This window comes from Eretmochelys imbricata, chromosome 2, assembly GCF_965152235.1.
Source record: "Eretmochelys imbricata isolate rEreImb1 chromosome 2, rEreImb1.hap1, whole genome shotgun sequence".
Lineage (NCBI taxonomy): Eukaryota > Metazoa > Chordata > Testudines > Cheloniidae > Eretmochelys > Eretmochelys imbricata.
In genome coordinates, this window is record NC_135573.1 from 51,338,050 (window position 1) to 51,479,928 (window position 141,879).

At 43.9% G+C, this 141,879-nt stretch overlaps 4 protein-coding genes across 9 annotated transcripts; 3 read left to right on the forward strand and 1 right to left on the reverse strand.

Annotated features, from left to right (window-relative positions):
• Window positions 1-20,824: 20,824 nt before the first annotated feature.
• CHMP4C (charged multivesicular body protein 4C) lies at window positions 20,825-42,460 on the reverse strand. 2 transcript variants are annotated; one of them, XM_077810083.1, is made up of 5 exons: window positions 42,265-42,460; window positions 25,055-25,232; window positions 24,267-24,381; window positions 21,806-21,914; window positions 20,825-20,889 (listed from the first exon to the last, which is right to left on the reverse strand). In XM_077810083.1, the coding sequence occupies exons 1-5, from the start codon at window positions 42,458-42,460 to the stop codon at window positions 20,825-20,827; spliced, it is 663 nt and encodes a 220-aa protein (XP_077666209.1). The 2 variants fall into 2 exon arrangements, with proteins under 2 accessions (XP_077666209.1, XP_077666210.1); XM_077810084.1 differs by having other exon boundaries at window positions 20,825-20,879; window positions 21,799-21,914.
• ZFAND1 (zinc finger AN1-type containing 1) lies at window positions 39,386-60,689 on the forward strand. 3 transcript variants are annotated; one of them, XM_077810080.1, is made up of 8 exons: window positions 39,386-39,481; window positions 53,940-53,982; window positions 55,436-55,475; window positions 55,756-55,883; window positions 55,971-56,062; window positions 56,550-56,674; window positions 59,697-59,852; window positions 59,961-60,689. In XM_077810080.1, exons 1-8 carry the CDS (start codon window positions 39,406-39,408, stop codon window positions 60,129-60,131), a joined length of 831 nt encoding a protein of 276 aa, XP_077666206.1. In that variant the 5' UTR covers window positions 39,386-39,405; the 3' UTR covers window positions 60,132-60,689. The 3 variants fall into 3 exon arrangements, with proteins under 3 accessions (XP_077666206.1, XP_077666207.1, XP_077666208.1); XM_077810081.1 differs by lacking the exon at window positions 39,386-39,481 and adding an exon at window positions 51,513-51,658; XM_077810082.1 differs by lacking the exons at window positions 39,386-39,481; window positions 55,436-55,475 and adding an exon at window positions 51,560-51,658.
• Window positions 60,690-67,323: 6,634 nt separating this feature from the next.
• Window positions 67,324-86,206, forward strand: IMPA1 (inositol monophosphatase 1). Of its 3 annotated transcripts, XM_077810085.1 has the most exons (9): window positions 68,103-68,238; window positions 71,305-71,386; window positions 72,582-72,715; window positions 73,746-73,850; window positions 74,430-74,475; window positions 74,608-74,716; window positions 75,495-75,603; window positions 82,563-82,714; window positions 84,229-86,206. In XM_077810085.1, the coding sequence occupies exons 2-9, from the start codon at window positions 71,324-71,326 to the stop codon at window positions 84,345-84,347; spliced, it is 837 nt and encodes a 278-aa protein (XP_077666211.1). In that variant the 5' UTR covers window positions 68,103-68,238; window positions 71,305-71,323; the 3' UTR covers window positions 84,348-86,206. The 3 variants fall into 3 exon arrangements, 2 of the variants coding, with proteins under 2 accessions (XP_077666212.1, XP_077666211.1); XM_077810086.1 differs by lacking the exons at window positions 68,103-68,238; window positions 71,305-71,386 and adding an exon at window positions 67,324-67,420; XR_013345119.1 differs by lacking the exon at window positions 75,495-75,603.
• A 38,024-nt stretch (window positions 86,207-124,230) lies between these two features.
• On the forward strand, window positions 124,231-137,412 carry LOC144260336 (myelin P2 protein-like). Its single transcript, XM_077808939.1, has 4 exons — window positions 124,231-124,303; window positions 130,532-130,704; window positions 136,464-136,565; window positions 137,362-137,412. Exons 1-4 carry the CDS (start codon window positions 124,231-124,233, stop codon window positions 137,410-137,412), a joined length of 399 nt encoding a protein of 132 aa, XP_077665065.1.
• The last annotated feature ends 4,467 nt before the right edge of the window (window positions 137,413-141,879 follow it).

A 141,879-nucleotide genomic window follows, 5' to 3' on the forward strand; every position in this document is an offset into this window, starting at 1 on the left:
AAATGGACTAAAATAGTATTGGTTTTAGGATTACAAATGTTTTTAAAAATATCTTGAATTTCGCTGATCATTTAGACAACTCTGTTTTAAAATTCTCCACCTATGTTAATTTTCTGTCTGCCTTTACTCATTTAATGAATATAAGCCTAAATACAAAAATTTTACAAAGCAGTTAAATGGGAGGGTCCAGTTTTGTGGGTGATTTTGTTTTGCCCTGCCCTCCGTAAAGATTGTAGTAAAGTAGAATACCAGAGTTACGAACTGACCAGTCAGCCCCACACCCCTCATCTGGAATCAGAAATACTCAGGCAGCAGCAGAGACCAAAAAGAAAGGGCAAATACAGTACAGTACTGTGTTAAACATAAACTACAAAAAAAATTAAGGGAAAGTTTATAAAAAAAAAGATTTGACAAGGCAAAGAAACTGTGTGTGCTTGTTTCATTTAAATCAAGATGGTTAAAAGCAGCATTTTTCTTCTGCCTAGGAAAGTTTCAAACACGTATTAAGCCAATGTTTGGCTGTAACTTTTGAAAGAACAACCATAACGTTTTGTTCAGAGTTATGAACAACCTCCATTCCCAAGGTGTTTGTAACTCTGAGGTTCTACTGTATGCCTCTGTTCTTATAAACTGGGCTTTAATTGCCATATCTTGTGTGTAGCCTCTATTCCCTTTGAGCACACTTCCAGTTGGTACCTCTCAGATACTTATGTGGATTGACACAGTAGGTTTTTAAATCAATTATTCATACAATGCATTTGAAATGTACTGACTAAGGTTTCCCTGTAATAGTCAGATGCAGCTAAACAAAAAATGCAATTTTGTGGAGCAAATACTTAGTATCACCTTATGTAAATCCACATAGCATACAATATGGGACTTCAGTGTAGTTACACCACTGATAGAAATACAAAAGTAATTCCTTTTGGAGTTCAGCAACACAAAGTCATCTTGAACATCACCAGTAGCTAATTTTTTACCTCTTTGTTTCTCTAAAATTCACTTTTTTGTAAGGTTCTTTTCAAGCTCAAATACCCTTCTATACCGTTATTTCAAACATTCTGATTCTAATACAACAAAAACCAGCTGGCAGTGGTTCCATTGAATTGTGGATTTTTTTGTTTGTGCTGTCGTCAATGGGTGTAGCATGCAAATTGAAATCAGAGCAGAGTCAACTATATAGATGGATTACAACCCAATAATGTCCTTGCCTCTGTTCTGCCAGAGTTGATACATTGTATCATCTACTCCAACCTGGAGGTTGTTTTCTATTAACATTACCTAGCCCATATTGCTCCCAGAGCTAATATTCTTCCTTTCTGCATTAGTGCCTGACTACTCTTTCCTGCCCCAACTACCTCATGCTTATTTAGTGAGTCTTGCTTTTATTTCAGACTATTTCTCACCTTTATCAATAACAAGTTGGATTTTTATTTCTATCCTCTAAAGTATTTGCAATCTGTCCCAGTTTTGCATCTCTCTCATTTGATTAATGTACTCTAATGTGCCCTGTAAAATGAATGAATGAAAACACTGAACAGTAGTGAACCAAGAATGGATCCCTGGGGAACTTCATGTTGTGCCTATCCCACTTTGACAATGAACCATTAATTACTATGAGCAAAAATGCTCTGTTGGGGTCTACTCAAGGGGGGGGGAGCAAATGCACAATGAAACCAGGCCTGAAATTTACAGGTGAGTGGAGCCTATGCAGCATGATCCTCCTTACAAACTCTTGCTACCTTCCCTGTGACTTATCTGTTTGGAATGCCACAGCATTTGAGTGGCAAAGTCCTAGAATAGGACTGGGGGATAATAAGATGTAGCCATGTTAGGTGGTAGGCTCTCTGAAACAATATTCTGAGAATATACATGAGAGCACTGCTTAGAGCAGCAATAAATTCCATTCCCAGTTTGGCTTCTTCTACTTTCTCTTTATTGGAGTTAGTCCATAGCTTCAAACCAGAGCCCAGTAGTGGTATGACCAGCAGTTGGCTGTGTATCTAGCAGAACGGTAGTAAATGAAGATTTCAATTCAAAACTTGATAAATGTTTTCCTGGGGTTTTGCCTCTTTCATGAACATTTTTCAAACAGCCCTAGTAGTTCTTCGAGTGATTGCTCATGTGTATTCCACAATAGGTGTGCGTATAATGGTCACCCACAAGAAGTATGAGGCTGCCCACAAGAAACAGCGAGACAATAAGAGACGCCCTCAGAGGCAGTCTCGGCCGGCCCCCCTAGCCTGGCTCCTCTAAGGGCAAGCAGGCAGGGAAAAGGCGCTTTTGACGGGATGCTCAGGGACACCCCATCAGTCCTCATCAGGGATCCACCCTCAATAAAGCTCCCTTTCTCCAACCAGTTGTGTTCTTTCCTCCCGGAATAGTCGCGGCTAACCTCGGACCGATGGGTCCTCAACACCATCTCCCGGGGTTACACCCTCCAGTTTACTTCCTCCCTGCCCAACCACCCCCTAACCCCTATCCCTACTGGGGGCCCCCTCGCATGAGGTTCTGCTCGAGCAGGAGGTGGGGCAGCTCCTAAGACTAGGAGCGGTAGAAGCAGTGCCTGAGGAGTTCATGGGCAAGAGGTATTACTCCCGATACTTCCTTATTCCGAAGGCCAAAGTGGGGCTCAGACCCATCCTGGACCTGCGAGGTCTGAACCAGTACATGGTGAAACTCAAGTTCCGTATGGTTTCCCTGGCCTCCATCGTCCCCTCCGTGGATCCCAGGGACTGGTGTGCTGCCCTCAGTCTGCAGGACACGTACTTCCACATCCACATATTTGAGGGGCACAGGCACTTCTTCCATTTCGTGGTGAGACAGAATCTCTACCAATTCACAGTCCTCCCATTTGGTCTGTCCACTGCCCCCAGCGTGTTTACAAAATGCATGACGGTGGTAGCGGCCTACCTCAGACAGGCGGAGTCCAGTTTTTTCCCTATCTGGACGATTGGCTGGTCAAGGGCATTTTCTGGTCGCAGATGAGGGATCACGTGGCGCTCCTTCTGTCCACGTGCACTGCCTTGGGCCTGTTGGTAAACAGCACCAAATCCACATGAGTCCTGGTCCAACACATAGAGTTTATTGGGGCGCTCCTGGACACAGCATCGGCCAGAGCCTCTCTCCCACCAGAGAGATTCAAGACCCTGAAAGGTCTCATCGACTCAGTCTCAAAGTTCCCGGTGACAACAGCCAGGATTTGTCTGCAGCTCTGGGGGTCACATGTTGGCGTGCATGTATGTGCTCCATCATACCAGACTCAGGATGAGGCCCCTCCAGCTCTGGTTGGCCTCGAAGTTCTCCCAGGCCACGGACAGGATGGACAAGGTCCTCACCATGCCGGCCTCTGTGATCACCTCCCTATGGTGGTGGTCCACCCCAAACGACATGCTCCAAGGGGTCCCTTTCAGAGACAGGGCCTCATCATTGGAACTGGTGTCCGACGCGTCTGACCTTGGTTGGAGGGCCCATGTGGGGAACTTTCAGACCCAAGGCCTGTGGTCGGCCCAAGACCTGACCCTGAATATAAACATCAAGGAACTCAGGCATGTATGGCCTTCTGCTCGCACCTGGAGGGCAAGGTAGTCATGGTCCTCATGAACAACATGGACTCAATGTTCTATAGCAACAGGCAAGGTGGGGCCCAATCCTCTGCCCTCTGCCACAAAGCCCTCAGTCTGTGGGACTTCTGTATAGCCCACGACATCCACCTGAAGGCCTTCCACCTACCAGGCGCCCAGAACGAGAGAGCGGATCTCTTGAGCAGGGACTTTTCCTCACGAGTGGTTCCTCCACCTGGAAGTGGCCCATCGGCTCTTCTGAAGGTGGGAAACTCCCCAGGTGAACCTATTCGCAACTTGGCAGAACCGGCAATGCCCCTGGTTCTGCTCCAGGGGGACCTGGGGAGGTGTGCTATCTCCAATGCCTTTCTCCTGTCCTGGTCAGGCCGGCTTCTCTACGCCTTTCCCCCATTCCCTCTAATCAGCAGGGTTCTGGAGAAGGTAAAGCCGGACAAGGCCTGGGTCATCCTGATTGCCCTGGTATGGCCCAGGCAACATTGGTACGGGACCCTCACGGGTTTGGGGGTAGCTCCGCCATGGCCGTTGCCACCCCACCTGGACCTGCTCTCTCAGGACCAGGGCCGCCTCCTCCAGCGCAACCTAGCAGCTCTTCACTTCACGGCGTGGCTGCTCAGTGGCTAGGTGGAGAGGAGAGGATGTGCTCAGAAAAGGTTCAGCGCATCCTCCTTGAAAGTAGACGGCCCTCCACTCGCCGTGCTTATTTGGCAAAGTGGTCCCATTTTTCTAGATGGGCAGAAGACCACGGTGTCTCTCCCGTGACTGCCCCAATCCAGCTTATTCTTGACTACCTGCTCCACCTGAGAGCCCAGGACCTGGCACCTTCGTCAGTCAAGGTACACCTGGCAACCATATCAGCCTTCCATCCGCCAGTGCAGGGGCACATGGTATTTTCCCATGCTATGACTGGCCGGTTCCTCAAGGGATTGGACCATCTTTTCCCATATTCTAGACCCCTGGTCCCGCAGTAGGAACCTGAACCGTACACGGTTTTTCATAAAGATAAGGTCCTGCTCTGCCCACACTCTGCATTCCTCCCGAAGGTGGTCTCTGCTTACGACATGGGTCAGGACATTTTTCTACTGGTCCTCTGCCCCAAGCCCCACGTGTCCAGTGAGGAGCACTGTCTCCACACGCTCAATGTGCTACAGGCTCTGGCTTTCTACCTCGAGTGGACCAAGCCGTTCAGAAAGTCCTTGCAACTATTTGTTGCCTCAGCTGAGTGCGCGAGAGGCCAGCCGATTTCCACTCAGCGGCTTTCCAATCGGATGACTTCGTGCATCCGTACCTGTTATGAGCTGGTGGGTGTCCCCCCGCCACCCATTGTGAGGGCACACTTGACTTGGGCAGAGGCCTCGTTGGTTGCCTTCGTGGCCCACATCCCCATTCAGGACATCTGTAGGGCCACCACGTGGTCTTCGGTTCACACGTTCACCTCGCACTATGTGATCATCTCCCTAACCAGGAATGACGCTGGGTTCGGCAGGGCTGTCCTCCCTCCTGGGAACTTGTGAACTCCTACCCACCTCCAACAGATATAGCTTGGAATCACCTATTGTGGAATACACATGAGCAATCACTCGAAGACGAAAAGACAGTTACCTTTTCGGTAAATGGTGGTCTTCAAGATGTGTTGCTCATGTCTATTCCACTTCCCGCCCTCCTTCCCCTCTGTTGGAGTTGTCCGGCAAGAAGGAACTGAGGGTTGGGGGGACGTGCAGCTCCCCTTATACTGCACCAGGCAGGTGCCATTCCAGAGGTTGCGGGGGGCACTCCCACCCCCACGAGTACTGCCAGGGGAAAAACTTCTGGCACCGGGGCACACGGCGAGCACGCACACCTATTGTGGAATACACATGAGCAACACATCTTGAAGAACACCAGTTAAGGAAAAGGTAACTGTCTTTTACCAGTGCATGGCGAGTTCTGGGAATCCCTGCATAAGTCCAGTGCCTTGAAATCTCTGCAACTGCGACCAGAGTTTTTGTTAGGGATTGTCAGGCTCTGTCCAGTGTGAAGTCCAAATCACCTAATCATCAGTGACCAGATGTCCCAATTTTATGAGGATAGTCCTGATATTCAGGGCTTTTTCTTATATAGAGATCTATTACCCCTCACCCCATCCCGATTTTTCACACTTGCTATCTGGTCACCCTATACCTAACCCTCCCATGTAGTCATTAATCTCCAGTTGGAGTAATGTGTTTGCTTTTCCTTTGTTTTAATGCCAGCCCTGCTTTGAATTATTTCCCCTTCCCCTTAATCCTTTTTCTCCGTATATCGTTAGTTCACCCCCACCATCCTGGAGCTATTTCCTTGAGATTTCTGAACAGTGCTGTAGAACATAATGTTCATAGTTACGTACTTTACTATAAAGCTTGAGATTGGCCTTTAAGAAGTTCTTAGTTATCCTGGCCTCTATCATTACATACACATTTCTGTTACTTAGTCTTGGACACCAAATAATGTGACCATCTAGAGTAGATGGAGACAGGTAAGTTCAATTAAATTCTGTAACATCCTATAACAATTACTGTTCTGCGTGATTGATTTTTATCTTCTTTCCTTTTAAATTAGCAGGATTCAAATGTTTGCTCTTTCTAGCAAAGGAGAAAGTGTTTTTGTCTGCCCCTGCTCTCTGCAGCTCTACTTCAATTTCCCTCTGAGACTGTGAGGATGGATCAAATGATTGCCAATCATGATAAACTTTTCCCATGGTATTTTCTTTATCCATTAAATATAGCCTTTTACATTCCAATGGGATTAGGTTCTGCTGTATGTCAGAGTTTGTCATTCAGAAACCTATACCTGAAATCCTGGAGTTTCTTTGCCTATAAAACCTTAACTCTAACTCTCTAGACCCTAACTCTCTGGGCATTTATTTTTATCATGTACTTCTTTGTCACAGCCTTGTTTTGCTGGGCACAGTTCTATATTTGCCGTTTTCCCTGTATCTTTTTCAGGGAAAATAACCCAAGCCAGGGTTTTTAATATATTTTAGAATTTGTAATCCAAAATTTGACCTACCCTTTTTATCTATGTGAGTGTGATATAGTTTCATGAGCTTCCCTGCAATGCTGTGTGGTATTTTTGAAAAAGGCCAGTACTTATGGACAGCTCCAGTTTAATAACCAAAATCCTCACCCTGAAGAAACTCTAAATTATGTAGAATCAATTCATAGAATACCAGGGTTGGAAGGGACCTCAGGAGGTCATCTAGTCTAACCCCCTGCTCAAAGCAGGACCAATCCCCAATTTTTGCCCCAGATCCCTAAATGGCCCCCTCAAGGATTGAACTCACAACCCTGGGTTTAGCAGGCCAATGCTCAAACCACTGAGCTATCCCTCCCCCCTTTAAAGTTTCTCATTTGAGTCTGCAGTTGATCAAACCATCGCACTTATGGGAAATAGTGTGTACCACGAGCAGCAAATTCCTCCTGTTGGATTATAAACTAGTTTCTAATTGGATTTAAGGCTGGTGTAACAATCTTGGATAATTTTGTTATAGATTAGAGAGAAGAAAATTTGTCTCTTTAAAATTTGTCTACTGTTCCTAAAACACATTCAAAACACTTCTAAAATCAACCATCTCTTAGGGCACTTATCTCCAGAGCGATCGATCCAGCGGGGGTCGATTTATCATATCTAGTGATCAATCGACCACCGAGCGCTCTCCTGTCGACTCCGGTACTCCACCAGAGCAAGAAGCGTAGGCGGAGTCGATGGGGGAGCAGCAGCAGTCGACCTACCGCAGTGAAGACGCCGCGGTAAGTAGCTCTAAGTAAGTCGACTTCACCTACACTATTTTCATAGCTGAAGTTGCGTAACTTAGACTGACTTAGCTGGCTTTTGCCCCACCCCTGACCTCGGTGTAGACCAGGCCTGAGTCCCAATGCCAAGTGAGACAGTTAATACAGAGAAATGCGTAATGATACCCCAAGACACATTATTTATAAAGCAGCACTTTTTCCATTGGTTGGCACAAACACTGCAACCACAGTCATATCTACGCTGTCAACATATACTTTGATTCCTCAGCCAAACAAAGGAGCACCTTTTAATCAAGAACAAGATGGGGTTTTGTGCAGGCTGCCTGTGTTTGAAGCAGAAAAGGTTTTTGAAAGGAAGTGTTTTAAAGTGTCATTTAAAGGTGGTAGGGGAGGCTCAGGCAGCTGGGGAGGAGGAGCAAGTTGATCACAGTGTATGCCTGCATGGTAGCTCTGCTAAATAGCGCCCATTGAGTGTAAATTAAAGGGCATAAGGGGAAGAAATTTTGCTCCCATTGTCACTCTGAGATCTAATGGCAGCGTTAGCTTAAAATTAGCTTGTCCTCAAGAACAACAGCTGGCCCTAAAATTAAAATTCATGCACTGCAAAGTGTGTATGGGAGGTGTGTAGTTAAATCCCCATCCACAGCAAGGCGTCTGTTTCTTCTTCTACCTCCCTTTCAAGCACAAAATATTCTGACTCATTTCTCCCATCCCTCTTTTGTTTGTGTGGGTGGGTGCACTCACACCAAACCCGCAACTCCATGTATGTATTGCATGACAGACCAGGTAATAGCATGCTTGCTTTTTTAAACCCTTCTTATCCCTTACCCCAACCCCTCCCCACCATTTGTTGGGCTAGACACTGTGCAAACAGAACAATAGACAGTCCCATTGTTATTTGTACTGCAAAGATTCTAGTGCACTTTGAGGCTATGTAGAAATAATCAGACTGGGAAGAATGAGCCAGGCAAAAAGCCAAGCCCAAGGAGAGCTATGAGAAGTGAGGCCCAGCCAGACTGAGGTGCTGTGGTAAGAGAAGCTCTGCTCAAGAGGGAAATTTGAATCGGTCTTTTCCAGTCCCATCACTATTAGCTGTGCCTAGACCACCTTCCTCTGGGTGAGGAATACTTCTGGCCAAATTGTACCCTTATGCTCCAGCAGACAGGTCTGTGGGGGCAGCAGGGGTGCATTCATCCCTGGCTGACACTTGACCTTGTCTGCACAAGGGGAAGTTAGTGCACTAACCACCATGCCGAATGTATCTGTGTCACGTTTCCATTTTAAGCCCTCCAGAGTAAGGATTTATCTATGTTTATACAGCACCCAGTACAATGAGGCCTCATTGTGCCTAGGAGCTTTGGGCGCTACCATAATCTAAATGTTTATTATTAATAATAATAGCCTGCACTTGTATTGTGCGTTCCACCCTCGCACCTCAAAGTGCTTTAATATATTATTCCCCACTTGGAAGAAGGGGTAATTGAGGAAGAGAGAGATTAAGAGAGTCACCCAATGTCACAGCACATCACTCTGCTACTGCTGAATCTGTAGGCTGAACAGCAGTTAAAATTAGATGACACACTGATGTGAGGAGACAGTAGTCTGTGTACAGGAAAATTGTCCTGGGAAAGCTTGACTGAATTTTAAATGTCTAAATGTTCTTGCTCATAAATTATTGGTTTGTTCTGGATTTTATTACTCTCTTACCTTGTAGAAGAAGATTAAACCTAAAATGCCCTTGCCTTCTCCTTTCCATCTGGTGATGATTCTACAGACTAACAAGAGAGGCCACAGATATTTTTTTCTGTGATGTTAAGAATGACTCTATAGATCAAATATCCTTTAATTATTTCCGTTTCCATTTATAATTATACAGGCTGTCAAGCATTGTTCATCTGGCTTGTGTGTAATTGGAACAGGTGGTGTATTGACGTTTTAACATCGCATTACTGTTGTCATATGTAAAACTTTTAAAAAATGGTTTAAGAAACAGTTGTGAGCTATGGCAAATGCCCTCCAGGGCTTCAGGACTCAAACATCTTAGGGCTCCTTCCCTGCCTTTGTGTCTAGGTAATCCTAAACAGGCTCAGTGAGGCTCCCAGCCAGGTTTTGTGGTAGTCAACTCATGATTTTAAGGGCTCTCTTCTTTTCCTTCTTGTTTACTTACTTTTTATATAACAAGAGTACTTACAGGGCCCCACCAACACTGGTGCTCTATTACGTCAGGTGTTGTACATGCACATAATGAGGAAGATTCCCTGCCCTGCCCTGGCTGGGGTCAGTTGACTCAGGCTCACGGGGCTCAGGCTGTGGGCTAAAAATTGCTGTACAGATGTTCTGGCTCGAACTGGAGCCCAAGTTCTGGTACCCTCAATTGTTGCTCATCTCAGAGCTTGGGCTCCAGCCCCAGCCCAAATGTCTACAAAGCAACTTTTCAGCCCTGAAGCCTGAGCCCCGTGAGCCTGAGTCAGTTGACGGGGCCAGCCATGGGGTTTTTATCCCCCTGTCAAGGTTCCTTCCCCACTCTCAACTCTAGAGTACAGATATGGGGACCTGCATGAAAGACCCCCTAAGCTTATTCTTATCAGCTTAGGTTAAAAACTTCCTCAAGGTACAAACTTTGCCTTGTCCTTGGACCCTATGCTGCCACCACCAAGCGTGTTAAACAAAGAACAGGGAAAGAGCCCACTTGTAGACGTCTTCCCCCAAAATATCCCCCCCCAAGCCCTACACCCCCTTTCCTGGGGAAGGCTTGATAAAAATCCTCACCAATTTGTACAGGTGAACACAGACCCAAACCCTTGGATCTTAAGAACAATGTAAAAACAATCAGGTTCTTAAAAGAAGAATTTTAATTAAAGAAAAGGTAAAAGAATCACCTCTGTAAAATCAGGATGGTAAATACCTTACAGGGTAATCAGATTCAAAACATAGAGAATCCCTCTAGGCAAAACCTTAAGTTACAAAAAGACACAAAAACAGGAATATACATTCCATTCAGCACAACTTATTTTATCAGCCATTTAAACAAAAGGAAATCTAATGCATTTCTAGCTAGATTACTTACTAACTTTTTACAGGAGTTCTGAGCTGCATTCCTGATCTGTTCCTGGCAAAAGCATCACACAGAAGACAGACCCTTTGTTTTCCTCTCCGCCCCCCACCCCCCCGGTTTGAAAGTATCTTATCTCTTCATTGGTCATTTTGGTCAGGTGCCAGCAAGGTTATCTTAGCTTCTTAACCCTTTACAGGTGAAAGGGTTTTTCCTCTGGCCAGGAGGGATTTTACAGCACTGTATACAGAAAGGTGGTTACCCTTTCATTTATATTTATGACACCCGCCATAGGCAAACCCTAAGTGCTTCCGTTCCTCATCTGTAAAATGGAATAACAGCAGTGCCCTGCCTCGTAGAGATGGTGTGAGGATAAATACATTAAAGATGGTGCTGAGCTCAGATATTACAGTGATTGGGATGGGCGGGAGGCACGCATACAGACAGACAAGCAGCATCTCAGTGACCTAGGTTCCTTTTAGGATTAGCCACAAACAGCTAAAGTATTAACATGGTTTTGGATACACTTCATTGTCCCAGTGTAGACCTGGCCTTGTCCAATTCTCTTCAAATATAGTTTAAAAGAGAAAAAAATAACAACTTTTATGGCAAAGAGCCAGAAGTGAGAAATTTGGGTCATTTTGGAGAAATTTTGGAAGGAGTCAAAATGCTGTTTTAACTGAGAAGTTGACATAATAATGGACTTGCTGCTGCTGCTCCATTTTCTATGGGGGCCTGCAAGTCTGATCTGGCTTACCTGATCCTAATTCTAATAAGAAATAAACAGGTAAAAAGCAGCTCTTGAGGTTCAGTTAAGGCTGACCAAATCAATCCACAAATTTGTGTGCAACGAAGGAATATAAGCAGTGAAAACTTGAGCTTGTCCTTGGGTATTAATTAACATCACATTTTACACTTGAAAGAGTCTGTACATGCAAAGAATTCCCCTAGATGCTGCCAGGCATAAACATTCTCTGCATAGAGGCCAGAAATATTTAAATCCTTTATTTAGCAAAGTCTTGGTGGAGGCTGATGTTTTGAAACCCGGGTGTCTGAAGTTAAGCACATAATCGGTGGCCTGATTTTCAAATGAGCATCCCCGGCTCCCGTTGCAGTGAAATCAATCACAGAAGAGTTAGGATAGTTCAAAAGTTAAGGGGACAGATTCTTTTCCCTGAACTGTGGAGTTCTCAGCTGGTGGCCCCTGCACCTACTGCTCCAATGGGACCGGTGAAGCAGATCTTGGCACAGGAAAGACTCCAGACCAAGGCTTCTAGGCCCAGGTTCTCAAAGGTATTTAGGCTCAGTACTTGCATTGAAATCAATGGGAATTAGGAGCCTAAATACCTTTGAGGGTCTAAGCCCTAGTGCTGTTTGGTAGGTGTGATAAATGAATTGCGGGGGGAGGGTAGCTCCCTTTTATTGAAACCCAGCCAGCCAGTTAGCTATAAAAATCCCTCTTGGTGGCTGTTCTCTGTTTGCTTGAAGGGTTAACAACATTCCCCGAGTAAAGGAAGGGAGTGGGCACCTGACCAAAAGAGCCAATGGGAAGGCTAGAACTTTTCAAAATGGGAAAAAAACTTTCCTCTGTCTGTGTGTTGTGGTTCTCCAAGAAAGAGCAGAGAGACAGAGCAGCAATGCTGTAAGTAGCTTTAAAATCAGGTATGAAAAAACATCAAATCATACCTCAACACTACTTATCTGAAACTCCAAATGTGTAAGTATATCAGAAATGTTTAGAAAGACGTGATTAGGTTTATTTCTGTTTATTTCTTATGGCTAATGGACTCCCCTGAGCTAACCCCAGATGCTTTTGTTTTGCTTGTAACCTTTAAGCTGAACCTCAAGAGAGCTATCTTGATGCTTAATTTTTGTAATTGTTTCTTTTAAGATTAGCAAAAAGCCTAAGTTGCAAATGTATTTCCTTTCTTTTTGTTTTTAATAAATTTTACCTTTTTTAAGAACAGGACTGAATTTTGTGTCCCTAAAAGGTTTGTGCATATGTTGTTTACTTAGCTGGTAGCAACAGCTAATTTCCTTTGTTTTCTTTTTCAGCTCTTCCCCAGAGCGGGGTGAAAGAGCTTGAGGGTACTCCACAGGGAGGAATTCCCAAGTACTTCTTCCTGGGTTCAAGGGGCTTTTTTGCATTTGGGTGATGGCAGTGTTTACCAAACCAAGGTCAGAGAAAACCTGTAAGTGTGGGAATTTAATACCAGCCTGGAGTGCACAGTATTAATTTTTAAAATCCTTGTGGGCCCCCACCTTCTGCACTCAAAGTGCCAGAGTAGGGAATCAGCCTTGATAGTAGGCCACAGAGCACAAACTGTGGGCCAGATCCTCAGATCACATACATTGATATAGCTCCATTAACAAGGATCTGCCGTGTGATATTTTGTATTAATGTTTCTTTTGTGAATTGTAAACAATAGGGTGTTACTAAAACTGTATCCTACAGTATACAGGAAGCTCCTCACAACCAAGTTAATGTTGCTAGAAACCATCACATCTGGAGTTTGTGGATGTGTGGTTGATTTTTCTAGGTCAGATGAACCCTGAACTAATGCAAATTAGGATTATTTTGCTGACAAAGCTTTCAAACCATTGGGAGCCTTATGTTTAAATCAGGTTTCACCCTCAAAAGTAAGAGGATCACTGCCACCCACGCTCAGCTATTAACTTTTGAAGCTATTTTACTTTACGCTGCAGCCCACATGCAAGTCAGCAGTGACCCAATCAATTCATTTCATCTATTCCATTCACATACACAATTTCTCGCATGTACTTTGTTTTAGTAGCAGTGATCTGAAGCAAAATGAGAACTGTTGGATCATTGTGATTTAACCCTGCCCTGGCTGTTGCAGTGTTGTTCCCAGGACACTAGAGAGATAAAGTAGGTGTGGTAACATCTTTCACTGGACCAACTTCTGCTGGTGAGAGACAAGCTTTCGAGCTTACACAGAGCTTTAACCATGGCTGGCATTTAGTTTTGGCTCTAATGTTTAAGAAGGCTGCACAGAGGGCTGAGAGAAGCTGTGAAGGTTACTAGACAGAGCACAGACGCAAAGAAAAAAACATTTCAACAAAGTCTTAAACTCTGCCTCCATCACCATTTGTAGCCTTCAGTAAATCAGATCACTTCTTTCTGTGTCTGTACCAAGGGGATAGACTTCTTACCTCCCTCTCTCCCGGGTATAATATGAGGATCAGTTAACACCCACACAATGATTTGTGAATGTGAAGTATTAAGGATTGTTTTGCATTTAGCTGTTCTATTATATAGATGCCATGCACAGTATAGTCCCCTGAAAGCCTGCTTCTGCCTGACAACTCTTGTCCTTCATGGAGAACATTTTATATCCTTTACAAGGCGTTTTTGGGGATTTAATACTTTTGGGTGAGGATATTTTTTTGAAGGGATACCGCAGGGATTCTGAGGTGTGACAAAATAGTCTTTTTCAAGCAAATTAAAATTAGCACTAAGGAATTCAATAAACCACTTACCCAGCTCTAATTAAAGTTGGGGCTGGGAGAAAGAAAGCTAAGTGTAACCATTTCAAAGGCACAAAGTCACTTCGCAGTCTGGCACTCAAGTCACACAGGCACTTCTTTAAAAATTCACCTGCAAGTCAAGGATTCAACTCATCAAATCTTGGTTCGGTCTCAAATGCTTACAGGAGGGCACCCCAGCAAACATTGCATGACTGGGTCTCCTCTCTGCACACGTTAAATGTGCAGAATGGGAAACCAAGCAGGGATATGGAGGCAAAACAGGTCAGTAACTGTAGGCGTATTTGAGCTCTGAACCAGAAAACCTTTTTCTTCCCTTTAAAATTTACATTCCTACATGCAATGCCCTTTTCTTTGCCAGATGATCAATTAGTGAGATTGAAATAAAATTCTATTTGGAAGCAGGAGCCTGCTAAGCAGATTTCAGTCCCCCAGTCTGTTACCGTTCCTATGTTGAATACAGAGCTCCACCTACTGGCTAACAAACTCGTTTCCCTCCAAATCCTACGCAGCCATGACTTTGGTGCAGCTTACAAGACCAACCTGCTTTGCAACTTTATGATACATTCTTTGAATTTGCAGTACATGAGTATCAGTCATTTTAAACAACCCAACTCCATATCCAGTAAATCCTGGCTGACCTAGATTAGTTCAGTATTTAATTAAACTAATGATCTCATGCCAAAATGTTCCTTTGGTTAGATTTAACCCAGAGAACAACATAGGGAGCCATGTAATACATCTGAAGATTTAGAGCCCATCTAAAACACGTACCATTTAATCTTTTAAGGAAATAGTAGTGAGTGCAGGGACACAGGTGACTCCCACTTGACTTCATAGGGCTTCCAAATCTTCCTTCCTCAGTGATAGAAGAGCAGATCTTAGGTTTTTTCTTTGATTTCAACTAAGGAAAGACTACCAGCACTGATAATTTGTTGCTCTCAAGGCCATTGATGTGTTTTTTCAAATAAAAAATTACTCTGGAATCTTTAACTTCCCCCTTATCTTCCTAAATTAAACCAATTTCATTCCCACCAGCTCACAACTACCTGAATGAACAAATGATACAAAGATGGTAGTTGCAACATGCTGAAATTAATATTTGGTGTGCATATAAGATTAGGCTTGTGATATTAAAGGTCTCTTTAGAAAAAGCCTCCAAACTATTTCCTGGCTTTTAAGAAGGAGTAAAATTTTCAGAAGTGCTTAAGTTCCATTTCCAAAAATGACTTAGTTTAAGTCCCACTGATTTTCTCGTCAGTGCCTAAATCACTTTTGCAAATTTTACCCTGGTGCCTAGGAGCTGTGAGCATATTGTTATCAGGACACCTTTTTGTTTTTCATTGTTGCAGCTGTCAGTAAGAGTGTTGGAAGCTAGCAACTTGTCTTGGCTGTTCTGTTACCAGGGTTTAGGGCTGAGTGTTAATTGATGTATTCTTCACATATAGTAGGTGTGTCCCATGTAAATTATTCCTACCACAAGCATTTACTTGGTGTCTATCACTGTGGTATTAAGGCTTGAGAGATTCAAGTTCTTGGTGAAACAGACTAAACACGCTCCCCAGTTGCTTGCAGCTTTGTGAGTGAGCTGGGAATTTAGGATTTCATTAAGTGGGTAGGACTGGGAAAGAAGATTGCCACAGAAAGCAAATTCCAGCTTAAGAGTGGGTCTGCTCAGAAAGCTCTGCCCTCAGCAGTAGAATTACAATACTCAGTGAGAGATAGGAATGGGCAGACTTGGGGTTGTCTCATTTTGAACCCACTCAAGTAAGATGAGTTCAAAAGCTCAACGCAAATATTAGCAAGCATGAGCTTTGTTTAGGAAAGACTGTGGGAGGGAAGTGAGGAAAGGAGAGAGAGAGAAAAATTTCATTAAAAATATGCACAGTATACACCCACACACCAGGCCTAAGCAATTAACACAGCTATGTTAAAGCATCAGAGTTACAAAGTGAAGGAAGTCAAGAAATGACACATTTAAGATTTTTGGAGTAATCTTCAATTCTTCCGAGGCAGCCAAGGGTGTTTTCAGGCACCACGTCATCTAAACTACCCAACTTGATGTCCTCCCTTAGATGATTTTAAGTTGGATTGTTTAAAACTCTCTCATGTTTGTGTTGACCCCTATTTAACTCCAATGTCTAATGAATGTTTTGTCAAATCCACAAAGATGACACTTCTCCAAGTGAGAGCTGAAAGGCAAGAATATATATTTTGGAGGCAATCTCTAGCAACCTCAGAAAGAGGGAAAACATGCATCTGTCCAGCTCTTTGAGGCTCTCTATAAAAATAAAAAAAACCCAAAAGGGCACAAAGCCCAATTAAAGAAGAGAACACCTTTGCATGTCTTCCTTAAAACTCCAGGAATTGAGTGTCTGCTTTATAGGAACTCATTCTAATTCAGTGGCATTTTCTCTGCAAGGTAGAAGATTCCCGATAGGACTCCAGGAATGTAGCCTATGCATCACTTTACCTAGAATATATATATTAAACTGAATTGCTTTTGGAAAAACTTTTTAATTCAAATCTAGTTTTGGGAGTCCCACCACACACCCCCAACATTGTTCAAGATTTGAACAAAACCTTAAAACAACCAAAGTTTGCCCAGTCCATATAACAGAATTAAAGCATAGGGAGGACAGTTTAGGTACCATAAGATAAGCAAAAACTTCTATAGAACAATTAAACACCAAAATATTTATTTTTTAATTTACACAAACAGCACAAACTTAATATTTGTAAAAAAAAATTAAATGTTTTCCCTTTTTGAAAATACCCAGATTAAAGTATCAAAGCCCAGTAAGAAAGAGATTCCTAAAAGAAACACTGTTAAAAAAAGGAGTACTTGTGGCACCTTAGAGACTAACCAATTTATTTGAGCATAAGCTTTCGTGAGATACAGCTCACTTCACTGATGCATCCGATGAAGTGAGCTGTAGCTCACAAAAGCTTATGCTCAAATAAAATTGGTTAGTCTCTAAGGTGCCACAAGTACTCCTTTTCTTTTTGCGAATACAGACTAACACAGCTGTTACTCTGAAAACTGTTAAGATGGTTTCACAGAGCGGAATCAGCTATAGTGAACCTTTATGCTTCTAAAATCCGGTTTGTAAGATATGCCCAAGTTAATGCAGAATACTCTTACAGTAGCAGGTTGGCTCTAGCAAGTCCTTCTGCTTCCATACTAAACAAATACCATCTTGGCACAGAAAAAGAGACATATGTTCAAAAAGAAAGAGGCGGTTTTCAATTGCATCTCAATTTGCACATAAAGACTAGCTCCTCAGCTGTAGCCATAGTTCCAATTATTTCAGTAGCAGTGCACTGATTGGTGCACCTGGGGATCCGGCCGACCACACAGAGCCTTTCAACTGAAGGTACCTCAGTTCAAAAGTCTTAAAAATCAAAATGTTCACTCAGATTCTGGCCAGTCAGTGCTATGCTCTGATTGCTTTGGACAAGCGTAGTAGAGCAAAGAGGCATCTCTGCTCCCGAACAGTCGTCTGACCACCCAACTCTCAGCCTCCCTGGGTCACAACAATCCTACTTAAGCCTTTAGGACATCTCAGTTGGATGATTGTAGGTTACGGTTCCCAGGCCTTCAAAGGCTTTATTCTTCAAGAGCCAGATTCTACAAGAGCCTCAGCAACTCTGATGTAGCACTGAGCACTTTTTAACTCCCATGGAGATCAAGAGGAGTTGAGGGCGGGACCAGGACATAGGCTAAAATGTAGCTGGAATTCTGCAGTTTGTAGTGCCAGCTTGCTCAAGATAATGACTGGCCTCTTAACTTTCCACTGTCTTCTGAACTGATCACGGGAAAGGCTCCTGCACAAAGGCAGCAGGTTTGCATTTTCTGAAGTGGACTAAAGTCATCGGTAGTCTGAAATGGGAAGATTCATATACATCTTTGGATGTATTCTCTTAGCCTACCAAGGGTGCTTGGGAATTTGTGGTGGTCTCTCCAATGAGATTTCTCACCTTTAGAATTTGGGTTATCGATATGGCTATGTATTGCCTTGACCTTTGCTAACTTAAAACAACGTGGACTCCAGAGTCCTCTATAGTCTTTGAAGGTATGCTGGGGATTTCTGGAGTTTGAGAACTACGGTGCATGGGGGGGAAAAGCCTTTCATTGTGTCACAAGGACGCTGATTCCCTGCCTACAGTTATCAAAAGGTCGCTGGTTGTTAATATCTAGATACTTATAAGACGCTTAGATCCCATAGAAATGTGTGCTGTACACAACTAGACACAGAGAAAGCTTTCCAGTGCAGGGACCGTGTCTTTATTTTCAAGAGAAATTAAATAGCCATACAAATCTCTCCTACTTCTAAAAGGTACAATCAAATATACATTTTATTTAATTAGTGTTAGTCAAGCACTTTGAATAGGTTAAGTGCTAAGTATTGGAAAACTACTAACTTGAGAAAAAACAGATGCTATGGGCCAGTCTTTCTAAACTAAGCATGTAAACAGATTGGCACTGCCTAACTTATGTATACAAATGCCAGAGGTGTGCATAGTGATCAGATCTGTGCAAACACTTGACCAGTTATATGCCTAAGCAGTCCATCACTATTACCCGGTTTATCCATAACTTAGGTACATTTACATAGAAAAGCTGGCTTAACCTCGGAAGTGTGACTCTCACCAAATGCATAGAAAACAGATCTGAATAATGCAGAAGATTAGTTGTTTTAATAAACCCCCTAGTCCCAGCAACTTCTCGTCAGTATCTTGTCTTGCATTTTAGAATGCAATATAATTGAATGACACTTACATTACTGTATTAGTTTCCATAATATATTTTAAAGCGTAGTCTTTTACATTTAAAATACACTATTTTAATAGAGACCTACAAAGTTCCAGCTTTCTTTCTCTTGCTCCAGAAAGATTCTTTCTGGTGCCTCCTAGCTCTGGAGCAGAGATGCACATGCACCTGGGTTTCTCTAAGGGCTTGTCTACACTTACCGACACTGCGGCAATCGATACATCGGCGGTGGATTAAGCGGGTCTAGTGAAGACTGGCTGAATCGACCACCGATCGCTCTCCCGTCGACTCCTGTACTCCACCTGAGAAGAGTAAGGGCAGTTGACAGGAGAGTGTCTCTCATTGATGTTGCGTAGTGTGGAGCCCACGGTAAGTAGATCTAAGCTACGTTGATTTGAGTTACACTATTCACATAACTCAAATTGTGTAGCTTAGAACATCTTTTCCCTTTAGAGTAGACAAGGCCTAACAGGCCACTTAGCTGCTTAGCCTAGCACACAGACGTGATTCTCCATTCATACCTGCATAGATCAAAAGTAACTCCAGTGAAGTGAATGAAGTTACAGTAGTTCTGTACTAGTGTAAGGAAGGAGAATCCAGCCAGTCATATTTGTAATTTCAAACCCATTCCACTAACAGGGCTCAATCCAGCATGATGCTGAGCACTCTGGCCTTTATCCAGTCAGACACACACAAGCCCATGCTTAACATTAACTACAAGAGAATGGCAACTGAAGTCATTTGCTGGTGTGAGGCCAAAGTGCTTGTCACAGTCTTAAGTGGTTAATCTACTGCTACTACAAGGATAAAGAGCCCCCCTTGTCCACTGTTTCCTGGCTTGCCTGATTACCAATTAAAATTTTTAAAACAAGAAACCCAGATCAGTACTACTTTGATTTCCAGTACTCTAGAAAACCTCACAACTTAAGTGTTTCACTATTTCACTGCAGATGGTAGTGGGTTACTACGTCAGAAGGTCTCATTTAACATCAAAATTCACTTTGACAGAGAAGCATATCTAATTTTGCTTGTTTTGATTTCTCTGCATACATAGTACTTCAGCACTCAAAATAACATTTGTCCTTTTAGACTAAAAATAATCAGTTGTGCAATACTGTACATAATCACCACAAATAAATCACTCACATTCAAGGGAAGAAGTTAAAAGAAATTTCAAATATTAATATTTGAATACAATTTCCATTCACGTCTCAGTACAGGAACTCAATGCTTGGAAACCAATGTTGTTTTGAAATCACAGCATTACAAGTCCCATTATGACTTCTTTTAACAATCTGTAATATGAAGTTAAGATTCATCCTGGAAAAGTTAAGTTAGGAGGCATATAAGCAGTAGTTAGGCCACATCTCCTCTGGGTCTTTAACAGAGTTAGCTGAATCAGTTTTAAACCGGCAGGGACCTAGATTAAACCTAATTCTACACTCTCTGGTTTTCCCCTAGTCACACTTGAGAGCCAAACTCTATTTTCACTGAATGAGCCTGAACTGATTTTAAACCTTGATTATAACTAATTATATAGGCGTATATGGTGATTTTCAGAAACAAAACAAAAAACCAAAAACCCAAAGCCTTCCATAGAAAATTCTGCCCCCAGGAGCTTACAATCTGTGACCTTGATACCGCAAGATGGTCTGGGTGGATGATCTCTGTGCCCACATGCAGCCCCATTGGGTCCATGTGTTCAGAGCAGCTTATGGAAGCTGTTCCACTAGCTTTCAAATACTCTGAGCCGGACTGACCACTGCTTGTAAACCTTGATGACTTTGCTACATTTCAATCATTCACTCCAGCAGTGAATTTGGTCATGTGTGTACATGGGGCCTTAGTGTCTCACAAAAATACTGTGTAGTAAGGCTCTACCCAGTAAAAGCTCTTTTTAATAAAAATTCCATTTGGATTCTTCACTGTAAAAATGACAAGACTGGCCAAGTCCTAAAAAACTTTAAAAAAAAAAACACCACATTTAAAAATAGTATCGAAGTTAAAAAAAATCGTTTGGCCCTACCAAAGTAAAACAAATGATCAAATTGGGTCTGACTTGTAAGCATATAAAATGTTATTGCAACTCTTTACACCTGTATCATAAGAAACCTGTTGTTCTAAACACTGCAATCTGATGTTACGAAGCCCAAGCCGCCAGCTGCTTCATATCATCTTCATCTTCGACTCTCTTCCTGGAGGATGCTACAGTGAGAGATTAACAATAATCAGTGACTCGAGTAACAGAACCATTTTATTCACTGGCAGCAGGATTTGTGTAACGCTAGTTAGCTTAGAGGTATCTCAAAGCAGTTTACTAAATATGGAGCTAAATATGGTAGCGCAGGGAGTAGGCAGACTAAATGCACAGCCATTATGCTCTCACCAGTAGCTCACTTACAGCCCTGGACATTATGGGTCTGATTCAACTCCCTGACTTCAGTGGGAGGTATTTTGAGCCCTAAACACTGGAACAAGGTAAAAAAATTCAGTGGATAAAAGTTAACTGTAGAGTAAATGGTTCAGAGGGACTCTAGAAAAAGAAGGGCTGTGTGCTTAGTTATTAGCTACTGATTAATTTCAGAAAGAGATTGTTCAGGGAGCAAGCGTGGCCCATAAGGAAAGGAACTGAAGCTATGTCTCTAAATTTATAGGAGCTTTTGTTTCCTTCACTGGTAAATACAATATCAGTGGCAAATTTCAACTCATTGTCATGTTAAGGAGAAGGAGCTGTGTTCATGAAATGTTCTGAATCCAGGTCAGCCTCCTATTTCAAAAGAAACAAATGGCTGCATTGCTAGAAAGGGGGAAAACTTCCTGCTTCTGCATTACCTACCTATATGATTCATTGGAAAATACCTCTGCACCTATGTTAAAGGCCAAACAAATGCCAATGGATATGCATCCATTTACACCTGCAGAGAATTTGATCCTAAACATTTCCATGAACCAAACCAAACACCCTCATTATATTTCATGTGAGCAGGCACAAAAAATGGGTAAGAAGTCTACATTAAAAGTTAAAGCTGAGTTAAACGCTTCATTTGAGCTTTCACTCTCTTCCCCTTCTCTCTCAGGACATGGCTTAATTACAGGAAATTTAAAATGGCAGGCAGCTTACCAGGGCGGGAAGGCAGCGATGTGGATGGGACACTTGGCAATCTGACATCCGTCATTTTCTTATTCAGTTCTTCTTGCTCCAATTCCTCCAATTCTGCCATCAACTCATCCTGAATGCAAGCAAGACATCATTTGCAAAGTTATATTTCAAGCAATGTGTTCAGTTAACATCAAGGGCATCTCAAACCACAATCACTATCAAAGTACCATTAGGAACATAGCACAGGAAGGGATCTCTTGGGCCATCATGTCCAGTCTCCAGCTAGCTCAGGCAGCTCCATCATATAATCCATTTCATAAATCTCTTAAGTGCAGTCTTAAAACCGGGTAGGTTGATTGTCCCCACAACTCCTGTTGGACAGCTGTTCCAGAATCACTCTCCTCTTGATGGTTAGAAACCTTCTTCTAGTTTCCAGCCCAAATTTATTCATGGCCAGTTTATAACCATTTGTCCTTGTGCCAACATTGTCCTTTAGCTTAACTAGCTCTTCTCCCTTCCTGGGGTTTATCCCTATGTATTTATGGAGGGCTGTAATATCCTCTCAGCCTTGGTTTTGCTGAGTTAAATGAGACATGCTTTTTTAGGGTTTGTCTATACTGAAAAAACAAAAAGCGGGGAGTCTCCACACCTGGATCAGCTAACTTGGCCTTGCAGGGGCTAAAAATAGCAGGCTGCTTCCCGGGTTATGAAACCGAGAAGGAACGTCTCCACTGCTGTGTTTAGCCCCATAGTGCAAGCCTGAGTCAGTTACCCTGGGCTTGGAGCTTTGCTGCCACAGCTGTTTTTGTTTGTTTTGCAGTGTAAACATACTCAGTCTCCTCTCAGAACATAGTTCTCCATTCCCTTGATCATCCTAGTATTTCTTGTGACACAGTCTTGAACATGGGTGACCAGAATTGCACACAGTATTCCAGTGAGGTCTTACCAGTGCCTTGTATAACAGCATTAATACTTATCCATCTCTACCAGAAATCTCACCTGATGCAATTGAACTAACAGTTTTAATTTAACAAGAAGGATGGGCAAACCCATTGGTGTTTTGTTATATAATACAAATTATCTTAAATTTCAAAATGAAAAGTCAATTAAAAATTTAGAAACAGTAAATTTCTCTAAACTGACCCTTCTTCTGTGAAAAGTTTTGGCAAATGGACATTTTGATGGATTAATGTTTTGTCAAAACATTCCCAACAGGCTCTAATTAAGACCAGAAAGGATGCTTATGATCATTTAATCTGACCTCCTGCCTAATACAGGCCACAGAACCTCCCCCCGGTAATTTCTGCATCAAGACCATAACACATCTTTGAGAGACATCCAGTTGTGGTTTAAAGGCCTCTAAAGAAGACAGATTACATTGCCCGTCTTTTCACTTAACAGAAGTTAATGGAAAAAAACAAAACAAAAAACAAAAACAAACAATAGGTTTCTTTAACAAGCCACCGAAAGGCTAAATATTGAAGAACCAAGCAAAAAAAATATCAAACACAAAGGAAGGGTATTTTTTTCAGGCATGTATTAAAAGGTTTGAAAAATTCTCTCTCTCTCTGTAAGACTGGAATGCTGTATGCTTGTTTTCAGCTGGGGTGGCAAAAGTGACTAGTTATTTTTACCGCTTTGGACACTGTTTAAACAATTTTTAGTGCTCATCATTTCAAAATCAAAATCAATACATAAAAATCTTCCAGCTTGCCATGGACTTTGAGCCTGATTCCAAGAGGTGCTGAGTGCTTTCAAGAATCAGTTGCTGCCTTCCATTTATTTCAATACTTATCACTTCACAAGATCAGACCCTTAGGCCCTCAGTGAGCATTAGTATTTTTCACATTTGAAAAAAAACTTGATTTAGAAATAATTAAGGGCCTGATTAAGTGCCCAAAGTCAACAGGAGGCCTCCTATTGAGGTCAACAGGCATTGGATAAAGCCCTAAGGTGTAGATTTTCAAAAGGTTAGGTGCCCAACGATGCAAATAGATGCCTATGGGGATTTTCAAAAGCACCTGAACAGGTTATGTGCCTAGTTGCATTGGAGTCAATTAGAAAGTTTGGCACATAACCCACTCAGGCACTTCTGAAAATCCTGCTCAGTGCATATCTGCATCTTTAAGCACCTAAATACCTTTCAAAGTCTGACCCTGAGTGTTTAGCGTTGCAAACAGTGCAATGTGCCATACAAATGCTGATGTGCAGTGCTCCAGATATACACCCAGTCAAGTGTGCATCTGTTTGGAGCACTGCAAATCACACATTTCAGTTATGTCCACACATACAGGGTAAGAACATGGAGAGAGAGTCTGTGAGATCAAAGCTTCTTTTAAACATATCTAAATACATTTTATAAATGATTAAATATATTTAAGCAATTTGACAGTCACAACTTGCATGGGAAAAAGGCTTTAAAAAAAAAATCACTGTATCAGGCTGATACAACTTTTACCCTTGACTTTATTGCAATACGAACCTCATCAAACTCATCACCAAACCCAACTCGGTTTGAAATAGCTTCCGAGATCTCCTGGGCAACCGCTTGCTGTTCAGTGATATCATCCATCAAAGAATCAATTTTGTCTAGGTCCCTAGAGAAATAGTATTTAAACTGTTTTTAAAATACACATTTTTAGACCATGTCTGCCTTGGGAAACCCTAATCTGAAAAGGTTCTGGTCCCTTTATTACTAAAAACTCTGAATACAGAAAGTCTCCAATTTAAGGTGCCAATTCAGCAAGGTACTAAACATGTGAGAAGTTGACAAGTCAAACATGGCAGAGGTTAATGCACTGGGCACGGGGGGAAGAGTATAAGAACCCATATTGAATAGAACTGATTTTACTTCAACAGGCTTTAAGCACATGAGTAGTTCTGCTAAACTGGGGTCGAATTAGGACGCCTTTAAAAATATGAATTACACAGCCATTTAGAGATTTAAGAAAGAAGAGTCCATATTGCTCCTCTAAGTGCTATTCTTCTGTTGCTCTCTCTGCCCTGAGCGCCTCCCAAAGGCAATTCACACCTAATAACATCCCTGTGTATTTCATAGGACAGTAGGGCAACCTTTCAGATTTGCTGTTAAGACAAGCTATTTTTCTTCCAAATGTAACATTACACTATCAGGAACATTCCCCAAACATTAACAAAAACAAAATCAGAACCAGGTTTCTCAGTGAAATGAAAACATTTAACCCATACCGTCAGAGGGTGAGTTTTACAGCACTGAAACCCCTTCTGTGGAAGTGGACAGAATGCACTTACATATTTTCATGCACTTTTTTCATTGCTTGTGCTGCATAGCCCATATTCTTGAACACTTCTGTGTTGGTGTGGGAATTTTCCAACGCTTCCCGCTGGAACTCGATGGTGGAGAGCGTCCCATCAATTTGACTCAACTGTTTCTCGTACCTCTTTTTTCTCTTCAGGGCTTGTAATGCAGCTATTGTGTAATCAGAAGGGACACAGTTAACTGTCTTTTCAGACTGAAATGCACACATGAGATTCAGTGACAGTGAACAGTGTAAATGGAACAGGATATAATGTAGGAGACATTAAGAATTCACATTCTCTTTCCTTATTTTAAGCTGTTATCTATAAGCACTGGCACATAAACATAAACAAAGGGAAAATAAAAATAGCCAGAGCTTCGCGAACCAGCTGAGCGGCGGCGAACCAGCTGAGCAGCGGGGGACAGCAGAGCAGCACACAGCAGGAGTTTGCCTGGGATTGGTGAGTATCCGAGTGTGTGATTGCTAAGTAAGTATCCAAGCGTGTGTTTGCTGGGACGGCAGTGTGAGAGCCTGAGCGAGCGTCTGATTGGCTGGTAGCCTGCAGGGGGCGGGCACTGGGGCTGTCTGTTTGTTTCAGGGGAGCCTGGCTGTTTAAAAATAGCCAGAGCTTCGCGAACCAGCTGAGCAGCGGCGAACCAGCTGAGCAGCACACAGCAGGAGTTTGCCTGGAGTGAGCCCAGTGAGGCTTACATCTTGCCAACTTCTCTGAGGAAGCTTATAGTAAGAAGGTGGTATGGAAGGGAGGGGTTCAGCTATTGTGACCTGCACTGGATGTGCCATGTTTGTCTTTCTTCCACAGGACAGAAGTGACTTTGTCTGTACAAAGTGCAAGCTGGTCTCCAAACTGGAAGAGAAGATTGAAGGTCTGGAGCAACAGGTAACGACCCTGCGTTGCATACGAGAAACGGAGGATTTTCTGGACAAAAGTCAGGATATGCTTCTACGGGCACAAAGCTCTAAAGATTTAGAGCAGGTTGCACAGCGGAGCCAAGAGGCCAGTAAAGAAGCTTGGCAACATGTGACCTCCAGAAGAAGAAGGGGGAATGTCCGGGTTCCAGCAACGCGGACACAGGTAACTAACCGCTTTCATGTTCTCTCCACAGGTACCGTTGCGGAGAGTGGACCAGATGATATGTCTGGGGGGAGAAAGCAGAAGGAGACTCCGCTGGTTGGAAGGCATGAGATGCGCTGTCCTGAGATGGGGGGTTCCGCGACCACCACTCCCAAGAGAAGGAGGCGGGTGGTGGTGGTCGGGGACTCTCTACTCCGGGGGACTGAGTCATCTATCTGCCGCCCTGACCAGGAAAACCGAGAAGTCTGCTGCTTGCCAGGGGCTAAGATTCGTGATGTGAAGGAGAGACTGCCGAGACTCATCAAGCCCTCTGATCGCTACCCCTTCCTGCTTCTCCACGTGGGCACCAATGATACTGCCAAGAATGACCTTGAGCGGATCACTGCGGACTACGTGGCTCTGGGAAGAAGGATAAAGGAGTTTGAGGCGCAAGTGGTGTTCTCGTCCATCTTCCCCGTGGAAGGAAAAGGCCTGGGTAGGGACCGTCGAATAGTGGAAGTCAACGAATGGCTACGCAGGTGGTGTCGGAGAGAAGGCTTTGGATTCTTTGACCATGCAATGGTGTTCCATGAAGGAGTGCTGGGCAGAGACGGGCTCCACCTTACAAAGAGAGGGAAGAGCATCTTTGCGAGCAGGCTGGCTAACCTAGTGAGGAGGGCTTTAAACTAGGTTCACCGGGGGAAGGAGACCAAAGCCCTGAGGTAAGTGGGAAAGCAGGATACTGGGAGGAAGCACAGGCAGGAATGTCTGTGAGGGGAGGGCTCCTGCCTCATACTGAGAATGAGGGGCGATCAGCAGGTTATCTCAAGTGCTTATATACGAATGCACAAAGCCTTGGAAACAAGCAGGGAGAACTGGAGGTCCTGGTGATGTCAAGGAATTATGACATGATTGGAATAACAGAGACTTGGTGGGATAACTCACATGACTGGAGTACTGTCATGGATGGTTATAAACTGTTCAGGAAGGACAGGCAGGGCAGAAAAGGTGGGGGAGTAGCACTGTATGTAAGGGAGCAGTATGACTGCTCAGAGCTCTGGTACGATACTGCAGAAAAACCTGAGCGTCTCTGGATTAAGTTTAGAAGTGTGAGCAGCAGGAGTGATGTAGTGGTGGGAGTCTGCTATAGACCACCGGACCAGGGGGATGAGGCTTTCTTCTGGCAGCTCGCAGAAGCTACTAGATCGCATGCCCTGGTTCTCATGGGTGACTTTAATTTTCCTGATATCTGCTGGGAGAGCACTACAGCGGTGCATAGACAATCCAGGAAGTTTTTGGAAAGCGTAGGGGACAATTTCCTGGTGCAAGTGCTAGAGGAGCCAACTAGGGGGGGAGCTTTTCTTGACCTGCTGCTCACAAACCGGGAAGAATTAGTAGGGGAAGCAAAAGTGGATGGGAATCTGGGAGGCAGTGACCATGAGTTGGTTGAGTTCAGGATCCTGACACAGGGAAGAAAGGTAAGCAGCAGGATACGGACCCTGGACTTCAGGAAAGCAGACTTCGACTCCCTCAGGGAACGGATGGGTAGGATCCCCTGGGGGACTAACATGAAGGGGAAAGGAGTCCAGGAGACCTGGCTGTATTTCAAGGAATCCCTGTTGAGGTTACAGGGACAAACCATCCCGATGTGTCGAAAGAATAGTAAATATGGCAGGCGACCAGCTTGGCTTAACGGTGAAATCCTAGCAGATCTTAAGCATAAAAAAGAAGCTTACAAGAAGTGGAAGGTTGGACATATGACCAGGGAAGAGTATAAAAATATTGCTCGGGCATGTAGGAATGAAATTAGGAGGGCCAAATCGCACCTGGAGCTGCAGCTAGCGAGAGATGTTAAGAGTAACAAGAAGGGTTTCTTCAGGTATGTTGGCAACAAGAAGAAAGCCAAGGAAAGTGTGGGCCCTTTAATGAATGAGGGAGGCAACCTAGTGACGGAGGATGTGGAAAAAGCTAATGTACTCAATGCTTTTTTTGCCTCTGTCTTCACGAACAAGGTCAGCTCCCAGACTGCTGTGCTGGGCATCACAACATGGGGAATAGATGGCCAGCCCTCTGTGGAGAAAGAGGTGGTTAGGGACTATTTAGAAAAACTGGACGTGCACAAGTCCATGGGGCCGGATGAGTTGCATCCGAGAGTGCTAAAGGAACTGGCGGCTGTGATTGCAGAGCCATTGGCCGTTATCTTTGAAAACTCATGGCGAACGGGGGAAGTCCTGGATGACTGGAAAAAGGCTAATGTAGTGCCAATCTTTAAAAAAGGGAAGAAGGAGGATCCTGGGAACTACAGGCCAGTCACTTCAGTCCCCGGAAAAATCATGGAGCAGGTCCTCAAAGAATCAATCCTGAAGCACTTACATGAGAGGAAAGTGATCAGGAACAGTCAGCATGGATTCACCAAGGGAAGGTCATGCCTGACTAATCTAATCGCCTTCTATGATGAGATTACTGGTTCTGTGGATGAAGGGAAAGCAGTGGATGTATTGTATCTTGACTTTAGCAAAGCTTTTGACACTGTCTCCCACAGTATTCTTGTCAGCAAGTTAAGGAAGTATGGGCTGGATGAATGCACTATAAGGTGGGTAGAAAGTTGGCTAGATTGTTGGGCTCAACGGGTAGTGATCAATGGCTCCATGTCTAGTTGGCAGCTGGTGTCAAATGGAGTGCCCCAGAGGTCGGTCCTGGGGCCGGTTTTGTTCAATATCTTCATAAATGATCTGGAGGATGGTGTGGATTGCACTCTCAGCAAATTTGCGGATGATACTAAACTGGGAGGAGTGGTAGATATGCTGGAGGGCAGGGATAGGATTCATAGGGACCTAGACAAATTGGAGGATTGAGCCAAAAGAAATCTGATGAGGTTCAATAAGGATAAGTGCAGGGTCCTGCACTTAGGATGGAAGAACCCAATGCACAGCTACAGACTAGGGACCGAATGGCTAGGCAGCAGTTCTGCGGAAAAGGACCTAGGGGTGACAGTGGACGAGAAGCTGGATATGAGCCAGCAGTGTGCCCTTGTTGCCAAGAAGGCCAATGGCATTTTGGGATGTATAAGTAGGGGCATAGCGAGCAGATCGAGGGACGTGATCGTCCCCCTCTATTCGACATTGGTGAGGCCTCATCTGGAGTACTGTGTCCAGTTTTGGGCCCCACACTACAAGAAGGATGTGGATAAATTGGAGAGAGTCCAGTGAAGGGCAACAAAAATGATTAGGGGTCTGGAACACATGAGTTATGAGGAGAGGCTGAGGGAACTGGGATTGTTTAGTCTGCAGAAGAGAAGAATGAGGGGGCATTTGATAGCTGCTTTCAACTACCTGAGAGGTAGTTCCAGAGAGGATGGTTCTAGACTATTCTCAGTGGTGGAAGAGGACAGGACAAGGAGTAATGGTCTCAAGTTGCAGTGGGGGAGGTTTAGGTTGGATATTAGGAAAAACTTTTTCACTAGGAGGGTGGTGAAACACTGGAATGCGTTGCCTAGGGAGGTGGTGGAATCTCCTTCCTTAGAAGTTTTTAAGGTCAGGCTTGACAAAGCCCTGGCTGGGATGATTTAATTGGGTATGGGTCCTGCTTTTGAGCAGGGGGTTGGACTAGATGACCTCCTAAGGTCCCTTCCAACCCTGATATTCTATGATTCTATGAAAATGAGACCCACTCCATCAAATGCACTGCTCAGTGGTCTGCCTGCCCGCTCTGCTATTGCACAAATTTACTCTGCGGAAATAGGCTATCACCTCTTGTGCATCAGAGAGAAGCAGCATTGCCTGGAGTCCAGAGGCAGCTTCTTCCTCCGTTGCAGGAGGCACTGAGTTTCACCCTGTCAAAGCATAAAACAGGACAAGACGGGAGGAAAAGGAGCCACATCAGAGAGGGGCTGGAAAACAACAGGCAAAGGAGGAAATAGGAAAAGGAAGGAAAAGGAGGATGGAAAACAGGAAAGAAAAATAGGTAAAACAAAAGATGGAGAGAGCGACACTATCATGTGACAGATGGTGTCTCTGTCAGTGTTGCTCCTTCAAAGCCCATTCCAGAACTGGGAAGTGGGAGGATAAAGAGAAATCCTGAGTCACCTAGCCAAACAGGTCAGCTAGCTGAGAGGGCAGAGTCAGATTTCTTTGGGGATCAACATGCTTTAGATGGATCTATTTGTCAAAACTGTTGTAGGGGCCAATCCCTGACCCTTACATCCAGGCCACCAGCAAGGTTCAGCCACTCCCTGCTATCTCTGTGACTCAGCTGAAATAATATAGCAACAAACAGGATTTTTCAGTGGGAGCAGAGCAGCATAAAAATACCGTAAGGCATAAGCAAAAACACAAGAAAAGATGACCCATACTGGGCTTGAGGAGGGGTTTCATTCAGGCCCAGGTGTGGATAGCTGTCTTCTTACAGGCACTCTCTCACTTCCGTCTCTCCAGCAGCCTGTAGCAGGCTAGTCTGCCCCTTTAAGACCAGACAGTGGGGGATTTATCAGACCCAGCTGGGAAGGGATCAAGTTATCCCTACAAAGGGCTGAGAGGAATAACACACACTCCCCTACCCCACCACACACATGGGGAAGGGTGAGAGAGACACTCCCGTACACCTCTCTCACATGGGAGGGGAGGTGACCAACTGACCTGACCCTCCCTGCCCAGTGCTCTCCGCCCTCCATGCCTGGCTGGGCCCATGGGACAGACTTGCCTCTCCTGGTACCTAGCACCGCATCTTCTTAAGGCAACACGTGGGGGGAGGGAGGGGGGCGGGTATGCAAGGTCACACGCTCCCCATCCCAGATTTCTGCCAGGGTTCACACCAGAACGTGGCTAGCAGCAGCCTTTCGGCACTGTACGGGAGCTGCTTCCATCTACAAGGGAGGAGGAGGGGGCGAAGGGATGACCTGGCCTGTGTCTTTGCACAGCTTCTCTTCCCCGCCTCCCCACCGCTCCTGTGTGGCTGGAAGTAGCTTGTCCCTTCCTGCCCACACGGTGTCAAAAGGCAGCTCACACCTCCAGGCTGCTGCTGGACACAGACATAACTCGGCCGCCTCCGGCTGCAGCACAGACAGGAAGAGGGTAAACCAGGGGTGGGCAAATTACAGCCCGCGGGCCACATTTGTCCCGTCAGCTGATTTAATCCAGCCCTTGAGCTCCCACTGAGGAGTGGGGTCTGGAGCTTGCCCTGCTACCGTGCTCCAGCTGGGGAGCAGGGTTGGGGGCAGCACTTACCTTAAGCAGCTCCTGGAAGTAGCAGCATGTCCCCCCTTCTACACATAGGTGCAGCCAGGGGGCTCCGCATGCTGTCCCCGCCCCAAGCGCCGCCCCCGCAGCTCCCATTGGCCAGAAACTGTGGCTAGTGCTACAGAGGTGGTGCCTGCGGATGGGGTAGCGCACAGAGCTGCCTTGCCATGCCTCCACGTAGGAGCCAGCCGGGGGACATGCCGCTACTTCCTGGAGCTGCTTAAGGTAAGTGCTGCCCAGATCCTGCATCCCTGAGGCCCTCCCATGCCCCAACCTCCTGCCTCAGCCCTCCAAAACTCTCAATCCTAGCCTGGAGCACCTTCCTACACCCCAAACCCCTCATCCCCAGCCCCACCCCAAAGCCCACACTGCCAGCCAGAGTCCTCACTGCCAACCGTACCCCAACCCTCTGCACTAGCCCGGAGCCCCCTCCCACACCCTGAACTCCTCATTTCTGGCCCCACCCCAGAGCCCACACCTGCAGCCAGAGCTGTCATCCCCTCCTGCACCCCAACCCCAATTTCTTGAGCATGTAGGTGGGCCATACAATTTCCATATCCAGATATGGCCCTCAGGCCAAAACGTTTGTCCACCTCTGGGTTAAGCCCTAAGGATGCACTGTGCAGCAGGGCCCAGGGAAGCTGACGGCAAGGGCTTCAGCGAACCAGGCCAGAGAGGTGGCTCAGCAGGAGAGGATACCTAGGGGCTGGAACAGCCCTGCACTTCCTGGGAGCAGTACTCGCCACTCCAGAGCTTAGCTGAGGAGCAGAGAGGTTTCCCCATGCCAGCGCTGTGTGGGGCTTTGGCATATGCAGGGCTCAGCTCCTCCTGGCCAGTGCCCCGAGCTGGAGGGTCTTGGGCTTTCCTGGGGTGCCAGCCCAGCCAGAGGCAGTGGGGGGAAGGAAGGAGCCTGCCGGCCAGGCTGCTGGTGAGCTGAGCACTCCAACCAGGGGCTGGTTCTCCGCCCAGAGCTGGGAGTGAGATGCACCCCGCCAGGAGGAGATATGGAGGAGCAGGGGCAGGGGTGCAAAGGGGCAAAGCAGGGAGTGGAGAGTGAGAGGGGAAGCATGTAAAGGGCCAATGGGTGGGCAGCAGAGGCAACACGTAACCAGCCGCCACCTGACACCTGCCCGCACTCACCAACCACTGCAGCTCGCAGCCAGTGCCAGCTGGAAACAGAATGGGGTGGGGGGGTCCCTGCTGGCCAAGAGCTGGCACACAGTGGTGGCTGCGCTGACAGACCAGCAGGGGGAGCGGCTGGCCCTACGCCCTGCATCTTTGTCCCACCACCAGCCTGGCATACCCACCCCCATCGTTGGCCATAGGACTCCCACACTCACTGCTGATGGGCAGGCGGCTGGCAAGCAGGGATCTGGCCAGCAGCAGGACCTGCCTCCTAGTGATGTGTATGTGTGTGTGGAGCGGGAGGGAAGGGGGGAGGAAAGACAGAAAATATGGGATAATTTGCCCATTTTTAAGAAAAAGTCCAGATACCTGCAGGAGGGTTTAAATATGGGACTGTCCCTTTAAAAACAGGACAGCTGGTCACCCTAGTATCAGTGACTGTTCATACAGACTATGGATTAGCTCTACGTGCAGAGCAGTTATTTTTGACAGCCAGAAGGTTCTTTGTTGAAGGTGGAGGGGGACTCCTTCCAAGTAGAAACCATAAGAGAGAGAATTCTTTATTTTTCACATATTTAGCTGCCTGCCTTTATAAATGTAACATGCCATCTTTATTAACTCACTGAATTTAGCTTTCCCACTATGCACTTATAGAATGCATCACTTCGTAACAAATCAATTTATTCACCTCTTCCACATTACCCAAGATATACAACATTCCCATGCCGCCACTTGATTAACTCATATTTGTGAACTGAATGCCACATTTGCTAGTTATCACATTGCCCCCAATATTACGTGATCATGTACATAAGAGGCAGCATCACAATACCTAGAGGCAAGGGAGTTAAAGCTTCCCTGTGAATCTCAGATTTGAATGTCTAGATTTTGTAGATTCCAAGTCTCAGATATAATGTTCAATTGATTTAGGGTCACCCCCACACCCCCTTATTGGATAGACATAGGACTCCTTAAACATTTGTAACTGTGTTACAAGTAGATGGTAGAATTGTATTGAAAATCTTCTCAGAAATGCTACTGTATAATAAATAACCCAGCTGTAATGGACTAAACGAATAAAATGACATCAAAAAGCAAAGAAAGTGAACAGAGGAGATAAACTTACTTCACAGAAAGGCTGAAAAAGGATGTTCTCCATTCCAAAGATTTCAGAAAAAGAATAGAGTCAGGCAGGAAGAATCAGAGTATAATCTGAGGAAATAAATGTCACACCAATTTAACCAGGAACAGAACTATGTTTTCTTCAGGAAACCGCAAGCTCTTACATTAACACTAGTCTGCTCCTAAGAAATTCTGAGTACCTGCAGCTCCCAGTGAAGTGAGTGGCAGCTACCAGGGCTCAGAAGCTCTCAAAAACAGGTGCACTATGCTTCAGCCTGAGTGTGGCTCAGCAGAGTATCACTTGGGCTATCTAGTTATACTACTTACAGGGTCTTCATTACCTTACTATCAGAGCACCTTGCAGTCTTGATTGCATTTGTCCTCACAGCACCTTTGTGAGATAGGGAAGTGCTATTATCTAGAGCTGTGTGAATAATGGATTTTGCAGTTCATGGGTAATTCCAGAAAAAAAAAAGATTTTGGATCAAACCAAAAATGAAATTTTTCAACATTTCCAGCACATTGAAAAAAAATATATAGATTATAGATATATAATTAATTATTTCTCGTCAAATGAAATGTTTTGTTCTAACAAAAATCAAAACACTGCTTTGATTTCAACCATTTTAAAATTTTGTGGCTTATGAAAATTAAAAGAAACTCCGAAACAAAGTTGTTTTGAACCAACCCCCCCCCCCCCAAAAAAAACAAAAACAAAAACACTTCATTGTGAAAATGTCAGAACAAATTTTTTTTATTTTTTTCAACTGAAACATTTTGATGAAATGGACATGAATTCCAAAAAGGTTTCAGTGTCACTGAATCTGCTTTTTTCTCCAAACAAGAGTTTTAGGTGAAATTTTTTTTTCCAGCTCTACTATCATCCTCATTTTACAGATGGGAAACTGAGGCACCAAGGCTAAACAACTTGCCCAGGGTCACACAGGAAGTCTGTGGCAGAACAGTCTAGGCCAGTGCCATAACCACTGGATCAGCCTTGCTCCAACAGTTTCCTAAAGCCACATTTTTTTTTGGTTTGGTTTTACACAGATAACTAGCATGAAATGAATGGATTGCTAAACTGTTAGGCTTACGTGGAGAGGAAAGAGAGAGGCAGGCAAAGTTACCATTGCAGCTACACTAGGAAAATTTGCATCTTCAATTCTCCACCACTTCAGCTTCACTGGGGGTGGCAATGTTACAAGTAATAGGTTAGACAGGCATTTGGAGAGCTACATCATGAAAACTAAATCAAGGAGAGATGAAGCAGAGTGATAAAAATGCCTCTGCTTTCGCTACACAATAGCTTCCACCATTGCGACCACCAGTAGAGAATTAGATCTGATCTTCTAAACTATAGACAAGAGCCTAGTGTCGGAAATGCAGCATTTGCAGGGGAAATCCAGATACTAACACCAGTGATTCTTAAGGGCAGTATGTCAAACTACACAACTCTGCAATCCATTTACCAAACTATTTTTCTACACAAAGTAGAATTTCCATTTCATGTTAGTGAAACAACACTTAAGGCTATATACTCAGCTGGTGCAAATCAGCATCGATCTACTGACTTCAAAAGTTATGCCATTTACAACTGCTAAGAATTTGGTACAGACTGTATATTTCTTTATTAATCTTTGTCCAAAACAATTTAATACAAACAAAATCACCCCAATACACAAAATCTGTGCAGGTTTTACAGCTCTTAATAGTAGTTTTTACTTCATGGTGCCCACCTTCCAGAAGGACTTATCGCTATTAACTCACCACCTTTGATAAAAGCCACTGGCCAGCGTGTCCCATAAGATCCAGCAGGATGCACATTGGTGGTTTCTAATTAGGGGAACATGGTGGCTACCATAGGCGTTTCTTTACAGTATTCTTAAGCACTGCTAGGTTGTGTGCCCAAAGCATGATTTCTTTGCTACGAATCACTATTTACAGTGCAACGTTAAGCATTTGAACGTAACAGGGTTCAAGGACAAAAGGTATTATTGGTCTAGGAGCCTGTAGTATATGCAGTAAAAAGCCTCTCCCCTGTGACACTTACAAACTTTGCAGGTTTAGGCTCTTAACTTCCATTGTTTTCAGTAGAAATCTGGCAATGTAAAGGGGCCTAACTGGATGTAAATTACTGATAAGAATCAGTCCTTTAAGCTTTAAGAACTGAAGCCAAACCTTAGGGGACTATTCCAACTTTTGGAGATCAGCATTTTCGTTAACTGGAGTTCAGATAATTGAGGTTCCATTGTACTAGATGTCACCAAGACATCGGAGCTGTGCTACACCCCAGCTTTTCAACAGTCTCTTCGACCTTTCAGTGTGCCAGACCCCCAAAGGGCCCCAGTCTTCCTTAAGGGTAGGCCACGCATCCTCACTGCCTCCTAGACTGAGCTACTGGGCTCCAGCAACCCTGCTTCACACCATGAGCTTTGCTCAGCAAGTCCAACTGTGGCAAATAGAGTCTGATAGAGACTTGTACACTTTCCAGGGACTTATGCAGCCCAGCCAGTAAGTATTTGCTATGACATCCCAGACATTTTCAAAACAGAGTAGGATTTATTGGAACACAGCACTGGAAGTCCTTAGGTTAGGATAGAGAAATAACGCTTAAAGCATAAATCCATTCTGGTCAAGCCAGAGCAATTCACCAGCCAAGCTGTAGTGAACTCCATTTTCAAGCTCGGTCTCTCGCTGACTTCCTTAGTCAGACCCATAAAGAGCTTCAGCCTCTTCCAGAGGCCAGCTCTTTATCATCTCCTGGTTGAGGCTCAGTCCTTTGTTCTCCAGGCAGGTCTATGCAGAGTTCACAATCCCCGCAGGCAGGAGCTTCCGGGTGTTGAGTCATTGGTGCTTGCATTGTCTCTCTGGACCCCTTGTTGATCTGGGTCAATTTCAGCAAGTTCCTTAATGTCTGTTTATTCCACCCAGGCAGGGAGCTGACACACAAACACCTGTCTCCTGTGCTGTTCCCAGAGCAGTGTTAAACCTTTTGCCCCTAGTGAGTAGCAATTCAATGAATGAGGGAAACTGAAGCACACAAACTTCATAAAAATGCTACAGAAAATTTCTCACTTTATCAGACTAGGTATTTGGCACAAATTTGTCTGTCCTTAGGGCTCTCAAATTAAGAGGTATGTTAGGCAGTGAGCAACGTGTGCCTCCCACAAGATCTGTTCTGTAAGAGTACTGATTAACAGCTCTCTTTTACCCAGTGGGTCAGATTTTAATCTCCCGCTGGTGCAAATAAGGAGTAACTTGAGAAGCCAATGAAATGACACCAGAGTAAGTGACATCAGGATCAGGCCCATAATTCTTAAAAACTTGAGAGAGAAGATTGTGTATTTGTAACAAATAGCACATGACAATTCCGGGCTTGATGCTTTTTAAAAAAAAAAATAAGAAAATGAAGGACTAGGAATGCTGGCTGTAACACATGGTACAGTCAGGGTGCTGGGAAAGTTTCCCCACATAGCTCTACCAATCCACTTCAATCCTCATCAGACATACTCCCTGCTATTGGAATGATGGACTTGTTTTGCGGTAACATGAAACTGTTGCATCATTGTTCAATGTCAGTAACCTTATGACAACTAAGTCATTTACAAGGAATGCCAGAACACCAGGCATGCCCAAATGCATCAACATAACATTTGCGGCAGGGTCTATTAGTAATGTCCTAAGATTGTTGTTATCCCATGCCTCTACCTAGGGTTTGTCATCACTGCTGTATGACTTTTGGCTCTCTAGTTAAACTTTGTTCCTAGTCACGAAAGAAGATTATCCCCTTTTTACTTGTTCAATTTCTTTTCAATCAATTCTGAGGGTTCATAGAAGGTGCCAGATTGAGACCACAATCTAATTAAATAATGTAGCCCAGGCAGCAGCATTGCAGACTTCCCCAACCTACCTCATCAGTGGATCTCAAGTCTGAACTGGAGATATCACCTCTGCCATGAGAAGGTTGTTTCATTCTATATGCTCATTCAGTCCTTGGTTTCTCTGCTGAAATTGTAGGGGATGGTGGTTTTTGTGATGTGGAAACCACTCCACAAAACACTGCACAGAGAACACCAATGCATTCTATGTGGGCAAGCACATCACTATCAAGTAATAACCACTTCTGGCCACTCCTGACCTGCAGCTAGATTTGAACTGCTGATCTAGAAGTATGAAGAGAATGCAATGGTAACAGACATGGAGCTTGCATCTTCCCAATAACTTCACCTTCCTCCCCTATCTCAAACCTATTCAATTTCTAAAATTATATTTTAGATCATTTTCTATCCTTTAAAGTCACACAAATGAGGGTCATTCTTGTCAGTTGCCAGCTTGTGCAGATCAAGGAGTGACTGGTTCACATTCTTTTCAATTTCTTTGGTTCTCTCTGCATGCTGAAAAAAAAAAAAAAAAAAAGAGGCCAGACCACAACAGGGGTCAATAGGTGTAGTGCAAATTGACTCAGGTCAATGGAGCGAAGGATGTGGCACAACGAGTCTGCAAAGAAATTTAGTACAAACAGGTGATTGTACATGGTGCACAGAGAGATTGCAAAGCTGTTGTGGAAGGAACCAAAGCTTGTAATGAAAGCACCAACACAGAAAGAATTCCAAAATGTTTCACTTGTATCCTCGCCAGAGAGAAAACCCGCACAGTTCATGTAGCTGCAATGAGATATTAGCATGGAAAGGTGGAAGTCATTTAGAACTACATTTGTAGCTACCTTCAGACTAAAATGCAGGAATTAGCTGTATTCTCAACAGTTATCAGTGAGGAAGATGACAGATTCCAATATCTTTCTATTTGCGTAGCTAATCTATTATAGTTCGTAAGTCACACTTCTTGGGCAGCTGATGTTATGCAAAGTCTTTTCAGGAATCCTTTGAGCTCATGAAGAACTGGGGCCTGAATGGGACCTCACTAATGTTAGTATTGTTAAGCTCAGACTCACTCACCTGGAATCTAATGAGGTCATTCCTATTCAGCCAGTATGCATTCTGTATGGGATGTGCAAAATTTCTGCAGTGTACATCCTGCTCCTGTCTCATACACTCCTATTTTAGGTACATAAGGCCTCTCAGATCATGCAATTACAAACGAAATGGTTCCCAATGCCCACTCCCCCACGACATATTAACCCCAGCTAAGCAAAGTAAAATCAAACTTGTACTCAGTTTCTTATAGTTCCAGTTCATGTAACAAGATTACTTAGGTATTATCTATTTTCCTTTCAACTAAATATTTTGCAAAATATACCACAGTATATTGACTAGTATGTTATTAAATATTATCAGTGATAATTAAAACACCCAATGCTCAAAACAAAGGAAAGGGATATATTTTGGAAGATAGCATACTTGTTTTTTTTCTTTATTTGTTCACTAGCTGATTTGCAAATTTCAGTCATTTACATCTATGATTCTCGACCAGGGTACGTGTACCCCTGGGGGCAGGGGTGGCGAATTTTATTGGCCCGTGGTTCACTAATCTGAAAGCACAAGAGCCAAGCTCCACCGAAGTTCGGAGCTGGGTCTCTCCCCCAGCTCAGCCTGCCACCGCCGCGTGCCTCCCCCAGAGCGTCCCCAGGGCAATTTAAAAGGGCCCAGGGCCCCCGCCGCCACCACCGGCAGCGCAATGGGGCTAAGATGGCTTCTACTCCAGTTCACTTCCTTCTGGGGGGGGCCACAGGGACATGCCGGCCCCTTCCGGGAGGCGTATCTTCATGCACTGCCCACGCTCCAAGTTGTGGCCAATGGGAGCCGCAGGGGCGGTGCCTGCGGGCAGCAGCATATGGAAACCCCTCTGGCCCCACACCTAGGAGCTGCTGCCAGAGCGGGGTGCTGGTCGCTTACAGGAGCTGCCCAAGGTAAGCGCTGCACCACTCACCCTCTCCTGCACCCCAACCCCTGCCCCAGCCCAGTCCCCACACCCAAACTCCCTCCCAGAGCCCAACTCCCACACCCCAACTCCCTGCCCTAGCCTGTACCCCAATTCCCTCCCAGAGCCTGCCCCCTGCACCCCAATCCCCTGCCCCCACACCCAAACTCCCTCCCAGAGCTCACTCCCCCTCCTGCACCCCAACCCCCTGCCCAGACCCCACACCCCAATTCCCTCCAAGTGCCTGTCCCCCTCACCCCCTCCTGCACCCCACCCCCCAGCCTAGAGCCCACACCCACACCGAAACTCCCTCCCAGAGCCCTATCCCTCCCACACCCAAACTCCCTCCTAGAGCCTTAGGCAGGTGGCAGGGGAACATGGACACGACATGGACCCGTTCTGGGCACCACCAAAAGTTATACAAACCTGCCGCTCCTGCCTGGGAGTACACAGAGGTCTTTCAGAGTGTACATCAACTCATCTAGATACTATCCTAGTTTTACAGTAGGCTACATAAAAAGCACTAGCTAAAATTCCATACAAATGACAAAATGAGAAAGTAAGCAATTTTTCAGTAATAGTGTGCTGTGACTTTTTGTATTTTTAGGTCTGATTTTGTAAGCAAATAGTTTTTAAGTGAGGTGAAACTTGGGGTACACAAGACAAATCAGACTCCTGAAAGGGATACAGTAGTCTGGAAAGATTGAGATACTGTAAATCAGTGGTTCTCAGTCATTCGTGCAAGGTTCTATTGTGTTGACTTTACTCACTATCCTGTTGTTCTTATACAGTTATCTACCTAGTTGTCCTTTTTAATTAAAATCTTTAACTCCTAATAATCCTTAGAGAAAAGTACAGTAAACCTAAAGCACAGACTACCCTTAATAAGTAGCCTTCTATGAGACTTCCCCAAAGTATCCTCCTATATATTTAAATTACATGACATTAGCCTTTAAAATTATTCATCAGTAGAAAGATCAACTAAAGGGGAAAACCCACCACTGAAATAAGGACCAGATTGCCTACTAACATAGCACAATTTTAGTGGTATATTAAATTTCAGATATAAAAAGATCTTGTCAAATCCAAAAGCTTGTCTCTCTCTCACCAACAGAAGTTGTTCCAATAAAAGATATAACCTCACCCACCTTGTTTCTCTAATATCCTGGAACCAACACAGCTACAACAACACTGCCTCTCATGGTATTTGGGGAAGGAGGAATATATTTCAAGGCAGTGGTTCCTGTACTGAAGATTACTTTATAATTTCAGCACCATGGTTGGCTCAGAAACAGTTAAAAATCTCATCACTGAGCTGTTAAAAGTGCTGAGCTAGAACACTGGAGTTTAAAGGGGCTAAATTTTCTGAAAAAACAGCTTGTTGCAACTCTAGTCAACTTATTTCTAAGGGTGCTCAGGTTTCCCTGCTTTTGAAATTCAATTATTTATCAAGGCAACAGAAAGCCTGCTCCTGCACTCTCAGAAATTAATAGGATTTTTTTCACTGACTTCAGTAGGAGCAGGATCAAGCCCATACTATCCCGCTCCCCCAATACGGATTAGTTCCCACAGCTAAACGAAGAAAAATGGTCAGTGATTGAGGCTCCATGTAGAGAAATGTGGGGTCATTTCCCAGTTCTACCGTAGACTTCCTATCATTTAATCCATTTATACACATCTGTAAACGTTTCCCCAACCTCCCCATAGTGTTGTAAGAATAAATCTGTAAATAGATGAGAGATGCTCAGGTACGTCAGCAATGGAGGCTACTATGTCTCTGCTGCAAGGCTGGTGCTTTATTTCACCGCCCTAAGGCGGGACTGTGCTGCTCTTATTTATGTCGAACAATCCTTGGCACCACAAGTACATCCCACTGATGTCAACAGAATGTAGAGTGCAAAGTACTATTCAATATCCATAAGGGCCTCACAATCTGGCCCATAGTTAATAAGTTATTTAAGGGCAAGATAATTTAGTAATTGTGAGCATAGAACAGATTAAGTTGAAAAGCATTGATTACACAAATCTTTTCTTGTAAAGCACTAGTGTACAAACATGAAAACACAACTCCTCTGACTTCACACACCCAAACATTTTTACTGTTTAGCTGGAAAGGCTCTAGGAAGTCATAAAAGAAACCAAACACCATGCACATGCAAGTTATAAAATAGATTAGACTCTAGCATGAGCCAATACTCCCTACAAAACCTTCCATCTTCTCTTTTTTTCTCTGTACCAAAATATGGCATAAAAAGGAATACAATGAATATTGATACATAGTTGGTCTCTACATGGAAGTATCTAAACTCATGCAGGATATTAAGCTTATTTAAAATGTCATGTTGATGGATAAACTAAAATGAAGCTATCCCTGCGCCGCCCTATATACACGTACACACTCTAACAGAGAGAATTACACCCAAATTCAGCGGCTTCTGGTGTTGTCATGTGCAATATAGACATAGCTTTCCACTCAAACAAGCTGACATGCCTAGAAGGCATTTACATTGAAAGCCAGCGATCTCTCTGCATCACACTGCCCTGCAAAGGCCACCAATGCCCCGCAGCAGCCCGGGCCCGAGAATAGCAGCTGGCTAAGCTTCCCCTCACCGCCAACTTCCCAGCACCTGCAGTACAGCTCCCAACAGGTGCCCAGCGGCAGCTTTCGCAGGCCCCCCTGTAGGGGCAGGGGTCTCCTCGCGGGCTGGCCAGTGACCGCGGGGGCGAGCCAGGGGGGAAGCCCCTGGCTGGGGGGGCGGGGGCTGGGCTCACCTCGCTTGTTCCTGGTGCCGTGCTGCTTGGCCGCGGCCAGCTCCCTCTGGATCCTGGTCTCCAGGTACTCCTGCTTCTTGGCGAGCATCTCCTCGGTCTCCCGCAGCCGGGCTAAGGCCTCCTGGGGCGTGGGGCCCGCGCGCCCCTTAGGGCGCCCGGGGCCGCCTCCCTTGAACAGCTTGCCGAGCTTACTCATGACGGCGCGGGCGCTCCGGGCTCGGCGCTGCAGCCCCTGGGAGTCGCTCAGCGAGCCGCCAGCGGCCCGGGCATTTCCCGACTGGCCGGCCCGAGCAGCGCTGGGAGGAGGCGGAAGCTGCCGGGCAGGGCGGCGGCGGGGCCACGTGACGCGCCCCACACCTGGGCCAGGTGTCACAGGAGACGCCGCCTTTCCCAGCCCTGTAGACCCTCTCTGCGCATGCGCCGTGGGCGAGGTGGCTGTCCCGGGTGACACCCCGCCCGGCTGCTCCCTCCCCTGGCCCCCAAGCGGGGCTGTAGACGGCGGTGGCTCTGCCCCAGGCCAGGGACCAGCGTCCCCGACCTCGAGCTGTTACTGTGGGACTCACCCTGCCCTGCCTGCCTGCAGAGCCTGGTTCAGTTATGTTCCCCTCCATTGGCAGCGCCCCGGGGGTAAAAGAGGCAGCTGGAGCCCCAGCCTGCAGCGCCACCTCTCTGATCGCTGGTTCGCAATCCCTGTGCAAGATAGATGGGCGATGGGGGGAAGAGAGCAGAGAGCTGAGCGGAAGAGGGGGTGGGCAGAGAAGTGGCTTTCAGTGGTGAAAGAACAGGTTAAGGAGCATTGAGAAAAGTTGGACATGCGCAAGTCCATGGGGCTGGATGCCATGCACCCAAGGGCACTGGGGGAGTTGGCTGAGGTGATTGCAAATGGCCATTATCTTTGAAAACTCCTGGGGATCAGGGGAAGTCCCAGAACATTCAAAAAAGGCAAATATAGTGCCCATCTTTTAAAAAGGGAAGAAGGAGAATCCGGGGAACTACAGGCCAGTCAGCCTCACCTCACTCGGTTCCTGGAAAAATTATGGAGCAGGTTCTCAAGGAATCCATTTTGAAGCACTTGGAGGACAGGAAGGTGATCAGGAACAGTCAACATGGATTCACCAAGGGCAAGCCTTACCTGACCAACCTGATTGCCGTCTATCATGAGATAACTGGCTCTGTGGATATGGGGAAAGCAGTGGACATGAGATACTTTGACTTTAGCAAAACTTGATACGTTCTCCTGCAGTATTCTTCCCAGCAAGTTAAAAAAGTATGGATTGGATGAATGGACTATAAGGTCGATAGAAAGCTGACTAGATTGTTGGGCTCAACAGGTAGTGTTCAACAGCTCATTGTCTAGTTGTAGCTGGTATCAGGTGGAGTACCCCAGGGGTCAGTCCTGGAGTCGGTTTTGTTCACCATCTTCATTAATGATCTGGATGATGGGATGGATTGCACCCTCAGCAAGTTCGCAGATGACATCAAGCTGGGGGGAGAGGTAGCTACGCTGGAGGGTAGAGAGAGGGTCCAGAGTGACCTAGGCAAATTGCAGGATTAGGCCTAAAGAAATCTGATGTGGTTCAACAAGGGCAAGTGCAGAATCCTGCACTTAGAACAGAAGAATCCCGTGCACTGCTACAGGCTGGGGCTCAACTGTCTAAGCGACAGTTCTGCAGAAAAGGACCTGGAGATTACAGTGGATGAGAAGCTGGATATCAGTCAACAGTGTGCCCTTGTTGCCAAGAAGGCTAATGGCATATTGGGCTGCATTAGTAGGAGCATTGCCAGCAGATTGAGGGAAGAGATTATTCCCTTCTGTTCAGCACTGGTAAGGCCACATCTGGAGTATTGCATCCAGTTTTGGGCCCCCATTACAGAAAGGATGTGGACAAATTGGAGAGGGTCTAGCGGAGGGCAATGAAAATTATTACAGGGCTTGGGCACATGACTTACAAGGAGAGGCTGAGGGAACTGGGCTTATTTAGTCTGCAAAAGAGAAGAGTGAAGTGAATCTGACAGCAGCCTTCAACTACCTGAAAGGGGGTTCCAAAGAGAATGGAGCGAGGCTGTTCTCAGTGCTGGCAGATGACAGAACAAGGAGCAATGGTCTCAAGTTGCAGTGGGGGAGGTCCAGGTTGGATATTAGGAAAAACTATTTCACTTGGAGGGTGGTGAAGCCTGGAATGGATTACCTAGACAGGTGGTGGAATCTCCATCCTTAAAGGTTTTTAAGGCCCGGCTTGACAAAGCCCTGGGTGGGAAGATTTAGTTGGGGTTGGTCCTGCTTTGAGCAGGGGGTTGGACTAGATGACCTCCTGAGGTCTCTTCCAACTCTAATTTTCTATGATTCTATGATAAGAAACTCAGGAGGAGGAATAACAGGTGAGGGGGTGGATGAGCAGGAAGAAAGGCATTGGGCAGAAAGTACATTAGAGTTGCTAATGTTGGTTGGATGTATTCTTGGAGGTTTCATCAATGACACAATCCTTAATTAAAGATTAATTTTAATTCCTGGAGACCCCAGGACAATATGTATATGCATATGGGCTGGAGGAGCACAGTGAGGGGCTGTATGCACATACATATAGGTCTTGAGGAGCAGACTAGGAGGGTGGAGGGAACAGAAGAGCAGATCTGGGTGCAGAGAAATGGACAACAATGCACCCGATCAGTTGGTTAACCATGGGTTCTAAAATGGTGCTGAACAGTTTGTCTTTGGTTATGCTTGCAGTTAAACCATGTTCATCAACATTTCAATTGCACTCATTACTGACTTTTGGGTAGCTTTCATAGTGTAGAGTACAGATGGCGCAGTTGTCCTGGGTGTGGTGTTCTGTCCCATCTTGTGGCACCAAGACCACTTAGAGAGGGAGAAAATGAGTCTGCTCTGTAGCCTTAGCTAACAGCTTTTAAGCACTAAGCTCCAGAGGTCCCAGGTTCGATCCTGCCCACCGACAACTGGGGTCTGCTGGCATTACACAGTGCTCTACGTTCAGTGCTGTGCGGGCTCACCAGTTACAGTAGGCCTAGTTGTGGTGTCACACTGCTCTATCATCACACGTTTCAGCTGATCCATATGAGGAACAACCTACGTACACATTCCCTGTGGTCACATATGCCATGTTACAATAAAGACCTGTTAGGGAGCAGAGCTGGCACAGAGCAAAGTATCTATTTATTATGCTCTTATGTATTCCTTTCTCATGAGCTATGCACAGATGCTTGTGGATTTGAAACATGCCTTTGACAGTCACACAATCTTTAATAACATTGCATAATTAGAATGTTACACAATACAGTTATTTATTAATATTCACAATATTCTTTACATGCTCTTCTCTGCAGTAATAGTAGTTTTATTATTACTGAACAAAAACTTCCATTTGCACAATTTCAGACCAAAAGGGTAAAACAAAAATTAATAAAATAGAAAATAAATAAGTTTGACTTCCACAATTTTATACAATGTTATTTGAAAGGAATTTAATAACCTTATTCTTAAGGCGGTAAGTGCCCAATTCACCTTTATTCTTTACATTCCAATTACATTCCTTATGTGCTAGTGTGACCGGGGACCCAGGGAGCCATACTGAGGTTACTCAATTAAGGTAAACTGCAAAGAATGGGGAGACAATCCCCAAAGCTGGTGGATATTCCAATACTTAGATTTACCAAGCCAGCACAAACAGCTTCTATAATACCTTACTGGTTACCCAGAAGCCAACACACAGTTCCTTTAAAGCAGCCCAACCTTAGACCTCCACCCAGACACCCAAGTCAAATATGATGAGGATTACTGAAAATCTTATTCATCATATAAGAAAGTTCTACCAATCCTAAAGGATCGGACACATTACCTCCCAGGTTAAGGAATATTCCAGATCTTTCCCAAATACATGCTTACAGCCAATCCTTATTAACTAAGCTAAAATTTAATAAAAAGGAAAAGAGAGAGAGAGTATTGGTTAAAAGATCAATATACATACAGATATGAGTACGGTTCTGAAATCAGATTCATAGCAGAGATGGTGACCTTTGTAGTTGCAAAGAGTTCTTTCAGAAGTAGTCCATAGGTTATAGTCCAGAGGTGGGCAAACTACGGCCCGCGGGCCACATCCGGCCCATGGGACTGTCCTACCTGGCTCCTGAGTTCCTGGCCAGGGAGGCTAGCCCCCAGCCCCTCCCCCCGCTGTCCCCCCTCTCCTGCAGCTACGCCACCACGCGGGCAACGCAGCTTGCACCCGTCCACCTCCCAGACTTTCAAATAAGCCTGTCTTGCCGCTCTGAGCGGCAAGGTAAGGGGCAGGAGGTCCCGGGAGGGGGGGGGAGGGCAGTCAGGGAACAGAGTGCAGTTGGTTGGGATGGAGGTGAGGGGAAGGGGGTGGTCAGGACACAGGGAGCAGGGGAGGTGGGGGTTGGAGGGGATCCCAGGGGGGGAACAGGGGGGCTTGGATAGGGGGTGGGGTCCTGGGAGGGGGCGGTCAGGGGACAAGGAGTGGGGAGGGGGTTGGATGGGTCAGGGGTTCTGGGGGGCCTGTCAGGGGGCAGGGGTGTGGATAGGGGTCGGGGCAGTCAGGGGACGGGGATCGGGAGTGCGGGTTGGATAGCGGGTGGGGTCCCGGGGGGTCAGTCAGGGGACAAAGAGCAGGGGGGATTGGACTGGTTGGAGGTTCTGAGGGGGGCAGTCAGAGTGCGGGAAGTGGGAGGGGGCGAGGGCCAGGCTGTTTGCGGAGGCACAGCCTTCCCTAGCTGGCCCTCCATACCGTTTCGCAACCCCAATGTGGCCCTCGGGCCAAAAAGTTTGCCCACCCCTATTATAGTCCAGTGTTCATATTCAGAGTGATCCAGATGGGACTGGAGATCTCAGTCTTACGACTCAAGCTTCCCCTGGATAAAGCATCAAGCAGATCTGAGATAAAAAGCATCAAAACCCAAGACTTCTTTATACAGTTCCAGGCCTTCTCTTGACAGCATGGAGTTCTTAGGTGAACAATAGGCAATCATAGAGACTTTGAAGTAGACCTATTTCCTATGCATCACCAGTAATTAGTTATAGGGATTAACTAAGGCAATTGCTGGTTTTCCACCATTCAGAGGTGATTTGCTAAACATTTTAAAGAGAGATGAATACAGTGATGTCACTATATTTATAGTTCACTTAAATGTTAAGATTTCCTTTTGATCTCTGAATTAACAGAATACAGCATAGGCAGGGACTCTCTGGTTACATTGTTAACCTCTAACAATATATATGTAAACACACAAAACACAAACATTATCTACCAATATGTCCCTAAAGGTTGAATTTGGGTCATTTATCCGGCAGGATGCTTAACCCTTTCTGGCCATGTGTCACAGCTAGGCTTTGTCCACACCCACACACAAATACACAGCCCTTGCCCCAAGCCATTAGGAATCTAACTAAATAAAGCTTTCTAAAAAGTTTCTCAACAGCTTGTGCAATTTTTCATTTTCCAGCCTCACGCTGTAATGAGTGTTTTTAATAATTATGCCTATTTCTTATATAGATCAGTAGATCTCAAAGCACTTCATCTTTTAATGTATTTAGCCTTATCACACCTATGTGAGGTCGGGAAGCACTATTAGTCCCATTTTAATGATGGGGAAACTGAAGCACAGAGAGGCTAAGTGACTTGCCCATGGAATACTAGATGTGCATGATAGAGCTGGGAACTGAACACTAGTCTCCTGTGCCCAGACTAGTGCCCTAACCACCAGACCATGGTTCCCCTCAAAGGGCAAACCACACACAAAGGGAACTTTTTCAGAAAAGATGACCACTCTTATTTCAGTTTTACATAGCTAAATTACCAAGAGTGTATTGTTGATTCATGAATCAAATAAGAGACACAACAGGGGACAGATTAACATGTCTGCCCTCTTACTTCAATGGAACTCCTAATACAAGTACTTTGACAGCAAGTGTTCACAGGAAGACATATGCCAGATGTTAATCATGTTGCTTACTGCACTACTGGCAGATGCTCAGATACTATGGTGATGAGGCTGGTATAAGAACCTGAATAAAATAGAATAGGATTGGGCAAATAGATTGTAAATTCATTGGGACAGGGACTTATCATCATCAGTATTCAAAGCACCATGACATGTAAGGTGTTCTATATGTAAATAAGTTCCTAACTATGTGTATATACAGCAGCTAGTATAGTATGACCTTGTCCTTGGTTATGGATTTTAGACATTACTGTAATACAAATGACTAAATAAGTATTTAAAACAGGCCTGGTAATATTTTAGTAAATAATTCAAGTCAGATAGAATTTATAATTTGTCACTGCATAGGACACAACTGATACAAAAGTACTTTGGACACCGACTTTGAAAGAAGATTTAAACCGCAGGGGGGAGAGGTGCTGACGGGAGGGGCTTTAGCCCCGTGGGGGGGCAAGGTGCTGGGGCTCAGGGCTTCAGCCCCGTGCGAGGTGCTGGGGTTTAGGGCTTCTGTGCCATGGAACGTGCCAGGACTTGGGCTTTCAGTCCCATGGGAGGTGCTGGGGCTCCCACAGGTTTGAAAATATTTACTGGAGCTCTGCTCTGGATGGCTCCAGCTGAATTTAAGCCCTGCCCAAATCATTAAGTTTGGATCCAAATCTGAACTTCCCAAGTGTTTGCAGAGTTTTATGTGAAGTTTTAGATCAGGCTATCTCTGTGAAATATCAGTGCTAATGGGCTTCCAAGTGCGTACACACAGAGTCACAGTCACAGTATTTGTGCATGTTATAAAAATCAGACAGTCTCTCTGGTTTTGCTGCATTATAACTCATATATTGATCAGGAAATCACTAGTAAAGCCATTCGTCAGACAGTAATCAAACTGCTTTGCACTTGTCAGGATACAGCACCTGTCATCCAAGGACCTCCAACTTTTTACAAACAATAAACGGTCTTCACAACAGCCCTTTGAAACTAGTAACAGCTCTAGTATCAAATATTAGTAGTACCACCTGTCCAGTACAAGCACCACTAACAATTTCTGCTGAAAGATGCACTACTATTACAGTATTATTTGCTGAGGAGAAATAATATGCTTACCATAATATATACTTAATAGTAAGGCATAATTCCATCCTCGGGGAGCTTAGGACCTGATTTGCTGACAAGCACCCTTATTTCCCATTGACTACAACTCAGGTCTTCTGAAAAATCAGGAATTAGACTGTACAGTATCCCTGCAGTACACAGGGAACAATGCAAATCCAATGTGGCAGCACTGACCACGAAATAGGATAACTGAAAGGGTTCATGCAATAGGTGTATTTTCTGGAGAAATGTGAAATATTAACTTTGAAGGAAATTACCATTAGCATTAATTGCTAAAACATTAAACATCTAGCAACTTCCTAATTGGTCTCACACCATACATTTTGAGGAACTAATCATTTAAAGTATGTATTCAAATCCACATAAAGTTCATAGTGATTGAAATGTCACTGTCTGATGGCTGGTCAGTAGTTATATGATAACTGATACCCAAGTATTTTAGACAGATTTGCAAATAAGAAAGAATACTTGATAATGGTCCCTTGATAAAATGAACATGTAAATATCACTAGTACAATTCTGACTGGTGCCTTTTATTAGTATCAGTGCAGTTCAGACTGCATTAAGCGTGTACTAACTAATAGCCTGAGTGATAGTCTCAGTGGACAGGCTAAGAGGTGATTAGGCAAGGAAACTGAAGGAAGACCCAGATCCACATAGGGACTTAAGTACTATGAAAATCACCGAAATCCACAAAGCCTGGGCTTGGCACCTAGGATCCTTGTACAATGAATGAGGAGAAACAGGTGCCTAAGAATGGGATCCACAAAAGCCAGCACACTAGGCAGGAAGCTACCTAAATGGAGATACTCATGAGAATGTGTGCTCTAAGCCTCACCCCCTCCCAGAATTAGGCACTTATCCCTGCTTGTGATCCACAGCTAGGAACCCCTCTCTTCGAGTCAGACAGCTTAGGAGCCCAAGCCATTCTTTCAAGAAATGTGGGAGAAAGAGACAATCAAAGCATCACATTCCTTATAAGTAACCATTGGGCTGAAAGCATTCACCCAGGCTGTGGGAGACCCAGGTTCAATTCCTCCCTTTGCCTGATGAGGCAAAAGTATTTGAACAGCAGTCTCCTGCCACTCAGGAGAGTGCCCTAACCACTGGGCTATGGGATACTCTGAGGTGGAGCATCCTCAGGCTCTTTTGAAGCTATTCCACTTTGGCTAATTAAACAGTCATTGAGCCAAAGAGCAAGTATGAGAATGACTCTAAAACCCCGTGGTTAGGGCACTCACCTGGAAAGTAAGAGACCTAGGGTCCAGTCCTTCTGCCCCAATTATTTATATGATAGCCCGTGGTGCAAATAGGGTGGTATGGTCCAGTACAGCTTACCAGTAGCATATTTATAGCTGAAAGAAAAGGAGCATTTGTGGCACCTTAGAGACTAACCAATTTATTTGAGCAATAAATTGGTTAGTCTCTAAGGTGCCACAAGTACTCCTTTTCTTTTTGCAAATACAGACTAACAGGGCTGTTACTCTGAAACCTATATTTATAGCTGCTACGCCCTACCAGAAAGACACAGCAGAAGCAGAACATGGGGCCGCCTGGCAGCCCCACACCAGCAGCTCCTCTGGCGCGGCTGTACCTCCCCCAGCCCTTCCACGCAGCTGCGTCTAGCATCCTCTGTCGGGGGTCTGCAGGCAGCCCGCGGAAAGACAGGGCTGGGGGCGGTACCGGTACAGCAGCGCCACAGGAGCTGCTGGCATGCGGCTGCGCGGTGGCTCCAGGTTCTGCTTCTTTCGCTGCTGCGGTTCAGAAGTCCCCAGTGCAAGGGGAGGAGAACAGAGCCTCCCCCCTAGGTAACGTGGGATGGACCACGGGGAGGGGAGGAGAAGACTGTGGGGCCCCTGCCAGGAACCCCTCAGCACTGAACCCCCTTCCCCAAGACACGGCCACCCCGACTCCTCCAGCCCGCGCACCCCCCCCCAAACTCCACACCCCATGCCTCGGACCCGCCCCGCCGCTCAGTCCCACCCCACAGCCTACCTACAGCCCGCTCCCCTCCGCCGCCCCATTCCTCGCCCACCCCCCTCCCAGCACCCACCGCGCCCTCGCACGCGCCACCGGCTCGCCCCGCCCCGCCGCAAGGCGCCTCCGGCCAATCCCCGCGGTGGGGGCTGTGACGTATACGCAAGGACGGTAACTCCGCCCCTCTCCGACAGTCGCGGAAAGGAGACCTGCAATATCCCAGCAATCCCCGCGCAATCGCGCCGGCTGAGCAACGCCGTGGCGCAGGCGCAGGGGGCTGCCATGGCGGAGCTGGCGGTCGGGCAGCACTGCGGGGTGGAGCACTGCGGCCAGCTGGGTCGGTGAGGGGGCACGCGGGGCCGCGAGCGCGAGCTGCCTGGGGCGGGACACGCCGGGGAGGGGGGAGGCTTGCGAGTCTGGTGCTGTAAAAAGGGACGTGGCAGCTAGCAAGGGGCGTGGCACCCGTTGCGAGAGGCAGGGACTGGCGAGAGGGGGCGTGGCCAGATGGGCAGGGGGCGTGGCGGGGGCGAGGGGGCGGTGACCCTGTGCGCGCCGCTGACCCCTGCTGGCTGGGCTCAGCCTCGCGGCCGGTGCTCCCTGTGCGCCCATCGCCCCCGCACCCAGGACGGTGCAGTGAGGCTGCTCGGTCTGAGGCCGAGAGGTCCTCTCTCCCCGTCATCAGAGGGCAAGTGTCGTGTGTGTGTGTGAGTTACTGCACACAGCCTGTTTCCACAAGAGGTTGAGGCCCCTGGCAGTTAGGTTGCCAGCGTCAGCATGCGGAGGAATTCGTTTTTGGAGGAACATGTTAAAAGCATGTTACGATTACAGGGCGGCATCTGAAGCGTCATTAAGGAAAGGGTGCCTTCGCTGGACATAGTTTTTGTTTCCTTTACCATAATGTTTTCAACAGCTGACAGAATTTCCAGCCCCATTTGATGGGGATTAGAGCAGGTGGACTGAAGTGTGTAGTTTAGTGAACAAGAAAAAAAACAGTTTAGCTTTGCAGAGCCGCTGTTAATGGGGCTAACAGCCTCGTTCCTCCTGGTCTGGCATTACAGTTTTATGGCGGACAAGGGAGAATCTTTGAAATCAATGCCATTCCAGTGCCTAATGAGATGTGTAATAGTACCACACAAGCTAGGAGAGCCATAGGGAGCTTTGTGGCCACACTTTCTGCCGTTTCTTTTAGAACTGTGGTACTTACCCCTGTTTTGTTTACACCAGCAATTTTTGGGAGAACTCTCACCATTGCTGCGTTAGTGTAGATGGGGTTCAAATGTTTTTCTGTCTCCTTGTTGAGCTTTGCTCTGAGCAGTTTTAGGTAACACATTTGTAAAAAAAAATCTATCCCTGTCTGCTCTAGTGCTAGCACCATTGGAGCTGATGTGGTGCAGTGGTAGTGCAAAACTGGGAGATTTTCTGAAAAATGCATGTTCAGGAACAGCCATAAAGACAGCAGAAGCTGTGAAGAGAGGTTTAGTCTTGTTAAAGGTTGGCAAAAGGTCACTTTGCAAATACCAGATTTGATGGGAAATGTATATTATAAGACCTTGCACTCCTATAGCACCTTTCATTAAAAGTTGTCATAATGCTTTACAAACATTAATTAGGGAAACATCACACCTCTGCATTCTGAAATCCCATTTGCGGATGGGGAAACTGACACATAGAAAGATATGGGGTGCAGTTGTGCAACCTTTATTCATGTTGGTAATCATTTGTTAATAGGAACAGTCTTGTTGAAGTCAGTGAGACTACTTTCATGAGTAAGTGCTCATCATTATGAGTAAAGGTGACACACTGGACTAAGTGACTTGCCTGAGTTTATACAGGAAGTTAGCAGTAGAACCAGGAATAGAGCCCAGTAAACTGGACTGATGCCCAGTACCATGGTCTAAGTACTAGACATGGTTTCACCCCTGTAAAAAATAAAGCATTCATATATGACTGATTGCACCAATCATTCTACATAATAGCTTAAATATCTAGATTTGCCACAGAATTAAGGGCTGAATATATATCAAAAGATAAGATTGGTTTGTGCCTCATGTTATAATAGTTGTACAAAAGCAAAGATTCTCCCTTGTACTCCATAAAACTGTAACTGGGCTACTGATCAGGGTGATCTTGCCATAAATAATAAATTGGCTGACACTGATAAAATACAACTTGCTTTTCTTTATGTTTTTGTTTAAATAGATTTTATATAAAAAAAAACCTGTTAGCACTGCTTACAGACATGCACTTCAAATTCCTACTCCTAGAATATACATGCATGCACTTCATTTTACCTCTTATTTTGTTAGTAGCAGTAGCAAACTAGAGTATACTGTGCACGTTTTAAGATGTGCTACCAAAAAAACAACAACATTATTAAGTAGATTGAACTTTTTGAGTCTGTAGAATTGGCAAATAAGACTTGGTCCAAGTTATTAAATATTAATGCAGGCACTGTATGAAGGGGCTGAATGTAAATTGGTTTGAATGCTTTGGTAGGGAAGACATTTTGTGTTTATTTCTTGTGGGTATTGGTAGTTAACCTTATAAATATCTAGACTAAAAACTATTAGCTAAATAATTACCTTATGTAACTAAAAATCCCTCTCTTTTGGTTTCAGATTTTCTGCCCTTTGTATGTGATGGCTGTTCAGGAGTTTTTTGGTAAGACATCATATAATATAAGATCTTAGACACACTTAAACTTGAATCCAACTACCAAAAAGGAAAAGTTACAGTATTTTAAACTGAACAGGAAAATCAAGGAGGGTGTCACTTTTGATTTAATAAAAGAGGAGATAACAAGTTTTTTGTTGCATAAATTCAGGAACAAATATCAGGAATTCTTATTAATGTCCTATTTTATTTCCCCGGGTCTTTTGGGAATGAGTGCACTTAGACAAAGAAGATGGCCATATTCCATAGGGCATATTTGGTCTTCAGCTTGTGCTTTTGGTACCTCCAATTTAAGTCAACAGGAAGACTATTTTGTACACAGCCAGATCAAAACAGAGTTGTCTCACTTAGAGCTCCCTATGTTGGAGTTAAAATTCTTGGAACGCATACTATAAATTTAGCTCTTTTCTTTTCCAGTTAAGCTGTCAGATAAAGCAGCTCACTGCTCATAGCCTTCTTATTGCTTTCTGGTAATATGTGGTCAAATGAACTCGTTTACCTTTCTGCTTCCAGTTCTGAGAATCTTGATAAATAAATGTTCTCTCTATATATTTGATGTGACACTCAAATTAGATAAGATTCTGATGTGAGTCTTCCTCAGTCTCTCCTGTTGAAGATGTTCTGCTTTGGAGAAATAATTAAATAGTCATTGGGTCAGCGAGAGGGAGTGAGAATGTCTCTCTAGCCTGATAATTAGAGCACCTATCTGGAAGATGAGAGACCCAGGGTCCAGACCCTCTGCTCTATTGACTGGGTCTGCCACATCCTGGGTGAGGGCTCTAGCCACTGGGCTGAAAGTTATAAGGGAGGCACGCGCCTCCTGCCTCCTTCCTGGATTTTGAATGTATCTCAGGCTGGTAGGCATGCTAAGAGCAGGCTTACCAGATTGGACTATGCAAGCAAGATAGGTGCTCCTCCATTGGCCCCCTTTTGTGGATTGTGCTGGGGTTTAGGCATGAGATTGGATGCATGTATCTAGAGGCAGAAACTGAGGTGGCCAGGGAACTTTTACAGCAAAAATGTAGGTGCTGAGCGAGTTTACAGTTGGGCAGTAGCTGAGTGAGGTTTTATGGATCACTGAGGGGCTTAAAACTGGGATTAGATCTGGGGTTTAGCCAGCTAAGTTGATTTGTGGATCTGGGCCTTAGTTTTCAGCATGTGAGTAGCCCCTTTCACTAAAAGTACTTTGCTGAATTGGGGCCTAATTTTTGAGAACTAAACCTTCATATGACACTTTTAGTTTTAAAACCAATCCCCTTGGTGATAAAAATCTGTAGGCTGGTACAAGTTTTGGAAGAGAATAGTGGTTATTTAGTTGAAATTTGATCATGATGTAAGCCTTGCTACATTACAATTTATCAAACACTTATATGCGCTCATATTTTCTTTTTTCTTTTTGAAATTTGGATAGTGATGGGGACTTTTTTCTTTTAATTCTAAGCCTTCAACATAGAAGCCGGGATTCTCATGGCTGTTCTGAGGTAAATTGATAATTTGTGATTTCTTTGCAAGACATCAAAACCCCACAAAACCTGGTTATTGGGGACATTCAATTGACATAGCTGCAAATGGAGAATTTTTGTGTGTTTGTGCATTTGTGTGTCTGTTTGTAGCTTGCAGATTTCCCTTAAAGCACTCTAAGTTAATTTACTGTTTTTCTGTAATGTCAGAATCAAAGCACTAAAGCAAGTTGGATGAGGATGCAAGTTATTTTTCATTACATATGTTTATTTACACTGCATGTTTCTTAATAATGTTTAGGTGAATATAAGAAGCGAGAGCATGAAATCGGACGAACACAGATCTTACCCATGCACGTATACGGGCTGCAATGGAAAAGAGCTTTTACCAGTTTTATGCCCCTACTGCAAGAAACAGTTTTGCTTAAGGTGAGCAGAGAAAAGAGTTGAAACACGTACGCTCTGTCATTAACATATGGAACATCTAATGAGAGTTTGCTGTTCTATTGTTTATAGACACCGTCATCAGTCAGACCATGAGTGTGAGAAACTGGATACCCCTAAACCTCGCATGGCTGCTACCCAGAAGCTAGTTAAAGACATTATAGGCAAGTTGCCCAGTTGCTGATAGGATATTTATTGTATTATTTTCTTCAGTGGACTGTTTGAGCTTTTGTATTAGTCTAGAGGTCCAAGCTTGTCAAAAGAACGAAGGTTCCTTGAGTGGATGAACCCTACGTGTGAGTGTCTATATATAGCTCTGCTCCTATATTTGGAGTGTACATGATACACTGTGTCAGATGTCCTTAAAGTGTGCCCTGAAATCCAGATATGGCCCAGGCTGCCCTTTCCGTACAAATACAGGATGAGGACAAAGCTGATGGACCCTGGATTTTATTGTTAATCAAGTCTAAATATCAATTTCTGTTATGATGAAAGCTGCAGTGTAGGCACACCCATAGAGGCAGATCTAAATTATTCCAGTGCACTGAACTCTAAACATTTTGTGACAATAGACACAATGGTAATTTCATTTGTAACAGAGTGAAAGAAAATGTGACTTGCAGTAACTTTCAGAAATAATATTTTCCCCAGATTCTAAAAAGGAAGAGGCAGTAAGAAGCAAAAGACGGAAAGGAGCAAAAAACAGTGAAACAGCGGCAAAGGTGGCACTAATAAAACTGAAAATGCACGCGTGTGGGGATAAGTCCTTGCCACAGGTCAGTCCTTGCAGTTGCCTTCAAACACATCTGTGATTCTGATTTACTCTATTATTTAAGGATATAAACAGATTTCTAGACTTCTGTTGTTAATTTTACTCTCTCGTTGAGAGTAAAAAAGAATATTAAAAAAGAAGTATTCTGTTTACGTATTTTTGTTTCTGAATTAGCCCCTGAAAACACAGTCATTTATACTTATGCTTAACTTCACACACAAGAGTAGTCCCATTGAACTCAGTGGAGTACTTGTGTGTAAAATTCAGCATATGCAGGATCAGGGCCTGAATCTCCTGTCTGAAGGCAAATCCTCTTATATTGTGTGTGAGAGAGAAAATGGACATGTATTTTGCTACTTAAACAGCAAATTAATCTGCGACACTAACCATGAACAAATTGCAGCCCAAAAGAAGGCCTGGTCTGCACTACTAAGGGCTGTGAAAAATGTTTGTGCCCTGGTGTGACATAGTTCAGTTTAATCCCCACTGTAGACATAATCAGCCTAGCTACCGCCTCTCAGAGAGATGGATTACTTACATTGACAGAAAACCCCTTCCGACAATGAAGGAAGCATCTACACTACCATAGTTGTGCCGCTGAAGCATAGACATGGCCCAAGTCTTAAAGCCTATAACCCCTGAAGCACTGCCTGCCCTCTCATGTGGATGCAGTGACCCTGGTTGGTTGCATGGAGGGTGCAATTTGTGTATCTTTGTGCTAGCCAGGAGAAATCCTGGCTCATACTTGACCTGAGCTTTGAGTGAGAGCAAGATTTGTTCACACTTCTGCTGCAGTTTAGCTGAGCTACATATCTCACCATAGCCAAGGTCAGCAGCATCCATTACTTTACAGATTCTTCATTGTTTCTCACTATGATCATTCAGAGCAACATCTCCATTTTTTTTCAAGTCAGGAGGATTTTTAGTTTGTAAACGTCTTTCCATTTCCCTCTTACAAGATTTCATTCTAGACCAGTTTGTAATTTTACATATTGGTCACATCATATACAATGCATTTCCTCATTTTTACTATTGGTCTTTGTTTTATAATAATTAAATGTAAAACAAGACAAACTTAGCTCTTCCCTCTCTGAATCCTATTATGACTTCTTTTTCTCTGCTACAAATCATCACATGCTTGGAGTACAAATTAGAAATTCCTGTTTAGGTAGCAATCTTAACATGAAGTCCTGCTTGCCACACAGTCCTTAGATTATGCCATTTTAATAGATGTACGAATGGAGACAGTGATTAATGTCGTGAGATGCAGGAGGTAACATAATGAGTTTGGGTTTTTTTGTTATAAGGAAATTAAATTGCTGCTCCCTGACTCTAAAGATCGTAACCCACAGCACAAATGGTTCTATGTTAATTCCTTTCATTATTCATTTGCTTAACTGGAGTTTAATTGTTTAATCATCTAGAATAGTGATAATCTATCACAGATGCAATTAAACTCCAACCCACAATTCTCCTCTCTCTTCAGTTCCCTTCTCAGTCTCTCTTCCCAGCCCTCATTCTGTGCTATTCTCCCCAACTCTCCCTTCAGCCTGGTGACAGATGTCCCTTGGATCCCTCTCTGTCGCATCACTTCTCACAGCTGGAAAGTTGGTCTAGTTAAGCCCTCAGGTTTTTCTTGTCAGGCCTTTTCTAAATTTCTAGGGTTTTTTTTAGATTGTTTCCCAGGGTATGTCTTTACTTCAGAATAAACTCAAGTTACTCCTCTTGAGTTTGCCTGGCTTGAGTGAGAGTATTCAGATTGTGAAATAACAGTCAAGTTGCTAAGTCTACCCTGGCACTGTACTCACTCAGGTGTTGCAGTGAGACTTCTGGAGGAACATCTCATGGTTAATATTGCAGTAAACTGAGCCACTGTCTGAATTCTGTCCCAGTGAATTGTGAGAGATCTTGTCTGTCCTTTCTGGGCACACAGTAGGAATTGTGGGAAAGCATTGGAGGACTATTGGCAGTGGAGTGGCACTATCCTGCATCCAACTATAGAGTGGTCATGTTAGTGGGTTATGAATTGCGCTTGTTTGAGTTTTAGCCTATATCCCCTCTTGGGCCAGCTAACTTGAGTTAAAAGCAGCACCACACTTGAGTTAAAGGTTTTTGTGTGTGGACGGAATTCAGGTTAGGGTCAGCGCTCAAGTTATTACTTGAGTTAACTGCAGTGAAGGCAAGCCCACAGACTTAGGGGTAGTGTGGGTGGGGAGGTATGAATTCTTTTTAGGGGAAGCCCAAGTAAAACCAATGAAAAGAAGAAATATTTTTTATCTTGCTTACTTGCTTTCAGCTGGCACCTGGCGAAGGCGAACCTATCTATTGTGTTTATAGAACATAAAATAGAAGTTGATGAAACCAGGGAAACAAGTGTGAAGGGGAAACAAACCAGAAAAAAACAGGTTACCCTTACTTCATATTTAAAATATGCATCTTTTAGGAAATAAAGATTGTAATAGTACCCTCTCTTATAAATGCTTCAGTCATGGGGAAGGCCCCATGCTGCCTTTTGGTACCTACAGGGAGGAGGGATGAGATGAAGGTTGAGAAGCTGGCCTAGACAAAAGTGCTGGCAGGCACCTCTAATATCACTGATTGCTCTTTATCATCAGAGCTCAAGCACATCAGCTCCACAATGTACATGACTACCAGCAGGCTTTTGTTTGCCTTCCAGCTTGGGTCTTCCACAGTATTGTGACATATCATATTCCTGACATACACCAGCATGGGAGCCCAACCAGCATTACCTCTTTAAACTACCTTCTTCCTCTTCAAAGTGATCATTATTGTCTAATAGCCAAGGCAGGGACTTTCTCTTCATAGGTATTTGTAACAGCATGCAGCACAATGGGAGCCTAATCTCGACTGAGGCCTTTGGGGATTACTGCAGTATAAAGTGATTAATAATTATAATTAATAATGTACGTATCAGCTTAATTCTCTTTAGACCAGCAAAATTAACAGATGTGTGTTTGTGATTGTTCGTTTCTCCTGAGTGTATGTTTCTCTGTTTCTTATTGTAGACAGAAAGAATTTACTTTCAAGTGTTTTTACCTAAGGGAAGCAAGGAGAAGAGCAAACCCATGTTCTTTTGCAGTAAGTGGAGTATTGGCAAAGTAGTAGATTTTGCAGCTTGCTTAGCAGACCTTAAAAATGACAACAACAAGTCAACAGCCAAGGTAAATCAGTGGTAGCAATTTTCATTTAATGTTACAATTCTTTTTCTGTCCTTCATGCATGAATATGAATTAACAACAAGATTTTTTTGTGGGGGGCCTTTCTTGCAGAAATTAAGGCTGTGTCATACTGCATCTGGAGAAGCTTTGCCATTGGACCACACATTGGCTACTTGGCTATCCAATCAAGAGTGTCCATTATATAATGGTGGAAACATTATTTTGGAATACCTTGATAATGAAGATCAGTTTATAGAAAATACAAATTCATATTTAGAGTAGCTAATTGGTGAACTGGATGGAAACAAAGATCACCAGAAAAAACACTGAGCTAAATCCAAGCACAACTTACATTTAGAATGGGTTCAGACCTGATTCGGCCCTGAGCCAGCCAGACACAATTCCCACCAACTTTAGTGGGAGTTCCATCTGCATAACTGTGGGTAGAATTGAGCCCTATTTCTAAAAATAAATGTATATTTTTAATGTAGAACAGTTGTGGTTACTTGAAACAATAATAAATTTAATAAATATTTGATGTTGGTCAATTTGAAATATTTATAAGATAGAAAGTGTTCCAGTCACAACTGGCACAGGATGCCTATGGGCAAGTAAACTAACTCATCCACCAGCTACCAGAACTTGGGAGTGGTTGATACTGCTAAAAAGAGAATGGATTGGTAAGCGGGCATCACCTCTATGCTATGAATCTTTCCATTTATTTTATTCTATTACCATTATGCAACCAAATGAAATTTTTACCTTCAGTTTTGTATTTTAAAGTAGTTTTTGTACATTACAAAGTATTGATGAAAACAATAAATGAATTAATAATGTAAACCAGCAGAGTGAACAGTTAACTGAAGAGATAAAAAGCTCTTTATATTATTGGAGGCGATACCTGGTTTGACCTAGAGCCCTTCTTCATTCTACATCTGCCTCTTTTGTGGCTAAACAGAGTGACAGCCCTATTGAACAGAACAGTCCGGTACCTTTCTAAAGCACGACAGTAATGTATTTTTTTATTCTCTATTTCTTGCTTTTAAGAATGTACAGGACAGAGTTTGAAAAAAAAAACCCATGTTTTACAAGCTCACAAGTGAGGAAGTATTGTCCAGTGATTAGGAAGCTAACCTATGACTTGGGAGATCTGGGCTCAAGTCCCTACATGGTCACAGACTTCCAATGACACCTTGGACTTAGGCTCTCTATTCTTCAGTTTCCCATCTGCAAAATGGGGATGATAACATTTTCCTACATCCAAGGGGTGTTATAAGGATAAATACACCTCTACCCTGATATAACGCGGTCCTCGGGAACCAAAAAATCTTACTGTCTTATAGGTGAGACCGCATTATATCAGGGTAGGGAGAGGAACCGCTGCCCGCCCCAGCTCAGCTCAGCTCCGCCTCCTCCCCTGAGCACACCACCTCCGCTCTGCTTCTCCCCCCTTCCTTCCGTCCTTTCCTTCCTTCCTTCCTTCCAGGCTTGCCGCGCCAATCAGCTGTTTGGCGTGGGAAGCCTGGAAGGAAGGAAGGGAGGGGGCAGGGGAGGAGGCGGAGCAGAGGTGAGCTGGGGTGGGGAGTGGTTCCTCTGCGCCCTCCCCCTCCCCCGCCCACCTCCACTCCACCTCTGCCGGAGCGGAGGTGAGCTGGGGCGGGTGGGGCTGCAGCAAGTAAAGGGCGGGTGCAGAGGAACCGCTTGCGGAAACACGAATTCTGATATAACGAGTTAAAGTAGCCTCACTCCCCGGAGCGCTGCTTTCCCGCGTTATATCTGAATTTGCGTTATATCAGATCGCATTATATCGGGGTAGAGGTGTATATTAAAGATTCTGAGGCACTTACTTTCTACAGTAATTGGGGCCATATAAGTACCAAAGACAAGTACATTTTCATAACATGTAAAATGTTATTTAGCTAATTATCAGGGATATTTGAGTTTAAACAGGTGTCTTCTCCCAGGCAGGGACCCATGTCCCATGCTGCACATTCAACACAATAATGTGACAGGCAGGCCCTGCAGGTTTATGCAGCAGAAAGCTCAGGTTGTCTTACATGTGCAAAGCTTTCGATGCTTTCAGAATGGGAGTTTACACAAAGGGGAGTGACAGCCTGACATACAGGAGTAGGCAGGATGGGAAGGCGTCTAAGTGAAGGGGTTTGCCTGTGCAGCTTTTAAGGAGTTCGGTAGAGCAAGCTCTTACCCTCTGAGAATGGCAAACCGAACCTAAGGGAGTGAGAAGTCAGGAAACCCAGAGTTGGGAAGATTGGGGCCTCTCTGACTTGTGCTTTTTTTCTTGTGAGCTGGTAAATCTCCAGATGAACATTAGCACTGTTCACCCTCTACTCACCCCTTTTTCTCTCATGGTAACTGTCTTGTGATAGGTAGGCAGCTAGTCATTAGTGAGGAAATGTTCAAAGCCACTAAGGGCAGTAAGGTGCCCAACTCAATGAAAAATCTCCCCCTAATTTTCTATCTTGACTTGGCTTTTCCTCTTGGCTTGTAGGTCTTTAAATATGAGCATGTATGCTGGCAGCATCTCTTCTTACCCCCACATCTGGATATGCCGAAAGGCTGCTGCTTGTTTACCTTTAACCTCTCGGTCCCTCTTTAAGGCTCTTTGTGATGGGGCATTATTAAAGGATTTGAAAGCTATCACCACATGGCTGAGGGTGAAGTGTCAGCCTTCATTCTTTATTCTGTGCTTCCCCATAGTCCCTGAGGAACTATGCACCTTTATAAGAGGGTTTGGACTCTCAGGGGCAGGAGTCATGCCAAGCCTCTAGGAGAGGTAGACGTATATAGGTGAGGGAGAGTCTAACGAGGGAAGGCTCAGGAGGAACTGAGGATTGTTGCTGGGTTGTGAGAAATGGAAGGTGGATCTAAGGTAGAGCTGGGCCCCTGAGCAGGGAGGAAATACCACATGAATAATGTCGTTATGCCCAAACCTGGAAGTGGAAGTAGACACCATTCCAAAACCACAACCAGGCAGGCCAAACTGTATCTAAGTCTCCAAAACCAAACCTGTACACCCCCCCTCTCCCAAATTTGGGTTTGGTCCATCCGTACAAGTCACAATGTTTAGAAGTTCTGAATACAGTTCCTTCTCCAGCGCCTGCTTCTGCAAAAGGGACCATTCCCCCAATGACTACCCTGCCAGGCCCTTGTTTACTTGGGCAATTGTGCAAACAAATGGGCAGCTAAGTATCTAAATACCCATTTTTGGGCACAGTTTCAGAAATGGAATGTGCAAATGTGGATACATAATTCTGCCTGGTTTTTTTTTCCTCAAAATGTGGCCCTTGCCACCAGTTGGAGCAGCAATCTGGTCATGCTCAAGTGTCTACGAGGCATTGCACTCTCCATCCTCCAGCTGCTCTAACCTCAGTGCAGCCTCCATTTCCATACAGGGTGTGACAGGATCTGGATAGATCATTTGGCAACCCAGTAATTTCTGTAATAATGATCTTGTACTGATTGGACTTCAGTGAAAGAGACAAAAGATCTTGATATTCAGCTCATTACTAATCATTCCTGTTTTGCTATTAGATAACATGCATGAAAATTTGCTGCTGTTTGACCATTTCCTGTAGTTGTATTACGATTTTCAGATTGTTAAATGAATTTACCAGATGCACTGCAGGGATGGCAGGGAAGGGAACGTGCTTCTGTTTTCTAGGGAAGAACATATGTAACAACTAATAAGTAGGGCTGTCAATTAATTGCAATTAACTCAAGCAAGTAACTCAAATATATTAATCAGATTTAAAAAATTAGTCACTATTAATCACAGTTTTAATTGCACTGTTAAACAATAGAATACCAATTAAAATTTATTAAATATTTTTTGTTTTTCTACATTTTCATACATATTGTATTGTGTTGTAATTGAAATGAAAGTGTATATTTTTATTACCAATATTTGCACTGTAAAAATCATAAACAAAAGAAATAGTATTTTTCAATTCACCTCTGTCTGCAGTGCAATCTTTCTTGTGAAAGTGCAGATCACAAATGTAAATTTTTTTTGTTACATAACTGCACTCCAGAACAAAACTGTGAAACTTTAGAGCCTACAAGTCCACTCAGTCCAACTTCTTGTTCAGCCAATTGCTAACACAAACAAGTTTGTTTACGTTTACAGGAGATAATGCTGCCCTCTTCTTATTTACAATGTCACCAGAAAGTGAGAACAGGCATTTGCATGGCACTTTTGTAGCCAGCATTGCAAGGTATTTACGTGGCAGATATGTTAAACATTCGTATGCCCCTTCATGCTTTGGCCACCATTCCAGAAGACATGCTTCCATGCTGATGGTGCTTGTTAAAAAAATGTGAAAATTAAATTTGTGTCTGAACTCCTTGGGAAGATTTGTATGTCCCCTGCTCTGTTTTACCCACATTCTGCCATATATTTCATGTTATAGCAGTCTTGGATGATGGCCCAAACCAGTTTGTTCATTTTAATAACAGTTTCACTGCAGATTTAACAAAATGCAAAGAAGATACCAATGTGAGATTTCTAAAGATAGCTACAGCACTCAACCCAAGGTTTAAGAATCTGAACTGCCTTCAAAAATCTGAGAGGGATGAGGTGTAGAGCATGCTTTCAGAAGTATAAAAGAGCAACACTCCAATGTGGAAACCACAGAACCCGAACTACCAAAAAAGAAAATCAGCCTTCTCCTGGTGGCATCTGACTCAGATAATGAAAGTGAACATGTGTCGGTCCGCAATGCTTTTGATTTGTTATCGAGTAGAACCCGTCATCAGCATGGACGCATCTCCCCTGGAATAGTGGTTGAAGTGTGAAGGGGCATATGAATGTTTAGCATATCTGGCCTGTAAATACCTTGCAATGCGGACTCCCAGTACCCATTGCACTCAACACCCGTCCCTCTGCAGTTTAGCCCTGCTGAAGTACAGTACCTGCTTCACTGTACTCCAGAGGAGAAGGTTGGATATGATACCTGATCATACATAAATCTTCAACTGTCTTGGGACCCCACCTCCTCCTGGGACCCTCCCTTCCCCCATCCCCCTCAGTGCTGATGTGTTTTTTTGCTTGTCTCTCTCCTCCAGTTGTTTGTTTTTTAATAAAAAAAAAAAAATTGTTTTGGTTTGAAAGCAATCTTTATTCCATTAATTGAAAGCAAACAGAGCCCTGCAAAGCAACAGGCAGTTTTCTTAAACCTTCATAGTCCATCATCATAATCACCTCCTAGCATTACAAGCACTGCACTCTTGAGCATAGCAACAAAGATTAGTGGCTTTCAGCTTCAAATTGCTGCCTCAAGGCATCTCTGATCCTTATAGCCCCATGCTGTGCCCTTCTAGTAGCCCTGGTCTCTGGCTGTTCAAATTCAGCCTCCAGGTGCTTCACCTCAGCGGTCCGGCCCTGAGTGAATCTTTTACCCTTCCCTTCACAAATATTATGGAGTGTACAGCATGCGACTATAAGCATAGGAATATTGTCATTGGCCAGGTTCAGCCTCCCATATGGGCAGAGCCAGTGGACCTTTAAACGGCCAAAAGCACACTCAGTAGTCATTCAGCACTTGCTCAGCCTGTTGTTGAACTCCTGGCTGCTGTCAAGGTGCCCCGTGTATGGCTTCATAAGCCACGGCATTAAGGGGTAGGCAGTGTCCCAGGATCATAATGGGTATTTCGACTTCCCCTGTGGTGATCTTCTGATGTGGGAAGAAAGTCCCCGCTCGCAGCTTCCTGAACAGGCCTGTGTTCCGAAAGATACATGCATCATGCACCTTTCTGGACCAGCCTGCGTTAATGTCCGTGAAATGCCTTTGGTGATCTACAAGCGCCTGGAGAACCATTGGGAAATACTCCTTCCGATTAATGTACTTGGTGGCTAGATGGTTTGGTGCCAGAATTGGAATGTGTGTGCCATCTATTGCCCCTCCGCAGTTAGGGAAGCCCGTTTGTGCAAAGCCATCCACAATGTAACGCATGTTGCCCAGAGTAACGGTCTTTTGGAGCAGGATGCAATTAATGGCCCTGCACACTTCTGTCAACACAAGTCCAACCGTCGACTTTCCCACTCCGAACTGGTTCTTGACCAATCGGTAGCAGTCTGGAATAGCCAGCTTCCACAGTGCAATCGCCACGCACTTCTCCAACGGCAGGGCATCTCTCATTCTCATGTCCTTGCACTGCAGGTGTGGGGTGAGCTCATCACACAGTCCCATGAATGTGGCTTTCCTCATCCGAAAGTTCTGCAGCCACTGCTTGTCATCCCAGATGTGATTCCACCACTCAGTGCTTGTTTCCCGAGCCCAAAAGTGGCGTTCCACTGTGGTCAGCACCTCCGTGAATGCCACAAGCAATCTCATGTTGTAGCTACACTACTCTTGTCTTTGTAGTTTAAGGAATAACTTCGCTATCACTTGTCATGTATTAGTGAGAGCGAGCAGCATACTGGTCAACAGTTTGGGATCCATTCCTGCAGACCAAAGAGGCAGAGTCCGCAGTACACATATCATTGAAAGATGGCACCAAATGCAGATGAAAGCACAGGCATGGATGGGATGCAAAGCCATCCAGACCCAGGATGCCCCATGACCCCCTCCTCCTTCCCACAACTCTTAGTGGCGGAAGAGGAAGAGATGCTCTGTGAGATAGCTGCCCAGAGTGCACTGCTCTGAATACCGCTGCAAGTGCCCCAAGTGTGAACACGCTATTGCGCAGGCAGCTGTCAGCGTGAACAAACAACAGCAGTTTCCTTTCAGCACTCTCTGAGCAGCACTGTAACTCTGCCAGGGTAGACATACCCTTAGAAGTTCATTGTATTCAAAAGGCAAATGTTTGTTGTGGACCTATATGTAATGTCTCTAGGGAGGAGACCTGACTAATGTAAACCCTAGGAAGTGTTGTAAGCTTCAACTGTTAGAAACAGTGTGAACTTTTAAAGTTGAGTGAATTTCTTAGGAAATATCTGGAGGGAAGGAATGTAAATTTCTCACCTCTGAACCCAATCTCTTGATGCTACCTCTTGAGAAGGGGACCTTTTGTCTTCTGATCACCTATTATGTAAGGCCAGATCAGATACCCAAAGGAAGGAAGGGAATCTCAGATTCATGGGCATGCTTGTTCTGAGGTAACATTGTTATGAACCTGTGACCAAACAAAACTGCCAGTGTGGGGATTGAAGGACTGTTCACCTGCTATAGCCCTTGTTGAAGTTGTGAGTGATCTAGCTAATTGGCATGCATGTAGGTTTTTTTATTTTTTTTAATGTGTTTTCTCTCTAATGCTTTTACCTTAATAATAAATGTGTTTGCTTAGAAAGAACTGTGTGGTAAATTAACCGTAGGCAATTACATTGTTTGTTATCTCTGAGAAGGCAAAGCAAGCCTGCTGAGGCAGTCTGATTTCCTGGGGAAATTCACCCTGTAGGCAAGGAACTGTGCAGCATGGAAATACCCTGAGCAGGAGGCATAAAGAGACACAGGTCTGCACCCAAAAGAGGTGTTGTCTGCAGAGCTTAGAATGGGTGCCATTACTGGACGATAGGGAATACAGCAGCATCCCTGAACTTGGATGGCAATGAGGTAGGTAGACCATGGGAATGCACCACAGCCCTGGCGGATTAGCCACTGGGCCCATGTGGGTGCCCCCCGTGCCTCAACGTGCGCAGCACTCCTGCCGGGGAGCAGACCTGGGGGCTGGCCCTGCTCCTGCCAGATTGGGGCACGGGGGCTGGCCCCATTCCCTGGCAGGAGTGCCGGGTGGGCAGAGCAGGGTAACCCCCCATGCCTCAACCCCATTTCCCGCGCAGGGGGCGGGGTGGGGCTGCAGTCGGGCAGGGCCCCCACTTGCTCTGGCCCAGGGCTCCTCAAAAGCTTAATCCACCTCAACACCCCCGAGGCAGGAGTGACAGCTGGCACAACGATACAGGCGGAGGGGAGGCCCGCGGAGATGGGGAGCAGTGGGTCCGGCGGGCCACGGGGAACAGTGAGAGAGCGCGCTGGATAAATGCCTCGGCCCCAGATCTGCCCGGCCCCAGAATCTGCCGAGTCCCCGCGTGTCACGCCCCCTGAAACCCGCACGGTCCCGCTAGTAACGTCACGGGCAGACCTGGCCTAAAACCGCCTCGTCCTCCGTCCCCGAGATCACCCCTCCCCCCGCTGTGCTGCGGCCGCCCCGAGAACGCAGGCGCGCGGAGGGACGCCGAGCGAGACTAGCCGCGCGCAGGCGCAGAGGGACGGCCGGTCAGACAGGACGGAGAGTAGGGGGAAATCGGGCCCAAGGAAGGGAAGGTAGCGGCAAAGGGCTTGCGCTCGCGCATGCGCACCAGCTCGGGATGCTTCTGCAAGGGTCACTGCCTCAGCCCCAGCACTGACAGGGAGCCGGGCACGGGCTGCGTGAGGTAAGCGGCGGGGGACGCCCCGCCCGGGGCTACCCGGCGTCCAACGGCCGCAGGCGGGTCGGTGTCAGCCGGCGGAGGCGCCGGTGTAGCGGCACAAACAGCACCGCGGGTCCCCGGTAGCCGCCGAGCCCGGGACGGCGCCCGGCGGGCAGAGACTCTCGGGGGCGGCTGGGGGCGCTGGGCCCCGAGCGCAGGCGCGGCCCGGTTCGGGGGTTACGCGAGCGGGGGCAGTGAGCGAGCGGGATAGCCGCGGGCCGGCGAGGTGTGGGAGTCGGCTCGCGGCGGGGGCGCTCCTGGGTTGTTCCGTAGCCAGCCCTAGCCGTTACTTCGCGGCTGCTCTCCGCTGTGAGCGTTGCCGTCGCGGGTGAGGCACCTGGATCCGGAGTGGATTGAACTGAACCAGAAGAGGGCGCCCCCGTCGCACACCAGGCGCTCGCAGGGGTTATGCCGGGTTTATTACTCCAGAACAGCTGTCTTGGTCAGTTTCCATTGGTAGGCAAGGCCTCACTCCGGTGGCCAGGGATAAAGTTGGCGGATTGTCTTACCTGCTGCTCGTTCTAAGGTCCCGTTATCTAGGGTTCCCAGCCTACGTCTGGGTTTCCTTGGACACGTCATATTCTGTGATCCTCTCTCTCTGCCCGGAAAGACTTTTTCCAAATGGGAGGCGATGCCTGGGATTTTTGTGAGCCAGCATTGCAGCTCAGACAGAGCTGTCTGTCTCCCTGCCCTGGGTTGGTCCCTTCCGCTGCAGCCACGGCTGTGGGCTCCCAGCCCACCCGGGTCCTGGGTCCCAGCCCTAGGGAGAGGGCTGCAGGAAGGTGCCGATTGACGGGCTGGCAATGTATCCTAGGTCTGCGCCAGCATCCTGCCAGCATGGTAGGGAGCAACACTACGCCCCCCCCGCATCTCTGGGGTAAGGCTGGAGGTATCTCCTCCCCCATCCCTCAGGCACCCCTCCCAGTATACACACCTTTCTAGCAGCCCCCAGTGCCCTCTCCCAGTAGGGTTATCACCAGTTCAGGTTTTACCCAGACAGTCAGGGTTTTGGCTTCTGGGTGCAATTTATGGTTGGCAGGTGCCTGATTTTTTTTTTTTACCTGAAAGTCCAGTGGAAAAGAGGACCTGCAACCTTAAATGGCAACCAAATCAAAAATATGGTTACTATGGGACAGGAGGGGCACTGGATCATAAATCTGCACAAGCCCCTGCTCAACTGGGGCTGCCTTCTACCTGCAGGCAGGCTCCTTGAGACGTGGAGGGGAGGAACCAGCAATGGGAGTGGTGCCTTGAGGGAAGAGGGGAAGCAGAGACAGATCTTGTGGGAAAGAGATGGGGCAGGAGGCAGGGCCTCAGGGGCCTGGTTATCAGCAATGAGAAAGGTGGCAACCCTGCCTCCCAGTAACACATACACCCCTCTAGTGTGTCCCCAAATACCCCCTCCAGCTGCACCCTGTTTCCCCCCCCCCCCACCTCCAGCAGTATCCTCTTTTTGGGAACCTGAAATATAGTAACTTTATGCATTATCATCATAGATCTTTACTGGCTATATAACTTTATTCTACTTAATGCCGTTCCTACTAAATCCAGTAGCCTAACATGATTATTTTTACATTTCTACAGCAATCTTTATTATAAGTGCTGTGATATTTAACTATATTGACAGCATGATCTTAATTCAACAGACTTTTCTGCCATGGGAAGAATACTTTGCATTGTGTTGCTTTTTAGCAATGCCTTTCTCAGTTTCAGGAGCAGTATTGATGGAGTTCAGTGGTGGACCCATCAGGTTAAAGCAGGTTCTCCAGAATAGGTTTTAGAGTACTAGGACTCTACTTTCTGTTTCAAATAAATAAATAAATAATCCCTAGAAATGCAAGAGGTTCCTACAGTTCATATAATCTAGTGGGTCACACACTAATTTTATGTCATTAAAATTAATTTTATCTAAAAATATTGTGTAGCACATTGTGTATTACACTGCTTGTGCAAACTTACCTAAATTATAATATTGATCGTGTGTTTTCAGACTGGTTCAGAATATCTTGAGAATGTACAGGCAACTGTGTACTAAAGTAATTACAATATTCTGTAAATTTTTCTATGGGGAATTAACCATTTTTGAGGGGTCTGAGTGTGGAATGTATCTCCAAAATAGGACAGTTACTTATTTTGCTTTCTGGTTTTAAAATGTCTGAAGTAATTTAACCCAAACTTGGTTTAAAAATAGTTAGAAATATGCCGGTTTTTCATCCAAAGCAAATTATAGTGAAAATTCTAACAACTTTATACATGGTTAGTACTCCCATCAAAGTCACTGACTGCCCACCCTATGTAAAGTTAAGCACACATGTATGTCTTTCCAGTTTCAGGGTCTATGCTTATTAGTGTCTTGGATTTAATCTTGCCTGCTTGTTTTTAAAAGTATAGAAAACTAATAATAATGATCTAAACTTCAAATTACCCAGCAATGCATGAACAAAGCAAAGCTTTAGTGTTTTCATGAATTAACCCCTGTACTGTGGAGAAAAGGCAAGCTTTCGTTGTCTAGCATCTTTGGGTGAGCATAATGGGGGGTGCTGGTTAGTTAAAAATTCTGGTTAACTAGGAGTTATGCTTACCAATGGAGGGAGGGAGTTTGGGTGTGGGAGAAGGGTTCAGGGTGTGGGGGTTGGGGTGCGGGAGAGGGGTTCAGAGTCCCAGATCCAGGCAGTGGTCACCTTGGGCATCTCCCTGCAAGTAACGTCATGCCCCTAGGCGGAGGCGCAACCGGGCAGCTCTGTGTGCTGCCTCTGCCCACAGGCGCCACCCCCACAGCTCCCACTGGCTACAGTTCCCGGCCATTGGGAGCTGCGGAGCCAGCACGCAGGGTGGGGCAGCACACGGAGCCCCCTTGGCCATTCCTCTGCCTAGGTGCAGCAGGGACAACTGGACACCTGGCAACCTCATTGAAGATTTATTTTGGGAGATAGCAGAAATGCTGGTTTCTAGAGTTTTCCGGTTGGTAAAGTGCCAGATGACGCAGCTTTTACTTTATTAAGAATTTATGTTAACAAATCTACCCAATAGATACTGTACCTAGGATAAGATGGCTGATCCTTGGCAACAATGCATGGATTATGCAGTTACTTTAGCAAGAAAGGCTGGAGAGGTATGTAAACTTACTTATAAATTACTGTCTAGAGAAACTCATGTATGTCTTTTAGGGGAATTTTACTTTAAGTTTGCTCAGATATTACACCTCTATATTTTGTCAAAAAAAACCCATAAATTAGCATAATTTTCTAAAGCAAAACGGCATTAAGTTCAAAATAGGAAACTATCCTGTTCTTGACTAGGCTAATTTAGGAAAAAATCTTTGCAACTCCTCAGGTTGATACTTAGCAATGATTTGTGGTTTATCCTTTCTCCTTGTTGCACAAACACTTTTGGTACTTTAAATTTGGTTAAAAGTGTTTTCCTTTAAGTTCCCTTGCTGCTGTAGCATCTCATTTGTCCCTCATACCACTGTTTTTCTGTCTGAACAGTTTTGTACTGTACTTCAGTGTGCATGGCTACTGGCAGCATTTTCTCTGAGTGGTTTTTCCGCAGTCCTATGTCTCTTCTCACGGGAAGCCTGCTTCTACTATGGTGCCTCACTAGTCCTTGGGCAGACAATTTGCCTTCTCCTTCCCACCTCCCCCTTTCATTGAGGCTCTCTCCCTTGCCAGGCAACAGCTCCTGCTCCCTCACCACAGGTGTTTTCCCCTCTGGCTGTGGTCTAACATGGCAGGAGAGCAAGAAAAAGAGCTAGCAGATCTCTGAGGAGCCATGGGATAGGGTGGATGGGCAGGTCTCTGCTTCTATACAGTAGCCTCTTATTGTGCATGCAGGTAAGGTGAGGGCATATACCAGCCACACAGTTTTCAGAATCACAGTAAATATTGAACTCCCTTCAACTGCCTCAGTAAGCATTCCCTCAAACAAAGGTTCATCTCATTTCATTAGAAGTCCTCAATAGGATTTTTTTGGCTGGGAGGCAGAGATTCAGTCATATGTGTATGGCCTGGCCTGGAAATAATTTACCTAGGTGCAGCATTCAATATTTTATTACAGCTTTGAATCATTGTTAATGCTAAAATATTGTAAGAGTAAGAAATTTTAAAACAGCTCCTAACAAAACGGAGCTGACCGATGTTCCAGCCTTAAATGAGATTACTTGCAATACATGAAAATAAGCACATGTGTAAATTAGGATCAGATTATTACAGTCAGAAAAGAATAAAGATGTGTTGGACTTTCCTGGAAGCCAGAATAATTTAGTATTTTCCTGAAGTTTCTTATAAACAAAATAATATTCTTTACAGGTAGTCCGGGAAGCATTGAAAGAGGAAATATCCATTATGGTTAAAAGCTCACCAGCAGATCTAGTGACAGTCACTGATCAAAAAGTGGAAAAAATGATTATTTCTTCTATAAAAGAAAAGTATCCTTCTCACAGGTACAACTTCTGTTGATATTTTAATTGCTAATGGTGGCTGAAGGGATAAAGTATGGAGTCTTTCTTTTTTCTCAAGGAAATTTAATATGAGATTGCCAGGAAGTTAAGGAAGAACTCCATAACTTCAGATGTTAAATGTTTAAGTGACAGGTTTCAGAGTAACAGCCGTGTTAGTCTGTATTCGCAAAAAGAAATGGAGTACTTGTGGCACCTTAGAGACTAACCAATTTATTTGAGCATGAGCTTTCGTGAAAGCTCATGCTCAAATAAATTGATTAGTCTCTAAGGTGCCACAAGTACTCCATTTCTTTTTGCAAATATTTAAGTGGCACTTACTGTGAGGTCTGTCTAAATATTTCTGATTTTGTACTTGTACCTGATGGTGTGTAGTCATAGTACACTTTGGCACAGGAAAAGGCCTTCTGGTCGTACATGACCAAGAACTGCACGTATTCTCTAAAGAGTTTTTAATTATATCCCTCAACCTTCCCAGTTCTTCAGAAGTAAATGGTTTCTTGAATGGGAATTTCATGTATTTTGCTTAATTGACGTTCCTCCCCAAGGCAGCCCCCCAATTGACTTATTGCTTATGTTTAGTACAGTTTACATAAAACAATTTTGCCAAGATTCCCTGTTGTCCTCTAGTTTTTTACATCGTTGTATGGTACTATGACCTCATGACACCGAATATATGGAAAAATGGTAAAACAGACTGCTCTAATAAGAGAAACTTCAATCTTATGTTCAAAGTAATGCTAAATTTTGTAAACTAATATTAAAGGATAGAAACATTTTTACTATCTCTAATATTGTGCCTCTAGTACTAATATCACTCCTCAATAGGTAGCTCTCCAGTTTGCTGAGATACCAATTGCAATTTAGCTGTTTTCAGTTAAATTTCACATTAACTGCTGTTTAATTTTCAGGTTATATCTGGTTTTCTTTTAAGACTGATAAGCATCACCCACAGCAAAGTTAAATTCTAGCCTCTTAACCTATTCGTGTTTTAAATATATTTTGGCGACCCTAGTTTCATTGGAGAAGAATCTGTTGCAGCTGGAGAAGGCAGTACCTTGACAGATAATCCCACGTGGATTATTGACCCTATTGATGGAACTACTAATTTTGTACACAGGTATATCTGTTTATTTTTGATTACTACTTAAATTGGGCAACATTTAGACTAGAATTTTTTTTCTATTTCTCTGGAACCATTCAAGTAATCATGTTTAATGGTGTTTGCAATTGTGTTCATTGCATCTCATTATAGATCTTGAGTTTCTTGTATTTGATTAGAAACAGCCAGGCAAGTATTACAAGAACTTCTGCAAGTACTATAATGCTCTCAAATAGAATGCTTTCCAGCTGTAACCAACAGCTGGCATGCCTTGAGTATGTTATGTAGTATAATTAGTACAGAGTTAGAAGAAAACACCCATTTTGCTGCAAATATCAACCAGAAAGTTCGAAAGCAAAAGATGCAGTATTAACAAATAAACGCTTTATAATTACAGTTGGCATTGCTGAGCCTGTTTGGTGGCAAAGGATAGTAGCTGAAAAGTTCCAGAAGAGCACCCTTGATAGCTTACACCTTCCATATTTCCTCTGTTATTACACAGCTGGAGTACAACTAGGACTTTAAAAAATGTATAGTAACAAAAGAAACATAATATCTCAATTATAAGTTAGTAAAATATTTTGTTTTGTGTTAAAGGTTTCCATTTGTGGCAGTTTCGATTGGCTTTGTTGTCAACAAAAAGGTATATTTATTTTATTACTTAGCATCCAACAGAGAAATACAATCAAATTCATAACATATTATTAACCACCACTCTCTTTATGTAAAACTGGCATTTCCACACTAATGGAAAAGAAACATTTATTTTTTGCAGATTGAATTTGGAGTCGTATACAGTTGTGTGGAAGACAAAATGTACACTGGCAGGAAAGGAAAAGGTGCATTTTGCAATGGTCAGAAGCTTCAAGTATCAGGACAAGAAGGTGAGTTGTACTGATTAGCTTATTTTGGAAAGGGGAATGAGGATGGAAATTCTTACATTTATTTTTTCCAAAATATAATTATTAGAAACCAGTGATGTATAATGTCTCCTTTTCTCATAGCTATTCCTCACTCACCTCCCTGCATAAATATACACTTATTTGTCCATAGAGTGTAAGCCCTTTGAGAAAGATCTCTTATTTCGTTTTCTTTGAAGCACGTAACATGCTTGTGAATGTTATAAAATAAAAATAAAATTAAGCAATTTGGGAGTTTTATCGCCTATATTAAACTGGTCTGTTTAGAAACAGTGACAAATCTACCAAAAAATTAGTCTTATTTCAGCCATGAACCTGCAAAACATTTAAGTGTAGGCCTAACTTTATTTGTACCACTGTTCACCTGTTTCTCGACTTACATGAGTTAAGTCCATGTTTAAATACTTGACTGCATCAAGACCTTAATGATTTGAAAAATGTTCTGATTCTTACTAAGAATCGCAATTCGCGATATAAATAAACCCCAGTGAACACATGCACAAAGTGAGACTGGACAGTGCTTTTTTTTTTTTTTTTTTTTTTTGGCTAAGTTTTTCTTCCTGTTAGTGTCTAGCCAAAAATAGTTAGTTCTATGTTATATTGAATATAAAGTGAACATGTAAGATGAATGTTTATTACAATGAGCAATCAGTGAAAGTGCATGATATACTCAAATGCTTAAATATTGTCCTTATGTATGTCAAGCTGTTGGGGAAAAAATTGTCACTTTTTCCCTTTCCAGATATTACAAAATCACTTTTAGTAACAGAAATGGGATCTAACCGTGAACCAGAGACTTTAAAGGTAGTCCTTTCTAACATGGAAAGGCTTCTCAGTATTCCTGTTCATGGGTAAGGTATTTTTTAATTTGTTCTTCATCTTCTGCTTGAAGCTTGCACCAAACGTGATTTTTAGAAAGGAAAATGGCAGTCAAACTCAGCTTTCTTTGCTGTAATTTAAAAAAAAAAAAAGGGGGGGGGATGATATCTTGATTTAAATTTTGTCTTGTGGCTTTTACCAAGAAACTGTACATAAGAGACAAGATTTATGCAACATTGTTATTTATCATGATGAGAGAGAGGCATAGACGTAGTTTGACCTCTATATTTGGAGGAGAGAGGCAGCTCCAGTCAGGTCAGTGGGGTCACGCGTGGGCAGGGAGCCATTTCAGATTGGGAGGTGGGGGGGGCAACTTTAGCCATGATTCGAGGGGCTACTTAGGCACCTGAAAACTCTAGCTTTTTGCAGATAACTACTTAGAAATTAGCTGACAGGAGCACTATATCTAATTCCTATATAAAGAAAGAAAATTAAATAAAGGGACACTGGTTAGGTTTAAAATTTTAATGTATATTCTTACTTTGTTACTACTCTTGAATACAGCAGTTGACACAATTGTAGAAAAATCTAGATTATTTTCTATCATTTAGGCTACTTACTTTTTTCAGTTCACCAAGCTTGGACTAGATAATTTAACTTTTGGAAACATTCTACTAGTGCAAGGCCCTGTGAGTTTATACTGCATCTGGCTGGGGTTCTAGATGTGTTACCCTAATACAAATACTAATAGACTAGAAACTGACTTTAAACAGGAGTGAAACTGACACTTTCAAGTTTTCACTTCAGTTTAATATCTACTTAATTTCCAGAGGCTCTTAATCACAACACTACAGTGATTGAGTAGCATTTCTCACAGGAGAATATTTAAACCAAACACTGAGAAAATGCCATATTTTAAAGCTGAGAAAAAAAAAAAAACAAGAGCCTTGTTTATAATTTAGAAACTCTGTTTTTTTTTCCTCAGCTTTAAAATATGGAATTTTCTCAAAAAGTACCATTCTGTGTTTGGACACTGTCTCAGTTCCCATTGCTCTAAAATGGGAATAACAATACTAGTCTGCCTGTCATATGGAATTAAAAGGATTAGATTGATATCTGTGGAGCAGGAACTGGGCCTTCTTAATCATTTGTATAATGCCTAGCACAATGGGGGACTCCTACTGATTTAAGGTCTTTGGGCGCTACTGTAATATTAGTCAGCTTTTGAGATGCCTACTGGTGGTAGCTGAAGGGGACTTACCTGATGGGGGGGTTGTCGGTGGAGTACATGTCGATCTCTGGGTTGGCCAGAAGCACAGCTTTCATCCCCCATGAGCTCAGCACCAATGGCAAAATTTGCAGCACAGCACGGACGCATACCTGCCCTTGAAGCTGCAACCACTAGTGGACATGACAGCTCTGGACTAGAAGGATCTGTCCCCAGCCTCTTCCCATGGGGAGGAGAGGTTGCTCCCTGCTTCTCTGAGGGCAAACTGACCCCAAGACCCACTTAGCTGCTCCTGGGCCCCCAGTCTTCTGCAGCTCCCCTTCCCTCAGAATCTTTGCAGTAGGGACTGTTCCCTCTCAGCTGCCTCCTCCATTAGGGCACAGCCCTATGCCCTCCCCACTCCCCTCCAACCCCGCAGGTTCCAACACCCCCACCGCTGGGGGCTCTGTGCTTTCCCTCTCCTCCCCACTGCCACCACAGGGGACCCTGTGCTCCCCCACCAACACAACTGGGGACCCTGTGCTCTCCCCGACCCATCTCCACCATGGGGTGTGCTATGCTCTCCTCTCCCCCCCGCCCCGGAAACCCTGTGCTCCCCCTCCTTGCCTGCCCCACCCCCAGAGGCCTGCTCATTGCCCCACTACTATCTGTTTGGAGGACTGTCACTCCATATAATCTCAGCTGCTGATTGGTGGAGCGGGACGGGATGGGTGAGCTAGTGCAGCAGAGGAGGAAACTGACTGGTGAATCGCCGGCTCCTGGAGGAAGGGACCCTCACTGCACAGTGCTGCAGTGAAGAGCTGTTCCTGGGCCTGGGGTGTGCACCACGAGCAGACCTCTGGTACAAAATTCAGGAGCGAGCAGGTGTCCCCCTGCCCCCCTAAATGGTGGCCCTGTGTGGAGGGGGGGCAAATTCTGCACCTGCCTGATGCTTGCAGTTTGGGGGGCAATGCCCCGCCATCCCCAAATTATGCCCATGGAGAGAGGTACTAAACTTTGTAATCTCAGCTATTCTTACAGATCCTCATGGCTTTATTTAAACCCAAGGCCTTGAATGAAAAAAATATGAATTTACCTTGGAAAACCTGCTTAATTGATTATTGTTTAGAAAGTAGGATATATAGTACTGTCCATGCCAATCAAAACAGCATTGTGGATTTAAAAACTTTGGAATATACTTTGAACTAAATGTTAGTTTCTCTGGTCTAAAAAGTATCATTTTATACTGGGTTCAAAAAATTAAGTCTTTATTTTTTTCTGAAATCATGTTTTATACCTTCTGGCACAGACATTTGGAAAAGTCATGTGAAATCATAGAAACTAGATACATAGAAGATTTATCCAGTTATCTAGGTTCCCCTTCTCTGATGTAACTAAGGAGAAAAATCAGGAGGTAAACTGTAACTGTTATGTAGAACTTTTCAGAATTTTTTTTTCCTGCAGACAAAAAATTTCAGCCATGGACTGTAGTTTTTGGTTTTTGGCCAACAAATTTTTCCACAAAAATTCAATTTTCCACAGTCAATTTTTTATCATAAACACAGTTTCAATGGATACTTTTTGACCAGCCTTACTTATATGTATCTGGCTTAAAGGGTCCAGTCATGCATAGGACCGAAACCCGGGTGGGGCAAGCAGGACAACTGCCCAGGGCACAAAGCAGTGGAGGCAGAAAAATGATGATGAAAAATGGTAGGGGTGCAAATATGCTTGCTCACCCAGGGTGCTAAAATGCCTAATTACAGTCCTGGTCATGTAACTTTATTCATACAAGTATTCTTACTGAGTTTAGTGGGAATACTTACATGAATAAGGATTGCAAGATTGGGCCCAGAGTACCAGCCTGGAAATATCCTTTCTTCCAGGATTCTTAGGCTCCTTTCTGATTCCTTGACCACATATGCCATTCATACTTCCACAAAGATTTTTGATATCATGAAACAAGGTATCACCTGTCTACACTTGAATACAGATTTAAAGTTTTCTGTGAAATGAAGAGTTAAACTACCTTTGCTCAGAGCACAGTAGTATTGTCTGTTCAATTCTGAATCTTCACTTTCAAGTTCTAAGCTGCCAGCTATATGCTGTTTGTAAATCAAGGGTCACAGATGATTAAACTGGCTCTTCCCTTGGCTTGAGCGCCACCCTGCTTTAATTACCAATAAAATCTAGATTGAATTGTTATATGTCTGATATATGAAAATATGTGATATCTGACAAGTTCACTAAAAGGTAATTGTACAACTTGTTCAGGACAACAATGCTGATGAGTACTGTGAATATGAAACAGAAAAGAATATTGAAAATGTCCTATTTATAGCTGATTTACACTGCATAGTTATTTGTTTTATGTGAGAATTGCATTTACATTTTTGCAAAAGTCAAGAAAGCTGCTTGTTTACTCAGTTGTGAAATGAAATGCTAAGTAACTTTTTCAATCAGACAACAATTTAAATTGCATACTAATTACCACTCACAAAGCAAAGTGGACTATCCATTATTTCAAAGGTGGATATTTTTAATAATGTTTATCTTGGGTTATTTAAACACGCCTCATGCTTTCACCTTGAAAGCAATTTTGAAAGTGATATCCTTTAAATTCAAGTTTCAGAGTAACAGCCGTGTTAGTCTGTATTCACAAAAAGAAAAGGAGTACTTGTGGCACCTTAGAGACTAACCAATTTGTTTGAACATGAGCTTTCGTGAGCTACAGCTCACTTCATCGGATGCATACTGCGGAAACTGCAGAAGACATTATATACACAGAGACCATGAAACAATACCTCCTCCCACCCCACTCTCCTGCTGGTAATAGCTTATCTAAAGTGATCATCAAGTTGGGCCATTTCCAGCACAAATCCAGGTTTTCTCACACTCCGCCCCCCCCCCCACACACAAACTCACTCTCCTGCTGGTAATAGCCCATCCAAAGTGACCACTCTCTTTAAAATGTGTATGATAATCAAGGTGGGTCATTTCCAGCACAAATCCAGGTTTTCTCACCCTCCCACCCCCCTCCAAAAACCACACACACAAACTGACTCTCCTGCTGGTAATAGCTCATCCAAAGCGACCACTCTCCCTACAATGTGCATGATAATCAAGGTGGGCCATTTCCAGCACAAATCCAGGTTTTCTCCCCCCCCCCCCCCCAAACTCACTCTCCTGCTGGCAATAGCTCATCCAAACTGACCACTCTCCTTACAATGTGCATGATAATCAAAGTGGGCCATTTCCAGCATAAATCCAAGTTTAACCAGAACGTCGGGGGGGGGGCGGGGTTAGAAAAAAATAAGGGGAAATAGGCTACCTTGCATAATGACTTAGCCACTCCCAGTCTCTATTTAAGCCTAAATTAATAGTATCCAATTTGCAAATGAATTCCAATTCAGCAGTTTCTCGCTGGAGTCTGGATTTGAAGTTTTTTTTGTTGTAAGATAGCATCCTTCATGTCTGTGATTGCGTGACCAGAGAGATTGAAGTGTTCTCCGACTGGTTTATGAATGTTATAATTCTTGACATCTGATTTGTGTCCATTTATTCTTTTACGTAGAGATTGTCCAGTTTGACCAATGTACATGGCAGAGGGGCATTGCTGGCACATGATGGCGTATATCACATTGGTGGATGTGCAGGTGAACGAGCCTCTGATAGTGTGGCTGATGTTATTAGGCCCTGTGATGGTGTACCCTGAATAGATATGTGGGCACAGTTGGCAACGGGCTTTGTTGCAAGGATAGTTTCCTGGGTTAGTGGTTCTGTTGTGTGGTATGTGGTTGTTGGTGAGTATTTGCTTCAGGTTGGGGGGCTGTCTGTAGGCGAGGACTGGCCTGTCTCCCAAGATTTGTGAGAGTGTTGGGTCATCCTTCAGGATAGGTTGTAGATCCTTAACAATGCGTTGGAGGGGTTTTAGTTGGGGGCTGAAGGTGACGGCTAGTGGCGTTCTGTTATTTTCTTTGTTAGGCCTGTCCTGCAGTAGGTGACTTCTGGGAACTCTTCTGGCTCTATCAATCTGTTTCTTCACTTCCGCAGGTGGGTATTGTAGTTGTAAGAATGCTTGATAGAGATCTTATAGGTGTTTGTCTCTGTCTGAGGGGTTGGAGCAAATGCGGTTGTATCGTAGAGCTTGGCTGTAGACGATGGATCGTGTGGTGTGGTCAGGGTGAAAGCTGGAGGCATGTAGGTAGGAATAGCGGTCAGTAGGTTTCCGGTATAGGGTGGTGTTTATGTGACCATTGTTTATTAGCACTGTAGTGTCCAGGAAGTGGATCTCTTGTGTGGACTGGACCAGGCTGAGGTTGATGGTGGGATGGAAATTGTTGAAATCATGGTGGAATTCCTCCAGGGCTTCTTTTCGATGGGTCCAGATGATGAAGATGTCATCAGTATAGCGCAAGTAGGGTAGGGGCGTTAGGGGACGAGAGCTGAGGAAGCTTTGTTCTAAGTCAGCCATAAAAATGTTGGCATACTGTGGGACCATGTGGGTACCCATAGCAGTGCCGCTGATCTGAAGGTATACATTGTCCCCAAATGTAAAATAGTTATGGGTAAGGACAAAGTCACAAAGTTCAGCCACCAGGTTAGCCGTGACATTATCGGGGATAGTGTTCTTGACGGCTTGCAGTCCATCTTTGTGTGGAATGTTGGTGTAGAGGGCTTCTACATCCATAGTGGCCAGGATGGTGTTATCAGGAAGATCACCGATGGATTGTAGTTTCCTCAGGAAGTCAGTGGTGTCTTGAAGGTAGCTGGGAGTGCTGGTAGCGTAGGGCCTGAGGAGGGAGTCTACATAGCCAGACAATCCTGCTGTCAGGGTGCCAATGCCTGAGATGATGGGGCACCCAGGATTTCCAGGTTTATGGATCTTGGGTAGTAGATAGAATATCCCAGGTCGGGGTTCCAGGGGTGTGTCTGTGCGGATTTGATCTTGTGCTTTTTCAGGAAGTTTCTTGAGCAAATGCTGTAGTTGCTTTTGGTAACTCTCAGTGGGATCATAGGGTAATGGCTTGTAGAAAGTGGTGTTGGAGAGCTGCCGAGCAGCCTCTTGTTCATATTCCGACCTATTCATGATGACAACAGCACCAGCAGGAGAGAGAGTTTGTGTGTGTGGTTTTGGAGGGGGGTGGGGGTGTGAGAAAACCTGGATTTGTGCTGGAAATGGCCCACCTTGATTATCATACACATTTTAAAGAGAGTGGTCACTTTGGATGGGCTATTACCAGCAGGAGAGTGAGTTTGTGTGTGGGGGGGGAGAGGGTGAGAAAACCTGGATTTGTGCTGGAAATGGCCCAACTTGATGATCACTTTAGATAAGCTATTACCAGCAGGAGAGTGGGGTGGGAGGAGGTGTTGTTTCATGGTCTCTGTGTATATAATGTCTTCTGCAGTTTCCACAATATGCATCCGATGAAGTGAGCTGTAGCTCACGAAAGCTCATGCTCAAATAAATTGGTTAGTCTCTAAGGTGCCACAAGTACTCCTTTTCCTTTAAATTCACTATATTAATTACTCTTTCTTTTTAACACTAGTCAACTGCAATCTGGGAATGAATGTATGCACACTTGTTTGCAATTAGGATAGAAAGTAAGCAGGAGAAGACAGAGGAATGAATATATACTGGCTTATTTCTCACAGTAATATGCTTTCACATTAGCCTTAGTTTCCTTCTTTGCTTCATTCACGCTATACACTGTCTGGTTAGTTTTAATATTTTTATGTTCCTGTAAACTACTCTCAATTAACTAATCTCTGTATCTGTTTTAGGATTAGAGCTGTTGGTACAGCAGCTGTAAACATGTGCCTTGTGGCAACTGGTGGAGCCGATGCATATTATGAGATGGGCATTCATTGCTGGGATATGGCAGGAGCTGGAATTATCATTACTGAAGCCGGTGGAGTGCTGCTGGATGTATCAGGTAAATGAAGGAAACCTTCAGGATTTTTTTTTTTTTTTTAATGTGGATACATTCAAAACTGAGCTATGGAGAACATTGGAGTGTATGGGTGTTCTCTTGTTCTTTTTTGTCAACCACCTGGTAAACCAAAATGAGGACCCATATCAATAAGATTTTCAGTCATCCTGTCATCTGGGTGGTTCTTACTCTATTAAACAGTGTTTCCATCAAATTAACATAGAAGAATAGTTGTCACTTGTTTTATTCTTTAGTTCACTTAGCAGAAGTTCTTGCTCACTAGCATTGAGTCTCTTGCAGTAGTATAGTTCCCTGTTAGTATATCATAGAATATTAGGATTGGAAGAGACTTCAGGAGGTCATCTAGTCCGATCGCCTGCTCAAAGCAGGACCAACACCAACTAAATCATCCCAGCCAGGGCTTGTCAAGCCGGGCCTTGAAAGCATAAAAAGATCTAAAAGTAAATGATCAGTCTGAATTGTACTCCCAGGTATGAATGTTATGTACCAGCTGAATTCAATGAGGTTTGTGCATGCTTATCCAGGGGCAAAATTTGATCTGAACTAATTACATTGGCTAAATACCTATACTGGCACAGAAAAATTGTAACTTTTTAATTCTGCCAAAGTGGAAAGTTGCTATACATTCAACCACAGAGACAGTAAAATCCTTCCATGTTTGTGTAAGCAATGGCAATAAGAGGCTACAAAGAAAGTGGAGAACATCTAGACCCATACAAAGGGATACAAGTAGAGCTCCCACACACCTCCATGGTAATGGTGGTCCCCATTTCTGATGGGCATTCCCTGTGCAGAGCAAGGGTCAAGTTCTAGTTTTGCCTCAATGGTAGAGTCAAATTAGGGGCCTGTAGGATTTACATCAGCCATAGGGCTGAAATAGCCCCAAGAAAACATCTCTTCAGCCACTCTGTGGGTTGCATAGAGGATGTCTTCCTAACCTCCTTCAGCACACAGCTCTGCTATTCTGTCTTTATGCTGGGCTGAAGATTTGCCCTGAAGAGGATGGGGAGGAGGTCATGCTGTGTCTTTTTTTAGCTCTTTTCCCGAATTCATTTCTCGCCAAATCCTTTACTGTTCCTCCAAACTAAAAATCAAATATAGGTAGTTTCTAAGTGAAACGTGTTAGATGTCTGCTGCTTCCCTTATGCAACCACACATTTTTTTTGTTATTGTATTGTTAGGGGGTGCTCGGTATAAACCAAGTAGAGTTAGGGCCCCATCCCCTTTAGCAGCATTTCCCAAGGTTATGTAGCATGAAGAATTTGGTTGCTGTATACATGAATGAGCCACTGGATTGTGTTTTACATTGTTAGTGTTGAGAATTTGATTTTACACACTGTAATATATTGTTAATTTTTTTAGATTTGGTTTTGTTAAATACACTTTCTGCTAGACTAAGTTTTTGCATTTTGACAGTTGATCTTAATGCTTATTCTTGTCAAGATTAAAATTCTTCTAAGATTACAAGCCAGTTACGTTGTTGACTTTGTTTTTAGGAGGACCATTTGATTTGATGTCACGAAGAATAATTGCTGCAAGTAGTCGAGCCATAGGAGAGAGAATAGCCAAAGCGCTTCAGATAATCCCCCTACAAAGGGACGATGCAACAAATTGAATACCACAACTACACTTAAGTGTGGTAATACTAAGTTTGTCAAGAGTTGTTACATACTCTTTGAATTTAGAAAATAACTTCCCACGTAAGGTCACATGTTGAACTTAAATGGGTAGTAATATACCTCTACTGAATGTATCTTATTACAAATTGATTTCTAAGTAGGGTTTTGAAACCAGACCCATTTGAAACTGTTATTGAACTGGTTCTAACAAAGTTTGCAGTTTGTGTAAATAAAACATCAGTTTTGCTGTAAATTTTATTTCCTGTATAGTTTTATAGCTGCTTAAAGGAGTTCACGATAAAAAGGACCAAATCCCATAAAAGGAATTTTTACAATTTAACACACTGGAAGACAGGAGAGCAATTAATGCTCTAAATCATGTTACAAAGAGAAATTTTAATGCTCCTGGTTCCAGTTTTCTCATGGTTTCCCCCAATGTAATCTAGGTTGATTGTTGCTTATGAGATTTTCATATGAAGCCTCTAAATTCTTACAGTGCCATGAGTCTGTCCAGAATTTCTCACCAGAGAAGGAAATGTAGAAGTAGATCACATGATCCCAGACCTCACTTTTGAGGCAGTCACATTTAGTTTTTGGCACACTTCAGGGCACTTGTATGTTATCACTGTGGAAGAGGTGATTCAACAATTATTTCAGTTGCTATTGCAGGGAATGTTTAGAGAAATACCTGGAGAAAAGTAGACCCATTTATTTTTTAGACTTGTGTGTCCATTACTTCTATAGAAAAACTGACCACTGTTCCTAAAAAATAGGATGTAACGTGGAAGAAGAAAACTCTGTACACACCTCCCGTCATGCCTTCAGGCAAAAGTCTGAGAAATGAAATGGGCTTTATTCTAATAATTAAAAGTAAGACCGTAAGATGAATGGGTCCATTGGTTTCAGTTGATGCTGCCTCTTGAATATTCTCTACTTGATGTGTGTGCATAGCTCCCATTAACTGTTTAGGGGACTTACTCATACATTTCCAGGGGAGAATCTACCTCAAAGTCTAAAGACTATTTGAAATTCAAAAAATTCTCATTAACTTGGAAAGCAATCCCTACCTCCACCCCCCCAAAATTACAGTATTTTAAATCTTAATGGTAATTTTTCCAATTTCAAAGCCTTAGGGTTAGTTGTCCTTTGCAGTCTGAGTTATTTTTAGAATTATGTTGATATCAGTGGGTACATTGAACAGTTACTGTACATTTTAGAGTAAAATTTAGTCAATTTGGGGACTGATTAATAACTAGGGCCAAAAATTTCAGAAGTGTCCACTGATTTTGAATGTCTAATTAAGATACCCCAAGTTATGATCACTTTTGAAAATATGTGGTTCTTATTCATTTTTTATTGTGGAAAAAGGTGTTTTGTATCTTAAAATACAAGCACCTGCAGGTCTCTTGATAAAATTCCTTGGAAATTGTATCAGTTATGTTTTGCTGGTTTTACAGAAATGTTTAATTAGAAACTCCAGTTCCATGCCACTTTAAACAATTAGCCCTAGTGAGATAAAGAATTGTATGATAATTCAGGGGCTAATGACAAGGAGAAGGAACTCATTAGAATTTCATTTCTTGGGGGCCCTGTAGGAAAAAAAAAATCAAAATCTTTTGAACTTCACCACAGCTTAATTGTTTTTAAATCTAAGATATGAATGTGGTGTCTTAGCAGGTCTGGCCAATATATTATGTCTATGGCTTTTTGTGAGAAATTTGGGTTTCAGTGTGAAATATGAACTGTGCAGAAGTTCTGATGTTAAACTGATTTGTTTTGTAAAATGGAAATGTATAAAATAGTACTTGATGTGAGAGATGTTTGCAATAATAAAAGAAAAAAGATTGCTTTATTAGTGGATGGTCTGAAAAGTTTAGATATTTTCATTCTGTGTTTCAAAATGTCAAAGGTGTTTAGACCATATTACAGATAAAATAGTTGCTGGCCAATTTTGATTAATATTAAAACTGTTTTTAATAAAAAATAAAAAGGAGTCAAACTAGAAAACTTTGTATTCTGAAAAAAAAGGAGTCCTTGTGGCATCTTAGAGACTAACAAATGTATTTAGGCATAAGTTGGGCATAAGCTTTCATGGGTTATAACCCAGTTCATCAGATGAAGTGGGTTTTAGCCCATGAAAGCTAATGCCCAAATACATTTGTTAGTCTCTAAGGTGCCACAAGGACTCCTCGTTGTTTTTGCTGATACAGACTAACACTGCTACCCCTTTGAAATTTATATTCTAATTATACCTTTAAAACTTAAATGGCCTAGTTTGTCTGTGAGTGAATGAGAGAGGTCTGCCTATTGAATAATCTATTGCATATTTACAAGAGATAGCAACTGCCTCCTTGCAGCTACCAGATTTGTGACTCCATTTCCTCACTCTTAGTTAGAAGGAATACCCTTCTGTTCCCTCACTCCCTGTCCAAATGTCCCAGTTGCAGCCACAGACTTTCAATAAGGACTGCATGACTACCCCTTCATGCAAATATTAACATCTTACCATGGGTGGGTTCAACACAGTTGATCAGTTAAGCATAGTACCTGTCAAAATCATTTTGGCTGAAATAAGAAGCTTAAAGATGTACAGCCCATGCTTTTTTATTGGGTAACAATTTCACTGTGGAAAAGAGTAAGGCAAGTGAAGCATCCCTTACACTAGAGTTTCCCATGCCAAATGTGTTCCTGGGTGGGGAACAAGTCTTCCTCTCTCACAGCTGGGCAGGAGGAAGGGAAAACCAAAATACAACAGCAACACTGAGGTGTAAGAGCAAATCGTTTCTTATGAGAAGGGATGAGGTAGATTTTATTGAATATTCCTGGTTGTGTGGCTCAATGAGAGCCATTCTTCTCTAATGTGACTATGCAGGGGAAGTTACTTCAGAAGATGAAGTGCTGCCTGCTGGAAGTGGAGAGCATAGGGCTATTTACAAATTCCCTGTGTTAAATAGCCCACTTCCCTATTTTCCCTTGGATGGTAGACTGGTGCTATTCAGCCAGCCTGTGTTGTTTTGTGACCTCAGAGGTGATGAACATTTTTTCTGGATTGGGTCATAAAATGACTTGCACCTGAAGAAGAAAAAAGGAAAATCTTTAAAATATTACTTTAGCTCATGCTCTTTGTATACAGTATTTGAGTAATATATAGACAAATACTGTGTGTTTCAATATGCCTGTCTGAACACTAGAGGGCAGCTGAACCTAGAAAATACACTGTAGGGCAGGGTACCTTTTAAAAGACCAGTTTTTCCTATTTCTGCTGTCCTTAAAGTGGTGGTGGATAGAAATAAGAGCACTTCTGAATCTGGACCTGAAGAGCTTTGTGGAGCTCAAAAGCTTGTCCCTTTTGCTAACAGACAGTTCAATAAAAAATATTACCTCACCCACCTTATCTTTCTCATGATAGTTACTCAAAATACCTGGAAATCAATAAATGAGGATTTGCACCATGTGTGTTGCTGAGGAATATTCAAAAACAATTCTTTTGCAATACTAGCATAACACACACATTCCCCTGCCTGTTTTAAAAAGTACATGTATTGATATATTGAAAGATAGTGACTTTTTTGCAATTAATCAACTCAGTCTTAAAATAAGAAACACCTTTGATCTACACTGTATGTACATAATCTCAGGACATAAATCTAGTAACACAATGCAGATATAAATGATCAGAACTCAATTCATTATGTCCCAGGAAGAGATGTACCTGTTAAGTTGCCCAAAGATCAATAGAGAGCATCAAACTCAATGAGAAATATTTAGCCAAAAATATGCTGTAATGAGTTAACACTAGTTCCTACTATCCTTGTCTGTGCCCTTTCATGTACCCTGTTTCTCGCTGGGCTGTCCCAGGACTATGTCTTCAGGGTTAGTTCTCTTACTAAGTAGCAACTGAGCAATTTTACTCTTCCCCCTCCCCCCCGTAGTTCACTCTGAAGTTCAAGCCTCTGCAACTTGTAAAAATTTCTCTGTGGCTATTTGAGAGCTATGAGGGAGAAGAGGTGGGCTGGGGATTGTGGGCTTAAGACCCCTTGGGCTCAATTTGCCATGATGTCTGTGTCTGAGTAAAGAAAGGGGCACAGGGTGCTAGTTGTGGCTCCCTGATCCTGCACTGCCCAGCCTTGCTTGAGTTAGAGCTGCTCAAGAGCTACCTACATGATTTCAACCCAGTAAGTATTAGCATAGTGGAGCTCTGTTCCACCACAGCCTCCCTCTGCCCCTAACTCTCTTCCAACAAGACCCCTATACTTGGGGGGAGGAGGTGGGAGTGAGGAGCTGGCACAGAAGGCAGCTAAAGTGCTCCCATCAGCTTTACTCAGCAATGAGTGCTCCTAAAACTGGGAAATTAGTCACTATTTCTGTCCTCTTAGCTCTCAGCCGCGCAAAGTGTAGTTAGTGAATCAGAGGATCTGGCCCCTGGACTCAGCAATGGAGTGTTTTTGGCTGAGCAAAGCAAGGCCCTAGACTCAACTTGGTGGCATTTCTGTTTGTCAGTATGTATTTAACAAAAGACCTTTTAAAATTACCTGTTTCTGAGTCACTGACAACTCAGAAGAAATGCTTATGGGTCAATGTCCTAACACAAGATAATGTGTAAGAAGGGGACCTGTTTTGTGTCTTGCAACAGACCACCAAATCACACTAAGAAATATGATGACCGATTCCACAGGGGAAAAAATACTGAGTGACCATTGGGGACTTTAAGCTGAGTGATATATGTTGGAGGTCTCACGCTGCCAGTACTAAAACATCCTTGGAAATTGTAAATATTATAGGTGACAGTGTCCTAACTCAAAAAGTGTTGCATCCAACATCAGGGAATTTGATATTAGACCTCATATTGACAAATAAAGAACTGATCATAGTGGTAAATTAGTAGTAGCTTGTGTACAAGTGATCAGGACATGTGAACAGAATAAAGTCCCAAACCAGAAATATATAGATAGAGAGATACTTGGTGCTTTGAAAATGTCAGTTTCATAAAGGTGAAAACAACTATGAGCCAAATCATTGAGAGAGAGAATTTAAACAGAAAAATGTGAATGATAATTGGGAATTGTTTAAGAACATTTTACTAAGTGCCCCAAAAGCTAGAATCAAAAAGGAAAACCTCACTGGTTAAAAAAACCCAAGCTGGCTTAGAAGACAGTTATTAAAAAACAAAAACCCACCAATATATAACAAATAAAAGAAATGGAAAGTTAATGGTAATGAATATAAATCAGAAGCTAGGTACAAAAGCTAGGTACTTACACAGCAGGTACTAAAGGTAGACTTTTTAAATTAGCATATCTGGATAACTTATGTCCAAGAGTTTTACAAGTGCTTGCCAAGGAACTCACTGGACTCTTAATGTTGACTTTCATTAAGTCTTGGAACACTGGGGAAGTCCTAGATGACAGGAAGAAAGCTGAGGATGTGCCAATATTTAAAAAACAGTCAACGGAATGATGAGGATAATTACAGGCCTGTCAATCACACCAATTCTGGACAAAATAATGCTGATACAGGACTTCATTAAAAAGAATTAAATTAGGGTAATATAAATCAATGCCAGTTAACATGGGTTTATGGAAAGTAGAACCTGTCAAACTAACAAAGTGTTTTTGTGATGCGATTACGGCATTTGGCTTGGTATCACATGACATTTTGATTAAGAAACTAGAAAGACATAAAATTAACATGGTACGTGTTAAATGGATTAAAAGCTGGCTAACTCATAAGTCTTGAAATGTAACTACAAATGGGAAAATCATCATCAAGCAGGTGTGTTTTTAATAGGGTCCTGCAAGGTTTTGTTTTTGGCCCTACGCCATTTAATGTTTTATCAGTGACCTGGAAGAAAACATCACTGATAAAGTTTGCAGATGACACAAAATGATAAAGAATGAAAAGAACAGGTCACTGACAGAATGATCTGGATCACTTGGTAAAGTGATCGCAAGCAAACATGGCCCAGATCCACAAAGGTGCTTAGAGGCTAAAGCCCAGACTTAGGTGACTAAGTTTCAGGTTTTGGTCCCAAAGTCCCAGTTTTGGCTCCATTGTGATTTACGAAGCTCCAGCTGCACCCTATAAATGTTTAAACTCATCTGGCACCTAAGTTTTCAGAGGATTTCTGCCTCTGGCTATGTTCACTGCTGCCTCCTTCTAGACACCTAAGGCCCAGAGCAATTCACATACCAGCAAAGATAGGTATTCAGTCACCTAATTCACAAGGCGAGGCCCAATCTGGTAGGCATGCTAGAGGTCACCCACAAGATCAGGTCCCATTCAAAGTCTGCAGATGAGGAGCAACTGCTACCCTTGTAACTTTTAGCCCAGTGGTTAGAGCACTCACCTGGAATGTCAGAGATCCAGGTTCATTTCCCCCCTCTCTGCCTGAAGGAGAGAAAGGATTTGAACAGGGGTCACACTTCACTCAGGAGAGTACACTGACCTCTGGCATATTCTTGCTTTTTCTCTATAACCCAATGACTGTGCCACTATGGATAAATACTGAAATAGTCATTAGTGAGAGAGAGAAAGAGAGCATGCCTTCCCCCTATCAGAGCCTTTCCCAACTGCTGGAGTCTTTCTGAGAGTCTTTCCAGCAGTGGTGAGGTGACATGACACTACACTGCTAAAAATAGCATTGTAGATGGGAGGAACAAGAAGGGTCAGTAGAGAACATGTAGGCTATATACTCTGCACCTTTCAGGTGTGTTTGTGCTATACTGGCTTAATCCATGACACACCATCTACACTGCTATTTATACCCATGCTGTGGGGACGGGGGAACACAGGTATACATATATGTACGCTACACACTGCTGAAAGAATCCTGCAGTGTAGTCACACCCTTTAAGCTGCACATTCTAACCATTTACAAAATTTACACTATCACATTGTCTTTGAAGTTCAGTATGTATCAGTTTGTTAAGTGTCTCTGAATCGTACTGGCTTTCTAATTACATGAACCAAACCCATAACAACTTGGTCATCTGGCTGTCCATTAGTTGCAATGACTAGCTGTGGTTGGTCTGCTATGCTTGAGTCTTCTTGTTAGGCATCTGTCATCTGTAGCATTTGTTCTGTTGATTGTTCTTTCTGAGGAACAAACTGTAGATGTTGATCATTTCTTTTGAACTCTCCACATGATTACATATGATCTGGGTGCTGAATTCATTTTCTTTTCAACAGCTGGAGTTGTCCTTTATCTCCATCCAATTTGATTCAAACACAATCACCAGGTTCTAGACTCAGCAGTTCTCTGATTGTCATCTGTTGTAAAAGTGATGATAAGCTCTTTTTGCCTTTTTATCTGATTTGACTACTGTCTTCATGTCTGGCCACTTTGTAGATAGCATCTTTTCCAAAGTTGGAACACTAGTGCTGACTTGTCTTCCCATCAGGAGTGGCGCAGGACTATAGCCAGTGGCTGTTATTGGTGTTGATCTGTAACTCAGAAGAACAAGGAATGGATTTTCCTGCCATAGGATTTTCTTGACTGTCTGTACAGCTCTCTCAGCCTCTCATTTCACTTGTGGGTAGTGTGGGCTGCTAGTGTAAGTAGGGTCTGAATGATGCTTCCCTGACAGCCAGTTGGGAGTGGGAGAGACTTTGGGTGTGTTTATGTAAATACAGTTTGCTCCTGCTCTGCTTAGATATTCAGCAGATAGAGCGGTGTCAAAGTAATCAGTTTTGGCTGGTGTTGGGTTACAAATCACTTTAGTTCTGAATGCAGGGGTATGGTTACCAATGTTGTAATTATTGTAGGAATACAAGGAAGCAGGACTGTGCTTAACCTGTCCCAAATGCAGGGGTCACCCTCAGTTGAAAGAACCTCGTTAAGCCAGGGGCTCAAATGCCAGAGCTATCTGAAAGTAAGAGGGGTGGGTACATGTATCCTACTTAGGAGGCATGCAAAGCCTCTCCAGGGATTCCCTGGGTCTGGTTTAACCTCTTTCTCTCCCCTGTTCACAGAAAGAGCTAAATAGGCTTTATTGGGAGCCTCTTTTGTTATTTTAAATGCTTAATCAGAGCTGAAATCACTTGAGATGGGGCAATATCTCTGCCTAGTATGCAAAGAGCTGAAAAGCACTGAGAGACTGATGTGCAGAGATCACAGTAGACAGGTAGGTGGCAGCAGATGGTGACTGACAGCTGGCTGGCAAATGAGTGGCTGGAGCAGTGCGGTGGCTGGCTAGCAGAGAGCTGCAGTGAGTAAGTGCCTCCTTACCTCCTCCCAGGGTCTGAGGTGAACTCTGCAGCTGCACCTTTGAACTCTGGGTGTGTACTGACCAAGGATAGTGACTGTGAGTTGGGTGCAGAGAAGGGACGGGCATGTTAAGGGGATGTTTGGGTTGCTGGACTTAAGAACCTGAGGGAGAAAGGACACTGCCCAACTTACTTGGGGGTGGGTCTTTTGCTCATGGTTTATGAACCCTGTTTGCAGTGTTTTCCCAAGTTAATGCCAAGTTACTGCCCTCCTTTCATTAAAAGTTTCTTTTCTACACTCAGAGACTGTGTTTGCGAGTGAGGAAGTATTGCCTTTCAGAGGCACCCAGGGGGTGGTGTTTAATTTTCCCAGGTTACTGGGTGGGGACTGTATCAATGGAAAGGATCTGTGCTGTATCAATGGAAAGGATCCCCTACTCATTGAACCCGGCTCTGTTGCTGCTGACTCCGCCTGGCAGAAGGGTTACACTAGTAATATGATCAAAATCACATTTTGTTCAGAATGACTTAAATTCTGCTGCAGTGAATTGTGGTCCATTGTCTATCACTGGTTCTTCTGGAATACTGAGTAATAAGGTGGGGACCAACATATCCTTCTCTAGCCTCTTTGTGTGGAGCCAGGGAGCCACCTAACTCAGGCCGCATAGGGTTTTGACAATTGTATGGAGGGCCGATTAAGGAAAGCTGTGCCTCCCCAAACAGCCAGGCATGGCCCACCCCCCCCATCCCTCCCCCTGCTTCTCCCCCCCCCCCGATGCCCCCCCCCCCGGGACTCCTGCCCCATCCAACTCCCCCCTGTTCCCTGTCGGCCCCTCGAGGACCCCTGTCCCCTCCACCCCCTCACTCACTGTCCCCTGACCACCCCTGGAACCCTGTCCCCTGACTGCCCCCCGCCACCCCATCCAACCCCCCCCTCCTTCCTGACTGTCCCACCCAGGACCCCTGCCCCCATTCAACCCCCCTGTTCCCTGCCCTCTGACCATCCTGACTCCTACCCACCCCCCCACCCCCAACCACCACCCGGTTGAACTCCCCTGCCCTCTATTCAACCCCTGCTGTTCCCTGCCCCCTTACCGTGCTGCCTGGAGCACTGGTGGCTGGCGGTGCTACAGCCGTGCCACCCGGCTGGAGCCAGCCACGTCACCTTGCAGCACAGAGCACCGGGTCAGGCTGGGCTCTGTGCTGCCCCAGGAGCTCGCAGCCCCGCTGCCTAGAGCATTGCGCCGGCAGCGCAGCAAGCTGAGGCTACGGGAGAGGGGGGAACGGTGGGGGAGGGGCCAGGGACGAGCCTCCTGGGCCAGGAGCTCATGGGCCAGGCAGGAGGGTCCCGCAGGCCTGACGTGGCCCACGGGCCATAGTTTGCCCACCTCTGACCTAACTCATTCCCACAAGAAATACCTTAAGTGGCTAGACTACCTGATTGCAGGTGAGGGGTTACCATTTGTGGCTCACTAGCATAGATTCACTCCTCCTTCTGCAGCTCAGACTTAGGTGCCTATCTCCATGAGAGGGGTGGGCTTTAGGACACTCCCCTGTCATCAGCCTCTCCCATTGGCTAGCTTCGGTGCCCACTGCCTAGCATGCCGAATTTTGTGGATCCCATTCTAAAGCACCTATCTCTCCTCATTCATTATATAGGAAGCTTATGTGTGCACCTCAGGTTTTGTGGATCACAGTGGTGTTCCTGTGATTCTCTGTGAGCCTAAAACTTAGGCACTGCAATGCTCAATGTTCCATTGCCTAAGTCCCTTTGTGGAACTAAGTCCCTTTGTGTTAATATGGCTCAATGTAAAGTTATACACCTAGGATCAAAGAATGGAGGCCATACTGACAGGACGGGCAATTCTATCCTGGGACACAGTGATTTTGAAAATGACTTGGGGTCATGATGGATGATTAGCCAAACATGAGCTCTTAGTGTGATTCTGTGACCAAAAGGGCTAATGTGATCCTTGGATGTAAAAACAGGGGAATATCACGTAAGAGTAGGGAGGTCATATTTCTTCTGTATTTGGTGTAGGTGTGACTGCTACTGCACAACTGAGTTCAGTCTGGTGTCCACAATACAAGAAGGATGTTGATAATTTGGACAGAATTCCAAGAAGAGCCACAAAAACAATTTTTAAGGTTTGGAAAATCTGCCTTACAGTGATAGGCTCCAGGAGCTCAATTTATTTAGCTGAACAAAAAGAAGAGTAGGGGGTGACTTGATCACAGTCGATAAGTACCTACACGAAGAACAAAATTTTGATAATGGGCTCTTCAATCTAGCTGAGAAAGGATGATCCAATGGCTAGAAGTTGCAGCTAGACAAATTGCGACTGGAAATAAGGTACAAATTTTACAAAGAAGGGTAATTAATCATTGAACAATATACCATCAGTGGCAATTTTAAAATCAAGAGTGGATTTTTTTTCTAAAAGATGTGCTGTAGTTCCAATAGGAATTAATTCAAGGTTATACAGGAGATCATATTAGATGATCATAGTGGTCCATTCTGTCCTTATAATTTATGAATGGATCTATGAAAACATCATTTGTTCAATTCCAAAATTTCAGGCAATGTTCTAGGTATCAATGGGCAGAACCCCACTGATTTTGGTGAAAGCCAAAAAAGCCTGAGTTCTGCTAATTTCAGGCCCACTGAGTGACCACTTGGTGCCGTCTGCTGCTGCCTATACATATCACAGACAGCAGATCCCTAGAGGGCTGCACTTTTCATTGTTCATGTAGGCCAAGCTCTGTGTGTTATCCAACTTTTTAAGTGCAAATGGAGGCCTGGCTGGAGGGGGCAGGATGGAGTTGGGAGCGGGTGTGGGGAGGCAAGGGTGAAGTTGGGAGTAGGAGACTGACTGGAATGGCAGTGAGGGTCCCAGCTTTATGGGAGCAATGTGAGGATGGGGACCTAGACAGAGGAGTGGGCAAGGGCCTGGCTGGTGGCCCTATTGGGTGCAAGGGGACCAGCTGGGTGTATGGCTCAACCTACATAAGCAGAGAAGCATGTGACCATCTAGCCTTAATAGTCCCCCCCATCCCTTCTCAAATCTCAACCTATTAAATTATCATTGAGTAGATAAGGAGAGATCACAGAGGTGTAGTTCAAGCTCAGAGTTTACCAGGGCTGCATCATAGGTAGAAAGTAAACAAGCCTCGATGTAACAAAACCAAAAAAAAAGTTTATAACGGTGAATAAATCAAGAAGGCTTTACCAGTCTTGGGACTCTGTTATAAATGTGTAACAGACCCTGATTACTAGGGTTTTGCACTAGCCTCTGTGGGCGAAGGACAAAGAAATATTTGTTGGGTTTGCCCCAGTATTGAAAGGTGAAAGTAATAAAAGTTCCCTTTACATCTGCTTCATTGTACATGTAATTACAGCCAGCATTCTGATCTCTCACATAAGAACTGCTATCTTCTAAATGTGTTTTCCTAAGAGTGTTAGAGGTTCCTGTTTCAATATTTATTCTAAGGCCATTAGTAATATATTAGCACAGAGGGGCCAAATTGTACTGCCCTTTACTCATACGCCTCAGTTGGCTAAACATGTATAAATGTGATTGTTAATCACAAACTACTATAGCAGAGAGAGAGAGGTTAAAAGCCCTCATTCTGTAGATACTTAGCTCTTAATATGTCTTTTTGTTGGCGACAGAACAAACACTAATGTAATGTTGCCCATCAAAAGCCATTTAGCTGTTTGAAACTGAAAAAACTTTGGGATTTGGTCTAATAAATATCAGTTACAAAAGAAAGTGAAATTTCCACTCTCTAGCATTTTTGTCTATCTAGTCAACTGGGCCCCCTGCCCCCACTATGACCAGTCACCCTCTGCCAGGCCCTAGTCCCCTACTCTGCCCAGCAGCCCACACCCCCAGCTGTGCCTTTCATCACAGTAGCTAAACACCGTGGAAAATGAGTAAGTAGTGGAGTCTATAACGACGAGGGTGTTATTTCTTTCTGTGCCCCAGTGTGTGAAGTGTGTAGTGCCATTCGACACTTCCAGAAACTGCAGCCTAGTTCTAACCTGAACCCCGCCCTTCCTTGTTCAGCAGATGGCATTGCCAGTGGAACTGGTAGGAAATTCTACAGTCAGATGGTTTTCCATCTGCAAATGCTGATTTGTCAAAAGCAAAACCTTTCACAGAAATGTGCCGATTTCGATGACTCTTCTGACAGATCACAGACAGGGTTTGAAACTTGCCTGCCTGGTTTTCTGCCAGCTTTCCCGTCAGGCTCCTCAGCAACCCACCCGAAGGACTGTCCCAGGGCCAGGGACTCTGGGGTCTACAGCTCTGTGGCAGCCCGTCATGCAAATTGCTCTGGGGTTGGGGACCCTAGAGCTTACAGGGCTCCCTACTGTGGCCCTGTGGGCTCTCATAGCTTATAGGCTCCCTGTTGAAGAACTGTGAGCTTGGGCATCCCAGATCCCAGGCCTGCAGTTCAGCCATGACTCCCAAGATGTCCAGGCTCCCTTCTGTGAAGCTAAGAGCTAGGAAACCCTGGGGGACCCAGCTGAGTTTGGGTTCCCAAATTTGGGAACCCAAGTGGCATTTCATTTTGAAAAAGTTTTGATTTTTTTGGAAACATTTTTTCTTTCAACTTCCCTTCCCTGGGAAATTTACAATGGCCACTTTTTGTTCTGAAACAGAACACATTGTATTTCAGAATTTCTTGCGGACTGGGAATATAACTCTATTAAACCAACATAGCTCCATTAACATCAATGGAGATGTGCCAGTTTCCACCAGCTGAGGCTCTGACTGGAATATTATTCATTTCAATCCATTTGGTATTAGTCAGTGGTTGTAAGGAAATAGGGTGCACATCCTAGAAATTAGAGATGGAAAAGACCTATGTAGTCATTATTCCCTTGCCAATGCAGAACTGTTCCGCACAGTTTTCTAGTGTTGTCCACTTGTAGGCTTGGGAACGGGTACTGAATACATTCCAGACAGGAAATCATTAAAGTAATTTATCAATTTGCACCCTTTTTATGCTGATGATATTGAAGATTGTGTAGCCGATCTGAAAAGGTTCTGAATGTCAGCTTGCAAATACTGTGAATGATTTTGTGGTTTACTGCTACTTTACATGTGTATTTTTCTCGCAGTTTTGAACGAGGCATAGAACATGAAATGAGAAACTGCCTTGGGTATCTAAAGTCATTTCACTGAAGTTTAATCCTCAGCATTCTTTATCCACTAGAGGGATTCAGTTCACTACATTTAATTTTGGTGTTATACCAAAATGCAGTTAGTAAATCACTCCAATGCAATGCTATCATCTTCACATTTATAAAACTGATAACTTTAGTGAAAGTACAGCAAATCAATCTCCTTGATTAGCCAGTAACGACCAACTTGCCAATAGCATCAGGATTCACATGCCAAGACAGATTTGCTTCCTTCCACAAACAAGCAGCTGCACTGAGTCCAGCAGAGATGCCTATGCTGCCACTCAGTGGTGCACGTAGAGCATTAACTGTACCCATGGTTTGCAGAATAAATATAACATGAACTGTTGTGTGGTGGTGGGTGGTTGTTGTTGTTGTTTTTAAATGAGATCACATATCTGCTGGGAACTGGAGCGAGATCACTATTTCAGGGCTTGATCCTGAATCACTGAATTTAACGGGAACTTCTCCATTGACTTCAACAGGCACAGGCCCCACTCCAATAAAAATTCATGCACATGCTTAATTTAAGCTGATGAGTATCCTCACTAAAGTCAGTAATGCTACTCCCATGTCTGAAGTTAATGTGAACAACATTGCAGGATAAGGCTCTTACTTTATGGATGAGTGGTCTATGTGAAATCTCTTGGGAATTTTGTTATTATTTAATTTTAACATTTAAATTGTGGTAGCACCTAAAGGCGCCATTATGCTATGTGCTGTACAAATATGTACTAAATGACAGTACCTGCCCCATGAACTAAAGTTTTGTTTTGAAAGTTGTAGGGTTCTTGTTCTGTTTCAGATTTTGGGTGGAGCTCAGAGGAAGAATGAGCACCAGAAATGCAATTAAAAATAAAATGCACAGCCACCAGAAAGTAACAACTATTCAGCTCTGATCCTACAACAAAGCAGTCCCCCTACTCAATCTGAATCTGATTGCCCTACTGAGGTACCTCAGAAGCAGTGTTGTAACCATGTTATCTAATCTTGGTATCTAAGATATTTGTAGAGTGTCAGGATTTCACCCACAGTCACCTTAGTATTTAATGTCACAGCCAGGTCCTGGGTGGCCAAACCCGTAGTCGAGTCAGAGTTAAGAGTCATAAGACAGGAGTGAGCTGGGTCAGGATACCAGGGGGTTAGACAAAGAGACAAAAGGGAGATCAGAACCACAAATCAAATGCCAGGGGTCACACTAGGTCAGGATGCCAGGGGAGCAGGAGACCAGAACAGGGTGGAGCCCAGTTATTCAGACAGCTTCCTGTTCCTGCTGCTGGCTTCAGCCAGCCAATCAGCTGCTCCAGGACTCTGCCAATAGGACTGCGGGGGGTGATGCCTCAAACTGGGGTTAGTTTTCATGGGTGCCAGGTAAGCAAGCATCAGTAGGCTGCCAGATAGAGGGTTGGCGCATGGTTGCTCCTACAGATCCCAGTTTGAGACCATGGGTCATGGCATCACCCTCTCCCCTCTGGGTGACATGGGTCCAGGTTTCTCAGGGTGGCTCCTATTGAAGGCCTGAACCAGGGCAGGAGTATGAACAAGTGTATTCCGCTAGGGCCTAGGCTATAATCTTCCCAATTGATCAGGTACCATAATTTGCCCAGTGACACTGGCAGACCAGGTGTCAGCTCCTGCCAAAGCCCCAGGCCAATTCACTTGCTTATTAGTATAGCTCAAAGTGATTGTTACTCGTATAAGAATGGATTTGGTGTTTAAACTTCATGAAAACTAATGGGATGTTACATGCCCAGTTTTCACTTATCTCATCCTATTATAATGTAATAGCAAACATTTACATTGTATATACACCTGTAAATAAATAACCCATCAAATGAGAGAGAAGCCTTGTGTAATGCAAATGAAGAACTTTAGCAGGAAAGTGCTAATTCGTGTGTATTTGAAGGCAAGTGGTCACTGTGTGTGATGATCAGAGAACAAAGACTCTAAATGCACTCCTCTCCACCAATCAAAGAAAGAGCCTACATGGGTGACCCTGTTGACTTGTTTTCTGTGAGAAGAAGTTATAAGTATAGATTCAGGGAAAGATCCTGCAGCTCTAGACAGTTTGGACTCTTACAGGAAAGGGTAGTGGATGCAAATTAGAGATCCCTGGAGACAATCTGGGTATCCTGAAAAGACTTTTGGGAAACTGGCAATTTATTACATCTCTGCCACCATTTGGAATTATGGCCTGTGACTCACCTGTAAATATATTTCACCAGCTTTAACGTCTCATTTTCTTTTCTTAGTTAATAAACCTATAGTTGGTATACTATAGAATTGGCTACCAGTGTTGTCTTTGGTGTGATATCCAGAAAGCAACTCAATCTGGGTGAGTGATTGGTCTCTGTGGACTGGGAGTAATCTGGAATATTTGTGAATTTTGGTATAAATGACCATTTATCACTAAGTCCAGTTTGTCTGCGTGACAAGATAGATGGGCGGGGGGAGGCGCTGTCTGTGACTCCATGGTAACACTGTTATAGTCACATGTTGCAGCTTCTAATTTTCCATGGGGGTGTTCAACCCCCCACTCAGATCCAGGGCCTGTCCCCACTCCACCCTTTCCCTCAACCCTCCATCCCGCCTCTTCCCACCCCCACTCCACCCATTCACCCAAGGCCCCCACCCCTGCCCCACCTCGTCCCATTCCCGCTCCTTCCCCTTTCCCCCAGCGCCTCCTGCATGCCACAAAACAGCTGATCTGTGGTGTGCAGGAGGAGCTGGGAGGCAGGGGGAGGAGTTGATCGGTGAGGGCTGGCAGCAGGCAGGAGTGGGCGGGGGCAGGAGGGGAGCTGGCTGCCAGTGAATGCTAAGCAGCCGCAAATTTTTCTCCAGCCGTGGAGCACCCACGGAGTTGGTGCCTATGGTTATAGTGATCCAATAGTTCACATTTGGTACTGGCTTGGTGAAATCTAATTATAGGGTGTCTGTCCGTCCTGCTTTTGACAGTCTGCCCTGAGGTAGGCACTCATGGTCATGAGCCACTTCAGAAAGCGTGACAGCCCCATTTGATCTTAGAACTGAGGACTTATGTACAGTGTATTCCTCTTGACTCTGTACCTGTACTGGTGGTGGTGGTGGTGATTGGGCTCTATGGGGCAGGGCCAGCTCCAGGCACCAGCGAAAGAAGCAGGTGCCTGGGGAAGCCAACAGAAAGGGGCGGCACTCCGTTCGTCATCGGGGCGGGACATCCAGGTCTTCGGCGGCAATTCGGCGGCAGGCCCTGTGGTCCCTTTCTTTCTCTTTGGCGGCACTTCGGCGGCAGCTCAACCAGGCTTGGTTTTTGGGTTTTTTTTCCTTCGCCACTTGGGGAGGCAAAAAAGCTGGAGCCAGCCCTGCTATGGGGAAATGTGTTCTCGGTGTATGGTTTTGGAAGTGAGATGTGGAATACAGGGTAGATTCTAAAGGATCAAGGGAGCTGAAGCTTGAAGGCAACATGGCTGATTTGTTGCCAAATGCAGTATGGGCCAAGGGACTGATAGTCTAGTTTCTGGGTGGGTCTGTCTGCAAAGGTGTTCTGTTGAAAGCTATACATTTTGTCCTACAAAGTAGGTCGGTCCCTGTTGTCTGTGTTTGTCTGCATGCCTTTTATAGTCAAGATGTTCCTTCACCTCCTCTTGGATGTGTTCTACCAGGACCGAGGCAGTTGTGGGTGAAATCGGGGACGGTACCCATAGTTTCATAGATTCATAGATATTTAGGTCAGAAGGGACCATTATGATCATCTAGTCTGACCTCCTGCACAACGCAGGCCACAGAATTTCACCCACCACTCCTACAAAAAAAACCTCACACCTATATCTGTGCTATTGAAGTCCTCAAATTGTAGTTTAAAGACCTCAAGGAGCAGAGAATCCTCCAGCAAGTGACCCGTGCCCCATGCTACAGAGGAAGGCGAAAAACCTCCAGGGCCTCTTCCAATCTGCCCTGGAGGAAAATTCCTTCCCGACCCCAAATCTGGCGATCAGCGAAACCCTGAGCATATGGGCAAGATTCATCAGCCAGATACTACAGAAAATTCTTTCCCAGGTAACTTGGATCTTACCCCATCTAAAACCCATCACAGGCCATTGGGCCTATTTACCATGAATATTTAATTACCAAAACCATGTTATCCCATCATACCATCTCCTCCATAAACTTATCGAGTTTAATCTTAAAGCAAGATAGATCTTTTGCCCCCACTACTTCCCTCGGAAGGCTATTCCAAAACTTCACTCCTCTGATGGTTAGAAACCTTCGTCTAATTTCTAATCTAAATTTCCTAGTGGCCAGTTTATATCCATTTGTTCTTGTGTCCACATTGGTACTGAGTTTAAATAATTCCTCTCCCTCTCTGGTATTTATCCCTCTGATATATTTATAGAGAGCAATCATATCTCCCCTCAGCCTTCTTTTAGTTAGGCTAAACAAGCCAAGCTCCCTGAGTCTCCTTTCATAAGACAAGTTTTCCATTCCTCGGATCATCCTAGTAGCCCTTCTCTGTACCTGTTCCAGTTTGAATTCATCCTTCTTAAACATGGGAGACCAGAACTGCACACAGTACTCCAGGTGAGGTCTCACCAGTGCCTTATATAACGGTACTAAAACCTCCTTATCCCTACTGGAAATACCTCTCCTGATGCATCCCAAGACGACATTAGCTTTTTTCACAGCCATATCACATTGGCAGCTCATAGTCATCCTATGATCAACCAATACTCCAAGGTCCTTTTCCTCCTCCGTTACTTCTAGTTGATGCGTCCCTAGCTTATAACTAAAATTCTTGTTATTAATCCCTAAATGCATGACCTTACACTTCTCACTATTAAATTTCATCCTATTCCTATTACTCCAGTTTACAAGGTCATCCAGATCCTCCTGTAGGGTATCCCTGTCCTTCTCTAAATTAGCAATACCTCCCAGCTTTGTATCATCTGCAAACTTTAGTAGCACACTCCCACTTTTTGTGCCCAGGTCAGTAATAAAAAGATTAAATAAGATTGCACAGACTAGTTGATAAAGAAGAGGCTGTGGCCTGTAGATGCATGATCCGCATTATTGTATGAGTACTCTGCATGTGCTAACAGTGAAGACCAGTCATCCTGGTTGATGTTATCATAACAGGATAGAAGGATCTGGTTTGATTCTTTCTGTTTGACTGTGAATGTTAGGGATAGGACAGGTGCATGTAGACTCCTCATAAACGTAGGGCCTCATGTCAGGAGCAGGCAGTAAACTGTGGTATATAGTCAGAGGTGATATGATCTGGAGGCCATGAAGACAGATTACATTGTTTATCCAGAGCCGGACAGTTTCCTCTGCAGAGGGTAAACCTGTGCAGGAACTAAAGTGAGCAATTTTAGAAAATTGAAATACCACTGTCAGAATGGTGGTGAAACCACTGGATTCTGGTAGTTCCATCACAAATTCCCAGGGAAATGGTTTCCCAGGGCTGAGATGGGGTGTCCAGAGGATTGAGGAGACTGCAGGGTTTCTGGCAAGGGATCTTGGTGCAGGCACACATCTGGCAGGAAGCTACAAAGGTCTTTATTGTGGAGCACATTCAGGGCCACCAGAAGACACTGGATGTTAATTGTTGGGTTTTATATCACCCTAAGTGTCCTGCCAAGGCACAGTTGGGGAGTTGCTACCCTTTAGGTCCAGGGGAACACGGATGTGGTCCTTCACAAATGTGATCTTCTCCTGTGTGTAGTGCAGTTCTTGGTTGACAATGGCCAGCTTCTCAGATGGAATTCCAGAGATGGAGATGAGTGTGAGTAGGTCCTGGAAGTAATTTGCATTAAGAAAGTTATGGGATTTGAGATTGTGGTCTGGTTCCAGACTGGAGCCTTCTGGGTCAGGGTCATATCTTTGGGACAAGACATTGGCCTTGCCATTCCTGATTCCAGGGTGGTAGGTCAGGGTAAGTTGAACTGGGAGAAAAATAGGGCCCATTGGACTTGTCATTGGTTCAAGGCCTTAGCCCTGCAAAGGTATTCCAGGTTCATGTGGTTTGTAAACACTTGGATTGGATGATGGGCCCTTTCCAAGTGGTGTGACCACTCTTCAAAGGCAGTCTTAATTGCCAGGAGTTCCTTGTCCTGGATCTTATAGTTTCACTCAGCAAGTGTGAACTTCCCTGAGTTGTAGGCAAAGGGATGCAGTATTTCCTTGGGTCTCTGGCTTTGGGAGGCGACTGCCCTAATCACAGTAGTAGAGGTGTCTGCTTCCACAGCAAAAGCTTGAACCATGTCAGAATGGGCCAATACTGGAGTGGTGATGAAGGCAAGCTTCAGTTGCTCAAATGTATGCTGGGCCAGGTGACCAATGGAACTTGGTGGGGTTTTTTTGGAGTAAGGCAGTAAGGGGCTTGCTTGTTTTGAAGTTTGTGAAGCCTAAAAAATGTTATGGGGGGCTGCCCAGTTGCAGACAGACTAGACCTTGCATGGACCTTCCATCTTGATGCCTTCTGGGGATAGGATGAAACCCAGGAGCTCTGTTGGGATCTGATTAAATTCGCACATCACTAGTTTACCCATAGAGACCATGTTGTCATAGTCTCTCCGGGTCTGTGCAGACATGAGTGGTGTGTTGGTCCAGATCATCTGAGAAGATCAATATATCATCTAAGGACACTACCACAAACTGGTCCAGTAGGTCTCGGAGAACATTGTTAATGAAAAGCTGGAATGTTCTGGAATATTAGTCAGTCCAAATGACATAACTAAATATTTGAAGTGCCTGTAGAGGGTCCCTGGCCATGCTGTCAGCAGAGTTCTGATGGGAAGGTAACTTTCTGTTCTCGCCAGTGAACGAGGTCATGAAGAGTCCGTTAGGATATGCCTAAGATTGGGGGAAAATGTGGGGAATGGGTCATGCAAATTGTATCATTTTTCTGCGTCCCTGAATAATGGCCTCCAGGGGGACATTCTCCTCTACAACTGGACCTGAGGACAGCAGGGAGCTGTCAATAGTTTTGGTTGTGTCAGGCATGGTCTTGTGTAGCAAGGGGAACTGTAGGGCCTGAGCTGTAGCTGCATCCATGAAATTGTTTGCTGCTCCTAAATTGATGAGGGCCTGTTGGGAGGGAATCTGTCAGGGGGTCCCCCAGGATGTGCAGCTGGATAGTCACCTACAAATGGGAAGCCTGTGGATGGGGCTTAGGGTGTGTCTCACAGTGAGAACTAGGGACCTTCTTTCAAGGTCCAGTCTGGTTCCCCGCACGAGGCCTGGGTTGGCTTGTTTCCCCATGCTCTTTGGCGTTTGTACTGGGCAGGCCGAGATACCAGGGGCAGTTTCACCACAGTAGAAGCACAGGTGGTGCTGGTGGTACTGTTGGTTTTTTCACGTGTGAGTCATTGGCAAGCTAGATTGGCTTGCATGAGTTCAGTGGGTGATACAAAAATTGGGGTCATGGTACATGATAAGGGAGGCTACAGACAACCCCTTCCTCCTCCCTTTGTTCTCACACATGATTATCTGTGTGGATGGTGAGGTGCACAAAGGCATCTAGGCCTGTTGGCATCTCTATATGGGCCAGTTCATCTTTGATTTCTTCCCGCAAGCCCCATTGGAACTGGTATCGCTGTGTGCCTTCGTTCCACTTTGTATCTGCTCTGAGGTAGCAGAAGTGCGCTGCATAAGAGGCCACTGTGTGTTGCCCCTGCTGGAGTCCCATCAGCGTGGGTCATTGAAGATGGTGGACATCAGTTGGAGAAAAGCATCCCAGTCCGATGGAACTGGCCTATTGCCTTCCAGCAAGGGGGATGTTAGGATATAGATATGCAGGCCTGCCTGTAAAGGCCTATGCTTTAAGAACTTAGGTGTATATTTATCACTTAATTAGTTATAGAGGTATAGAAGAAAGAAAGAATCAAAATCACTGTTTTCCTGTGAAAGGGCCTTCTCTCACTGTGACAGTCTGAGGCCTGGTTCTTAAACTAAGGCCTTTGGCTAAGCAGTGGGAGCAGCCATAAGCTGAAAAGCATAGGGTCATGCCCTCACACATTTCAAACCAGTCATACTGAAATAAGGCAATCTGGGGCTGTTAGAAAGGTGATCCAATCTATCATCGCCAGATAAAGGGAAGCGCCTAGAAGATGTAAAAGAAAACTTAGTTTGACAGCATCCTGTCTGGCAAGAACTCACTTATCAGTAGCTGGGGTGTGAAATCCTCATTTCTTTGTTGTTCTATCACTGTAGTCCCCACTTCCCTACTGTTTGTCTGTATAATCTCTGTCTGGTTCTGTGATTGTTCCTGTCTGCTGCATAATTAATTTTGTTGGGTGTAAACTAATTAATGTGGTGGGATATAATTGGTTAGCTAATCATGTTACAATATGTTAGGATTGGTTAGGTAAATTTCAGTAAAATGATTGGTTAAGGTATAGCTGAGAATATTACTATATAAATTAGGGGCAAACAGGAAGTATGTTGGGATTCAAAAATAAGGAAAAAGGAACTTGGATTTAAGCTTGCTGGAAGTTCACCCCAATAAACATCAAATTGTTTGCACCTTTGGACTTCGGGTATTGCTGCTCACTGTTCATGCAAGAAGGACCAGGGAAGTGGGAGGGTGAAGGAAAAAGCCCTCTAGCAGGGGTGACCCAGTCTAAAGCATCTCCTGTCCAGCAGGCTGCTCTAAATCTATCGTAAATGAGTTAAACATTGTATTGAGTATTGAAATGAGTAAAAAATGTTAGGATGGATTTCATTTCTGCCAAATGATCAAGGACAGGGTAGTTGGAGAAGCTAAAATTCATGTAACAACGAGACTGATGAGTAATGGTTTCTGAGCTGTAGCATTGTATGACATAAAACTTTCACCAGCCCATCCTCTTTTGACATCCTCCCATAAACTTACCCATGGGAGTTACTGAAATTAGTTGCATGTCAAAGCTTTGCTTGGATTGGAGAAACACTGTGGAAGTTTGGGAGGTTTTTTTGCTCTTGCTCTTCTAGGCTCTGAAGCCTGTGCGTGAGAGCTTTGCTGAATCAAGGCACTAATGCTGGTTTGAGATCAGTTGAATACAATTCTGAAACATTTCTAATTTTGAAATGTTTAGCCATTAATCTTCCAAATTTGCATGGTGCAGCCATCCTCAGGAATTTTTGCTTCCTTTGGTGTTAGATATTTTTATCCAGCTATTACTCAGGGTTTGTCTATACAAATGCTTAGTTTGTGACAAGCTGGGATATAACTCTATCCTGCACTAAGTGTCCGTATGGAACCTGCTGCTCCACATTAGAAGTTTCCTAGTTCACTTTAATCTACTTCTGTTTCAAAGCAGGATAGCTCAGTGCACACTACAGAACTTTTTACAGTAGATGTACACCCTAGCTTGCCATGAATTACGTGTTAATAGAGACAAGTCCTTAGTAGCTACCATGGAACTGCTAAAATCAATAACTTTAATTTCATAGGTTTCAGAGTAGCAGCCGTATTAGTCTGTATCCACAAAAAGAAAAGGAGTACTAGTGGCACCTTAGAGACTAACGAATTTATTTGGGCATAAGCTTTTGTGAGCTTTTTTATTTTTATTTTGTTCTTTTTACCTGGATCAGTAAAGTTGCTTGTTAATGGGCCATATTCCCTTTTTAATCATCACCTGGGCCTTAGTCCAGCAAAGCACTTAAACTCATGCTTTAATTTTACACCAGAATCGTCACATGACTTCATAGAGTATTCTGTGGGACTACCCACATGCTTAAAATTAAGCAAGTGCGTAAGTACCATGTTAAATTAGGGATCTCTGCTTGACACCCAAATGGAAATTCTGGACGGGCAGCCTCACTGACTTTTAGGGCCTCATTAGATGAGACAAACATTATTTTAATAATTGGGTTTGTTGAATCCTCCTTTGTCTAATTCAGTAATAGAAATTATGTTCTCAGCAGCGTTTGTGGCTGACAAATCCCTCCATTTTGCTGCAGCACTTTATCTCACACAAAAGCCATTTACTGCTTTTTATAATTCTGCACCACAAATGTTAGCCCTGTAATTAACAAGCTTTTGAGACTAATTAATGCCTGAGCTAAGATTCAGAGTGTAATACATCTCAACAGCTGTTTCTGGTTTTCCAAAGCAATGTGATTTACCTTAATCCATATTCAGAAGTGTTGAAGATTAATTGCAATCACCATTAGTTTTGCAAGAAACAAAACAAAAAATACACAATATAGATTAATAGATAAGTTCACAAACATCACTAGCATTTCAAGCAATAGAAATGATTATGTTTAGCATATCTAGCAATAACTCATGCTGGCTTTTCCTGGAGAAAAGTCTGTAGCAAACTACCAACATTAGCTAAAAATTCTGATGACTAACAGTACAGGGTTATTTTAATTAAATAGTGTCATATGCACAAACATACAGAATAATAATTTTTTAAATAGCGCAATATGCCCATACTGTATTACTGTATAATAGAGCAATGGGAGTGTTGTGGTTAAGGCACTGGACTGGATTTTGGGAGACCTGGGTTTAATTCTCAGTTCTGCAACAGACTTGCTGTTTGGTCATGGGCAAGGCATTGAATCTCTCTGTGTCTCCGTGCCCCATCTGTGGGGATAATAATACTTGCTTTCTCCTATCCTAGATCCTTCTTGTCTATTTAGATTGTAGAGACTGTCTCATTATACGTGTGTATGCATACATCACCAAGCACAATGGGGTCCGGCTCTTGGTTACAATCCAATACAAAACTATTGTATCATTTGTATTCTCACACTTCACTATCAGCTTGAATAGAGAAGTTTATGGCTGGTCAACAGGACTGTACTGGAGAGCTAATCTAAAATCCCTCTAACAAATGGATGTTAGCCCTGGGTCCAGGGAGCACAGAAAGCCACACTGGAAAAGATAAATAAATCTGTTCAGCACTGGCAATGAAATTTTCAGCTTAGTCAGAGAAATGCAGACAATAAACAGCCACCTACACCTTGATACAGCTGCTAGGGCTGTTATCAGCCTTTCACTGAACTGACTGATTCATGTACATGTTTCCGTTATCTGAACTCTAAGCACATTGCAAATGTTTACAACATTTGGGCCATCAACAGAAAACTTCCAACTTCACTCAGTGTGGTCAGAACAAATGTACTGGCTCTGAAGAGGAAATGCTGGACTGCTTTAAGAACATAACTGTCTCTATGTGGAACCTCCTCTATTCCCCAGATATATATTACAAGATCAGGCTGAAGCTGTAGCATGTGTCACCAATTTGGGGCGTAATCCCACAGCCATTACTTCCACAAGTAATGAACCTTACTTATGTGAACAACTGATTTCAAACTGACACTGAATGTCTTGTGATTGTGTGTTCATAAGACTTCAGAAGGACTACTCACATATGTCCACCAATTCCAGAGTCATAGGCTTTCATCTTCAATAGTATTTAGGCACCTAACTTCCACTGAAATCAAATACCTAAGAGTAAATAAAATTTTAGCCATAGTCACTGTCATAAATATAAAGGGAAGGGTAACCACCTTTCTGTATTTAGTGCTATAAAATCCTTCCTGGCCAGAGGCAAAGTGCTTTTACTTGTAAAAGGTTAAGAAGCTCAGGTTACCTGGCTCAGGTAACCTGAGCTCAAAATGACCAATGAGGGGACAAGATACTTTCAAATCTGGAGGCGGGTAAAAGGCTTTTGTCCGTCTGTGTGATACCTTTGCCAGGAACAGATCAAGGATGCAAGCCCTCCAACTCCTGTAAAGTTAGTAAGTAATCTAGCTAGAAAGTGCGTTAGGTTTTCTTTGTTTTGGCTTGTGAAATTTGCTGTGCTGGAGGAAATGTGTATTCCTGTTTTTGTGTCTTTTTGTAACTTAAAGTTTTGCCTAGAGGGATTCTCTATGTTTTGAATCTGAATGCCGGTAAGATTATCTTCCATTTTGATCTTACAGAGTTGTTCTCTTATCTTTTTTTGTTCTCCTAATAAAGTTCTGGTTTTTAAGAATCTGACTGGGTTTTTTGGGTCTTAAAAATCCAAGGCTGGTCTGTGCTCATCTTGTTTATTCTCAAGTCTCCCCAGGAAAGAGGGTGTAAAGGCTTGGGGGGGATATTTTGGGGAAATAGGAACTCCAAGTGATCCTTTCCCTGATTGTTTGTTAAATCACTAGTGGTAGCAGTGTTTACCTAATCCAAGGGCAAAGACTTTGTGCCTTGGGAAAGTTTTAACCTAAACTGGTAGAATTAATCTTAGGGGGTCTTTCATGTGGGTCCCCACATCTGTACCCTAGAGTTCAGAGTGGGGAAGGAACCCTGACAGTCACTCTGGCCATACAGTTAATGCATGAAATGGAAACCTGACTCTCCAAATCCCCTTTCAGCTTCCTGACAGTGATTCTATTTCTCCTTCCTACTTCTATGGGACAGTTTATTTTTTCTCTGACAGATTTAAGACCATGATTCTTTGCCTTTACATCCTATTATTAGGCTTAGGGGTCAAGGCACAGTATTGCTCTTCTTCTTTCAATTTGTTTTTAAACTTCTGGAGAGATGGGGGTGGTGGTGGAAAGTGCCATTTTCCTACAGTGAGGATGACAATGTAAGTACCTGGAAAGAAAGATACAATAACCAAGTCAGTAGCAATCACCTTGCTTAGAAATGTATACACTCCAATTTAAAGTCAAGGGGCCAAGCACTCTAGCTCAGTACTTTGCATGCTCAAGCCTGATATGTTTTACTAACATATTAAGTACTGACAATTTGCTCAGCAGTGACCAAGACACAAATGTAAAGACAGTCCCTGCCTCGCAGAGTTTATCAGCATCACCATATTTGTGGTGGGAAGGAGTTTTTCCCCAGGTCAGTTTTCACCTTCCTCTGCAGCATGGGGCACAGATCACTGGCACATTTAAATTAGAGCAGGGGTCGGCAACCTACGGCACGTGGCCCATCCGCTGGCAGGCCATGAGACATTTTGTTTAACGTTGACCATCCGCAGGCACGCCCCCCCCCCCCCCGCAGTTCCCAGTGGCTGCGATTCGCCATTGCCGGCCAATGGGGATGGGTAGCATCAGAATCAAGCCCTTAGATATTACTTAAGAGCTTGTAAAACCTTGAACAAAATGAGTTGAATTGAGACAATATGCTCAAAATCTAAATCTTTTAGAAGGGCATCATGTGCCATCCAGTGAATTGTCTTTAGTCTGGTAGGAGTTGTCAAAATTATTGTCAGATGTTCAGATTGACAGCCTCAGGGGATCCACAGGTTTTCACAGATTTCATTCTGATCTGTTAAACATGCTCCTTATAGAACCAGCTAGGAGCTATTAGAGCTCTTAGTGCTGCTGTGTGTCTTCTTTGTAGTTGCCGCGCGGTTTGTCTCTAAGTCTGTAATAAACTCAGCTAGCCTGTTGAAACATGCACTGTCATATTCTGATCTCAGCCTTATGGATGTTCTCACAGATGCTCTTTTCTCTCTCCACATTCAGCACAATCTGCCCAGCCCAAATATTTCACAGTGCACTCAGCATGCTTCCTGCCTTGTGGCCATGAGAAAAGTAAAAGAGAATTCTCCATTAAAAAGAATATATTTCGACCAGCACAACACTCATTTGAAAAATAAACTTAGCTATTTCCTGTTGGTGGCGCCATTAGTATTACCAAACCCCTGGGATGAGGAGGTTTCATGCTGCTCTCCCCAAAGTAAACAATCCGAGAAGTAAGAAGCAACATACAGAGAACTACATGGACTTTTTCAAACATGCAAGGAAAAAAAATGTAGAACAATTTTGAAACCACCCTGTAGAATTCTATAGCTGCAGTATAAGCCTTTCTTAAACTGGATAGGTGAATTTTAAAATTCTAAAGGTCAGGTCTCTTCTAAGTCCTGTGGTGAGTGAGGCTCAAAAAACCCTGAGGCGTGAGCCTAGATTTTTTTGAGTAATTTGTATATAGAACACTACTGAGTTCTTTATATTAAATTCAAGATGTGTAACTACGACCTGGGATGAATTAAAAATGGATTTGGAACTGTGGTCATATTGCCTACATCCATGTTGATTCACATCCTCTTATATAGTGTACATGTACCTGTGGCATAGAAATAGTGTACTTCAGTTTGCATGATGGGGAATACCAAGTTCAAATGATTGTTATGAGGCTAATTGATTTCTTCAACATGCACATGGCCTGCATGCAGTCAACAAAATAAACATAAAAATAGGAGTTTAGAAGGACCAAGGTCTACCAGCCTCCAGCCCCTGCAATTACAGGGAAATGATTACATGATATATGTCCAACTGATCCCTTTGGATGATCTCTGCTCAAAGTTCCAGGACAAGGTGATAATCTCCAGAGGCTCTTGCCAATATCTCCTGGAGCAAAATTCCTCCTCAACCCCGCATTTGATGATCAGTTTAATCCTATGTGTGAGTCTCATCTACAGCCCACTGAAATAAAAAAAAAAGACTCCCACTGACTTCAGGGATCTTTGGATGAGGCCTTGTATGGGAGAGATTTTCCACAAATAGAGTAAATCATCTAATATTATTTGTAATCTAAAATACAGCTTGCATCCAAGTATATGTTAAAATAAGCATTAAGGGCATGAATTAATTACGTTGCTTTTTAGTTAAAAAACAATCCACACACAAATATTTGTTCTCTTCCTTTAAATATTTATAAATCACTTGATGCCCCCATAGCCTGCTTTCCAGTCATTAGGGGCCCCATATGCGGAATTAGTTTCATGCCTCTAAACCTGAGGAGCACCAGCGACAGCAGCAGCAGAAGGGGCAGCGTGCTGTGCTTCATTCCTCTCATTTTGATGCTTTTACAGCAAGCACACATAAGAACATCTTCTCCAAGACCGCATGAAATCACATAGCATCTGAATTGTCCTTCTAGCTCTTAAACCGTGTAGGAAATAAAGAGATGCCCAGCCAATCTACTTGCTGCTCCCTGGTCTCCTGGAGAGAGTAGAAGAGGAAGGAAACCCTATTGCTCCTTTGCAGCTATAGAAGGCAGAATTAAGCAGAATGGAACCACTGAAAAGGTGGATTCCAGTTATACTGGAAGACCACTTACCATGAAGTGATTTGAGTAGAAACTGACTTTGTTATAAAGATAGCCTCCAGTTATACAAAACTCCACTTATGGTTAAGTGATCCAAATACAAGCTCATACATCTAGGAACAATGAATGTAGGTCATACAAGATGGGAGACTATCTCAAACTGTCAAGTATCGGGGGTAGCCGTGTTAGTCTGTATCCACAAAAACAACAAGGAGTCTGGTGGCACTTTAAAGAGTAACAGATTTATTTGAGCATAAGCTTTCGTGGGTAAAGACCCCACACGAATAAGGGATAATGGTAAATAACCAATTGACCATGAGGTGCTAAGGTGATGCTGTAGTTCAGAGGGCAAACATGATCATTGGCTGTATAAGCAGGTGGAATATCAAGTAGGAGTAGGTATATTACCTCTGGATATGACATCAGAGAGACCACCACTGGAATGCTGTGTCCATTTCTGGTGTCCACACTTCAAAAAGGATGTTAAAAAATTGTAAAAGGCTCAGAAAAGAACGACAATAATGAATCCAAGTCTGGAAAACATGCAAGAAATGTAATCTATTTAGTTAAGCCAAGGGAAATGAAAGAGGTGACTTAATCATTGTACCCAATTAGTTCATTTTATCATTGAAATGTGTTATTGTCATAGTGAACTCATGTTACATCATATATAATCAATGTGTGATGAACAGATATAAGCAAGATAGGATTATAGAAGTATAAGATTGACAGGTATTTAGGAGGATGACTGTGTATTAGGTATAAGTAAAACTAAGCTGTAATGCAAGGCCTCCATGTGTTTGTAGTTACTGCCTTCATTTTTTGTGTGTTCCTAGAGCCTCCAAATCTCCACCCTATTTATCTTTAAACTGAAGCAACAGGAAGTGGACTCACTATAACTGACCACAAAACGGTCAGTTCATTCAATTTAAAATAAAGGCTACATCATGGTCTACAAGTACTTACATGGGGAAAGAGATTTCTGATAGTAGATTGCTCTTTAATCCAACAGAAAAATATATAATGTGGTCCTGTGGTTGGAAGTTGAAGCTAGACAAATTCAGAAATAAGATGCACATTTGTAACAGTGAGGGTAATTATCCATTTGAACAGCGTACCTAGGCATGTGGTGGATTTGCCATCATTTGAAGTCTTTAAATCAGCATTGGGTGTTGTTCTAAAAGATATGCTTTAGCTACATTAGAAATTATGGTTTTCATGCAGAAATTATTGGTAAGGTTTTTACGGTTTGTTTTATGGAGGAGGTCAGACTAGATGATCCTAATGGTCCCTTCTGACCTTAAAAAGCTATGAATCTTGTGTGGAAACCGACTGTTACATGTGGGTTGCACTGAATACGGTAAATTGTCGTTAGCTTTACTGTGTTATGTATAGTTACAGCTGCATATTAATCAGAGTTTCCCTGATTAAATTGCATCACCTTCAGATTCTCATAGAACCATGGTTTTCAACCTCTGGTTTGCGGACCCCGGGGAGGCCATAGATTATATCTAAGATTTCCAAAGGGGTCAATACCTCCATTCAAAATATTATAGGGGTCCACAAATGAAAAAAAGGTTGAAAACCACTGTAATATGTAAGGGGACTGTTGCCCCCTTAGTAACATTCAGTGGGGGTGTTTTAGTTGCTAGCTCCCAGTACTAAAAGGGGAAGGGTCTATGGGAAACCAGGACCCTGAGACTGATAGTCCCCAGGAATAATGGGGAGAGGCCAATGCTCCAGGTCAGCCTGAATGGCAGGGCGGGGAGGCTAATCAGAGAGTCAGGAGGCCAGGGAGGTCCCGTCCTCCGTATGAGCTGGATTGGCCTGCGTCAGACAGAGTGGGGCCAAGCTAAGGAGAAAGCAGGGGCCCAAGCTGAGCTGGGGAGCAGAGCTGTGCCAGATCCAGAGGGACCAGAAAAGCAGCCCAGAGAGAGCAGACCTGTCCTGGGAGCAGAGCTGCAGCAACCAGAGCCAGAGGGGCCAGAGAAGCAGCCCAGGGAGCTGGAGGCAGAGCGGCAGCAGCAGTGCAGAGACCGAGTGGTGCAGCTGGGGCTGGAGCAGTCTGGAGCTGGGTGCGGTGAGCAGCTGGGGAGACCAAGGGGGACCCTGGGCAGCAGGCCCAGCACAGGGAGATGCCTCAGCCAGGGCTCTGCGGGCCAGGCTTGGATCATAACCCTGACAGGGCGGGGGCAACACTGGGAAGAAGGGTCCAACCTGAGAGCGTGTGACCACCACCAGAGCAAGTGTCCAACCCACAGCATCCCTGCAGCAAAGCCAGGGCCTGAGGGGAAGGCCTGGGACTTACAAGGAACAGACTGTGAACTGCCCTGACATTTCAGAGACACTGTGATGTTCCTGCCACAGAGCGGGTTGATGTGTTTCCTTTAACCTTTCCCGTTTTTTCTTATTCTTTTTAAAATTAATTGTTGATTAAATAACTTGCATTTGCTTTAACCTGTATGTAATGGTCAGTGGGTCAGAGAAGTGCCCAGTGCAGAGAGAGTACCCCAGAGTGGGGACACCCTAGCCCCTGTCCTAGGTGACCACAGCAGGGTTGGGGGTCGAGCCCCTCAGGAATCCTGGGCCCAGCCTTGCTGGGGTTATGAGGACTCTGCCAGACAGGAGAGTGGAAGGGGAGTCCTCAAGGGCAGGGAGGCCACTGGGTAAAGGAAGTGGGAGCAAGGACTCAGATCCTTTTGCTAGCCCACTTCACCGGGGTAGTGTAGAACCCAGGAAAGTTCCCAACAATAGCAGGACTATTCCCCCGCTTACAAATAGAACAAATATGCAACTAAAGTTACAAAATAAACTCACCCCAGCTCTCACCCCACTGAGCTTTTCACTTGTTATATGTGATTTAATTCTTATATAGCTTACCCACAATGACCCATACCCTTTCCCTGTAACCTTGCTTTATGCCTCTGTTTGTGGTTTTATTTATTTTTTGTACGTTAGTTTGAACTGTAAAATGACCGTTCTTTGTCAAAGGTTAATCTTGTTTTTGCTGAAACCAAGGACAACCCTGCCTGTGGGGGAGTTCTTTTAAGCGTTGACATCAGAATGTAAAGGAATGTTGTGATAAGGGCAGGGCTGGCTCTAGGTTTTTTGCCGCCCCACGCGGAGTGCCGCCAAAACTAACAAACAAAAAAAAGGCCCGGAGTGCCGACCCTTGAAAAGAGCTGCCCCAAGTACTTGCTTGGTTTGCTGGTGCCTGGAGCCAGTCCTGGATAAGGGAGATTCACATTGAAAAACGCAGCACTACAAAAGGCATATTCCAGGTACTGTATGCAAGGGCAGCATTTGAGGTATGATTCTAGTGTTGCCAACTCTCACAATTTTATCATGCACCTTGTGATGTTTGGGTTTTTTCTTGAAGCAGCAGCTACTGGATTGTTGGGATTACAATCTTCTATTTGAGAAGTAAAGAAATGATTTTATATAATGATTTTAAGTCTCTCTCATGATTTTGTGGGGCCTGATACATGATTTTTGAATACTTGGGATTGGAAATACTATGATTCATCCCACACACCTAGTGCATCCCCAGTATGCCATGTTAGGCAGAGTGGACATCTGATGGAAGCAAGTGAATATCTGATGGAAGTTCTTTCTATTTCTGAAAGTCTTGCCATGGTCTTTTCCTATCGTTTGAACTTCTAAGAATACCTCTTCCCTCAATGAACGAAGTAGAGAAGCATGAACTTTGGGAATAGGACTCCAAATTTCCGTTTCTCATTCAGAAACAGATAGTCAAGCTTAACCAGTTCAGGCAATATTTATTAAGGAGCCCGCAAAAATATTTCTTATGTGTCCAGTCCATGCAGGGAGTGGAGGTCAGGCTTCTTGAGCAGCAGGGGGAGCCATTTCTACAAGTGCCAAGAGAAAGCTGTGGGCTGGTTCTGAACAGCAAGGCCCAGGGCCTAGCATAGCTGCGAGGAAGGAGATTAGCCCACAGGCTGTGAGAGCCATCAGCCCTGAGGCAGAGAAATCAGGGAGGTAGTCCAGTTAAAGGTGAGTGATGCAGTTTTCTAGTATCTGTGTTCAACTACATCATTCATATTCATGAACAGATTGAATTGTTAATCTCAAGGTTTGCAAGACTGTTGTTAGACTGAGTCGGGCAGAGGGTGACTTATTTAGGGAAACTTTTAAGGCTACCAAGAAGTTGGAATAACCTAGGGTAATGTTCAGCAGACCAGAGGTACAGATACGTTTGCCATTTCAAACTGCAGAGGCTCAGACTTTAGCGCTGGATGACCAGCTTCAGTCACCAGAGATAACTAAGATGATGGTCATCACGCTTAAACAATAGCCATTTTTATACAGTGGATACTCTCAACATTTTCTTCGAACAGGCAGCTCAGTATTGCCGCCCCCAAGCATGCAAAAATCATGAGTCAGACCCCTAAGACAGACTTAAAAATGAAGAGAGTTTCAAAAGTAATAGATTTGGGTTTCTTTTGTTTTCCTGCTGGGTTTTGAGCCTTGAGGGTGCCCATTTTCCAGCTTTTCTGTCTAACCATTACGGCTAGAAACTTTGTTTTAATATGAAAGCTGAGAGTCTCATGGAATCATAAAAATGTAGGGCTGGAAGGTTCACATGAGCTGGGCTTTCAGAAGAACACCAGCTATTGTGAGATTTGTAATAAAATAATGAGTCAGCAACACTACAAATACTAGCCGTGATAGAGATATTCCTTAAACATATAATGGGGAACTGGAACTGATAGAACCCATAGAAACTGTCAAATGGAAGACACTTTTAAAGGATACCGACGATAAAGACCAAATCTGTTATATTTGTAGTGGTGTCATGAACCGGTTTTGCATTGTGGAATAATTTGCTGTACGAAAAATAAACAGCATTAAATTTCAGTTTATATAGCATAAGCAAATTGCACACACTGTTGTATCTGTAAACTGGCCAAGGAAGTTACAAAGCTAGCAAATTTGCCTTACTTTTGCTGTTAGCATGGTGGATAATCATCTGTTATTATGAATAATACTTGGTAAGATATTCCTGTCTTTTCTTTTTCCCCATCAATTATTCACTGAAGAGGCTGGCAGAACATGTTAATTAGATGCAGTTGCCCAAACGTAGAGAGACACCCAGCAATAGTTTAATTTTGCCAACAACTCCTAGAGGGCCTTTGGCACACACCTCGGGTTAAAATGTTAGCAAGCCTCTAAAATGCATCTGCTAAATTTGCAATTGTATCAATTCTTTGTGTCACAGGCACCAACTTTCCAAAGTCCCCAGGGGGTGCTCTACCTCCAGCTCTGTCCCAGGCCCTGCCCCACTCCACCCGTTCCCCCAAGGCCCCAACCCCACCCCACCTCTTCCTGTCCCCGCTCTACCTCTTCCCTCCCAGTTCTGCCCCCTCCTGCTCCTCCCTTTTCCCCCCACCTCCTGCATGCCACAAAACAGCTGTTCGCAGTGGACGAGAGGCTCAGGGAGGGAGGGGAAGGTGCTGATCCATGGGGGCTGCTTATGGGTGTTCAGCACCTACACTCCTGGAGTCAGCGTGCGTGAGAGAGACAGAGAGCGCACACGCGATTCTGTTCTTTGTGCAAAAATGTCATGGCGGCAGTTACTGGTTTTGCCTGCACAAATGTGAATTTTCACATGCACTGCGATGAACACACAAATGTTGCAGTTACATTTGTACAGGCATACTGGAAATACATTCGGCTAAAGTCTTGGTGGTACAATTTGGGTTGCTAAAGTAATTTAGAGACGCAAGTTAGCATGCGACCAGTTAGCTTTTACGTAACCCATTACAGGTTCCTTTCAGTTTTTCTTGCCACTTCTGTTAGTTATGCTGCCTGCTACAGACACAGTCTCATTGTACTACTCGCAGCCATGAATCAGAAGTAATCTAAAGTAACGAATGATATTTTACTGTGACAATAATCCCAAATACATCACTGATTAGTTTCTTGGATCCCCATAGAAAACAGGTAATTTTTTTCAAAGTAAACTTGAAATCTACCTAGATTTCAATTGGTTATACACTTCTTTCTTACTTCCTATTCTGAACTGTTGTGTTGTGCAGAGGTGGCTGCATTCCTATGGTGGGAAAGGTGATTCCTGTTTGCTAAAGTGCTTTAGGATTGTTTGGAACAAAAAAGCACAACATGCATGTAAGATTATAATATTAACAACAACATTGGTTAGATTCTTCACACTGGGAAGACTGGAAACCATATTTAAAAGGACAATTTTCAGGGCAGTTTATAATTTCATTATAAAGTTAAATAAAATTATGGAAAAGGCTACTGTACGAGCACTTTGGAAACACAAACCAGAGTGGACATTTTCATTCATCTGCTGAGTGCTCTCAACTCTCATTAATATCAATGTGAATTAAGAAAACTCAGTATTTACCGAGTGGGATTCCTCACCTTGCAAAATCAGGCCCATGAGTGTAGTTGTATTTATACGTAAACATATATTTAATTGATAAACTTTATACATTGATGACACTTTGCCATGTTGTATTTTCACATGATGGCCCAAACAGTTATGGACCTGACTGTCAGTGTTTGTGTAACCAGATTTTATATATGCCTCTATGTGTGCACACAGTAAGCATCTGTTTGTATGTGTGCAAATTCTTCCCGAGAGCCATAGCAAGTATGAAATCACATATGCGCTTCACTACACTTGCAAGCATACACCTATGCATGCATCAGGCAATGATATATTTGTGATTGTAGCAACATGCATGGAATTTCGAGGGCAAAGCACAGATTGTAGGAGGGAAGAATTTGGAGGAGGCACTAGTAAGCCAATCTGTGTGCATGTGGTTGGAATGCTAGCTGCAGTTACAGCACCTCTGTAAATAGTTCTCTTAATAATGAATAAGTTTAGTTTAAGAAACATTGAGTCCTCTTATATTATTACCCAGCATGCAGTACATGAAACATGGGCACATTCATTTTCCACACACAATTTACTAGGTTTTTTTCTATAACCTTACACATAGTGCTTGTATGACCAAGAAAAGATCAAAGAACCAGCACAAGAACAAATGTAGGCTGGTTGAGCTTCATAATTAGAAGAAAGTAAGTTCCTATGGAAAACTGAATAGTTCCTTTGTCATGATGGCGATAATTTGAAATTATTTTTGAGCCCCATTTTGAAAAACAACATGATGGACACCACCCTAGATATCATCAGAACTCCATTGGTTTAGTTCTCGCAGTAGAAGTGTTTGAACCTAGGATTAAACATTGCATAGTACCAGCCAACTATCAAAGACGAGACTAAGGGTGGGATTTTCAGAAGCACCCAAAGACACCCACTTGTGGCTTTTTTTCCCTCAACGGCGGGAGAAAATTCCAGCGCTGACGACCCACCATGGATAATGCCATAACTCCAGGCTCCCAGATGTGAATTATTTAATAGGAGCATCCCATCTGATATCAGCTGCCATGATGGTGCACAAAGACAGCAGCTGTCTCAATGATACATAAGAAAGAGGTGGGTTTGTAACATGCCCAGCTATTTGTATATTGGAAGATACCTTAATTGTCAGGAGGTAAGAACTGTGGCTTTCTTTTCAGAGCTATAACACAACAAACGATAGAGCAGAAATCTGTGTATGAGAGTTGCCTCGTTGGAGCTCACAACATGCATCCTCTGTCCTTAGAGAGACAAGATGGGTGAGGCAGTATCTTTTATTGGACCAACATCATTTGCTGGTGAAAGAGACAAGCTTTCATGTTTACACAGAGCTCTTCTTCAGGTCTGGGAAAGGTACTCTTTCTACTATCCTGGGGCCTTCACAACTCCATCAACACTGCAAACAATCCTTTATCCTTGACATAGTCATTCTTGATCTAAAGTATAGACTAAGGCTACACATTTGTTATGATCATGACTTCTGTGCCAGAAAAAAAAAATTGTTTTCATAATAAATTATCTTTTGCTGCCCCGGTCAGCCTGCAACTGAGCAAGATCTCTCCATGAATGTGTACAATGTCCTGTGCAGAATGGGAAAGTCACCTAGGATTTTTTTTTTCCCCCAAGATAAAGGATATTTTGCACACAATAATGTGATCCTGTGACTTTCTGTGTTTCTTTCTATACATTTGTGACTCCCAATTTTTTCATAATTTCAGATGCCCTAATAATGATTAGCAACACGCACCCCCGTCACCTTTTTGACAGATTTCAGGCTCTACTAAATGGATTTTGAAAACATTGTATTTACTATTAATCCCAGCCCTAACCGTTTCTCACTTTTAAATTCTCCATTGACCATGAATAAGATCTTAAACCTGCAAGCCCTTTCCCCCTAATGGTACTTACTTCCATAGTGGATTTTCCCAATGTCTCAGACTGTCATTTTTAATCTTTAATAACTATTAGATGACACATATTTTAAATATGCACATGGTGACTTGCTCACCCATACACCCTCTTGATCAGATTTATTTTAAAAGATCTTTGGTTTCAAAGCAGTCTTGAATAACTTCACCAGGTCTCTCAAACTCCCTAAAACGAAATCTGTTATGTGTATCTTATTGGTGAGAGAGGGAAGCCCTAGATAAAATATTTGCAGATTTTAAAATGTGGACTATTTTTTATCCTCTAATCCTGGTCAGCAGAAGTAAATCTGAGCCTTAGTGACTTATATCTGTGAGATATCTTCATTTTCTCCAGTCCCAGTTGGTTCATACAATCATTATTTTAATCCTGCTCTACCCGGTACCATTTTCTTTACTAAGTAAGTGTTTAGTAAAAGGATTTAGTGAAAAGAAGATTAGAAAAATTTAAAGGCACTGCAGACTGTGCCACAATAAATTATACATTTTAGCCTGCATAACTGGCTAATAATATCACCAGTGAGATATAGAGCATATGGGTTAAGCTTCAATGCACCCTAGATTCCCATGTCACCTCACACAGAGTCATGGGGTGACAGTCCTGCAGTATGAAGTGTTAAACTGTTCAGTTTGTTATAACAGTTATTATACTCCAGAGATCCTACAAAAGCCACACACACAGGCATGAGAAGTATGTCGGTGTACTGACATTGCAGAGTAATTGCTGAACAGGACCACCCACCCTACAGGTCCCCAGTTACAAAATTAAACACAAACTCCTAGACCTTAGAGATGACAGACCAAATTTATCCTTGCTATAACTCCAGTGAACTCAAGGTGTTACACCAGGGTTGGCCTGGTGCATTCTGTGTTAGTAAAACTTCAAAGTAATTCCCAAGAAAATAGCACTGTAACAACAACCTCAGGGATTATAAACAATCTTGCAGATTCAACATAGCGTATAAGGAATGATTGAGTTTCAGAGATAATAGGGAGCAAGGATGAATAAACAGCCTGATAGAAATTAAAAAAATAACTCTCTGGATGTCTTTAGCATTCTACCCCTAGTCTGGAATGACCCCTTGAAAACATGGTTGTCTTTGTCAAACTTTAGAATGCAGCCAGTCTGGCCCAGTGGTGCACTGTTAGCACTGTGGCTGTCCCTGCTTTCCACGCTGGTATTGGTTAGAGGTAGAGTTTCAGGTACTCCGATATTCTATATTGTGTCAGTGAGCAATAATTTAGGCTAAAGAGAACAATACAAAGGGTACCGCAGGTAACTGTATCTGGCAAATTTACTTTCCCTTCAGTCTGTTTTCATGAATCTCATTCACAAACCTGCTTCACTCGCCTTCTCAGCAGCCAGGCAAAAGGGTGAAGTTAAGAAGCATTGTGACTTAGAGTTCAGTGATTGGTTGGAGAACACCAACTGCTTGCCAATCCCATTGTACCCTGCCCTGACTAAAGGCTCTTTGACAGTTGTCAGTGCCAACTGCCAGCTGCAGATGGATGCGAGCCAGCACGTGCTCACCTACTGGTCAGTGGAGTTGTAGGCAGGTTCCCTGTGTCCTGCCCCTTGGATGCCTGCAGGGAAAGAGAAGCAGGCTCAGAACCCTAAATCAAAACACATTAGCAAAAGGTAGGTCCTGCTGTGTTATTTATTTTAAGCTTATTTTAAATACTTCAACCCTTAGCAGCAGCATCTCCAGGAACCGTGCAAAGCTGCCTCTCAGACTGGCCTCTACTGGAATAAAAGGCCCATGGCATGGCTGACTTGAGCTCATGGGGCCCAAGCTTCAGGGCTAAAAATTGCTGTGGACCCAATGTGAGGGTCCCAAAGCTCAGGCTCCAACCCAAGCCCAAATGTCTAGACAATTTTACAGTCCCACAGCCCAAGCCCCACGAGCCTGAGTCAATTGACCCAGGCCAGCTGTGGGTGTCTAATTGCTATCTAGACATACCCTCAGACTCCTCATTCATTGTCGCCCATGATGGGTCTATATCCTTTCCCTCTCATGCTCTGCCAGTGACCCACAACACTGTGACCTCCTTCCTCTTCCCCATCTACAGCATATCCATAAATTACCTCATCTGTTTTTGGGACTTCAGGCCCAGATCCTCAAAGGAATTCAGGATCAACATCAATGGGAGTTAGGTATCTAAATACCTTTGAGGAGCTGGGCCTCAGCTACCATCTCTACCACTCTCCTTCCTCTCCTCAGAGCTTTCATCCTCTGTTCACTCTCTCATCTGCCACTGTCTTTCAGACATTTCTTCCTGAATATCATCAGCATGAAGTCAGTATCTCAAAAACATAACTTCCCCTCTCTCCCACCTCTCATTTCTACCCCTGCCCCTCTCTTCTGCATCTCACCTCAAACTTTAAGACCCAATATACCACAGCTAAACTCAAATACATGGCATACCAACCTTGCCTCCACCGCCCCTTCACTAAGTCCCTCTTACATTTCCCCACTCTCCAAGGCTCTTTCCCCAAGGTCTCTCTTAATCCCCGGGCCACCCAGGTCACTGATCCAGCCCCTGTAAATTAGAACAGTCCGGAGTCTGCTCTAAATTACGTTCAGCTCTATGACCAGAGAAGGTGGAACGCTTACTTCTGCTGAGAATCCAGCCCAATATAGCCAACCCCCCAAAAGTAATACAGAATTAACTAAGACAAATGTGTGTTTCATTGTGAGATTTTATGCCCTTTGGGGTGAAGTGGGGAAGCAGGAAGCAGAACCATTCTTGCTGCAGAATCTTTACTCCATTTTGTTTTCGCAGCTGTGTTTCATTAGTGCTCAGCCAGACTGCTTTTCCCTATTGGATTTGAAAAGTTCGTTATATGGTGATGATTGTCTTTGCATGGAAATACTGGGATAAGTGTGAATGGTTAGTAATGGGGGTTTCTGAAGACACGTTCCAACCTGGATAGCACATATTCAGAGCATCTTAAAAACAAGATATTACTCCCTGTGCATTACACACCACATGCTTAGGGGCTAATCCAAAGCCCACTAAAGCTATTGGAAAGACTCCCATTGACTTCACTGGGCTTTGGATCAGGCCATTAAAGCAGTTGGGTTTTTTCCCCCCACTTCAGAGCAAGCGCTCCGCTAAATCGGACAAAATGGTTGATCATCTCCTGGGAACCTGGAATTCAACCTCATGTGAAAACTTTGATGCATACATGAAAGAATTAGGTGAGAAATATTACAGGGTTTTAATGCTTTCTTTTAAGTGTCCTTTCTGCCTTTAATGGTCACTGTTTTTAAGTAGAAATAATCTGGGGATCTCTTGCTTTCCAGTCACTTGCAAACAAAGGAGTGACCACTATGAGATGGTAGAATAGGCTATGGGACATGATGGAACTCCTTTTTCCTTAAGACATTCACTGCTATAGTAGACTTGAAATGACACTGCAAGTACTGATCCTCCATTGCCTGGGAATTGCCCAGATAATCTGCTACACCTGAAAAAACCTATGATATTTATAAAGTAACTTAATCAGTAAATCATTTGTAAATATTCTAGCCAGAGGTGTTTGTGTTAAAGATGATTACCACTCCCTGATTCTTTTCTTGAGATAACGTAAAAAGATGTGGGTTTTTTTCATTGATTTTGTTTTAATGACTAAATTTTTGCTTTTATCCTGGAAAATTGAGTTCAGGATACTGAGCAATAGAACCAAGTGGTATACCTGTAAAATGTGGACACATGATGGTACCATCAAAACCTCAAATCTTGTTAAAATACTAAGACTTCCTTCAACTAAGCCAAGAGTTGGAAGAATCCACCACAAATAAGAGGAAAAGGTGATGGTACATATTGTTCAGTTGCCAAATAGAGCCAATCAATTAGAATTAGCATCATTTTCGCAATGGCCTAATATTGGGTTCTCCTTAATAGTACTACCAAACATTTCTCATACCTCAAATATGACAGTACCATGACAGTGACATCACTGATTCCCTAGTACCAATTGACAATTGCTGGCTTGTTTCTACAGTCTGCCTCTAAGCCAACTGACAACATTCTGAGACACAGCTGTTTGCTCTACATAAAACTTTATTAAAGGACTTGCAATTATAAGCCAAGCCCTACCCCAAAATGTAGTGATTTAGGCACAATGTAACCCAGATTTGAACAAATCTATGAACTCCACCTCTGATTACCCTTTACATTTTTTCTAGGGAGGTCTCAAAATCTCACCAGGTCTCCCTTAATAAATTATTTCAGCTTGTTTTGGTGCTGCAATCTCTCAAATACAGGCTTTTTGAGGCATAAACTCTGAAGGGATCAGTTTGTCTCTGTCCTTTGTGGGAACAAAGGGCTTAACTAATAATTATTCCCCCAAAACACAGAGCCTCGTTTGTGTTCGGCTTTCCATTCATTGGTCAGTCACTGGCAGTGCTTTATCCAGGATAGGTAAGACTGCAAGCAATGAATAAATAAGCCCTTACCAAGATCAGGTCACACAAAGCAGACTGTGTAAGCCATACTTTTAATGTTGCCTCATAAAATGCATTCTGAAATGCAAGGTACCCATGTCTATTTAAAACTTTTTCTGGGCACCTTGTAGTAAGCTTTATGAGGGAGTGTAGCAGATTGCAGAACTCACCGGCACGGCACCTCCTTCTGGTCATCTTGGAATTAGCTCTTTTCCAGCCTCAGAGCACCTTCTGCTGGCCAGTGGCTCACCTGCCTCAGTTTCATGTCCCTCCCAGACCCCACTGCCCTTTTACCTCATGGTTCTGCTCCATGCTCTGGGTCTCCCCTTCCTGGGGAACCCCCAACCCTCTAACCCCACCTTGCCTCAGTGGCCACTGCTAGTCATAGAATATGGTTGGAAGGGACCTCAGGAGGTCATCTAGTCCAACCCCCTGCTCAAAGCAGGACCAATCCCCAACTAAATCATCCCAGCCAGGGCTTTGTCAAGCCTGATCTTAAAAATATCTAAGGAAGGAGATTCCATCACCTCCCTAGGTAATGCATTCCAGTGTTTCACCACCCTCCTAGTGAAAACGTTTTTCCTAATATCCAACCTAAACCTCCCCCACTGCAACTTGAGACCATTACTCCTTGTTCTGTCATCAGCTACCACTGAGAACAGTCTAGATCCATCCCCTTTGGAACTCCCTTTCAGGTAGTTGAAAGCAGCTATCAAATCCCCCCTCATTCTTCTCTTCCGCAGACTAAACAATCCCAGTTCCCTCAGCCTCTCTTCATAAGTCATGTGTTCCAGTCCCCTACTCATTTTTGTTGCCCTCCGCTGGACTCTTTCCAATTTTTCCACATCCTTCTTGTAGTGTGAGGCCCAAAACTGGACACAGTATTCCAGATGAGGCCTCACCAATGTTGAATAGAGGGGGACGATCACATCCCTCATTCTGCTGGCAATGCCCCTACCTATACATCCCAAAATGCCATTGGCCTTCTTGGCAACAAGGGCACACTGTTGACTCATCCAGCTTCTCGTCCTCTGTAACCCCTAGGTCCTTTTCTGCAGAACTGCTGCCGAGCCATTCGGTCCCTAGTCTGTAGCAGTGCATGGGATTCTTCCGTCCTAAGTGAACGACTCTGCACTTGTCCTTGTTGAACCTCATCAGATTTCTTTTGGCCTAATCCTCTAATTTGTCTAGGGCCCTCTGTATCCTATCCCTACCCTCCAGCATATCTACCACTCCTCCCAGTTTAGTGTCATCTGCAAATTTGCTGAGGGTGCAATCCACACCATCCTCCAGATCATTTATGAAGATATTGAACAAAACCGGCCCCAGGACCGACCCTTGGGGCACTCCACTTGATACCGGCTGCCAACTAGACATGGAGCCATTGATCACTACCCATTGAGCCCGACAGTCTAGCCAACTTTCTATCCACCTTATAGTCCATTCATCCAGCCCATACTTCTGTAACTTGCTAGCAAGAATACTGTAGGAGATGGTGTCAAAAGCTTTGCTAAAGTCCAAGGAACAACATGTCCACCACTTTTCCCTCATTCACAGAGCCAGTTATTTCATCATAGAAGGCAATTAGATTAGTCAGGCATGACTTGCCCTTGGTGAATCCATGCTGACTGTTCCTGATCACTTTCCTCTCCTCTAAGTGCTTCAGAATTGATTCCTTGAGGACCTGCTCAATGATTTTTCCAGGGACTCAGGTGAGGCTGACTGGCCTGTAGTTCCCAGGATCCTCCTTCTTCCCTTTTTTAAAGATGGGCACTACATTAGCCTTTTTCCAGTCATCCGGGACTTCCTCGGATCGCCATGAGTTTTCAAAGATAATGGCCAATGGCTCTGCAATCACATCCGCCAACTTCTTTAGCACTCTCGGATGCAGAGCATCCGGCCCCATGGACTTGTGCTCGTCCAGGTTTTCTAAATAGTCCCCAACCACTTCTTTCTCCACAGAGGGCTGGTCACCTCCTCCCCATGCTGTGCTGCCCAGTGCAGCAGTCTGGGAGCTGACCTTGTTCGTGAAGACAGAGGCAAAAAAAGCATTGAGTACATTAGCTTTTTCCACATCCTCTGTCACTAGGTTGCCTCCCTCATTCAGTAAGGGGCCCACACTTTCCTTGACTTTCTTCTTGTTGCTAACATACCTGAAGAAACCCTTCTTGTTACTCTTAACATCTCTTGCTAGCTACAACTCCAGGTTGATTTGACTTTCCTGATTTGACCTGATTTGTGATTTGACCTTCCTGATTTCACTCCTGCATCCCCAAGCAATATTTTTATACTCTTCCCTGGTCATTTGTCCAGTCTTCCACTTCTTGTAAGCTTCTTTTTTGTGTTCAAGATCAGCAAGGATTTCACTGTTAAGCCAAGCTGGTCGCCTGCCATATATACTATTCTTTCTACACATCGGGATGGTTTGTCCCTGTAACCTCAATAAGGATTCTTTAAAATACAGCCACCTCTCCTGGACTCCTTTCCCCCTCATGTTATTCTCCCAGGGGATCCTGCCCATCAGTTCCCTGAGGGAATCAAAGGTTCCCCACCCCTCTCCAATTGATCATCTAGCCCCCTTTCCCTGGGGCAGACTGCAGTCTATAATGGCCACTCATCATTGGCAAGGGGTTAGGACTGGCTGCCTCTGCCTATTCCCAGGCTGTATCTCTGCAGCCCTAGTACCTCTGTAGGCTTTCACCAAGGCCTGCAGTGTTACCAGGCTGCAGCTTTCTCTTCTCTTCAGCAGCTAGCCCCTCCCACTCCAGGGCTAGAGTGAGACTCCTCAACTCCTGGCTCACAGCCCCTTTATAGGGCCAGCTGTGGCCTGATTGGGCTGGCCACACCTGTGATCAGCTATTCCCTTAGCTGCTTTCACTCCTTTTCCCAGTTGCAGCCCTCTCCACGACTGCTTTTAATGCCTGTTCTGCAGGAGTGGGGCAGCCACCCCACTACAGGCAGGTATTAAAAGTAGGGTGTGGGGAATGAGGAAGATGTCTCTATTATTTCATATGAATATATATGCCTCCATTTACCTGCTGGATATTATTCTGGCTGACTACACAGCGTTAAATCACAGATCCATAGAATCATAGATTCTAAGGCCAGAAGGGACCATTGTGATTATCTAGTCTGAGCTCCTATGTAACAGAGACCATAGAACATCCTCAAAATAATTCCTAGGGCAAATCTTTTAGAAGAACATCCAATATGGATTTGAAAATTGTCAGCAATGGAGAATCCACCTTGGTAAATTTCTCCAATGATTAATTACTTTCACTGTTAAAAATTTACACCTTATTTCCAGTCTGAATTTGTCTAGCTTCAACTTGCAGCCATTGGACTAGGCTATACCTTTCTCTGCTAAATCAAATAGCCCATTATCAAATATTTATTCCCCATGTGGGTGCTGGTAGACTGTAATCAAGTCACCCCTTACCTTTCTGTTTGTTAAGCTACATAGTTTGAACTCCTTGAGTCTATCACTCGAAGGCAGGCTTTCTAATCCTTTAATCCAGGGGTGGGGAACCTATGGCCCGCGGGCTGTATCCGGTCCATTGCTTCAATTCTTCTGGCCCGTGGCAAGTCTCCACATTGCAGGCCAGAGGCCCCGAGCCTTGGCGCCCCACTCCCCCGTGGGGCTGGAGCCACAAGCGCCAGCTCACTCTGCTGTGGGGGAAAGTTAGGGTCAGCTCCAGCTCCCGGAAATGACCGGCATGTACCTGTGGCCCCTAGGAGCAGGGGTGATCAGGGAAGCTCTGTGCACTTCCACCACTGCCAGTTCCGCAGCTCCCTTCGGCGAGGAACCGCGGCCAATGGGAGCTGTGGGCATGGGCAGCGCACACTGCACAGAGGCCCCTGGCCCCTCCGCGTAGGAGCCAGACATGGCGGCTGCTTCCAGGAGCAGTGTGAAGCCAGGGCAGGCAGGAAGCCTGACTTAGCCCTGCTGCACTGCCGACCGGGAGCTGCCTGAGATAAGCACAGCCCAGCCTGAGCCCACACCCCTAACTCCCTGCCCCAGGGCAGAACCCACTCCCGCACTCCAAACCCCTCGGCCCCAGCCTGGAGTCGCCTCCTGCACCCCAAACCCCTCATTTCTGGCCCCACCCCGGAGCTTAGGGGAAGCCCTGAGCCCCCACCCCCCACGGGGCTGTGTGTGGCCCGCGACTGATTTTTTCTGTGGGTGAGTGGCCCCTAATAGAAAAAAAGTTCCCCACGCCTCTCCAGTTGATCAATATACTTCTTGAACTGTGGACACCAGAACTAAAAACAGTATCCCAGCAGCAGGTGCACCAGTGCCAAATTCAGAAGCAAAATAATTTCTCTGTTCCTACTTGTGGTGCCCTTGTTTATGTATCCAAAGATTGCATTAGCCCTTTTGATCACATCATCACACTGGGAGCTTCTGATCAGCTCATTATACACCATGACCCACAAAACTTTTTCAGAGTCACTGCTTCCCAGCCTTGAGTCCTCTATCATGTAAGTATGGCTTACCTTCTTTGCTCCTAGATGTATAACTTTACATTCAGCCATATTAAAACACATATATACAAAGAGAGATCCAAATCGCTCTGTATCAGTGACCTGTCCTCTTCATTGCTTACCACTCCCCCAATTTTTGTGTCATTTGCAAACTTCATCAGTGAGAATTTTATGTTTTTTTCTGAGGTCACTAATAAGCAAGCCCACCAACGGGAGTGGAGGCAAAGGGGGCAATTGCCCAGGGGCCTGGGTGATTAAAAAGGGTAGCCCCCGGCCCTTTTAAATTGCCCAGGCAGGCCACAGGGCTCCTAGGTGTGTGTGACTGCTCCGGGCCCTGCGCTTTGTGGGGCCCCACAGGCCGGCGCAACTGGCCAGTGCAGTCGGTCCTGGAAGTGACGGGTTGGTCCCAGAAGTGATGGATTCCTGAGACACTGAAATCCATAATGGTTTTTTTTCCTGGTAGCATTTAAGAGATCTGAATTATCTTGCTTACAGGAGTGGGCTTAGCCACCAGGAAACTGGGCAAGCTGGCCAAACCCAGCATGACCATCAGTGCTCATGGTGATATGGTAACCATCAAAACCAAGAGTGCCTTTAAAAATAATGAGATCTCTTTCAAGCTTGGTGAGGAGTTTGATGAAACCACACCAGATGACCGGAAAACCAAGGTGAGGATTAAAGCTGTCCTTCATGGTGCTCCCAATCTGCTGCAAAAGGCACAGACAGTTCTTTTCCACATGGTAAAAACACATCTGCTAATTATCAGAGTGGATAATTAGATAAACACACCTGGAAAGCTCAGTGCAACTTAAGTTTGTTCAATATCTTCATAAATGATCTGGAGGATGGTGTGGATTGCACTCTCAGCAAATTTGTGGATGATACTAAACTGGGAGGAGTGGTAGATACGCTGGAGGGGAGGGATAGGATACAGAAGGACCTAGACAAATTGGAGGATTGGGCCAAAAGAAATCTGATGAGGTTCAATAAGGATAAGTGCAGGGTCCTGCACTTAGGATGGAAGAATCCAATGCACCGCTACAGACTAGGGACCGAATGGCTAGGCAGCAGTTCTGCGGAAAAGGACCTAGGGGTGACAGTGGACGAGAAGCTGGATATGAGTCAGCAGTGTGCCCTTGTTGCCAAGAAGGCCAATGGCATTTTGGGATGTATAAGTAGGGGCATAGCGAGCAGATCGAGGGACGTGATCGTTCCCCTCTATTCGACATTGGTGAGGCCTCATCTGGAGTACTGTGTCCAGTTTTGGGCCCCACACTACAAGAAGGATGTGGATAAATTGGAGAGAGTCCAGCGAAGGGCAACAAAAATGATTAGGGGTCTAGAACACATGACTTATGAGGAGAGGCTGAGGGAGCTGGGATTGTTTAGCCTGCAGAAGAGAAGAATGAGGGGGGATTTGATAGCTGCTTTCAACTACCTGAAAGGGGGTTCCAAAGAGGATGGCTCTAGACTGTTCTCAATGGTAGCAGATGACAGAACGAGGAGTAATGGTCTCAAGTTGCAGTGGGGGAGGTTTAGATTGGATATTAGGAAAAACTTTTTCACTAAGAGGGTGGTGAAACACTGGAATGCGTTACCTAGGGAGGTGGTAGAATCTCCTTCCTTAGAGGTTTTTAAGGTCAGGCTTGACAAAGTCCTGGCTGGGATGATTTAACTGGGAATTGGTCCTGCTTCGAGCAGGGGTTGGACTAGATGACCTTCAGGGGTCCCTTCCAACCCTGATATTCTATGATTCTATGATTCTAAGTAGAGCTTTTATATCCCCCTAAAAAAGAAGAGCCAGATTCCATGAAGTACATTAGGAATTTTTTCCTTAGATTTATAGAGTTTAAGAACAGAAGGGATCATTAGATCATATAGTCTAACCCAGTTACCTCTGTAACTTTGTACCCAGCTCAAAAACTTATAGGTTAAAGAGCATCTAGAAGAAAGAATTCAATGTCGATAAATGCAAAGTAATGCACATTGAAAAATATAATCCCCACTATACATATAAAATGAAGGAGTCTAAATTAGCTGTTACCACTCAAGAGCAAGATCTTGAAGTGATTGTGGAGAGTTGTTCTCTGAAAATACCCAGTCAATGTGAAGCAGCAGTCAAAAAAGTGAACAGAATGTTGGAAATCATTAAGAAAGGGATAGATAATAAGGCAGAGAATATCATATTGCTGCTATATAAATCCATGGTTTGCCCACATCTTGAATACTGCATGCAGATGTGGTTACCCCATCTCAAAAACGATATATTGGAATTGGGAAAGGTTCAGAAAAGGGCAACAAAAATGATTAGGGGTATGGAATGGCTTCCGTATGAGGAAAGATTTAATAAGACTGGGAGTTTTCAGCTTGTTAAAGAGATGACTAAAGGAGGATATGATAGAGGTCTATAAAATCATGACTGGTGTGGAGAAAGTAAATAAGGAAGTGTTATTTACTCCTTCTCATAATACAAGAACTAGGGATCACCAAATAAAATTAATAGGCAGCAGGTTTAAAACAAACAAAAGGAAGTATTTTTTCACACAACGCACAGTCAGCCTGTGGAAGTCCTTGCCAGAGGATGTTGTGAAGGCCAAGACTATAACAGGGTTCAAAAAAGAACTAGATAAATTCATGGATAGGTCCATCAATGGCTATTAGCAAGGTGGGTAGGGATAGTCCCTAGCCTCTGTTTGCCAGAAGTTGGGTATGGGCAACAGGGGATGGATCACTTGATGATTACCTGTACTGTTCATTCCCTCTGTGGCACCTGGCATTGGCCAATGTCAGAAGACAGGATAATAGGATAGATGGACCTTTGGTCTGACCCAGTGTGGCCGTTCTTATGTAAGGCATCCAATCTGAATTTGAAGACATCAGTAGATGGAAAATTCATCATTCTCTTTGACAGTCTGTTCACCCTCACTGTTAATATGTGCCTAATTTTTAATTTGAATTTGTCTGGCTTCAGTTTCCATTCATTTGTTCTTGTTATGCCTTCCTCTGCTAGCTTAAAGAGCTATTTACTATTCGGTGCTTTCTCCCTGTGAATGTGCTTATACATTGTAATAAGGTCACCACTGGTCTTTTTTATTTATTTTATTTTATTTTATTTTATTTTAATAAATGAAACAGATTGAGCTCTTTAAGTGTCTCAACAAAAGGCATTTTCTCCATCCTTCAAATAATTTCTGTGGCTCATTTCTGTACCCTCTTCAATTTTTCAACACATTTTAAAACTGTGAACTCCAGAACTATACCCAGTATTCCAGTATTGGTCTGACCAATGCTGTATACAGAGGTAAAATCACCTTCCCACTCATACTCACTAATTCTCTGTTTATACACCTAAGGATTGCTGTCACAGTCCTAGTCATTCCCCCTTCTGGACACTCACCAGGCTGCTGCGTTTGGGTCTCAACATGGTGGTGCCTTTTGCTTTAAGCTTCATCTGGCTCTGGGTTTTTAGGCACATTCTCAGGATACAGATCCTCTGTATAACACCTTTCTTGAGATCCCATGATCCAGCTGCCTAGGTCCTGAAATTAGTACTGGCTCCCTCCATCTTCCCATTAATTTAAGCACACCCTTTCTAAGGGCTCCTACCTTGTGGGCACTCTGGTTTACAGTCTCCAGGGACACATGATACGTGAAGCACACATCACAAAGACTTAGCTAAAGGTTCCTAAACCAATCATTCTCTACTTTAAACAGCACAAAAATTACACAGCTCTAGACAATACAATAAAATATCTGTATGTCATTCTTGCCTCAATTTCCTCACTACTCTGGAGTATTCTTCAGGATTTGGAACAGTGTCCTTTCAGGATTCCAAGTGCCACCTCCTGGACCTCTCTCCTCCATCCAGCTTCCTTTGACCTTGGCTGGTCCTGCAGTAAAAAAATAAATAAATCCCCTCTCCTTCCTAAAGCCTGCTCCTTTCCTTTTTAAACCCCTGCTCTGCCAGCTCTTCCCATTTGTTCTCCTGTTTGGGGATTTTCCACTCTCCACTTTCCCTTCCCTGCAGATAAACTTGGTTAAACTAGTTTTCTTCCAGCTCAGGCATCCTCCATAGCATACCCATTGCCCTGTCAGAGCACAGTCATCACGGTTAACAACTTCTTTTAATAGAATCATAGGACTGGAAGGGACCTCACGAGGTCATCTAGTCCAGTCCCCTGCACTCAAGGCAGGACTATATTATTTAAACCATTCCTGACAGGTGTTTGTCTAACCTGCTCTTAAAAATCTCCAATGATGGAGATTACACAACCTCCCTTGGCAATTTATTCCAGTGCTCAACCACCCTCGGTTAGGAAGTTTTTGCTAATGTCCAACCTAAACCTCCCTTGCTGTAATTTAAGCCCATTGCTTCTTGTCCTATCCTCAGAGGTTAAGAAGAACAATTTTTCTCCCTCCTCCTTGTAAAAAACCTTCATTGTACTTGAAAACTGTTATCATGTCCCTTCTCAGTCTTCTCTTCTCCAGACTAAATAAACCCAATTTTTTCAGTCTTCCCTCATAGGTCACGTTTTCTAGACCTTTAATCATTTTTGTTGCTCTTCTCTGGACTTTCTCCAATTTGTCCACATCTTTCCTGAAATGTTGCACCCAGTACTGGACACAATACTCCAGTTGAGGCCTAATTACTGCGGAGTAGAGCATTGTGAAGAATTACTTTTCATATTTTACTTACAACACTCTTGCTAATACATCCCAGAATGATGTTCGCTTTTTTTGTAACAGTGTCACACTGTTGACTCATATTTAGTTTATGGTCCACTATGACCCCCAGATCCCTTTCCACAGTACTCCTTCCTACGCAGTCATTTCCCATTCTGTATGTGTGCAACTGATTGTTCCATCCTAAATGGAGTACTTTGCATTTGTCCTTATTGAAATAGTCACTTCAGACTATTTCTCCATTTCTCCAGATCATTTTGAATTTTATTCCTATCCTCCAAAGCACTTGCAACCCCTCCCAGCTTGGTATTGTCTGCAAACTTTATAAGTGTACTCTCAATACCATTATCTAAATCATTGAAGAAGATATTGAACAGAACCGGACCCAGACCTGATCCCTGCAGGACCCCACTCGTTATGCCCTTCCAGCATGACTGTGAACCACTGATAACTACTCTCTGGGAACAGTTTTCCAACCAGTTTTGCACACACCTTATAGTAGCTCCATCTAGGTTGCATTTCCCTAGTTTGTTTATGAGAAGGTCATGTGAGACAGTATCAAAAGCTTTCCTAAAGTCAAGTTATACCACATCTTCCCCCCATCCACCAGGCTTGTTACCTTGCCAAAGAAAGCTATCAGGTTGGTTTGACACAATTTGTTCTTGACGAATCCATGCTGACTGTTACTTATCACCTTATTACTGTCTAGATGTTTGCAAATTGATTGCTTAATTATTTGCTCCATTATCTTTTATCTTTTTGTTTGTTCTGTAGCTTATTCCAGAAGGGGAGGGGAGGGATTGATGTGACAGGGACCTTCCCAGCCCCTGGCTGACTCACTACACATTGAGGCATTCAATCACATGCAGTAATTTCACAAAATTAACCAGAATTCATAAACTGTACTTAGACAAATTTTCACAATCACATTAGCTCTTTTTGCCATAGCATCGCACTGGGAGCTAATGCTGAGTTGCTTGTCCACTATGACCCCTAAAATCCTTTTCAGAGTCACTGCTTTCCAGGATACAGTCCCCTGTTCTGTAGTTAAGGCCTACATTTCTTCTTCTAGGTATATCATTTTGTATTTGGATGTAATAAAATGTATTTTGTTTTAATGGGCCTAGTTGACCAACCAATCCAGATTGCTCTGCCCTCATTAATTACCACCCCGGCAATCTGTTTCATCCACAAATGTTATCAGTAGTGATTTTATATGTATTGCCAAAACATGAATAAAAATGTTGAATAGCATTGGGGCTAGTACCTATCATTGCCCATCTATTTCACGTGAAAGATCCCCAGATACCTGCTGCTCATCACATTGGGTATGGGCCATAGGGGATGGATCACTTGATGATTATCTAGTCTGTTCATTCCCTTGGAAGCACCTGGCACTGGCCACTATTGGAAGACAGGATACTCGGCTAGATGGACTTTGGTCTGACCCAGTGTGGCCGTTTTTATGTTCAGTGTAAAACCCCAAGATAGAAAGTGGGACTTTCTGAGTGTTGAGTGAATAACTTCTTTAACCAGCATGATCATCAGCTCTTCTGGGCAGGGGCTATCTTTTAATATATGTTTGTACAGTAACTAGCATAACTGAGTCCCCCTGCACACTGGGGTACTATATGTGCCTCTGCTCTAATTAAATTAAATAATAATTTATGTGTGCCTCTGCTCTAATTAGATTAATAATAATCTGGGCAGGATACTCATGTTTTGCTTCTTTCTGTTTCTTCAGAGCATTGTAACCTTAGACAATGGGTCATTAAATCAGGTCCAGAACTGGGATGGCAAAGAGACCACAATAAAGAGACAAGTGGTAGATGGGAAAATGGTGGTGGTGAGTGAATTCATTCTAATTATCTGATCACTGATTAATGCAAAGCTGTAGAGATCATCTAAACAGTTATAGTTTAATTTTACATTCAATTTTTCTCCTTAAATAAATGTGGCTTATGTTAGAAGTGTGATTGGTTGCATAGGGCAGGAAGAGAACATTAGCAAATAGACTGACTTAAGTTAATATTGAGGAATATGGGACAAGAGGAAAGATGGATTGGTGGTTAGCATGGAACTCAGAAGCCGTGTATTCAAGTCCCTACTCCACCACACATTTCCTTTATAACTTTGGGCAAGTTACTTAGACCCAGATCCTCAAAGGTATTTGGTTACCTAACTTCTGTTGATTTCAATGAGATTTAGACACCTACATACTTTTAAGGATGCAGGCCTTAGACTCTCTGTGGGATAAAAGTACTTCCATATCTTAAAGGGGTGTTGTGAAGATAAATTCATTTAAGATTGTGAGGTGTTCAGATACTGTGGTTGTGGGGGCCATATAAGTAAGACAGAAATGAAGACGCTCAAAAGATGGCTGAATTCATACAAATATTAGTCTTTAACATATATTTTGATTTTTTTTGTAAATCAAAATATATGTTAAAGTTGGAAGGAAATGTGAAAAGGGGAAATACTAATACCAATAACCTTATAATATAGTGCACATTTTTCTTTGCACAAACAAAATGGGTGAGATGATTTTTCTTCTCCCTCGTTGTATTTAAAGTGGGATTGTCTTTACTGTTTTGCTGTGAGAAAGTACAACTGTTTTGGTGAACTCCTCTTTTGTCTTCTAGGAATGCACCATGAATGACATCACCTGCACTAGGATCTATGAGAAAGCCTGAAGAAACTCTGTCAGTACTCTGCTTGACTAAAAATTGGAGTACTATAAACTTAACTGTTGTAGGTACTTAATAAAAAGCTTACAAATGAAGTAAATACTTATTGCCTTTATAGTGGTGTCTATAGGCTATTGAGTGGTTGGATTTTCTTTAAAAAGGTTGATAGTTCCTGATGCTAAATTTGCCTCACTAAAAGAATCTGCCCCATGACACCATTGATCCTAACAGCATTATGCACTTGCCACCAGCCACTTTTTTTTAAAATTCCATTTTGAAAAGAATTGTATATGAGCCCTGAAAAAGTTTTCTAATTACTGGGCAATGCACACTCATTTCAGTGTTTATAGAAGATTCACAGTACCTCAGACCAGGGGTCTCAAACTCAAATCACCAGGAGGGCCACATGAGAACTTGTACATTGGCCTGAGGGCCGCATCAACCCCCTCTCCCACTCTCCCTCCCCCTTCCCCGAGGGCCGCACGGGGCCCTCAGCACCACGGGGTTGGCAAATCCACAGGCCGGCTCCAAAGTCCTGAGGGGCCGGATCCAGCCCGGGGCCATAGTTTGCCCACCCCTGGCCTGGAGGTAGGCTGGGGACGCGGCGCGCTGGGGAGGGTACAGGGACGGGGCCGCAGGGAGCTTGGCAGGCCGCAGGGACGAACCCTGTAGGCCGCATGTTTGAGACCCCTGCCTTAGACACTGCCATTACAGCTGGACCAGCTGAGGGAACAACATAAGAACAGCCATACTGGGTCAGACCAGTGGTCCATCTAGCCCAATAGCCTGTCTCCCAACAGAGGCCAGGGCCAGATGCTTCAGGTGAAATGAACAGAACAGGGCAATTTATTGAGTGATCCATCCCCTTGTCATCCAGTCCCAGTTTCTGGCAGTCGGAGGTTTAGGGACACCCCGAGTGTGTAGTTACATCCCTGACCATCTTAGCTAATAGATGAACTTATCTAATTCTTTTGTGAACCCAGTTATACTTTTAGCCTTCATAACATCCACTGGCAGCGAGTTCCACATGTTGACTGTACATTGTGTGAAGAAGTACTTCCTTATGTTTATTTTAAATCTCCTACCTATTAATTTCAATGGGTGATCTCTGGTTCTTATGTTATGTGAAGGGGTAAATAACATTTCCTTATTCACTTTCTCCACACCATTCCTGATTTTATAGACCTCTGTCAGAACCCCCTCTTAGTCATCTCTTTTCTAAGCTGAACCATCACACTCTTTCTGATGTCTCCTCCTATGGAAGCTGTTCCATACCCCTAATATTCTTTTTTCCTTTCTCTGCACTTTGTCTTTTTTGAGATGGGGCAACCAGAACTGCACACAGTATTCAAGATGTGGGCGTACCATGGATTTATGTATTGGCATTGTGATAGTCAGTCTTATCTCCACCTCTTCTATTATGTTTTTTGACTACTGCTGCACATTGAGCATATGTTTTTAAAGAACTATTCACAATGACTGCAAGATCTCTTTCTTGAGTAGTAACAGCTAATTTAGACCTCATTTTATATGTCTAGTAGGGATTATGTTTTCCAACATGCATTAATTTGCATTTATCAACACTGAATTTCATCAGCCATTTTGTTGCCCAGTCACCCAGTTTTGTGAGATCCCTTTGTAACTTTTTGCAGACAGCTTTGGACTTAACTGTCTTGAGTAATTTTGTATTGTGTTCATCTGTGGCTCTGATAATTCTATTTTTTGCTATAGTTTCAAGCAATTTGCCTACTACTAGAGTTAGGCTTACTGGCCTGTAATTGTCAGGATCACCTCTGGAGCCTTTTTTAAAAAAAAACACAAACACGAACACACACACACACACAAAAACAACAACAAGAACAAAAAAACAAACACAAAAAAACAAAAAAAAACACAAAAAACACAAGACTCCTTCCTAGTCTGGGCCCAATCCTTTCCCCTGGTACAGTCCTTGTTAGTTCCAGCAGACATCTCAGGTGGTAAGCAAGGGATTTCTCATGCCTGGGACCCTTTTGTCCTGTTCCATCCCTTTTTATAGCTTTGGCACAAGGCGGGAGTTTGTCGTCTCTCTGGGTCCCCACCCCTCCTTCTAAATGGAAAAATACCAGATTTAAGATGGATTCCAGTATCATGGTGACATGGTCACATGTCCTGTGAGACCCCAGTCCCCATTCTTCCTGTGCTGGCCCACATGTACACAGGAAGGTTTGCAAGTAAACAGAGCCATTTACAGTTCATTGATTCTGAAGCACCCTTAATGGCTTCCACTTAATATGTTTACATCAGTAATACAAGTTTATATCTTATTCTCCTAACTCTAGACATAAACTAATACATGCAAACAAATAGGATGAACGCACTCAGTAGATTATAAGCTTTGTAATGATACCTTACAAGAGACTTTTTGCATAAAGCATATTCCAGTTACATCATATTCACACTCATAAGCATATTTCCATAAAGCCTATGGAGTAAAATGTCACAAGATAGTAAAATATTCGTACCTGACCACCTTCAGTGCTCCACTCCAGATTTTGTCCAAATTTACTCTCATAGCCTTACATTCTCCCGAATTCACTCACAAGGCAGTGGGGCTTTTCTGTAATGGCTTGCTCCCTTAGCCTTGCACCCTCCCGGGCTACCCAGAAGGCAGTCGGTTTGATGAGTTGCAGATAGGAATGTCTACTCTTATTACAGTAGCAAGTATAGCCTGACCTGAGTAGGGTTACCATATTTCAGGTTCCCAAAAAGAGACACTGCTGGAGAAGGGGAGGAGGGGTGTGTATACACACACACACACTAGGAGGGGTATTCGGGGAGTTCTGTGGAGGTGCTGGTGGGGTGTGTATGTATTAGGAGGGGTACCTGCAGCCTCACTCTCAAGGTGAGGGGCAGTGTCACTCCCTGTGACAGCAGCAAGGTGGCTGGTGCAGGTTCCGGACACAGCACCAGCCATCGCCTTCCTGCAGGCCCCATCCCCAGGGCTGGGAGCTGGGTTGGCAAGGTCTGGCAGCTGGAGGGAAGGGACCAATTGGGGCACAGAGACAGCTCTTTCCAAGCTGCAACATCTGCTCACAAAAATCCCAGCCATTGCCTCTTATTTTCAAAATCCATCCAGACAGAGGATCAAAAAAAATGAGGTCATGTCTCAGGAAACCTGGACATACGGTCACCCTATATTTGGTGTGAATACCATCTGGTCCTGATGACTTATTGATTAATGTATCAATTGTTCCAAAACCTCCTCTGTCAACATCTCAATCTGGGGCAACTCCTCAGATTTGTCACCTAAAAAGAATAGTTCAAGTGTGTAAATCTCCCTCACATCCTCTGCAGGGAAGGCTGATGCAAAGAATTCATTTAGCTTCCCCACAACAGACTTGTCTTCCTTGAGTGCTTCTTTTGCACTTTGATCATCCATTAGCCCCACTGATTATTTGGCAGGCTTCCTGCTTCTGATATACTTAAATTTTCTTTTTGCAGGTAGTGTGTCTGTCTTTTACTAGTTGCTCTTCAGATTCTTTTTGGGCCTGCTTATTTATCCTTGACTTGCCCGAATTTATGTTCCTTTCTATTTTCCTCAGCAGGATTTGACTTCCAATTTTAAGATTGGATTTTGTCTTTTACTCTACTAAGGAGAGATTTTCAGTGGTGGGTAGCCTTAAAGCAACATACAGCCATTGGTTTGTAGTGTTCTACAGTTCAATTAGTAAGAATTTTAGTAGGTTACTAAAGACCTTTATGAATTCTTCATGGGAATTGGTTTTTCCATTACCACCCCCACACAAACCCCACCAATCCCCATTAGACAGAATGTATTATAGCCCACAGCAGATGAAAGATTTGTTTAGAGCAGCATTTTTCAGAGTGGGAAAGGTGGACAGTTATGATACAATGACAAATATTTCCAAAAAACCAGCAGCTTCATGTTCCTGAGATCCTAGAAGCTCTGTTTGCTCTTTGTGTGATTATACTTTGCCCTTTCCCTCCTGATTACACTGCTACAGGATAACACAGTTTAAGCAGAGCAGAGGAACCAGGTGCTGTGACCCCTTTGCTCCCTACCATTGAATGCAAACTGCCTCCTCACCATCTTTATTCTCTGGTTTAAAGAAAGTTCCATTTCATTGATGCCTTGGGGATCAGAGATAGGCCTTACATCAAGTGTAGAAGGTGGATGCGGGGGGGGGGGGGGGGGGGGGCGCGGAGGGGATTGAAGAGATGATTCAAGCTTGCTTTGACTAAGGACCTACTCCAAAGCCCTCATGTAAAGGTGGGGAATCTCCAGTTTAAACTAAGCTGTCACAGCTGTGGTCAGCAGAGGCACTAAAGAGCTAGTCCTTTATCTAACAAGCTAAATTCCAAATCATTCTGGGATTGGATAAATTGGAGCCCAGTAGTAGGGAAGAATGTAGAAATCTAGTCTCTCCCTCCCCCCGCCCAAAACCAACAACCTGTTTTTCTGTAGCGACA

What these genes read in the sequence shown, in the direction of transcription:
- ZFAND1 (XM_077810080.1), top strand. Translation starts at nt 39,406, where the DNA reads ATGGAAACCCCTCTGGCCCCACACCTAGGAGCTGCTGCCAGAGCGGGG. An exon ending in GCTAGTTAAAGACATTATAG is followed by an intron (nt 56,063 to 56,549) that starts GCAAGTTGCCCA and finishes TATTTTCCCCAG; the next exon opens with ATTCTAAAAAGGAAGAGGCA. An exon ending in GGGATAAGTCCTTGCCACAG is followed by an intron (nt 56,675 to 59,696) that starts GTCAGTCCTTGC and finishes TTCTTATTGTAG; the next exon opens with ACAGAAAGAATTTACTTTCA.
- CHMP4C (XM_077810083.1), bottom strand. Translation starts at nt 42,460, where the DNA reads ATGAGTAAGCTCGGCAAGCTGTTCAAGGGAGGCGGCCCCGGGCGCCCT. An exon ending in TTGGTGATGAGTTTGATGAG is followed by an intron (nt 21,915 to 24,266) that starts GTTCGTATTGCA and finishes GCTTGCATTCAG; the next exon opens with GATGAGTTGATGGCAGAATT. An exon ending in ATCGCTGCCTTCCCGCCCTG is followed by an intron (nt 20,890 to 21,805) that starts GTAAGCTGCCTG and finishes CTCTCACTGTAG; the next exon opens with CATCCTCCAGGAAGAGAGTC.
- LOC144260336 (XM_077808939.1), top strand. Translation starts at nt 124,231, where the DNA reads ATGGTTGATCATCTCCTGGGAACCTGGAATTCAACCTCATGTGAAAAC. An exon ending in TGCATACATGAAAGAATTAG is followed by an intron (nt 124,304 to 130,531) that starts GTGAGAAATATT and finishes TCTTGCTTACAG; the next exon opens with GAGTGGGCTTAGCCACCAGG. An exon ending in CAGATGACCGGAAAACCAAG is followed by an intron (nt 130,705 to 136,463) that starts GTGAGGATTAAA and finishes CTGTTTCTTCAG; the next exon opens with AGCATTGTAACCTTAGACAA.
- IMPA1 (XM_077810085.1), top strand. Translation starts at nt 71,324, where the DNA reads ATGGCTGATCCTTGGCAACAATGCATGGATTATGCAGTTACTTTAGCA. An exon ending in ACTACTAATTTTGTACACAG is followed by an intron (nt 73,851 to 74,429) that starts GTATATCTGTTT and finishes TTTGTGTTAAAG; the next exon opens with GTTTCCATTTGTGGCAGTTT. An exon ending in AGTGCTGCTGGATGTATCAG is followed by an intron (nt 82,715 to 84,228) that starts GTAAATGAAGGA and finishes CTTTGTTTTTAG; the next exon opens with GAGGACCATTTGATTTGATG.